We start from the raw sequence: 142,632 nt of genomic DNA, 5'->3' as shown, positions 1-142,632 counted from the left end.
ATTGAAGTTCAAACTGTCTGAATCACTGAGTCCTTCGCTGGACTTATTTTTGACTTGGTTTTTGTTGGGTTTTTGTTTGTTTTGGTCTGTGTTTGTTCTAATATTTATTCTATTAGTAACTCTTTTCCTCAGAACGATAGGGCTGGTTTATTTGTACATGCTCTCCAATGACCTTTCTCTTTTAGGATGTTACTTCTGCTTCAAAGGCAGTATTCAGACTTAAAGCAGGAAAGTAGTACAGACTGAGGTCATGCAGCTTTGAGCACCTCTGCTCACCACCACCTATTGACAGGCACTTGACCTTTAGGTGTGCCAAACTAATGTAAAATGCTTTGTTGAGGGATTTAGAAGTAGCCATTCAATGAGACTCCAACTGGATGCTTGTTGGTTACAGTGTCTGTCACTGATGCTCTGTTTCACTTCAAGAGCTTGCCTAGTTTTTTCCGTTAAAAGTCTCTGCTACTTTGTATGGGGACTGGTGAATCAGGGCCTGAACCTCTGATTGATCACCTGAGGCGAGCAATGAGTCAGCCAAGGGAGCACAGGTGAAGGGAATCCACCTGTGCTGCCAGAAGGGATGGAGCCTGGCTGCACCTCTCCAGACCCATTTAAGAGCTGACTACCAATGGGCAAGGATCTCTTCTGGAGATCTGTGCCACCGGAGTTTACCACACGAGCCCAGGGTAGGATGAGAATCTTCTTTCCTGCTTTAGTATAATAATTAGATAAGCAAAGCTCTCAGATATACTATGTCATCTGCACATTCATTGATTGTACATACTTGTTTTTTTTATAAAAGGGAGCACAGTATCTTTGACTGCTGTCTCTTGTTCAGTAGTGTCTGTGCTGTCCTGTTCTACTCATTACATTATTTGTTTTGTCTCTTAATGCAGTCAAATCTGCAACTGACCTGTTTGATGATGATGATGATGAAGGTGACTTATTCAAAGAGAAACCTGCCATTTCTATTGTGGCTGCTAGCACAACTAAAGAAGCGGAGAGTGAAAAGAAGATAGCCATAGCAAAAAAGGTAATGGAATATAAATAGGTTGTATGGCTAAGGTATTAGGAGAAAGAAATTACTGTGTCTGAGGTCATCTTTCTGTGTGAAACAGTATGGAAGTGCCATATTTTTCTGGCAGAACTGGATTTGTAGGTTCTTTTGTGGCCAGAACTCCTTAAGTGTTTCAGGAGCCCTTAAATGTCTTTTGCTTCTCTAACTTTGAGTTTATTCAAGGCTTTTTGCTTGTGGGAAATGATTAGAGAATCTTTTTAAAGTAGAACTGAATTGGGAGCAAAATGAGAAGTCTTTGCTAGTTTAAACAAACAAAACCTTTAACAAGCAAACAACAACAACAGAAGTGTAGGAAATTCATTGCTGGAAAGAAGCCAGCCTGAATTAAGAAGCTTTGGTGTCATGGTTCTGTACTGCACAGACTGTTGCAGTTACACAAACCTCTGACAGGAACTTAAGTGGTAACCCATTACTTGTATATGTTTTGGGACAGGATTGTGGGTGTCACATTTCTACCTAAGCATATACAACATTCTGAGCATTCAAAAAGCAGCTTTTCAGCTGAAAACTCTTTAAGTTACCAAAAGTTTTAAATGCTGTCCTGAGGACACATGCATAAAGCTGTGAGACTTTCCTCATGCACACACAATTTTATTTTTCAGAGCAGTGTCTTGTGACAAGTGGTGATGCTCTTTGTTTCTGTAACACAGACTGTATGTGTTCATTGTATACATGCTGTCTAAGCAGTATATGAATGTAATGAGCTACAGCAACTCTTTTCCCCTCCACACTGAGAAGCATACAGTGCTGGGGATGTACCATACCAATTGTTGTAGGACTCTATCCATACTGACTTTTAAAAAGCACTTGAGCACAAAGCCGAAAGCCAGCTCCTGCTTCTGATGCAATGCAAAAGCAGGAGAGGTTATGGGAGAACCTCCAGTACTGTTGTTCAGATTTGTAATACTTTCTTTTCCTGGAAGAGAGGATGAGAACTGATTCAGCAGCACCACTCTTGCTCTGTCAGGAAGCGAAGGCTATTTTAAATTTAGCCTTCCTGATAGTAGTGTTTGGGTCTGGAATCATTCTGACACTAATGGCAGTATAGCTGGTGGCAGGCCTGGGCCATGCTGTGCTAATAAAGGAAATGATGGCTGGCACAAACTGTCTTTTTTTTTTTTTTTTTTTTAAGTATGGCTTAAAAGTCATTTTCCTTTGACTCAAAATGAGGCCTGGCATGCATTACTGCACATATTTTCTGCTGAGAAGGAAGGTGGTGGGAGAGGGGACCTTTGCAAAGTTCTGGCTGCATAGGTGTTGCTCACACAGCAAATGAGATTTAAGCTCATGGATGGCAAGCCTGTGTCCTGTTCTTTTGACTGTTGTCAGCAGCATGCCCCCTGGAAAGGTCATAGTGTGCCTGCCCTTACTGACTCCAAATAGGTGCTGATGCAGTGGTTTTCTTTTCCTTAAGAGTCAGCCATCTTCAGGTGATGATTTCAAGCCTTCATCTGAGACACCTCAAAGGAAACAAAGGGGCCTCTTCTCAGATGAGGAGGATTCTGAAGTGAGTATCTCTGAAATAAATTACTGCAAAAATCTTTGGAATCTGAGTCATTCTGACTTTATTCCACTTATCGGCACAGTTGTGAACTCTGACACCATGTATCTGCTCCCAGCCTTTCTGGAAACTTTCTCCGAGGGTGAGATCTTTGATTATTTCTTCCCCAGTGTGAGAAGACTGAACTTGTGTGGTACACATAAGCATTAGAAATCTAAAGGGAAGGAAAGAGCAGCAAATTAAGAACAAGAATTACAAAGGACAGACTGTGTTTAGACTTGTGTCCTTGATTTGCTGTAGTAACAAATCTGCAAAGCTGAGGGAAATCACCATAAGTTTTTAGGTACTTGGTGTATCTGAAAGACAATCTATCCTGACTTCACAGACACACTGAACGTTTTTAAAGAAAAAACATAGATCTCCCATTTCTTAAGCGTGTAGCATTGCCTTGTATAGTGATATTTCACTGGTTTGTGCAGGATTTGTTTTCATCAAGTAAAACCGTGACATCAAAAGCTACATCGCTCCCCACCAGCAAGTCCACAACGAAAGCTCCACTCTCTTTGTTTGATGACGATGAAGAGGTAAGTACCACTTCCTGATCCTGCCTGTTCATGAGAGCAGCTTGCTGCAGGAAATATTCAGGTGTTTAAAGATCTGAACTCATAAATGGAACACTAAATTTAGAGCACCAAATTGGCCGTCTTATACTCTTTAATAGTTCTCAGCATGCAGACAGCATCATGGGGGAGATTTGATGAGGTACTCTTGTGAGCTCTTTATCTTTTTAGTATCTTTAGCCAGTGCACGTCATCTCTGAACCTAAATGCTAAGAACATTGTCCCTCTCAAACAGCTAAAGAACACTGAGATACAGAACTGATAGGTGCTTGGAAACACTGTTCTATCCTGGCCTCTGCTGTCTACCCACGAATGAGTTCTTGTTTCCACTGTCACAGCTGGCAAATATCTTTTTTTTTTTTTTTTTTTTTTTCCCTTGCTTTTTTGTATGTGAAAATGACAACTGCTAGTGCAGAAGTTGAGATCAGAGCACAGTTGGTGCTAGAAACTTATTAGCGTCTGCTTTTCTTACCTGTTGCAGCCTCTTCTTCCTCCTGCACACACTCCATTGAGCTGTCGACTTTGGGTCTGTAGCCTGAGTTAAGTTAGCCTATAGTTCTAGCATGAGACTGACAGAAGGCCTGTTCAGAGCTGGAAGAGCAAGAATTTTTGCAAAGTCAAGATAATGGTCCCTTGTTCAGGAGGGGGCTGCTTGAGCTCCCTCGACTTCTGAATGGGGACTGTGCACAGAGGGAACTGGTAGGATTGTGAAACATTCTGTAATGTGGTAAGATCTCTGGATTTTAGCATAGTCCACGAAGATTGTGTTACGAAGTAGAAACTGTGCCCCACTATTTTAGCTGTTGTGCTGCAGAATTGCTGTATGGTGGATGTAGGAGAACCTGGATGCCTAAATCTGGCAGTATGCTTACAAGTTTCTAATCTGTCAGATGTTGTGTGCTTGAATTTCCCCATACCACAATGTTGTATCATGCTTGAAAATATCTTCGAAGTGTGTTCACAGAATTGCTTCTTTCTTATTTGAGAAACAATGGGCCATGGTGTCTTGCATGCTGATGACTTCTCAGCAAGCTTTCCATTGTGAATTTGGATTTTCATTCTGTTGTTTTGGTGTTTGTTTTTAGGATCTGTTTGGTGTGGTGCCTGCCAGGAAGCAACAGGAAAAGCCCCAGGAAGAGAAAGTGAAACAGTCAGAGCCACACAAGAAAGCCTCCAGCTTATTGTTCAGCAGTGATGAGGAGGTACTGAAGAGCAAGACTTGATTGAAATGGGTTGCGGGGTTTTTCTACTAGCCAAAACAAAGAACTGTTCAGACAGGAACTACAGTCAGACTGCTGTGTCTTCCTGCCATGCCTGCCTCATTCCTGTGACATGTTCACTGTTGAAGAAGCTTACTCTTGGCTCAGATTAACTCAGGATCTGGGCAACAGAAATCATGTGGAAGTGAATCAATATTTTTCAGGGTAGTATTTAGGTTGGTAAGAAATGGAGGACACTGCTGCCAACAAGCCAAACTTAAAAATATTGAGTGAAAAAAAAAAAAAAAAAAAATTTGTTTCCTTCTACTTTATTTTTTGGTGAGAATAACTTAAAGTTCCAGTTATGTTGTTTAGAGTTTCTTTTGTTTGCTTGGTTTTCTTGTTTGTTTTGGTTTTTTGAGTTTTCTTGAAAGTCCAGAGATAGATAAAATGAAATGCAAGGATGAAACTTCCTAGGAACTGGCACCTATTAGAGATAGGTGAGGTCTCATCCTACATGTTAATTGAAACTCAGAGGCACTAAGTAACTAAAAGCTTGTCTGGAAAGTTTACACTAACCTTAGCTCTTAAGAGCAGCTGTAATGGGAAAGCGCATGTACGTTATTCTGCTGGCAAATGTATGCTGAAAGGTGGCCAGGCCCTCCGTGAAACCTGATCAATGTCAGATTGCAGGAATATAATGCAGGAATGGAGGGGAAGAAAAAAAAAAAGCCAGTAGATAGATGCAAGGACTGCCAAGGTGCTGAACTGTTTATTCTTACAGAGAAGTTGTGAAAGTGGCTTTAGCCAAGACAAAAGAAACTTAAGAGTTCCTTGTTTTTAAGGAACACTGGAATGTCTCCAAGCCACTTAAGCTTCCTTCAGAAGATAACCGAAAAGAGGACTCTGCAAAATCATCTAGTACCATCAGTCAGGCTAAAGCTGTGAAGAAGACGAGCCTATTCGAGGAAGATGATGAGGAGGATTTATTTGCAATCACTAAAGAAAGGTGAAAATACTTTGGGGGAATCTTCAGAGCAGTCCAGTTCTGTCCTAAAAACATGAAGAGGCAGACTCACTGTAAGTGTTGTCTCTTCTTAATGCTGCTGAGGATGAAGTAGAGATGTGTGAGCGGGATTTGTTGGACTTGGCTAGGCTTTTTTGTCTTTTTTTTTTGGTCTGTGATGGATTGTATTCCTCCACCAAACTGGGTTCTTCATTTCTCTGCTTCTAATACCTTTTCTGACCTCTTTTATCTTCAGTTCTGTAGAAAGGTATGCAGATGAGAGAGGATGATGGTAGAATTGTTTGGATGGTGAGGAACCCAATTCCTTTATCTAGGATCACATATTATGGATGAGGTTATGCTTCCTAAAGAAATGCAGAACATGGGCCTTGAAACTTTTGCATTGATCTTCCACTTTCATTCTTTTCCTCGCTGCAGCCAAAGAAAACCACAGAGGATATCACTGCTGTTTGAAGATGATGCTGTTACTGGAGAATCACTCTTCAGTTCCCAATCAACGCTTCCTTCAGCTTCTTCAGTGGTATCTTCCCTTTCTTTTAAAAATAATGCAGAATACTTGTACAGTGTTCACATAAGTTATCCTTCCTGTTAGGTAATGTAAGCCCAACTTGTTTTAGACAATAGTAGTTCTAGCAAACTTGGAATGGGATCAGACAGAATTCTTACAGGCTAGGCATATTACTATCAGGCTAAAAGAGATTTCAAAATTATCATCATAGTAATCATCACTAAACTTGTTTGGTTTATGCTGAAAGCCCTTTCTGGGGATGTTTTAAGATCTCTCAAACCATAAAGTATCACTAAGAAGAACAGACAGTTTACTGCTGACTGTGAAACTGGAATTTCATCTGTGTAGTATCTCAGCTCTAGCTGGCTGGCCTTCAGTGAAGCACTCTCATGCTATCCTGTCTTTTGAGCTCAACCCACAATGTGCTCCTGTCTGGTTGCGTACAGGTTGCGTTCTGAACGTAAGAAGTTTAATGCAGCAGAGTTGCTGCATGTATGACATTACTCCCCAGTCTTGCCTTTCTGGTTGCCAAGAAAAGAGTTGCCAGAAACATATTTCATGGCCTTACCTTTTTCCAGGTAGGTTAAGTGCAGATTTTGGGGGAGGAAAAAGAAGCAGACAAGCTAGTCTGGCTGTTGGTGATCTTAGGAGCCACTGCAGTAATTGAACAGGATTCCTACAGCATCTGCTTTAAGTTTGCAACTGCTTCTTGGCGCTCTTTATTCAGTCTTAAGAGCCTATCATATTAGAAATCAGAATGCAAGAAAAGGAAGCAACCTCAAGCACATTGCCAGTGTCCATGTGGACTCCTGGATAGCAAACTGAGGGTCTGCTGTCTCTCGGCAGCATGTTCTTCTAATATACCAAGCAATTCTGTGTCAATGATTCTCGTAATTTTGCAGGAGAAAATAAAGCCAGCACAAACACAATCCTTGTTTAATGAAGAGGAAAAAGAGGAAAAGAATGATCGACCACATATTGCAAAGTCTAACCAGGCACAAGATACACTGTGGTCTTCAGAAGAGCCTGAAGCAGTTCCTGTGCCTAGAGGAACAGATGTCGGAAGACAGGTGACAAAGGAAAAAGTAAGAGATTTTCTTATATTAACCTGAAGCATGGCAAAGATTCAGTATAAAAATGTAATGGGGACAGAATTAGTTTTTTGATTGCCTCTGCTGTTACTTGGGAGAGAATAACTCAACTTTTATCAAAATCACTTATTGGTCAAACATTACCAAACTGATTAAATGGCATTTAAATTCATTTCCCAGCTAGTGTTTGCCAAATTTTTGTGTTTTGAGTTGTTTTTCTACTGTAGACTGAGTGGGGCAATTTTTTCTCATGTGTGCAGTGCTCTCCTTTTGAAAAAACAGTAAGCTTATACTAATGGGTATGCTTTGTAAAGCTCAGTAATTTTCCTGTTTGAGCATGTTATCTGATGAATTGTAGTCAGTGTTGGTAGTTATAGAGTTGAGGCTGAATAGGATTGTGAATTTCTCATGTGCAGTAGTTTACAGAAAGAGCTTTGAGTGCATTGTTGAAGAAGCTTCAACAGAACTTAACTCCTGGGCATTCTCCTTCGGAAAGATCGTTGGGGAATTGGCAGCTGATGGCTTCCAGTATATTGTTACGGTGCTTTAAACCTTCCTGAGCACTCTCAGTGCTCAGGTGGTGCTGCCCATATGAAGAATCCCAAATGCCATGAATTAGATACCCTGCAGATAATGTCAAAACAACAGAATGCAGAGTTGTGGAATAAGATATAACCTGACACATAGATGGGAAGGAAACAATATTCAGAAATCTGATTAACAGCATCAGGTTGTAGAGTGTACAGTACAGGAAGGTGACTACATTCATTTCAGAGTTATAAAATGTTTTCTTAATCTATTGAAATGTATCTTGATAATCTGCATGTTGCTATGCTGTCTGCTTAGTATAACTGAATTGAACTTAATTGTCTGCTGTGATACCAGATTGCACAACTCTGACCAAAGGTTAGTGGGTCTGGGGCAGACTCAAACTAAGTAACAGCTCTGTGTGTGTGTGTGTTTATTTATTTATTTATTCATTTATTTTGGTGGAGCCTTTTGCCACATCATCTTTGGAGCCAGATCTGTTTGCAGCATCACCACCAGCTCTGGAGAAAGATGCCAGTGTCCAAGCTAGGAAAGTGTTAAGCTTGTTTGATGAGGAGGAAGAGGAGAAACTGGAAGATGATGGCATTAAAAATGCACACAAAGGCAGTGATGTGGTGAGTCTAGGGAAGTTCTTGAATACTGGGAAATAATACTTCTACCTCTAAACTAGTCCTATTCTAGGCTAGTTTTCTAGAAGGGTTTTATTTGTTTGTTTTCACACCTCCTTTCTCCGATTCATGCTAGGTAATTTTTCTCAATTTCTCAATTTCCTAATTCTTGGATGAGAAATAATTCCTACACTTACCCATAATCCTGAATCCATCTGTGATTTTTTTCCATCCCGCTGACTCAGAAACATTTTGTCATATGCTACTTTAAATAAAATCTGAAAATATTTTTTCTTGATACAGTTACTTGATGTCTATTCTAAAGAACTGATTCTTTAATTACTCAAGGTTGGAGGTATTAGAAAGTAGAGGTATATGGAGTATGAAGCCTCGTACTTTATCCTTCTTTTAATAGTGGTACAATCTGCTTGCTCTGCATAAACCAGCAGACTTAGTTCTAAGATGACTCTAGCTGAAGCTATGCTTAATTCTGTTTTCCAAGCATGTGTTCACTTTTTTTTTTAAAAAAAAAGCCTCTAGTTGCCATATTCTTGCTGTCTGGCTTTCCTGATATATTGCATTAAGATGTGGGCTTTGAATCTTCAGCAGTGATATCCTTGAATTTATGGCAATGTTCATATTTCTACTTGATGCAACTATACCAAAATGTGTTCAGTAAACTTGAAATCATATCTAAAAGTACAGGGTGTATACTAGAGCATACCACAAGTTTTTGTCATCTTATAACACTGTAAAATAAATTTTCAGCACCAAAGACTATACGCACTCTATTTGTGAGTCCCTGGAGTTGAATGAAACAAATGACTCTTGGACAAAATTCCCTGTTTATTGCTGCCTCAGAATTAGTTGAACACTTACCTGTTATGAACATGTGTTTTTGTTTTCTTTTTGGGGTGGGGGAAGTATGGGGTGGCAGCTGGGAAAATCTAAGCCCTTTTAAAGCTTTCCTAGGAAGCAAGCAGAATATAGCAGTAGTGGAGTGGTTACAGTGCTGAAATGCGTAATCATGAAAAAATTACAATAATTAGTTTAGGAACCTGATCTTCTTGACAGGGAAAGTGTTACTATTTTGAGTGCTTAGTGTAGCAAAAAACTAGGTGTACATCAGATATTTGTGCATTTGTGTATACGCAGCTGTTCTAGTGCTCCAAAAATTTGACCCAGCATTTGGCGTAAAGATAAAGCAAGTGAATGAAGATGTATAAAGGTAGTATTAAAAAAAATATATATAGTAAGAGTGGACCAAAAAATGGTGTAATGGTGTCCTGGAAGCTAGCATTAGAAAGCAGATGCAATCTGGTGTGCCAGATTGTGGAGGGCAGATGAGAGAATGTTTGATATTGACCTTCCCTGCCACTCAGCAGCTGAGTTGGAAATACATGTGTTTGCCAAAGGCAAAAGTTCTGTTCTTCACTATGGGGGTGCTTTTGCTTTAAAGGGAGGAGGATGAGCACTCTGTCAACAATAACAGCTTTAAAGAGCTTCATCTTTTTTTGTTGGCTTTTTTTTTTTTCAGGTAGTTCAGGAAGATAACTAGCCAGATTTTCTTCTCACTTCTGCCATGCACCCTCATCTATACGTATAATTCTAAGCATGAAAGTTTCTTCCTAAAATCTAAACATTTGCTGTATACTCATAATACCATACTGAAGATCTTTTTTTCTTCCTCATAGGGAAGCGTAACAAGTAAATAATAAAAGTTGCCTTTCAAATTGGCAGACCTGGAAGTACGTTTTATTTAATGTCTTCTAATCAAAATGAACTGATAATACAAGCATTTGCATTGTAGGTTTTGCAAACTACGAACATACTATGGTAGTTCAAGCTGTGTTTTTGTTGTTGCCAGGACTGTAGCACAGCCTCAGGTCATTTGTAACCTGCCTTATCTGCTTGGCAAATACACCACTGAAGCAGTGTCCTCTGTAAGTAAGATTTTTTTTTTTTAATGTCTGAACCTTTCTCCTTTCAGCCTTCTGAGAAGAGCATTCGTCCCAAAAGCACTGGTGTGTTTCAAGATGAAGAGCTTCTTTTTAGTCACAAACTTCAGAAGGACAATGATCCGGATGTTGACCTCTTTGCCAGTCCCAAGACGTCAATGGTGAGTCCAAATCCCTCCTCTGAACCTGCTGTTTAAAAACAGTCTTTGAAGTGTGTAGCCTTCTAGTGTGTCACAGTTGAGCACAACTTAAAAGTCCCTGATCTCTAGGAATGGCCAAGTGCTGAAGTCAAGGCACTGTGGGTAGAAGATGTGCTTTTGATCTGTGACATTCTTTTTTATCCTTTTTCTCTTCAGTCTACAAATCGTATTTTGAAACCATCATCTGGAGGAAGTCTTTTTGGGGATGATGATGAGGATGATCTCTTCAGTACAGCTAAAACAAACCCTCCGGTATGTGATCCTCTATTATAAATGGCTTCTGAAGAAGACCATGGAAATAAGTGCATAGAAGGGAGTTTTTCCACATGTGTTCTGACAGGACATGGAATCACTTGAAAGTCTTTTTGAGAGAATAGAAATGGCTCTTGTAACTCTGAAGGCATGTGGAACAAACAGATGCAGCAGACCTCCAAGGGCTGAGATTTGAGAACTATATTTTTTTCCTCCATTGGTACCGTTGGGATGGACTTAATTGTTAGAGAACACACTTGAGCAGAAATCAGAATAGTAAAGTTGCTTGTGTATTATTCAGGGTCTGGCTGGTTTAATAGGTAGTGATACCTTGGAGATGTTGAAACTTTGGCCTACCTCTCTGCAGTGAGGTTCTTTAGGCTCAGTATGGCTTGTGGGACTAGTAGCCCTGAAGCCCTTTATGTCATTTAAGTATGTAGATTGGTTTAATTTAAGGTAATGAATGTGTTAATAAAATCACTGGATTGTTATTAGAGGGTGAGAAGCTGCCATAATGAACTGGGCTACATAATGGGTGGTTTGAGTTCCAAGTCCTAACATGCATTCTGAACTTCTGCTCTAAATGTACAAGGACTGATCCAAAAGTAATGCATCATATTTTATTATGTTGGCCTACAAATCAGCGGGGGGTGTTGGCAGTATGGCAGTGGAGGTTGAACCTTCCCCCCAGTATTCTGTTACCTTTTGTTGCTGGTCAACAAATGTCAGCAGAGGGGCAGTCTGATGAAATCGTGTCTGAAATAAGGTGTACAGTTGAATTTCTCCTTTGGAACTGCACCCATTAACATTCACTGACACTTGCTGAATGTTTATGGAGACCAAACAGTGGGTGTGAGCCGAGTGAGGCAGTGGTGGTGTGCTTCAGCAATGCAAATACTGACTGTGGGTCACCTCTGGTGCGGATTTTTACGAGCACAGCATGAAGGCTCTCTTGTTCATAGCTTGCAAAAAATAATGGTGGCTGTGTTGCAAAGTAGTGTTTTAGCTGACAATTTGCTCTATCAAATAGCATTCGTATGGTCTTCAACTGTTGTGGTTTCCATGGAAACAAATAGGAGGCATTACTTTTGGAGCAACCTATGGAGCTTAACTAAATTGAAGCCAGCTCTAACGTTAGTCTATTTTCAGGCCAATAGCTGGAAGCTAGGCCAGAAAACTGGCAATATTTCCTGGAAACTGTTTATATGAGGAGTGTGGGAGGGACTGTCTCTAGTCAGTGCTCTCAGCTACTCACGAAGGTTGCTTGCTTGAAACTCTGAAAACAGTAGTGTTCCTTAGCTAGTTTATGCTTTTATTTTCCCTGCTATTCTGTATATGAAAAATATGTATGCTTTTGGAATCTTATCCAAACTCACCTTATTTTCCATCGCCACAGACAACAAAGGTTATAAGTGTGAAGGAGTGAAAGGCCCTTATCATTGATGACCAGAAAGTAATGCCTGCAATGCATTGCAGGCCTAAAAGATGTGGGCAGTTTTCTTTGGAAATGGAATTCAGATCTTGAAAAACTTTGGTTGTTTTCTTGCTCTGCAGATCTTGTTTTTTTCCAATTCATGTTGATTTGTGCTCTTAATGCTTTCAGAAAATAGCAGAGAAGAAAACAATTAAGACCAGTCCTGTCCCTTCCTTGGAGAATTGTAATCTTCTAGAAAATGCTTTAAGTGCCAAACAACATGAAGCTCTGAAGACAGTAACTACAGAGGCAAGTACTGAAAGCTTGTGTCTTGGACTGCATGCACAGGAAAAGATGTTTTAAATAAAAGATGTTTTAAATAGGTCTCCTGTAAAGATCAAAACTAATGCCTGGATTTGTGGGCTGCAGAGCTGCAGAAATGCGGTAATATGTGGCCATACTTGTCTCTGCTTATCAAAAGGTGCACTGTTAATAGCAAGAAGTTTAAATGCTATTGCTAATGTTTTATTCACTGCCAGCGTGCTTATGAGGGCCAAGTGCAAGTGAAGAACTTCAGGTGCAGTTTGGTGTGATTTGATCACTTGCTCATTCTTTGAAATGCCAGTATCTGCTGGAGTTACTGTGGTCTTTAAAGTATAGTGGGCTTTCTCATGATCATGAGATCATGATCAAGAGATCGTAGCACAGAACAAATCTCTGGCAGCTAAGACTCTTCATGAAAGTTTCATGGTGAGCAAAAAAGACTCCTGATCTTGCAGGACCAAGGACTCCCCTCATAGATGGGGAGTCTGTATCTGAATTGTGGCTTGTCTCATCAGAGCTGCTTGTTTGATTTTCAGCTGTAAGAGATGAGCTTTTCATTTGTGGGGTGCTTGAGAATATGGGTTGAGAGGAGGTTGTTTTTTGCCTTCTGGGCTGAGGAGCACATAATAAGTCTGTAGGACTAGTAGTTAGCTTATCTTCCCTACTGGTAAAGTACTCCTCGATGTAGAGGATCACATTTGACTTCATCCTTTTGTAGCTGCTGAAATACTGGAATGATCTTCACCTGTGTGAGGTTCAGCCAATTCCCATGTGCATTTAAGTGGTGGATTACTGCAGACAGCAAGATTCTTCTGTCATGCTATCAAGGCCCCCAGTACAGTGTCCAAACGCTCAAAGACTGCCCAGCCGCACCAATGGCAGCACAGCCCAGCTCATAAAACCATTGCAGATCAGAGACTTGTGGAAAGCAAGCCTCAGATGGAAACCTTTCATTGATTTGGTTTATCCCTGAGTCCCAGAACTGACTAAAGTCTTCAGGTGACACAGCTTTCTTGCTCATTGAGCTTGCTGGTCATATTTTTGGTACGGGTGGCCTGCTTTCTGTAGAGGAAAGCTTCCTTCTTGAAAGCTTTGCAATTTTGGAGCACTCTAGACTCCAGTGTGGGTTTCATTAAGGTCTATGGCCCTAATACAGCAAATGACAAAGAGAAAAGTCAATTATAACACTTATACATCGTATGTGTGCATAATTATACATTTTTTATGTAACTGTATATGTATAATTTATATACTTATGCATATATGTAATTATGACAAGACAGCATGACCATAGGATCTTAGGGGAGTGAATAAGCAAGGAGGTAGGGTGGCTGTCACAATTGGATTTGACTTGTGTTGTGTGTGACCTGGAGAAAGGAGGAAGTTGTAGAATTATGATGGTAAAACATAATATTGATAGAAAGGGGTGAAACTGTAACAAAGATGGGGCTATGACATGAGGAACAGGATTTAAAAGTCAAACGACTAGCTCTGGTTTTAGAATGTGTGTTGAAAACAAGGTATCTCAAGAAGAAGCTGATAAGCAGCGAGATGGTTCCTTTCTACACGTTTTGAAATTCAGGCTATAGTCTGGTTGAAGATGTTGATATTCTCCGCCTGTTGTTTAATTCAGTGTAATTTTGTGCAGAAATCTACAGGTCCCGTTCCCATTAAAACCAAAGAACCCTCATCTCGGATTGGAAAGTTACAAGTAATTATTTTACTGGCATTCTGGCTTTCAAAAAAATAAAAAATATCTTCCTTGCCTCACTGATGGCTCTCCCTGAAGCAAAATCTTTTTACTTCCCTACCTTACTTTTGCCATTTTATTTTTTTCAGATGACATGTCCTCTATTGTTAATTTTTCTGTATTGCATGTTTAACATTATTTCCCCCTTTACTTTTCAGACCTGACTATGGGCAATGCTATTTAACTCTGTTTGGGGGCAGAGGGTGGGCTTTTTGGCCTGCAATTCTCAGCAATATTTTAAGTATGCTTGGATACTCTTAGGGGTTTTGAGTTTCGGTTATTTCCTTCTCTTGATGTGAAAAAAATCTAATAACTGTCTATATAACTGTTTCACTCCAAAGTCAGAACCAGTCTTGTCCTCAGACAGGATACTGGGCTACGTAGTTTTTTTGTGCAAGGTACTATAACCGAGATGTTCTTGAAGTTCTTATACAGTGTAATAGCACTGAGTAGTCAAAGGTTTAGTGAGACAGAGAACATGGGAGATCTAGAAGTGAGTTGAGATGAGAGAGGCCAGGCACTTCTAGGAGTAGAACTTGAATGCCTAAATGTGCTAGTTCTTGCTGCTTCTCTGGAGCAGTATTAACATGCTATCTTTGTGTGTATGTGTTTTTTGTTTTGTTTTGTAGGCTAATTTAGCTATTAACCCTGCAGCCTTACTTCCTGGTGCAGTGCCTAAGATCTCCAGTGTAAAGTCCCCCTTCCCCATTTTGGACACTCCACTGCATGAGCCCAATGACGTACAGAGCAGTGAAACCTTCCCTGCTGCAGTGAACAATGAAGAATTAGGTGTAAGCTTTGATCAGCCTATGCAAGCGGATACTTTGCACAGCGCCAATAAGGTAACCTTGGTATTTAAGATGAGAGAAAAGGGAATTAAAGCTAAATCAGCATCTTCTCATCTTTCTTTGCTCAGGTTTTACAACTGAATGCTTGCTTAAATGTACTGGTCGCTGCTTATAGCTCTGGTTTAAGTAACTTCAGCAAAACTTGAAGTTAATTTCAGTGTGCTGATATGAGTAAAATGTTAATTTACAGTGCTATGAAAAAAGTGTTAGAACAAAGCATGGGTCCTAATCTGTCTTCCATAAAGTGTAGGGTTATTTCCTTCTCCCTTCAATATAACCCTCTCTGTTTTTATTCTTTTCCTACAGACCAGAATCAAGGTTACAGGAAAACGCAGGCCTCCAAGCAGAATGGCCCGTCGGCTAGCTGCCCAAGAGTCTGGTGACAGTGAAGAGGTGTACAGTGCTAAAGAACCACCGTTCTCAGTACCAAAACAGAGATCAACAATAGGGAACGTAAAGGAGCTTGTTACTGAAGTGGAATCTAAAGAAAATGGTTTTCTCTCTGGCTCATCACTACCAGCTCATGGCAGCGTTCTGACTAACAAACTTCCTCCAGAATCCACAGATCAAGGAGATGATCTGTTTGAATCAGAAGATCTTTTTGCAAGCCGCTCAACACCCAGAACAGCTGCACAATCAAAATTGAGGGAGGAAATGCCAGGAAGTGTGGCCAACGAACCCATCAAGGGTATGGAGAAAAAGCCTGAACTCTCTGTTCTGGGTAATCAGGACAGCAGTGCTCTTTTCCAGTCTGTACAGCAAAAGTCTTCATCAAAAAACAGCCCTATGTCTTTTTTGGAGGAGGAGGAAGATTCTCTTTTCCCCAGTCAGAAAACTGGGAAGGAGGAATTGAAATCTGCTGTTCAGCAAGCTGTTGATTCTGCTGCACAAGATATTTTTGAGGTAATGGCTGAGGCTTGCTGAAAGGAGTTGGGAAGGAAAGCCTGATACCTTGGCCTTTTTGACCCCCCCAGGGCCTTATATGCAAATACTTCTACTTAAACACAGGCTGAGTAGGAAGGGGGTTGTGCAGAACAGTTAATGAAGTGTCAATTGTGCTCTGCTACTGGGCAACAGAAACCCTTACTTTCAGGGTTCATCTGTTTATTAGCAAGTGTGGATTAGAAGGTGAAGCCTTATCAGAGCAGATTGGGCAGTGAATGTGCTGTGATGACATACCCATGGTTATTACCTTTTTTAGATTAATGAAGTATTTGGTTCTTTTCTGCTACTTGTTCAGTGCACAGTAGCTCAGATAGATCATTCAAAAAAGGAGAAAGGTTGGCATTCTGAAGAAGTGACACTGTATTTGACCTGTGCACAATCCCTCACTAAGCCACATCCAGTAGGGGAGAAGGGACCCAAATTTCTCAGGTTTGGGAAGCCTGAGGCTGTCAGTATTCTAAATGCCCTAGCAGCTGTGTACAGGTAATGATTATTCTCTTGAAGTGTGCTGTGTATTGATAATCTCTCTGTACTTTGCTCCAAGGATGATATATTTGCTACTGAGGCAATTAAGCCAATGAGCAAAGCAAAAGAGAAAATGACAGAGAGTAACCTCTTTGATGATAACATTGATATCTTTGCGGATCTCACTGTAAAACCAAAAGAAAAGAAGACCAAGAAAAAGGTGGAACAAAAATCCATATTTGATGATGATATGGGTAAGTGTCTAATGTCTTGCTATTAATGTCATGTCTCCAAATGTGTTTATTTTAGATGTTTTAGAGCCCTTCACTTTCTTGAACTATTAACTGTTCTGATGTCTGTGAACATGCAAGATTTTAACCTTGTGTGAGAACTTCCTAGATCTGTAGGAACAGCACGAATTTAAAAGCTGTAAGAAAGTGTATAAAACCCTCCTGAGAGGAGGAATAGTTTAATCTCTGTAGGGATTTCTTCATCTGTGGGAATTAGAAGATTTCTTGTCTGGAGTAAGAGAATAATCTCATGCTCTTACAGCTCTAAGAGATAAGTTCCATGTTTAAATTTGCACAGCTGCTTGTATCCTGTTTTCAGATGAATCACTGTGAATAAATCTTTCCCTATCCCAGCTGCATTGACTATCTTAGAGCTCTTAAGATCCTAGGATTTTGTTTACATCAGTGTATACCCAGAGCAATTTGGAAATGCTACACCTGAAAGCAAAGGGTACTCTGTATATTTTGAAAAAAAAAAAAAAAAAAAAAAAAAAAAAACCACCATATAGTAACTTGAAATGATGTAAAGTATACTCCTTTCTTGTTCTGTCAGTGGAGATACCAGAAGTCATTTGATTTCCCAACTGCATCTGTTCTCAGACTCTTCATGTTTATAGGTCTCCTTTGGGATTCACGTAATTCTTTTCCTCTAACAAGGAAATGTCCCTTCTCTTCTGTATTTGATTCCTGTCAGACTTCATTCTGTTCAACCTATTCAAAATGAATCTAATTAACCACTGTTTTGCTTGTGCTTCTGTTAAGCACTCAGACCTGATGGAGTGACCTGGCTAAAGTCTGTAAAGGAATTAGAACTTGCCAGAGAATGAAAAGGTTGAGATTTCAAGGCATTCCCAATTGATACATTAAAAAAAATATATATATATGTTTACACATTTGCAGGCAAGATTCATGAAATATATACTGAATCAAGAGAAATATTTCATTCTAAGTTTACTTTAGAAATATTTTAATAGTTTACTGTTTTCCATGTAGCCTGTAGCAAATGAAAGAACTTCCCAAACCACTACATCTTCTAAATACTTCTGCATACAAATCCAGAGCCTTGCGTTGAAAAAACAATTGGAGAGTACCAATTTGAAAATAGCTTGAAAAATAAGTCATGACGAATCTTGTTCTTTGCACTCTATTTTTGACATGCATTCTAATGCCAGAGCTTGTTGTCTGATGTCCCATTTAATGTTGATATGTATGAGCATCTACCACCCCATGTATCTGGTAGACTTGGTTTTCCTCTTGAACATGGATGTTGTCCAACCTTTTGGCTTTCCTGGGCTGCACTGAGTGAAGAGGAATTGTCTTGGGCCACATATAAAATATATAATAATAATTAGAATATATGACATAGGTACTATGCACAAGTAACAAAACTTTTATATGTTTATTGAAACAAAAAATAAGGGCAGTAAAAACATTGGAACCATGCCTGACTCATGAAAAATATCACTAAAAATCACTTAATAACGTTAACAGTTAATGATCTTGTGGGGCTGCATTTATCAGCTGTCTGGGGCCACGTGTGGTCTATTAGTTGGACTTGCCTGCTCTGGAGCTTTGTTTTCAGTGCAGCCACAAGTATGCAGCTTCTTAGTGCCCAGAGTTATGGACACCAGCTGGAGTGCAAGGGAGACAGCTGATGGTGAAGATGTTCTGCTGGCCTTAGAGCGGTAGAACTGACTCTTCCCTGTTCTGCAGGTTAAGATTTGGATTCAGCAATATGGTAACACTTTATCTAGGCTGAAGGTAGCAGAAGGCAATCCTTTCTGCTGCAGATAAAGCACTTAACTGGCTGCAGTTCAACTGCGTGGAGGCCACAAGCAGCTTGCTTTCTTTGTTCTACCAGTTTTGTATCATTATTTAGTACATTTGTGGTAAGCTTGTGCTGGCAGTATTGTGAAAAATTCTATGGTAGGTCTTTATTCTTCTCGCCTCTTCAGTGACTGTATGGTAGATGACACAAGCATCTTGATGTTGTCTCTGCCCATCTAGAATTTAGAAAAAGTGAACTTTCTTGTGCAATGACAAATGCTGCAATTTGTGGCCAAAACTCTTTTCTCTAACAAGCCTTGTTATAAAATGTGAGTGATACCTCTACTGCTGATAGCACTCGCACTATTTCCCAGCTGACTATGGAGCAAATCCATGTGACAGCTTTCTGCTAGGGAGTAATGCCAGTAGGGGATTACTCTATTTCACTGCTTTTTCAAACTGCTGTTGTGCTGAGATGCTGTCCTGGATTATTCCTGTGTAATCCTTATCATCAGCGCAGTAACAAATGTGCTGAAGGGGAAGAAGAAGCAAGAAGAGAAAGGCAAGCATCTTGTGACAGGCCACTTCTTGCTTGGCCACTGCTCAAGGTTAGGATAGATATTTAAGGCTGGAATGTTAATTTTCATACTGTAGACCAGAAAATAACCAAGAACCTCTGTATGGGGTGTATTTCCTAAGTAGGGATTCAAAACCAGCTATGTAAGGGCCTTGTGAATCACAAGAAATCCAGGTATCTCTGCCTTGTAAAATAAATTAAAAATTAAATCATTTTCACAGTCTCCAGAGAACCTCATGGCAACACTTCAGTGCTAGTAGAGTAGGAGCTGTCTTCTTCCATCAGTATGGTCTAAGCACAAGCCACAGCAAGAGCTGAAAGTTTGTGGGCTCTGCTGTTGTTATATGGTGTGTGTGTTGGAGGATTTCCCCTTACCTATTGTTATTCTGGGAAATAACTCTGTCTTAATAGAATGGAAGATTTTTTCATGTTGCAGTCCTGTTTACTTTTACTCATTACAGAAATATTTACACTGAGGAAGGCAGTTGGGAGGTCTTGATTCAGGACTGCACACAGACTTTTTGAATACTTAGTAAGAAGGTGATCAGAGCAGTCTGCCTCCTGCACCTGAGCTGTGTCCTGTTCTCCAGTGCTGTATGCTATGTTTTTGTTGTGCTATAGGTTAAAGACTCTCTGGCATGGCTAGCAGATGGCACAGCAATCACTAGCAAGTTGTATGGTTTTTCTCTTCTGATTTTCTTTGGCACCAATCTCAGCAATTCACGGATTCTCTCAAGTTCTTCGAATGCTAATGTTCTAGAGAAGCAGGAGGTTGTCTTCTGGAAATTGCAAGATGAAATTTATTGCAGACATTTAACTTATTAATGCTTGTCAAGTGCTTTTGAGAGCTTGAATATGGTATAAAATATAAGTATTATTCAGCTTTATGGAGAAAAAAACCTATTCTTGATTTGATTTGCAGCTAGCAGCTCCCACGTATGTCCTTAACAAATCCAAGTAGAATTGCAGCAGAAAAGCATTTGTTTATAACAGAATGTCCTTGGCAGTCGCTGTGGTGTGCTGGGGATTTTCTGTACAATAATACTTCTGTTTAGCAGTCAATTCCTATTAAAGCTATCTATCTTTCTTTTTTTTCTTTTCCCATATCTAGATGATATATTCTCTGGCAGCCAGATCAAGATACCCACTCCCAAAAGCAGATCTTCCCAGGCAGCCTCGGAAGTGAAATCTGAAAGCAAGGCACTGAACACGTTTGATGACCCACTGAATGCCTTTGGAGGCCAGTAGCCAACAGGAGTGTGTTGCAGAGAGGAGGCTTTTCCTGCGCCCTGTCCAGTACTAACACTCTGGATTCCCTAATCCAGTAGACCTGAAATGAGATGGCTGTGGATACTTAAATGACAGATTACCCATTTTAAATGGTTAGTATGCTCTTGTGCTGGATCTAATTGCGCTTAATGATACATTTAAAGAGGACAGTAACCTCCTGCTATTTTTTTCCATGCTGGCCAGATGAATATAGCCTGTGCAATACCTTCAATGAAGTTATCTATTATACAAAGTATAGTTTGTTTTATTGAACAGATCTATGGAGAAAATCCTTGATAATGTTAAATAGTAAACTGAGTCTGTTAAATGAGATATGTTTGTATGTCTTGCTTTTTTTTTTTTTTTTTATTTTTTTTATTTTTGCCACTTGTGAAGGGTATCTGCATCACAACTAGAAGATAATCAAAATCACTGCCATGCTTTCTCTGGATAAGTTGTCAATCACGAGCTAATGCTAGTGCCAGACTGGGTTCTGTTATCAGGTACAGCTCCTCTTATGTAATCCTGCACTTAAATCTGAGTGCAGGGATTGAAAGCAGAGGGAGACTGGTTATTTCATGTTGGCAGCTAATGCAGTCTGTAAAAACAACAATGGTTAAAACTTCTCTGCCAGAGCGTGTTACAGAAGATCAGCAGAGCCCGAACATTATCTTCTGTTCAAGTTGTAAGCCTCCAAATGAGTTTTTCACCTGCCTGGATTTGCTAAAGGAAGTCCATCTGCACTGACTGTGCTTGGTTGCTTCCAAAAGCTGGCAGGCCTGCATGCAGTCCTTAGTGCAGGGCCTCACAGAGGCTTGGCTCACCTCTTACCTCCCTTCTCATGGAGGAACACCCACATAGGCATGCACCATAGGCAGCCCTAGTGCTGACAGGCATTGAGCAGAAGTAGAATGTTGAAGATGAACACAAATGGTAGCTGCAAGGAAGGTGTCTGCCTGTTATTCATAGGCCGTGCATCCGCCGCTTGTGCCTCATATGTAGGGTTGGAGTGCTTATGAGCTCCTTTCTTTTTTACTGAGGAAGGATTCACAGACAGGCTGGGGAGAAGGGGAGAAAGGATGACTGCTTCTATTTCATTTCTTTTTTTTTCGCCTTGGTATCTTCAGTTAGTTGGCATTGAACAGTGCTGCTGGTGAGATTTACACTGGATGTAAGGAAGAAGGAAGCTTTTTACAGTAAGGGGGGGTGAGAAACAGGTTGCCCAGAGAAGTGCTGGGTGCCCCTCCCTGGAGGCAGACTGGACAGGGCTGTGAGCAATTGATGGAGCTGCAGGTAGCCCTGGTTGTTGTAGGGAGTTGGATCAGATGGTCTTTAAGGGATTCCTTCCAATTCAAACGGTTCTAAATGAAACAGAACAAAAAAAGCTTTTTTATTATGTGAAAAGTCAGCGGAGGAAAAACCCTCCATCGCACCTCGCCCGGGGTATAGCCGAGGGACTGCGTGTCCCATGAGACCCTGCGCCCCCGCCTGTGACGTGCACACCGCTGCCGCCGACGGAGCGCTGCATCCGGGTCCTTCCACGCTTAACGACCACAACAAGTGGCACCAGCCCTGACGGTACTGCGAGCCCCGCCCCTGAGAGAGCCGATTGGCCGAGCCATCGAGCCCGGCCGCCTCATTGGCCCGCGGCAGAACTCCCGCCGGGGATGTCATAAAGGCGAGGTAGGCGCGGAGGCTGTCGGGGTGCGAGTGGCGGTGCGGTGTGTCGGCGGTGCGGTGTGTCTTCGCTGTCCCCACCCGCCGCCGGCTGCTCCTCCCCCCGCTGTACGGGACACGCCGGGCGGAGGAGGCCGCGCCGCGCCTCGCCTCGCCTCGCCTCGCCTCCTCCCGTCTCCCCGTAGCCCCCGGGCGGGCCAGGCGGCGGCAGGTACGTTGGCACCCTGCCCTCCGTCTCCGCTGCGCTGGTGCCACTCTTCCGCCTTCCCTCTTCCGGTCCCCCGGAGCGTTGCGGTGAAAGGGAGTAGGTGTCCTCCGGGGGCGGGCGGGGTGAGGCCGCCCTGAGGCGCGGGGGAGGCGGCGAGCAGCTGCTCCCTATCCTTTGTCTGCGAGAGCCACGCTCCCCCGCCCCGCCGCGGGGCCTCCGGACCCAGACGGGTGCCGCGGTTCCCCCAGCGCTGAGCCCAGCCCGTGCGGTCGGGAGAGAAATCGTAAATGAGCGGGTAGCAAAAGATCTTGAAATGCTGCGTGAGGCCGGAGTCCCGGAGCCGATGCGGTGCCCTGCACGACCTAGATGTTAATTTCCCAGCTCTTATCTGCTGTTTTATTTTCCTTCTGGAATAAATGGGAACGGCTGTGCCCAGACGTTGTTAGGCTGTGTTTGTTTGCTTTATAGGCGGCCGTTCCCAACATGAGCAGCGATACACCACGCCTGTCCCCAGGACTGGGAGCAGGACGCGGCTTTCTGGCAGAGCTTCCTACCGAGCTGTGAGTCCTTTGTCATGGCCAAGAAGGAGCCTCCTTTCTTCAATGAGGATAACATGGGGCCGTTTCACTACAAACTCCCGTTTTACGAAACCATGGAGCTCTTCATTGAAACGCTCACAGGGACGTGCTTTGAGCTGCGCGTTTCGCCCTTTGAAACCGTGATTTCCGTCAAAGCAAAGATTCAGAGGCTGGAAGGTACCGTTCTCTTTTGTTTCAGCTTCATCTCCATCGCCTCAGAGGAAGTCTTGTTTTACACGTTATCTGTTCAGTTGTACGTGTAAGCTAGATGTTCAACTTGTAGGTTGGGTTTTGGAGTTGTTTTTTCTTTAATTTTCCTATCAGTTCACATTGTAGTTTTTCCTGGAATGGGTTTTTTCTTATTCTTTTTTCTAATGTGTATCAGTGATAATTTGTAAGACTTCTGTGGCAAATCACTAATTCTCTTAATTGCATGGTTTGGTGTTCAGCATATTGTCTGACATAGAACTCCCTTGTTAGTCAGGAGAGCTCTCAAAGCAGGGGCTGTCAGGAGTCATGCAGTACATCTGTGTTGCAGCTCTGAGCTCGCTTCAGTCTGGGTGCAGCAGCTGTTGCCTCTTAGGTTGGTTGGGTTATGGCAGTTCCATTTGTCTGATACCATAGTCAAAAGGATAACTGCTGTGCAGGCCAGCTGCAAGGACAGTGTAAGGCTGCTGGTGGGAGTTCTGAGTAGATGAGAGATACTGTGGTGGTGGCTGAGTCTGGCTCAGATGCTGCTTTGCAACGTGATGAACTCTGCACGTATCTCAATTAAAGTTGCCTTTAATTTATGGGGTTGACGTGATCCTAATGGAAGGAGAAAATGTGGTGGGTCAATTGTCTCCCATTTCTGCATGGAAGAATGTGATTCAGAATACCTCTGTATCAATACTCATGCTGCTTTGCACTATTGCATGCTTACACTTCGTAGTCCTTACAGAACTGTGTAGCTGCATAAGCTGACAGTACAGCAGTTTCTAATTTCAAGACAAGGGATCCTCTTTCTTCTGTATACCTGTCTACGTTTTTCATCCTTCTGTCTGTGTGTAACCCACTTGTGAGATGTAATACGATGCTTGATTCGAAGGATATTCTTATCTCTTTATGGAAATCCATGCTAATGAACTGAAGCAGAAGCATTGCAACAATAAGGGTGACTTTTGACTAGGGAGGTCATGGCAGTAAGAGTGACTTTTAGCTAATAGGGTTATATAAAAGAAGCTCTACCATGTATGTAACTAGAGATTTGTATCAGCATAGCTGAATTAGTGTAGCTGTGTGGACATAGTTTTGTTGCCTGTACTGGAGCCTTAATTAAACATGAGTCAGGGAACGTGTTGAGTTGCTTCTGGAGGCTAGAGGTGAAACATGAAAATGATATTTTATTTATTTATTTTTTAACTTCTTTGGTTGATTATAGTGGTACAAAAGGTGTGAGCAGATAAGAAGGCAGACTGTTGAGACAGTACAGATGAAAGCAAGGACTTTAAAGGATGCATGAAGAGACCAGTGGAAAATTTGAGAAAGAAGAATTTGAATTTTTTGTCCAAAACAGGAGACTGCAGCTTGGCACACTGAATTGTATCTACAGCTGGTTGTAGGCTGCCCAACTTAAGTGTCGTCATTTCTTATAAGAAGAGTGCAGTGCTTACCAGAAATGTCTTTCATGTTGTACATTCTATGACAATAAATTAATGATTTAGGTGCTTGCTGTATTCATTTAATTATTAATAATTTGGTTCTTACAATCAAATAAATACTTTAGTACCCCAGAACATAGTTAAAAGATCTGTAACTTGCTAATCAATATGAGTTACAGAGGGGGCAGAGGAAACTGGTTATGTATATAAGTGTACAGGGGACAGACACAATGACAAATCAGTTTTGTGCTGCAGCCAAGACTACTGTTGTATGTTTTGGAAAGCAAAAAACAAACAAAAGCAGAAAACAACTTTTCAGCAATGAAGTTTCTGTTGTAGAACAGAAGGTCAAGCAATGAATCACTCAGGTGAAGGGAGAATTGTGAAGTAATTTTGTGGTTATGGTCTTGCATGGGAAGCAGAAAGCTGCTTTGTTTTGTTTTTTTTTTTTTGCAGCTATTTTTTGTTTTTTATTATTGTATTGTTTCAGCTTCCATGGAATGTGAACCTCTCCTGGTTAAGCTACATATGTGTCTGGAGAATGGTCCTACGCAGCTACAAGACTCCACGGGTCCCTCAGAGTGTGTGTTGTCTCTGTAGGCTGATGTATGTGTTGAGGATGATGGTACATAATCATACAAAAGTAAAATTTGGAAAAATGATTTGTTTTGCTACTTGACATCACTATGTACAAAATACAGAATCATATCAGAATTTAATAGATTTGGGAAATTGTCATCAGCTCCTCTAGTTCTAAGAGGCTAATAGTGAAAAACTAAGCCAATAAATAACTTCTGTCAAAAATTATACTGTCATTAGTTCTCCACTGTAATAAGAAGGGATAGTATGGATGACACTTAAGGAATTTTGAAATACTTCTGATACTGTTTGTCATCTTGGTACCTCTTTAGTGAGCTGATGTATAAAGGATTCATTTAGACAGCTGCAGTAGATGTTGGTAACCTACTGAAAAGAGCTCTGGATCTCAGCTCTCTCATTCCACCTAGCTTTAATTAGTGAATGTGGGTTAAATTGCATTAATGGATTCTAGCACATCTAAAATTTCTGTGCGCATCAGCTCGTAAATTGGAGTTAGCTGTGTTTTTGGATCAGGTCCAGACATGTGTCTGAAACATGTCCCATGTAAAGCAAGCATTCGCTATCAAAACTTCGATTTGTTCTAATAGTGGCTTTGGATCCACTTCAGATAAATTATTTCTAGCATTGGATTCACTGAAGGAGCCTTCTTAAGTGTTATGCTGGAGGAGAACTAGCTCCCTTTGTCTCTGCTGGTGGCATAAAAGCCAGAATACTCTCAGCCAGCAGCTGTGTGTGGTGTCCCTTTGGTTTACTTGTAGATGTTTTGATCTTAAAGCTGGACCACGTGTTGATGGTCAGGGGTAGCACAGTACTTGAGTTTCAAGATAATGTGGAAGGCTGAGGTTTTAACATATTAACGGTGCTTAAAATTAGCAGAATTTCACCAAAAGAGCTACTAGCATTTATTTTTAAATGATAAACATTGGTCACTCCATTTGGTGATCTCTTCTTGCTTCCTCCATTGCACAAGTCTTTGTGGCTGCTGGGCTGGGCGAGGTTTAGTATTGTTCACTCAGAACCACATCTTTAATTTTATAGAAGGAACATTCAGATGGTGTGCTCTTTGTAGTAATTAGTTCTTTGCTCTGTGAAAGAGTTGTAGATAATACATGAAACTATGTACAGTAATGTGGGCTATCATATAAATGAAGGCTGGTAACTTTACTGGTTATGGAAATATCACCTGGTGCTGTAAGTTGGTGTGAACCTTTGCAGCTCTTCCCTAATGTAGGCAGTTCAGAGGGCAAAATGGAGGCTGTCAGCCCAGCCTCTCTAAGTAGGAATAAAAAGTAAATATTTTGAGGAGCTCTGCAGCAATTTCAACATGGGATGAAAGATAAGTGCATTGCATTTGAATGTTGAGTTTCAAATATTTGTCTTCCTAAACATAGTAACATCCTACCTACAACATAAAATAAAGGTTGCTTTAAAATCCGTAGGGCTTTTTTAGGGTCAAACCACATCAGTTTTTTGAGCCTGCTTTCTGTGCCAGAAAGAGTAAAGAAGTAAACTGTGAGAGTGTGTCTTGAATGGCTGATTCAGAGGCAGCATCGAATCCCTCCTTCCCTTTTCTGTGCCCATATTGTCACCATTTTAATAGGTTGTTTTGCCTACTGAAATGGTTACAGATGTGTATACAATCTGAAGAAACTTCTGTCTTCCTACATCATCACCTGGCTTTCCCACTTGCTTTTGAGCACTGAGCTTTTGCTCATTGCCCTATTTTCCTCTCTTTTGAGTACTAACTTACAATGAGCAGTGATGCAGTCATGTGCTACTTGAGAAGGGGATAGTAGATGAGTATCTTGTCATTCTCTTTATTGTTGCCAATTCTATGTACTGAACCCACATGCAGATGTCTTTTTAAGGAAGATTTGCTATAATCATAGAATTACAGAAAGCCCAGGATTGAAAAGGACCATAGAGATCATCTAGTCTCAACCCCCCTGCTATGCGCAGGGTCGCCAACCACTAGACCAGGCTGCCCAGAGCCACATCCAGCCTGGTCTTGGATTCATCCAGAGGTGGGGCATCCACTGTCGGCTGATGCCTAACTTCTTGCACGTAAAACTATAAACCATTTAGCATTTAAATTGTGTATACATAACAGAAATTCTTAGAAAGCAGCATGAAAGGGACTTAATAATAAATACCGGTCCTGTCTGTTTCCCATTATACCAGAGTATGGGGTTTTCATCTGTTCATTTAATCAAAAATACATTGTCATTGTTAGATGAACAAAAACATGTTTCACAGCAGAACTGCCAGTTGCAAGCCAGCCTTTTTAACAAACACTCTCTCGGTTTATCAGAGTAATTGGAAATTGCTCCTTGGAGGCTGCTGAAACCATAACAAATGCAGACCGTAATGACTGTTTGTGATCAGGAGACTGCAAAACAACAAAGAAAAGGACTTTACTGCAGACTTGCTGGCTCTTGCTGGCTCATTCTCATTTTGCTTGTGCTGCAGACTTGAAACTTAACCAGTAGTCAGTTATAATAGCTGGCAGGATAATAGCTATTATGTTGGTCATATATGAAGGCATCTGGTCTCATAAATGGCTTGTGTACTTCAGAAAATACTTGTTCTGACTACCTTCCAGCAGAGTTGTGTTGGTCATTCATAAAATAAAATGTTAGCTGTAGTGGGAGAAGCAAATTGTCATCTTCTCTGAAGCATTAAAAAAAGACGACGATAGTTCCACCAAAATGCGATGTCTTCTACATGGGAGTGTCTGCTTAGCTTGTTGAATCTGCTTGGGCTTTTGTCAGAATTTGACCCCTTTTTCCTCTTTGCTGTTGATGGGTGTTTGTGGCTTCATGCCCTTTCTCCAGCTTAGGATGTGGCTGCTTTACTTAACTTTCTGTCCCAACTTCCCAAGCACTGTCACCAGCCTTGAGAAGCTGAGTGCTAGTGCCAAAACAACTGAAAAACTTTGATCCTTGCATTCCCCTCTCACCAGATGTATTTTTTTTTTTTTTTTTTTAGAAGTCTGTGTGGTATAGCCACTTACACCTCCTTTTAAATATCTGAGAATGTAAATGAGCAACAAATGACACAATCTGACACTAAAGTGACCAAGAATTAAAGTATGTGATAAGGTTGCTTCAATCTTTTGGAGAATATATTTATAGGTGTTGCTTCCTAACCTAAAGAACAGTGTTTAGACCTTTTTCAACAAGTAGTTCTTGGCTTTCCTTTTAATCACATTTTTTCAGGAGCGCACAGTGGAATCTTAAATACTGATTTCACCAGATACGTGCAGCAGAAGTACTTCCTTTTGATGCTTATGGAAAGATTATTTATTTATTTATTTTCAAAGACATTAAAGAAAGCTGTTCACCTCCCCAGTAGCCTGAATGTTTCTGGTGGCCAGAAGTGTGTCCTCCTCTCCTAACTGTACTGACTTGTACTATCCAAAAGTTGGAAGGAGGCAGCATTCTAATAGAAATGTGTGAAGACCTCAGGTTGTACCAGCTTATGCTAACTCTCTGCAGTGTGTATCATGCCTATATCTAAATGAATTGGTTGTACAGGCAAAAAGAAACAAAGGTGATCTTCATGTAGACTGACTGTTAAGAAAGCATGCCAAGTAGTTGTTCGTTATTTTTTTTAACAAAAAAGCAGTACCAAATCTGTCCCAGAGCTTGACTTGAAAATGAGTGTTACTAGACAATAGTATTAAAGCATTTTGATGGTTTAGAAGAACATCTACAGAAGGTAAAAGTTTGTAGGAGGAATTTTGTTGTATATATGAGCTTCTGGTTTCCATATCAAGTGACAATAAAACATATTTATAGTTGTTAGCACGGTAACAGAGCTGTTACCAGTTACTCTAATGCAACCTTGTCTTAGCTGTGAGTGACACAGAATATCACAGAATTTATCTGTAGTAAATAATTCAGTACCTCTGTAGTTAGTTTTATCTTGTTTTTTTGTGTCAGTGGACAGAAAGCTCTGGGGTGCGGATAAGAGGGGAAAAAAAACAACCCTCCTTCAACTGGTGACAAGTAAAGAGCATGTATTCTACAATGTCTGAAGCAACTGAATGCCTCCACAGACCTATTGAATCATAGAATCGTAGAATGGCCTGGGTTGAAAAGGACCACAATGATCACCTACTTTCAACCCCCTGCTATGTGCAGGGTCACCAACCACCAGACCAGGCTGCCCAGAGCCACATCCAGCCTGGCCTTGAATGCCTCCAGGGATGGGGCATCCACAACCTCCTTGGGCAACCTGTTCCAGTGCATCATCACCCTCTGTGTGAGAAACTTCCTCCTAATATCTAACCTAAACCTCCCTTGTCTCAATTTAAAATTCCACCTTGTCCTATCACTGTCCACCCTCATAAATAGCCGTTCCCCCTCCTGTTTATGTGCTCCCTTCAAGTACTGGAGGGCCACAGTGAGGTCTCCCCCTGAGCCTTCTCCAAGCCAAACAATCCCAGTTCCCTCAACCTTTCCTGATAGGAGAGGTGCTCCTGCCCTCTGATCATCTTAGTGTCTCTCCTTTGGACCCACTCCAACAGCTACACATCATTCCTGTACTGGGGGCCCCAGGCCTGGATGCAGTACTGCAGATGGTGCCTCGCAAGAGCTGAGTAGAGGGGGACAATCACCTTCCTCTCCCTGCTGGCCACCTCTTTTTTAATGCAGCCCAGAACACAGCTGGCCTTCTGGGCTGCATGCGCACACTGCTGGCTCATGCCCAACTTCTCATCCACCGTGACCTGCAGGTCCTTCTCTGCAGGGCTGTTCTCAAGGAGATCTTCCCCCAGTTTTTATAAATACCTGGGATTGCCTCGGCCCAAGTGCAGCACCCTGCATTTGGCCTTATTGAACCTCATTAGGTTTTCATGGGCCCACTTCCCTCTGGATGGCTTGCCTTCCTTCCAATGTATCAACTGCACTGCTCAGCTTGGTGTCATCTCCAAACTTAATGAGGTTACACTCGATGCCATTGTCTGTGTCATTGATGGAGATGTTGAAGAGCACCAGTCCCAAGACTGCCCCCTGAGGGACACTGCTTTGTGACCGCCCTCCATCCTGACACAGAACCATTAATCACAACTCTGAGCCAAGAGGTTGAACTCCTTGTGTGAGTACAGGCCTACTGAAAAGATCACCTTCAGTCATAATAACTGTTCAGAAGGTTGGATATCATGACTGAGAGTTGCTCAAGTGTCTGTCCTTGTCCTGCTTGCTTCTCTTGTGATCTCCTTTCTTATCTCTTATCCTTGTATACCCACATTCTTCAAAAGCAAAACTCCTCCAAAGCCCTCTCATCAATTTTTAATCTTATTTTTTCTCCCCTTAGGTATTCCCATCTCTCAGCAGCACTTAATTTGGAATAATGTGGAACTCAAAGATGACTATTGTTTGAATGATTATAAGTAAGTATAGAATAAAATCACAATGAATGTTTCTAAATGATTATTAATATAGACAATAGAGAATGTTACAAAAATTATTGTTATTTACAGCATTTCAGAAGGCTGCACTCTGAAGTTAGTTCTGGCTATGCGAGGTGGACCTATTAACACTAGGAGAGGTAGGTGCTTACTTTGTTAAAAACTAATGGTTTCATGTAGCAAGTTAAAACCGAACAGCTACTCAACTATTTCAGGCAAGCAGACTTCAGTTCCCAATTAATTGGAAAATACTTGGTAAAAATATCCCTCTGTTTTTTTTCTTAGTGTAACAATTGCATCATCTCTTAATTTTGTTTGCCCTTAGTTTAAGGAGCATCTTCGTACAGTATCATCAAGTCTTACAGTCAGTACTTCTTCAGGGAAGAAGGCAACACTACTGTAATGTCACTGTTTAAGAAGAAATGGATGTTGCTTTACCGTTGGTTATGTGCATCATCCATAGAGCAATGAAAACTGAAAGTGGAGAAATTCCTTCAATAATTTTCACTGGGAGAACACTCAGATGTCTTTTATGGTGGGGATTCCAATTGTAAACTGAACTGAGCTCTAAGAGATGATGAAGACACTGCACCTGGTATTTGTGTGCTTTAATGTAATGGAGCCTCAGTTGTAATGCTATTCTAAGTGTAGTTTACCAGAGATACTTTTTGTAAAACAAGGTGTATTTGCATTGTGGACTTAACTGAATTAACATTTTTGGTTGTATTACTGTAGGAGAGCTATGGTTAGTCTTTGTTTTAAGAGAACTCAGTACCTTTGGAGACCCGATTGTCATAGCTCGAATCACCCAACTGTCAGCTGCTGCCAGATGACAAGTTTTCTGTAAACATTTAGCTGTTCCTCCTGAAGGATCTCCCGATTGCAGTACTGAGTGCTCTTAGTAAAAAAAAATCCAGGGATCTGCTGCCTTAATGAAAGAAACATAGGTAGGGTGTTACTTTTTACCATGTAAAGTTGAACTAACTACATTTTTCTTCCGATTCTGTAGTGACAGAATTACCTAAATTGAGGCTGTTTAAAAAAAATAAAAAAAAAAAGTTCAGTAACTTTATTTTGGACCCATTCTTCCTACTCTGAAGTAGGCTCACCTCTTAAACGTTTAAAAATTATTTTTAGTGGTTGACTTTTTTTTTTTTTTTTGGTCAGAAAATCTGAGAGTGGAACAGTTTAGAGTACCTAAACTCTGAAGAGTACCTGGAATGGATTTTAAATTATGATTAGTGAAAAAACAGGTTTTCAGAGGATGGATTATTTAAACAGTAGACATATAGCAGTTAACATCTCAGCTAGTTTATTTCCAAAGGATTCTTGTTGTTTCTTAGACTTTGCTTGCTAATAGAGTTCACTGAAATGTAGTGTTGTAAATCTAGCATATTTAAGCGTATGACTTGAATCTGTAGAGTGCTGCTTGCAGAACAGCAAGAGAGTTTGAAAGAGACGGTTTCAAGTTGAATCTTTGGTTGGTGTTGTTTACAGTGGATGGACATGCTGGAAAAAGCTTCTGTATTGTCACATAGTTGTATTTAGGCCTGGTCTGAAAATACAGTGTGATTGGTAGAAGTTGAAATCATTTGGTTTTATTCTGGCTTTTTTTCTCTTCATAGTTCCTGTAGAAGACCCTATAAGAGAAATAGCTGAATACATGGATCCCAGCAGAGATGAGATCTGGGAGAAAGGGCCATGTAACAAACAAGTTACCTTCTTAGTATATCGAGAAGGAGATCACTTGAATTTCTTCCGTGTAGTAGACCGAGGAGATGGTACTTTAACTCCATTGTCTGAATCTTTGAGGTAAAGTTGGTTTTAATCTTTATATGGCATCCCCATCTTGAAGAATAATGTTATTTTCAGTTTTATTTGTCAAAAGAATATCTGGAGTATTGGAATAATTGTGCACAAAGGGCTCTGAGTGGTTGACCTGACTACACAGTAGGGCTCTGTGGTAAATGATCATGCTGACTGTTGTCTATATCTGTGTGTCAGAAGAGTGAGCTAATGCTGACCCTGTACTTGAGGCAGTTCTCGACATTCCAGCCCCCTTTCTCAAAGGCAGTTTCATACAAGACAGAGTCAACCTAGCAATAAGGCATGAAAAGCTTCCATTAATTCAAAAAAAAACAAAAAAAAAACGTTATTATAATTTTTCTTTTACACTTAAAGGCATTTGTTTAGTTTTATAAAAATTTGTCATCAGTGTAAATCTTCTATATAGAAATGATTTATGCAAGCCATTAGGCAGGAAGATAAATGATTACTAATGTATGGAGTTTGCCTAAAGTTTTAGAGAAACTTTTTTATTTTTATTTTTTTCATTCTTTTTAGAAAAAACTGAAATAATTATTACTAGAGCTGATCTTTGAATATAACTTCACCTCGGTTTAGCTGCTGTTGAAACACCAAACTTATCTTAGAATCAAAGTGCTCTTATTAACAAAGGAGTTAAGTTTATCGCTTAAGCTACTTTTTTATAGTAAACAGACTGCTGGTCTGATTCTTTTTCTGATACTATCAAAATTGATAAAATATATTGGAAAAAATATTACATTGTCTTTACTGGAGCTTTGAGGTAGGTTTTCTAATCCCCTGAGAAACGAAATATTTGCACATTTGTTTAAAAAAAAAAAAAAAAAAAAAAAAGCTGTACTATTGTAGGGACTAGCTGCATTTTCTCCAAGGCTAAGGTTTGCATAGTTTTAGTTAGCTATTCTTTTCACTGTTTACTAAGTGAAACCAAAGTCACGTTTCTCACATATGAGTATTTGGTGACTGCGGTTTAGAAATTAGATGTTGTTTTAGGTTTTGTGTAATTGCTCTCCAGATTGTTGTACTTTACTTACTTTTAATTGTTAAAGCTTGTCAAAGTATAAGCACAGTGGTAGTTGTCTCTGGATTAAAAGAAAGTGCTTGAAGTTGTGAAGATGTGCTGGCAGTGTTTTGACAATATACTGATCATCTTTGAAGCACACGTTTTGTATGCAAAATCTCAAGAATGTTTACACCAGTGGAGAAAGTGAGTTGAAATGGGCTCGAAGTATAATGAAGGACAAATCTCCCCATCCCACTTTTATAGCTTTATGTTTCCATTAAAGGAAAAACTCCTTAGTTCTTTTTTGGTGTTGTTTTTGTCTCTATTTAGTCAGAAAATGAAAGAAAACAAAAACAATTCTTTTTACATAGAGGGGGAAAGTGAAGCATGGGACCATTACATCCCTCTTCTTTCTATTCTTACCTTGAAGGAGGAGAAGTTCTGAGAATGGCTTTAAGTTGATGACTTAAATCTTTGCAGATTTAAAATTCTGAGATGATTGTGTAGTGTTGAATCTTTACCAGGAGAGGTATGTAATGTGCGTGCCGACCGTCCCTGTACAGAGCTGTTCAGTGTTCGGTAAGAAATGACTGGACTATTCTTCTGACTTGTTTTGAATCTGCTTTTAAAAGTTTGTCTCCCAGCTGTGTTACTTCGTGAATTTTGCTACGTTTTAGGAAAAGGATTGGGAAGGTCAGTACGAAAACACTGGCTCTTTTCTGATTCATGCAAATCTGAATTTAGTAAAGGTGCCAGCTTTGGTACTGAGCTCTGGTACCGAGTTTTGGTACTGACTTGCCCATCACCTTCAGTTGTTCCTTGGTCTCTTTTGGAGAGAAGAAATTTTTGTTTGATAGAGTAAAACATTCTTCTGAACACAGGGAATCACCAGATTGTCCCAGTTTCTAGACGATAGCAGCCTAATGGAAGAATTAAAACACTCTTTAAAAAGTATTATGTATGAGATTGAAAAGGCGTCGATTTGTAATTGAATGGACACTCATATGATTCTTTTATTTGTCTGTCAGTGTTGGATACATGTTAGTGACTGATGCTTCCTAGGAAAAAAAGTCAGATTCTGATCTTAAGATGTTGAGTTTTTGCATTCTATTGGGATACAAGTTGGAAAAATACAGTGTGAACTGCCAGTGACTACTGAATTGAACTATCTTGTCTTAGCTCTAGCAATTCTAATCTGTATTTCTTTTCCGAATGTGAGACTCTTTAGAAACCTAAACTGATCCTTTTTTATTTTTTTTTTATTTTGAAAAGGAGAAATAGAATATCACATCCACATGGGTGACCCCTCCATTTCCATTTATGGTGAGAACACCCCTCAGGATGGATAGAAATTTGGACTTTCCTTCCATGCCAGTGTCTGATTAATTGGAAAACTGACCAGCTTGTTGTCTGAGTCACACTGTTAACAGCTTTGGCCATACCTTCAGGAGGCACTTGTGGAACTGGATATTCCTTCTGTGGGGAAAAATATATAGTGAGTGTGAACCAACTGTATATGGTATAACAACTTCCCAGAAGTGGGACTGTGTACTGGTTTCAGCGTCGTCATTTTTGTGAGCACTCTAATAAGGAATGCTTATGTTCTAAAATAATGGGTTTGAAATGTCTTTGCATAGTTTTTCATAATGCTTTGTCAACAGATCAACTGCGGATTTGACTTTCTAGTTGTGAGAATACATTGAAAACACAATTAAGTTGGTTAGAGGTAAAAACAAAGTTTCTTTTATTATTTTCAGTGGTGGTTCAGTTTATAACTTATATGCTGATGATGAAGATGAGACAGAGGCATCACCTTCTGGCCAACAGATTATTGAAAATTCAATTACTATGAATAAAATGAAACTGCTCAAGGCGAAGATGGAAAACATGAATCTAAGTAAAAAGGTGAAAGTGTGATTTAAATTCTGTGATCAAATGGTTTGCACAGGCTTTTTAGAAAAGCAGATACTTTGCTGTCTCGGGAAGTAGAGTGATAAAGGGTGTATGATTTATTATCTGTTGTTTAAAAGGAACAGTAACACTGAATGTTCTTCCCTGGGGCATTGACTTCCCTTGGATCTACCTTTCAGTATTCGAGGAATTCACTGCTTGTCCTTGATGTATTTGTGTTATTTTTGTGGTGGTTGTTTTGTTTTTCTTCTGATCCTTTAAGTAATGTCGTTTTCCAGCACTCTTACAGTAGAGAATGAGCCATGTTTATCTTAAATAAAACATATTTCTAATTCTGTACAAGAATTAGTGTAACTAAGAGTCCTGTAGAGTTAAATAGGAGAACAAGATTGCCAACCAATTAAAACATTAGGCTGGTATTCAGGAGATCTGGATTAGTAAAATTATTTAAAATTATTAATTAGTTCCCTAGATGTAAAATGAAGACATACCTTTTCTTTCTTTTTTTTTTTTTGTTTTGTCTTAGACTGTATTCTTCTGAATAACTTAATTGGCATTCTGGCTTCCCTTTTCTTATTCCTCTGACATGGCCTTTTCCAATTATAATTTTTGATCTTGCTATTCTGATGTTGGTATGTATTCTAGGTAGTTAGTAGCAGGTGAGAGAGTAGCGTGAATGATATGATGAGTGTTTTCTGGCCTTTTGCTACTGTCAGAATTCCTCAGAATATGATGTCAGCCAGGTCTCCGATTGCCTCCATAATTCAAACACTAACTGTTGTTGGTTTTGTTTTTTGCTTGTTTGTTTTTTTTCCAATAGCCCAAAAAGACTGTCAAGGTGAAACCTCGTCCTCCAACAGCTCCTCGACCATCCAGTGGCTCGGCGGCTGCTGCTCGCCACCGGTTTTTAAGAGTGCTCCCTCATATTGGACAGTCCTGCCTACCTCCTTCTGGGAATGCATATCCTTCAGAGTCTTCTCAAAATGCACTTACAGCACTGGCTTCTTTGGCCACGACTGGTAGAACAATGCCATCCTCAGCTAATGACTTTCTTAAGGAAGACAACACTTGGCAGAGCAATTCTTGGTCTCAGTCAGTTGGTAGCATCAGGTTACCACCCAAAATATCTCGTGTTGAACTAGAAAATGCAAAAGTACCTACAAATAGTATTTTGACTCCTGTTTCATCTCTGTCTGCAAATTTGGAAAAAGCATCTGAAAATATGACTTCAGCAACAGAGGAAGATTCTGTTTTGTATCCAAATCTAACAAATGTAGAACTGTGTGGAACAGAGGAAAAACTTCTGTCTGAAACAGATAGTTTCGCGTTGTTTACAGAAGCAAACACCACTGAACAATGTAGTGAGATACATAAGACAGGAAAGGTGAACTCGGAACTTGAACTGGCTGATGGAGATGAAGAATCTAAGGTTATAGAACAGCACAAAAAACCTATAAGTAAAATACTGAGCACTGCAACGATGGGAACTGGACTTCTCAGTACTCGTCAATTAAGTCCTCAAAAAAGTATGCTTTTGTCACCTCTTTGGTATTCATCGCAAGTGGCACATCATAGTTCTTTGAAACCACAAACACAACCCAAATGCTTTGAGTCTTGTAACTTGAGAACTACAACCTCACCAGACACACTCCGATCCTTGGAAGTCCGTAGTATAGCAGATTCCTCTTTTTCTAGGACTGCTAGATTTCATAGCATGAAACTAGATTCGCTTAGCAAAAGACCTGATATAATTGCTAAAGCAGAAGCCAGAGGCATTGCAGATGTGGCTAACAAGGCATCCAAAGAACCTGTGAGTTCTGTAAATAACTTAGGATTTCTAGCTTCGCTGGCCCGAAGTGCAAGCAGGGAAAGTTCACAGAGTTCTTATGGGACTGGGAGGTTTCGGACTTCTGGTATTGCACTACCTACAAACCTTCAGAATTTTCATGAAGAAAGCTTTAGGAAAACTGCTCCTCCAAATGAAGCTGCTGAATATATCCTAGTGAGTAATAATACTTCCAAAGAAATTGGGCTTCTCCTGTCTTTCAGGTGGTGGCATTATGAAAGCTCTTACCTTGTGTTTCTGTCTGCATCTATTTTCTAAATTCCTTTTTGTATCTTAGCTGTGTGTTTATCTAAATGGGTCCTAGAAGTAATTGGTTGTTTAGTTCACAGCTAAAATTATTAGTTATTGTAATGATAGAATTATGACTGTTTGAAGTGCCATCTGATTTCTGCTGCTCATTAATTGCATTTACTCCAAAATTCTCCCGGTGAATGATACCATATGTTCCTAGCTCCAGTGTACTATGTTGTTTTGTGTGTTGTGAAATACAGGGAGACTATTAAAATTCAAGTCAGTCATTCTGAGTAAGGCTGTATATTGTACGATTTTTTTTTTTTTGTACAGAAGGACTGTTTTTGTAGGTACTCTGTTACAACACTGGTTTCAAACAAGCTGATACCAGACTGCCTAATCTTTCATTTAATTTCCATGTGCTAGTAATTTCCTTGTGGAAATTTTTTTTTTTTAGTCTGCGCGTGGGCTTGGAATGAATGGAAGTAATGCAGCTGTAGGGAAAAGAGTAGGTAAGTAATGTGACTTAAATAATAATTGAAGATGACTCTTTAATCTTTCCTGTTTTCTCATGTGTTTAGAGGACAGAAATCATGTATCTTTGTGAAGTATACATTTTTCAAAGTTCTGCTGTGTTACACTTCTAAAGTGTATTGTAACCTTTAATATTTTAAGCAATTCTTTACTATACAAATGTCATCCTGATCTCGGGTAGATAAAACTGTGACTCTTTCCTGGCTTTATTAGTACTCAATGAATCCTGCATATTCTACTCTGAAGTTTCCGAAAGACTAGTTCTGTGAATTCTTCTGGAATTAGAAAGACTGTTTTGACTGGTAGAATTGTCTTTAGGACTGCAGCCTAAGCCAAAAAGATTTGGCAAAAGGAGAGCAAGGAGGGCATGGATACTGAAGACCACTGATACCACGCCGATTTCTGGTTTCTGGTTGTGACAAGCATTGATCTTTCTACTCTAGTCTAGATAACTGCAGCATACTTAATGCTTGGCATCTACTGAAATTGGGTGTTGTTAACCTAAATATGAATATCTGGTGTAATTAATTCTCTCAGGAGGAGTGTATTTGTCTAGAGAAGCACTTTTAAAAAGCTCTGAAACCATGTGAGTTGGTCTCTAGCCTGAAGCACTCTAGCCAGGCTGAGTGCTAAGAAAAGAGTAAAAGAATGATCATGAGCCTAGACTGTAAAACAATTCATTGGGATGTATCTCCTGCCTCTTCACTTAGGCAAGACAATAATTGTCCTGTGTTCAAATATTCATTTAAGAAAAGCTAACGTACATGGTGAATCTTGAGTTTTCTCTTTTATTCCCTCCTCACTGTGTGTATATTAAACTGCTAAGCACAGTGGTTTGCTTCCATACCTTTTGAAAACCCTTGTTTAGGCTCATTTTATAGTGTCAACAGATTAGTATTGGCTTTAGGTCTTGCAGACTTTGTTTTGGTGATAGGAAAACCATCCTAGTCAATGAGAACGTTGCTTTGAAGTGTTGAAGGTGTGCTGGTCTGGTAATTCCCAGAGCCAAACCAGAAGCCCAAGGAAAATGCCTAAGGCCCGTTGGCATTTCCAAGAGGTCTGACTTACTCCAGTTTTTACTGAAGACAGTGAGCTAATGCATTTGTGAAGATTCTCAGCACAGTCAACTTTTCTTCATGCCTTTGACTTGCAATTTTTAGGCTTTCTCTTCTCTCTTTATGATCTTAGGGAAAGAGGGAAGCATGTGTTTCAGGACATTAAGATCCAGTACAGAGAATGAGCTAGAAAATAGCCTCAGAAAAAAAGTTATGCAACAATGTAAGGACAAAAGCTGCGAAAGCTTGTGCCTTTCTGTCACAGCTGGGGTGTAGCTTTGAATTGACAGTCAGCACTAATAAATTTGTTTGTCCATAAGTACTCCATGGCAAAAAAGACAAGTCTGCTTGATGGGGAAGCCTACCTTTCTATCTTCTACTCCATTTCAGATGTAGCTGTGATGAGCAGACTCCTTTGGTTTGTTTTCTCAAGCAAAAGTGTATTTTTCAAAAGGTTTCAGACATGAGAAAGACACAGTAGGTGTCATATTATGCATCCCCTTGGGAGAAAGGTAACGATCACTTCTATAACTAGCCAAAGGACAGATTCCTATTCTTGTTTATGGCTATGATTTTATGTAGTTATTCCGTGTTACAACAGCTGCTGTAAGGGGCTGATGTGCTGTTTTTCTGTCTATGTGCAGTTCACAGTGAGGAGTGTTTTCAAGCTCTCTTTCCCAAACAACGCTAACTGATGCTTCTGGAATAGCATGCTTTTAGAATGAAATGGGTGACATTGACAAACATTGCCTGGAAGTTTCTGTTCTTAGATGACAGTAGGATGATAGCATTGATTGGTAGGTAGGACCACAATGTATAGTGATGACCTGATGTTAACTATTGCATGTAGCCGCAGTATCTCAGCTGAGAAATAACTGTTATGATTAGCAGTGCACTTCAGAAAGGCCACTTCTCAGCTCATTAGGTCATTTTTTTCAGGGAAGCACCCAGATAATACAGTGATGCAGGCGCTGAAATGTGTTTGAGAGAATGTGTTGCTCATTTTCTATATCCCAGCGTATGATAAGCACGCAGAAGTAAAAGCTTGCTTCTCCAGAAGGAGGAAAGATTACTTTTCTTTATGTGCTTTCCAGTTACGAAGCAAGTGAAATGAGTTTTTAAGTACTGAAGTCTAAGGAACATTCACAAAGTGTCTTATGAAGCTACGTAGTTGATCATGCACTTTTATTGCAGTTTTTATGTGCCAGCAAGATTTTTAAATGCTGCTATATTTATTTGGTAAACTTGAGTTATTAGCATATGCTGTGTACTTGAATGTTCAACTGATTCTTCAGAAAGCTGTTGTGTGTAGTGCTTTCCCAGTTGCACTACATTTTGCATTTGGGAATAGCATTAGTAAATCTGATTTTTCTTCTGTAACTTCTTGCTTATATAAATTTTTAACAGATGTAAAAATAATAATGTATCAAAGTCATGCATTGCACTATCCCTTCTGAAGGTGTTCCACAGGTGTTTTTACTCTGTTTGGGCTTGAGGGTCCCACTTGAGGTATCCTAAGAAATGAAAAATAAATCTGGATTTTGGAAGGTAATTTCAACTTGTTTGTGGTCAGGAATAAATAAAATTGTCTTTGCTGTCTCTCTACATCTGAAAGCAGGTGAAGTAACCCATCTTCCACCTGTGAATGGCTCAATTCAAGCAAAAAAGAAAATTTCAAAGCACTGCTTTCTCTGTGGCAAGAAAACTGGATTGGCAACCAGCTATGAGTGCAGGTAGGTGTGATGTGTAACTGGCTGTTTAAGGTAAATAGCTGGGATAACCAAAAGGTTTTGTATGCTGCGTGATGTTAACTAAAACCTAGCACATCAAAAGGCAATTTTCGAATAAGTTGAAAGAGTTGTTTCAATTCTCAGTTCAGCAGAACTCCAAAAAAGAAAGTTCAGAAATATCATACGTGCTCTGCTGTGGAGGAATAGATTCTGCTAGGAAAATAAAGAAATGCAAGGTATCTTGAAATAGAGAAGACTGATGCAGAGTTACTACAGACTTACTAACACACTTTGTAGAGCATAATAATTATACCATGAGCAATTTCAGGAAAAACTCCCTCCGATCTATTACAACACATCTGCACTGTTTGATTGCTTAAGGATTTCTTTGACAGCTTTTTAATTCTTGCACGTCTGCTATTTCTTGTAAAAACTTTAGCTGCTTTAGAACATCTAGAGCGCTTCAAAAGCAGAATGCTGGAGTGCTGGTCCCGCAAGTCACAGCTTGCTGACAGCATAATGAGACTTGGTGGTGGTGACTAGTAACTTAAAAAAACAACAACAACAAAAAATCTGTTTTGGTCTCAGTTGTTTTCCTCAAGATATTCTTGATACCATTTGCTATGAACAAGCAAAGGCTAGAAGCTGCTGCACTAAGGCCTATGTTTGAAGCTGATTGGAGTTCGTGTCAGCAGCTAAATGAACAGGACTTCTGCAGCTGGGGAATTCAGATGGGAAGTTTCAGAGAGAAACTGCTTCCTTACTGACTCTTCAGTCTTTGGTTTTTGAAACATCTTTTGGCTGTTGGACAGTTTTCTACTGAGTCAAGAGATGGAAGCTCTTCTAGAAATAACTAAGCAGCTTGCTTAAGGTTAAAAATGAAGCTCAGAAAAAGGGGAAAAATTGTACATTGCCAATCATGTGACCCCTTACTAGAATGGAACCACCTAGTAGAGAATACAGACCGGTGATTACAGAAGCAAGAACAAAATTGTTACCTGGCAGGAAAGCCTCAGGAACAGCTGCAGAGTTTGTTATGAACCCAGATAGATAGGGGGTACAGAGGAGTGCAGTAATGGGATGGTAATGCAGACAGGTAACGCTCAGTCCATTTAAAGAGCATTCTGTTTTTGAATGATGTCATTGCTTTACAGTCAAGAAGCAACTTAATCAAATACTTCAAGCAGCAGGATGGAAATGGCCACAAACTGAAGCATAGGAAGTTCCACATAAATGTGCATAAGAACTTCTTCACAGTAAGGAGAACAGAGCACTGGAACAGGCTGCCCAGAAAGGCTGTGAATTCTCCTCTGGAGACATTCAAGACCCACCTGGATGCCTACTTGTGCAGCCTGGTCCAGGGAGCCTGCTTTGGCAGGAGAGTTGGACTAGATGATCTCTAGAGATCCCTTCCAGCCTCTAGAGTTATGTGGTTCTGTGCTGTTCTCAAGTACTTTTTCAGATTAGGTACAACATATATAAGTAATTTCCTTTTTTTTTTTTTTTTTTCCTCAGTAAGCATGTTGAGCTGTCAAGGGAAAAATCCTAATTTTAACTCACTGAATTTGCAGCTGATTCTGCAAATATGCCTACTTCCTGTGATGACTGTGTTTCCTGCAGTTTGTCTGTGTATCATCTCTACAGCTGACTAAATTGGAAGTAACTAATTTCAGTTTATGCCAGGCAGAAATCACATGCTAAACTAAGTAGTTGCTTTAGTGGTTACAATGATGTGGCATTTTTTAATTGAAATATATTATGTGGCTTTGACCTGATGCCATTATTTTAGTTCTAAGGATTTGTCCTCTAAATTCTACCCGCTACTGTTGTGTAAGATCTTTAAAATGAAATAAAGTAGATCAAAGCCCATCATTCTTAACTTATATGTTTGTGATTCTTGCTAGCTGATTTCAGGAGTACTGAGATGGCTTAAATTCCCAGCTGAAGAGAATGTTGGGTCAGAACTGCAGCATTCAGTGTCAAAAAATGTCATTTTGATTACCGGTTAATGTTGTCAGTCAAAGATGACTAGAATCTGAGCAATCATGTCAAGTAAACAAGACATGATTAAGCCAAAGGGCTCCCAGCATGTCAGAGTTAAAAGCTTCTAAAAGCTTGTAACTTCTAATGTTCTTGATTCTTCAGATGTGGAAACAACTTCTGTGCAACTCACCGCTATGCAGAGGCTCACACCTGCACCTACGACTATAAGAGTGCAGGGAGAAGGTATTTACAGGAGACCAATCCCATCGTTAGTGCACCAAAGCTTCCCAAAATCTAATGTGGTTGTGCTGCATGTGGCCATTCTGCCATTGAAGAGTTGTATTTCATTGAGAGAAGCACTTGCTTAAACTGCGTAATTTTGCCATGCTTCATATCTGAGGATTTGCCAAGTATCAAAAGCACACAAGGATGCATCCTATGGAAGAATGATGTGAACACTACTGCAGTTACAACTTTTCTTCTTTAGTGAATGAAAAGTTAGTTTTTAAAAACTTACACTATGATTTAACTGTTACTGCACGTCTTGTGTTGTGTTTTATAATTGGAAAAGGTATTTCACTAGACAAGTCTTTTAAAGATGCACTTTACTGACTTAATTTACAGTATAAGCAGACTTGAGGGGGTGTTGTAATGAGGGCGTCATGTAATGTCTTCTGTACTTTTGCATTTTTTGTCCATTGCGTGGTATCTAAGTTATTTCACTGGAAAGATCCTCCTCCCTTCCCTTGTTTCAAACTGCCTGTTTTGAGCAAGGCAGTCCTGTACTCTGCTCCCTGTTCTTTTCAGATCGGTATTCGTACACTGTGTATCCACTCTGAAAATAACATCATGTTAATCACATTTTCTTAAAATAATTCTGTTTATATTACAAATTTGTTTTTAAGTAGAAAATCCCACTTGCTGACATTAAATATAAAGAACAACTTATTTTACCTTTTTTTTTCTTTGTAATCCTGGATTTTTTTTAAGACTTCACAGCTTGGTTTGTTAAGATGTTAAATGCTGTTACTGGAAGAAATTCTAATAAATATTAAATTTTATTCTGGCTTTTGATCTTATAGATGCACAAAATGACTACCTATTTCAAAGCGTGTTCCTAAACTAAAAGTTGGGCTTTGGGAGTGGGGAGGAGGAGGTATTTTTACTTTGTCAGATGCACTGGCTCATCTCTGTTGCTGCTGAAGTTGGTGGCAAAATTCCCACACGTTTCATTAGAAGTAATGTGACCAACACTGTGCTTTTAAGTAAACCTGGATGTGGCAGCAAAGGCAAAATGGGTATTCAACAAATGACGTTTTAACCTGGAGCCTTTATCACCTCCTGCTGATACTGTACAGAAGGCAATTCAGAATTTACTTACATGAGACACCCTTTAATGAGCATGTAGCTACATCAGGAAGCAATATTTGGAGCCTTACTCCTGTCTGGCGGCTTTACAAGCTTATGTTGCTCAGGATGCTCCAGTATGAATCTGTATATTGCATCTACACATTTAAATGTTTGCAGTCCCTTTCTTGCTAGATTCTTGAAGTACTTCACTGGTTTTGGTGTGAAAATCTCTGCTGCATTGCAAACAGTAGCATCTGATGAGCACAGCAGGTACAAGTTGGGCCAGTAACAGAAGGAAGGTCAATGAAACAGAGAGAAGTAATCTGAAGAATTCTCAGCCTTGGAGAGAATCCTTTCCATGTGGTCTGCTGGCAGTTTCTTCCTTTGGAATTTTCAGAGAGTGATATCCTTGGAATACAGTTTTCAAATTCATTCCTCTAGGCAGTCATATGGTAAAGTGGTTGTTCTGTATGTGAACTCCAGACCTCTTCTTAGAAAAAGGTGCACTGAATATGAAGGACTGCATGTAGTATTTGTTCTCTCCAGCACAGGACTGTATTTGATGCTGAAGGAAAAGGCCAAGAAAGTGGGCGCATGTGGGAGTGTTTTCCCAGCAGCTGTGACTCGGCAGCTTCAAGACAGATGTGTCGTTCCTTTGTAGGTACAGTAGATCTCTGATAGGAAGCAGAATTAAAGTAATATAAGCTGTCATCACTTACTCTGATTTTGCTGAAGTGTAATTGTCAGGGTTGTTTTTTTGGTAGTGCATTACAGTGACCATACTCAAGTTTTACTGAGAGTTCACAACTGAGTCAAATCTTGGTTGTGACTCTCCCTTTCTGCATATGCACCATTACTTCCTGTGGTGCATAACCATACTTACAGATTATTATGACAATGTATTTTCTGGAAAGCTCCATGGTTATAGTTCCTCATAATTTTTGTTATACCTTGTTTTGATTGTGTCTGATACAGGGTTTTTTGGGGACAGGAATCTTCTGGTCTTGTTCTGGTCTACAGTACTGTATTACAGGCACTCTTCTTTCTCGACTGGTCATACAGACCTAAAAGCAGTTAAGTCTATCATTAACTATTTCACTTGCTGGTTTATGTTACCAGGTTTTACCTAATCTTGCATAAGGCTGTGCTATGGATGAATTACTGTTTACTGTGTAAACTTGCCTAAGTGGTTTGGTTTTCTTAATAATATCATTCAGTGTTCTGTGGTGCTGCAGACAGCCATTTAGCTTTGTGTTTGCTCATGTAATTAAACTGTATCATAAAGCTTTTACAAGATAGAAGTTTAGCAGTGACTTTGTGTGCTTCTCTACCTTCCTTTCATTCTTTTTTCTTTAACTGGAGGACCTTGAGACATAACCAGAGTGGGCTCATGCTGAACCACCTTCATGATTCTCGTGTCAAATTGGTAAGCTCCTCAGAGCTGTCAGAAGCATTTAAGCATTTCCAGATCTTGAATGAAAGATTTCCTTTTTTTTTTTTTTTTTTTTTTTTTTTTTTTTTCCTTCCTGAAATCTCCCTTGGTGATGAAAATCTGTCTACTTACAATTCCTATCTGTTCAGCTGGCATTCTCTTGGGATGTAATTGCAGTGGTGCCTCTGCTAACAATCTTGTCACAGACAAGGTTGGAACTGCTAATGTTTTATGTTAGACAAATGAAGTCTTTCTGGCTTTCTTACACATGATGAATTGAGTCTCTTTTCAAGTGCTTCCAATGCTTGCAATGGGGCACCATCTCCTGGGAGTGAGCTGTGGGCTTGGAGTCACTTGTACATGCGGGGATTTGCTTTCACCTTGCCTTTGCGTTGGGGAAGGCTTTTCTTATTTTATGCAACTTGGATTCATTTTGAAATGAATTTGATATTTTCCCTAGTTAGTACCGAGCTGCAGCTCATTTTAGAATGTTCTTGTGAAGTCATATACAGCTATGGGATGGCTGTGTGAGCCGTTACTACTCACACAAGGCAGTTCTTCACCTTTTAATTTGGGCTGAGCTTTGCAATGTATGCAGTGGATGGGCAGTGAGAAGGGGGTGTGAAAGTGGAACAAAGTTATTTCCTTACTGTGGTTATTGTCCTGTTTAAGGTTATTGAAATCAGAAGATGTTCTCATCCTCTGAGATGAACTTAGGCTGTTCCCTGTGCAGCAGGTGTGATTAGAGCCACTGGGATTTTGTAGGCAGTGATGCTTTGTTCTTAATTTAGAAAACTGCAGTTCTTCACTTTCTCTGCTGAGTTTTCCCAATACGGTCTCCTCTTTGCTTAGCTGTATTTAGGTTCTATATTAGATTCTATTTTCCTAATGTTGCTTGAGTACCACTGATCATTACAAGTATATCTGTACATAAGTAAAGGGATATCTCTTTTCGTGGTATTAGTTTTGATTCTCCTTTTCCATACCCACACTGAGAAAATACAGAAATTAAGTTTTTCAGCTAGTCAGAAATGCTTTTCTATCCATTTTGCCAAAAAGAGAATTGCTCTAAAAGATAGAATGTTGTGTTTCAGCCATGGGATGCTATTTCCTCATTGGTGAAACATAGGTTCCTTGATCAGCTGGCTGTCTTGGAAAAGTATTTCAGTGAGGTGGTCTTTGTCATCCCAGCCCCGCTGCTCTGTGTACAGTAGGGTGGATGTTTGCCTTGTGCCTCCACCACATTGGAGATGTGTTTTCAGCTCTTCTGTGTTTCAGTCTTGGTGGTCCTAATCTTTTTAATCAGAGTGAGTCTGTAAGTCAGTTACTGTGTTTGGTTTTTGTCAGTCATGTCAGTGGAAAAACATCATTTAATTCTTCTATGTTTTTATGGTTATTCTGTACATATCATGGAAAATATTTTGGCGTAGGTAATTTTTTACCTTTCCCATTAAACAGTTTAGAAAAGAAAAGGAAAAAACAAACTTGCATTAGCAGCTATTTAATAGCGTATCTGCAGAAGTCTGCAGAAGAGAGGAAACAGCTATTTCCCGGGTTCCTCTATGTCATCATCAGTGCAATTCGGGTTAATCTGTTGGAACTCCATTAATTTGGAGTAATCTGGGCTGGGAATGAGCCATCTGTTTTCTTTATTCCTCGGTATCTTATTGGAATGAAGTGGTAACTTGATCTTTTTCAGAAACAATTATAAGCATGCAAACAAACAGTGTCTAGCATGCTAATGTGTGGTCTAACTTTCCTCCTAATTGAGGGCTTCCTGGCAGAGGGCACGCTGCTGGCTTTCTGTACGAAGCTGCAGAAGGCAGACGCCAGGGGGCACTGGAGGCATTGCAGAATGGGAAAAGTTTTGGTTTCGACCAGTGAGTTTCACGAAGAAAACCATAGGTAAGAAAGCATCGTTTATGATCCTCATTCAGCCCACGCTCAGCAGATCTGAGGAGGGTACTTTGCCTCGGCCTAATTCCAAAGCGTCTCAAAAATGCTCTGAAATGAATGAAAGAATGCCACCAAAATATGCTTGAATGCTCTTTTGTTAATGGTGAAAACTACTACATGACCTTAATGTATTGCAGAATAGACAATCCTCCTCTGTTTCTCCCTGCTAAACCTACACATGTAAATTTTGGCAGTGTCTGCTCGCTGAGCTATGCAGGGCACTATATGCACAATTAAAAATATTACCTGTCCCCGTAATTTCATTCTGTAAGGAGATAAATATTGCTATTGGATGTGAAATAAGAATAGGAAAAAATAAATTCAGTGGTATCTGAGGAGCGTACACCAGGAACTGCTCAGGTGAGCTCTGACCACCTCTTGCTACGTGTTGTTCCTGGCCTTGCAATCAAGAAGTTGTACAGGTTTATCTCCATAAACTTTATTTGGAGACGGTCTTTATTTAACTTGAGTCAAAGCTTTTTGAATGCTATATTTTTTGTCATTAAGCTGAATTTGTCCTCATTATTGAACCTGTTGCCCATAATGGGCCATAGTTGGGCTATAGTAATGGTTTCTGTAAACTCCCATGCTGGCCAGTGCAAGGCTACAGTACAGTGATGTATAATGAAATATCTCTAATTTTAAATGTGGTCTTGAAATATAGAGTTGAATCTTGCCAGTCATCTTAGATGGTTTGCTTCAGTGGAAACAGAAGGCCCATCAAAACAGGCAGAGTCAGCTTGACATCACTCCAGCCCAGTGTCTGTCGCAAGGAATAGAAGGTAACAGAGAAGAGGATTCAACAGTTCTTCAGTTACCAAATGTGCAAGAACCTGTTTTCAATGCTGGATCTTATCTCCTGTGGTAGGGACTGGTCTGAATTGTGAAGACCTATATGTGCAGTGTGATATTAATTTGGAGGCCTATAAAAGTCTGAAACTATTTTTGAATTTTATTGGGTTCATAATCTTAGTGCTAATTATATGTAGTGTGAAATGCATTTTCTTTCACTGCAGTTTGGAATTTCCTACTTTTTTTTTTTTTTTTTTTTTTTAATTGAATTGATTTGGGGCTAGTGTTATGAGAAAAGGAAAGAATTGGTCTGCTAAATCAATTTGTTCTGTTTGTATCACATCTCCTCTTGCTCATCTTTTTTAATGGTACCATTTGTCTCTGTTGTTCTGGTGCCTTCACTGTACTCACTGTCCTCTGAATCTTCTCTGATTTTGCTGATACTTTGAGAAATCCTTCTGTCTACTTCAGTTTCCCAGTGCCTGTTTTCCTGTCTTGTATATGAAGCTTTAGGTTGCTCATAGTAATGACTGTTACCTACTAGATACTGGTACACTGGAAACTTCAAAAACATAACTCAAATAATATCTGGTAAAACAGGAAGTTTACCCAGAATTCTACAGGGAGAGGTCCTGTAGAAATGCTTAGTATTAATCTATTGCTTCTGGATAGAACAGGGCATAAATAGCACAACAGTATGAGGAGAGAATGTAAGCAAGTTCTGTAAGAGGAACATCTAGCTGAGATCAACACAGTAACTGTGCTTATGAGGAAGATGATGTCTAGATTTTGTTGCACAGAAACAGGCTGCCTATTTTTATTCCTTCACCACATGCATGTGCTGGATGCACGTGATCTTTATGGCAGCAGGAAAGCTGAATCTGAAAATGACTGTGAAGAGAGAGGCTCAGCAAGGACAAATGTCTTTCCACTGTATGTTCAGTGTTGGGAGGGGTGAGCTAGCATAACCTTCTATGATCCTCAGTAGTCTAACTAACAAACCTGGAGGTGCAGCAGAGCCGTCAGGTCCTTTTTCCAATTTATGATCAGTAGAGAATGGAACTTATTTTGCTTCTTGCAAAGTAAAGGAAGAAGATGATGAGCTGTTGTCCTAGCTGCAGTACCACCTGGCCTCTGGAGATGCATCAGTTCTCACCGAGCTTCACTTCTTTTTCTTCTTAACTGGTGCATATCCTGCCTGTGAACTAAGCATTACATTTACTGGGGTACGAAAAAGAGACTAATGTACAGATTTCTTCTTTTTTTTTTTTCTGGATACCAGATGACATATAGTGCAAGAAGCCTTAATGAATGTAACAGTGTGGATTGGATTGCTCTAGAGCGCGTTCACCCATAACTAGATAACCAATTTAGTCTAGAGAAATTGCTGTAAGGTCAGTTTGTTGCACTCGACAGCCTTTTCCTTAGTTTTTTGAGGCTCAGTAACAATAAAACCTTATTAACACTCCTACAGAGGGTAGTGTTTATGAGGCCGCAGTTAGGCTTTATGACCGCAGCAGCTTCTCTGCTCTGAGACAGGTTCAGAGCTGTATCCAATCTTGTCACTCTATAGAGGCACCCTCACATGGCTATAAGGACTTGCTGAAGTCTGCTGGCGTGCATAGCTGTGTGTCTGTCAGGTGTTGTGCCAGCTTAAACCTGCTGTGTGTTGGGTGGCTGCAGCCATTATCTGCTGCATGCACAATGGATGAGGGCTTTCAACTCTCTTCTGGGAGAAAGGTTATGATCTAGTTTGCAGACAGGAATGCCTTTTTTTCTGGTTGCTTTCCTAGTGAGTTTAAGAGCTGATGCCACTCAGTCTCAGAGATGGATTTCAAATGATCTCACGCTAGCGATTTTCCAAGGCCAGGTTTTACTGAAGCACATTATTGCACTTCTAATTTACATCTGCATCTGAGACAAAAGACAGTCTGGTAAGTTTCAGGCACTTAGGGAATACACTTGTGCAGATGTCTGCAAATATCCTCCTTGCAGTCCTGGTGGTATTTTCATTAGAAGGTGATACGAGCCTTGAAATGTAGTGCTTCACTGACTAAAGCTGCACAGCAGTCCTGCAGACTTCGGTGCATTCTGCTGGGTCACTTCTTGCAGATCATGCAGACAATTATATAAGAAAGAAAAATGGTTCACTTAGCTGCAACTGCTGCTCTTTGGGAATGTTGCCTGCGTGTATTTCATTAGTGGCCTCACCCCTTGACTTCCTCTCTTTTCTCATGGAGGGTCAGTGCTTTAATGCTATGGTACTTGTTCAGTGTGTGGTATCTTTCAGATGCCTGCCGTGCAATTTTCATGTATCATCTAAATTCTTTCATTTCTAAGCTCTTGCCCTTTACTGGAGCAGAACAGGTTTCAGATAGTGAGCATCTCTGAGTTATTGTGTATCTGAATGTTCCTGGTTCTAACACTGATGTTCTGGGCTGGCAAAGAAAGGGAGCGGTAGCTCTTCCTTTCCTGTTCCTGAAGGAGTCAGAAAATTCTTTCTGTAGTCTTGAAATGATGTTAGCAGAGAATTTTCATCTTACAATTGGCAAGAAAGGTGCATCTTGATGTTCTAAGGGAGAGAACAGCAAAAAATAGCCTCTTCTATCCTGCGGAACAGACTAAAAATCTGCTGTGTAATACACATTGGAAGCAGGTTTAAGTGATTCCAGATGTCAGAGAGAGAAGTAAAACTTGGGAGTATATCCTGTCTCATCTGGATTAGATTGGATGTCAGGGGGAAGTTCTTTACAAGAGAGTGGTGAGGTTCTGGAAGAGGCTGCCCAGGGAAGCTGTGGATGCTCCATCCCTGTTCAAGGCCAGGGTGGATGGTGGCCTTGTCTAGTCCCAGATCTGGAGGTTGGTGACCATCCCCTGTGGCAGAAACATACAAACTCGATGATCTTTGCGATCCCAATCAAGCTATTCTGTAATCTGCATGTGTGTCATATTTGCACATGCAAGTACATGAGCATGCGTGTTCCTAGCAGCCTGACAGGGTGCTGTCTGGGTGTAAGGCTTCATATTCATCAAGTGTTATTATCCAGTCTAATAGATCTGCTTCTCTACCTGTAACATTAATTGCCACTGATGGGAGAGGGGATGGACATGAGTGTGAATTGAATGAGCATTTATGAGCGCATGGAGGGGGCTTACACCTGCCTGTTCTTTGCAAGGGGTCTTTTGGGGCTGAGAAGGATTGATGGGAATTAGTCCCCCATCAGTTTGTGTAATCCTCTGCAAGATGTCTGGGGCTGCTTCCAGCCCCAAGTCCCTGATGGCTATGTCACTGCAATTATCGCTGCAATTTGGCATGTTTTTGTATAGAACAATGCAAGAAAATACTTCAGTTTCTTAAGATAATAACACAGCTGACTTGTATGGTTCATTAAATATATGGTAGCAATAATTTTAGTTTGTCAGGAAACAGCTTTTCCCCAGAAAATCTAAATAACTTTGGAGACCCAAACCACAGTGGAATTCTGAAGTAATCCCTTAAGTCATGAGGAGTTGCTATGGGAACATGCAGGTGCTCAAGCCAACATCATGGAATAAAAAGATCATTTATAATTATCTAGGAAAAAGCAGTGACGCTTTTCCACGTAAGAAGCACTGTCTGTATTGTCCTAACTGAAGACAAAGAAGAACGCACAGTGCATATTTTTTAGCATTCGGGGTCTCTGCAAAAAAAGTAAAAAAGTACTCTCAAAAGCATTAATAGCTGCATGTCACAGCCGTGCTGCTCCTGAGGGAACCAGAGCCTCGTGGGCACAGGGACAATTCTGTGATTGTGACTTAACAAATTGCGCTTACTGTCATTGGCAGACATTTTATAAAGGCCTCATCTGTGTGCTCACAGTGCATGTCCTGCCTGCAGGGCAGTGGGGCAGCTCCTCCTGCAGACCTGTTGCTCTCCCAGCTAAGCGTGACGTGCATTTGGAGGCCTGTGTTGCTCTGGTACAATTTTACCTGTGCCAGTGATTCTCCAGCAGCAAAGCTGGAGGTATTCTCTTTCTTTGTGTTTGTTTGTTTTGAAAACATTTGTGTCCTTCTGGAACTGTCAGCAAGGCTAGAGGGAAAAATGTAAGTTTTCCATTTAATAATAGAGTTCAGCTTAAACTCTTTCTTCCTTTTTTTTTTTTTTTTTTTTTTTTAATAAGTTGTAAATTTGGAGGAAAATACTTGTGAAGGTGTTAGTTTGCACTTTCTGCTAGGGCTGTATTCAGCCCTGGTGAGACCACATCTCATGTACTGTGTTCAGCTTTGGGCCCCTCACTACAAGAAAGACATCAAGGCCCTGGAGTGTGTCTAGAGAAGGTAAAGGAAGCTGTGCAGGGTCTGGAGCACAAGTGTAATGGAGAGCAGCTGAGGGAACTGGGATTTTTCAGTCTTCAGAAGTGGGAGACCTTATTGCTCTCTACAATTCCCTGAAAGGAGGCTGTGGTTAGATGGGGTGACCTCCCAGATAAAGTGATAGGAATGGCCTCAGGTTGTGCCAGGGGAGTTTCAGGTTGAATTTTAAGAAAAAAATTGTTCTCCAAGAGTGGTCAAATATGGAAACAAGCTTCCTAGAGAATGGTGAAGGCACAGTCCTTGGAGGTGTTCAAAAAATGTGGAGATATGGCACTGAGCGACATGGTTAGTGAGCATGGTGTGAAGGGGCTGATGGTTGTACTAGATGATCTCAGAGGTCTTTTCCAACTTTAATGATTCTGTGATTCTGTCAGGCCTGCAGGAAGGTGTTTCTAGTGGTGTTCCTCAGCATGGAGGTTGGTTCTGGCTGTCAAGGCATTATTGCAGAGTTTTTACCTTCTGTAACAGCAGTGTGCTTACAGTACTAGGCAGGGTTAGGGGAAACATAGAAATCACAAAACACAGGGAGGGCTTAGATCTGTCTGCAAAGGAATTCAGGCACTTTTGCTTTGTTGGCAATTAGGGTTTTTTTTTTTCTTGATGGCTTGTGGTGTCTTCTTTCAGTTCAGGCCTGAGCATTTGTTATTGTGTATCCTGGAAGGTCTGCCCTCTGTACAGCCCTATCTCAGTTCAATTTCTGCTTCCATTGGGCAGTGTCAACGAGCCCCTGTCCTGGTCTGGCACATGGCACAAGATAACACCCACAGATACACTCCCAGCCTGGAAAATGAGTCAAGCAAAGAGAACTGAACATCTGAGGGAAGCGAACAGTCTCCTCTGAGACTTCCCTGAAGCCTCAAGGTAAGCCAGTGGTACAGCTGAGCATGGATCTCGTTACAAGGTAGGACTGTACTACGCTGCCTGCTGACAGGACGTGGTTGTCATCATGCAGAAACATCCCTGTCTTCTAAGGCGATGTAAGCTAGGTCCGCCTTCTTGCTTCTGACCGCATAGGACTGAACAGGAGCTGCAGGCACTCCTCTCAGGACAATGCGCTGCATGCTCTGTAGGTGGAGCGTCTTGCTCCACTGCACGGGGTTCTGGCCCTAAAGCTCAGACAGTGACAACGTCAGCCCAGCACCTCTGGGCCTGAAAGCCCACTGCAGCACGTGTGTTGTGCTGGGGGGTGACTGTGCTCAGCATTGGAAGGGGCTGCCCTGCTCACTGTGTACACCTTCTCACTATACTAAGTGTTGTCTCTCTGGAGCCCTGTAGATTCGATGTGAACAAGTGCAGACAGATGAAAAACTTTGACCAGGTTCAGGGAATGAACTCGTGTATGGTGTCAGGTGCTCCTGTTTGCCGTCCGGTGCGTCTCCGCCGTGCAGCAGGCAGGAGCAGGGGCATTGCTGCTGCCTTATTCGCTCTTTCACTCACTCCCACTAAGCCTGAGCAGAGAAGATCCGTCCCTCAGCACTTCGTCGCAAAACCCTCATTTTACTTTTTTTCTAAGTGTCGTTCACCTGTTCCACCACATAACAAGCAGACGTTCGTTCTCCGTTTCTGTCTCCGGGAAGAAATGACGAAACGCACACAACAGAAGTATAAAATAGCTGCCGCCGTCGCCCCGCTGCCCCCGGCCTCCCGGCTCCGCTCCGCCCTCGCTCCCGCGGCGGTGCCGCGCTGCTGCAGACAGGCGCCGGGCAGCTCCGCTTGGAGCCGCGCGGAGACTGAACGGAGCACCCCGTCCCGCCCCGCTTCCCCGTCCTCCTCCGGGCCATGGCGGCGGGGGCGGGCCGGGGCGGGGCGGAGCGGTGACGGGCAGCCCGGCCGGCCGCGGAACCGCCGTAAACAGCGGGCGAGGGAGCCGGGGCTGCCCCAGCCCCGCGGGAGCCCGGCCGCTCTCGGCCCGTCGGAGCCGCGGCTCGCCGCCTGCCGGCGTGGGCATGGGCAGCAGCAGCCGCCGCCGCAGCCGGAGGAGGAGCCGCCGGCCCGGGCCCTGCGCGGGGCACCAAGGTAGGCTCGGCCGCCGCCCCGACCGCGGGGAGCCGCCGCTTCCTCCGGGCTCCGGCACGGGAAGGGGCCGGGCCGCTCGTCCCACGCCCGCGGCCCCGCGGCAGCGCCCTCCGCCCTCAGGTGGCGGCGAGCAACAGGCGGCGGCCGAGCGGCCCTCGGAGCGGGGCGCTGTCGGGAGCGGCTCCAGGTGCGGCCGTAAGAGGCTTTCCCCGCTGCCGCCAGCTTTGTCTGCTCTGCCTGACCTCGTCTCGCGGCGCGTTGGCGCTGGAGGTATTAGCGGTGCTCGGGAGGAAACGAGAGCCGATCAGCTGGGTGGGAGAGGCGCTGGTTTTGCGCTGCGTTTGTTTCGGGAGACGACGCGAATTTTCCTTCTGGTAGCGATGTGGAATGGAGGCGAGCGGAGTGAAAACTTTACGCAAGGTGTGCTGTCATAACCCGACCGTACGGAGCCGTGCGGCTGAGTGACAGGCGAGGAAATAGCCCGAATTCTTTCATGCCTCCAGGAGCTGGGAGCAGATAAAAGTACTCCTCGGGTTGTTCTCGAGTGTAACGCTAACTTCAGCACGCCGGGAGTGCGATTCAGGCTAAAAGCAGAACGTACGAAGCCGAGCTTCGGGCTGCAGTGTGAGAAAGAAACCGTGGCACCGCCTTTGGAACGGGCAAAGTGCGTGTGCCCCTGAACAGAGCCAGCCCGCAGCAACCCCGCTGCAACAGCTCGGTAGGGAGCTGCTCTGGCAGCAACAGCAGCTCGCTTTGAGAGCGTCTGCCTTTAGTTTGAGTAGCGTCAGGCCAGACTGGGGTTGAACCTGCCATGGATTAGCAGAGGAAAATTTTCTTTGGAAAATGCTTATTTATCAAGCCTATGTTGTTTTCTTTGATACCTGTCAATGACCCTGAATTCCTACTGACGTGTTGTGTTGTGCTGAGCTTGCATCTGGAGCGGGACAGCTCCAGCTGCAAGGGTGTGTGCCTGCTGTGGAACGTCGGGAGCTGTGACCCAGCTGTTGATGCCATGTTGCCCGGAGCAAGCCTGGCACTGTGCTGTCAGAGCCAGACCTTCCCTGGGATGTCACTGTGCTGCAGCTGCTGGGACTGATAGGACTAATGAAGACTGAGCGACTGTCTTTTCACTGGGGACTTTGTGTAACTTTGGTTACATCCGATGGGAACCTAAAAAGTTCAGAATTTGCTGGTTGTTTGTTGTGGTGTTTAGGGACGCTTCTTTAACTTGTCCTTCTGCTAGCTCTAGTCAGCAGGTGTGCTCATAGAGGTAAGCTGGTGGGAAAGGGCCAGGTTTCTGTTATGGGCTGATGGGTCGGAATAAAAGCTGTAACGTTTTTCATAATTCAGCCTGTGTCAAGGCTGGTGGAGGTAGCCAAATGAAGCAGTTACCATTCTAGCACTAGGAAATCCACCTGTCTCCTGGCTGATTTAGCCCAGTCTGAACTGTCATGAGGAAGTACAGCTTCCTACAGGATGAGGGATTTTTAATTTCTATTATTGCAGTCTAACCCTTTGGACAGGCAACTCTCCCATGTCCAACGGTGAAGGGAGTCCATCTGCTGAGGCTGTCAGCACCTGCTTTGGCAGCACGCCGAACTCTCTTCTCTGCCAGCCTGGTTTCCTTATTGCTGTTCCAAGCACTGTTATTAGTGGAGGAAGCAGATTGGTGTAGGAGCGTGGCCGCTTCCAGTAGTATTGACCGGGGGAGGAGCTCAGGTTCTCCTTACAATTTCTGCAGCGTGAGGAAAATGAGTCTTCTGCTCTTAGTCTTTCCCATCGTAGCTGTCAAAAGCAGTCAGTCCTGAGGTGACTGATAGCCAGCTTCGTAAATGGCTGTTGGAGACTCAAGTGAGAATGACCATTTGCTATGAGATGTGCAGACAGCAATGACTGTACCACTATTTATGATTTTTATTTTGTTTTGTGTAAGTTTTACATAAAGAGCTCTTGGTCCTGTGGAAGTGTCTCATGAGTATTCCGTAATAGGTGGTTGCTGAGCTCCTCTGCCAAATGAATAGGCTGTGATGGGCAGAGCTTGAAGGAACCTGGGTGCCATTAGTGCTGTCAGCTTGTGGCAGAGCTCAGCATTCTGCAGGAGTTTGGATGCAGTTGGCAAGATGCGGAAGCACTTCCCCTCTGCTGCAGAGAGAGGTGGAACAGAGGCAGGAAGAAGTATAACTTATTTGCAGGTAGAGAGCTGTTGTTTCAAGTGCACTGCATTTTTGTCATGGCACCTTTTAGGAAAAGTCTCTCTTCTGCTTTTTTTCGCCTGATTCTTGCTGTACGTTCCAAAAAGCATGGTGTGTTTCTCTAGTACGTTCTAAAGAAATGCTAGGAAATGGTTCAAATGCCCAAATTCCGTCAGGTTTCAGAGGTTAATATCATCTGTGTCTCTGAAAACTGACCCCCAAAACTTTAATCGCAGTTTGCATGGAAAGGTTTAGCCATCCAGAACTTCTGCAAGCAGCAAAGCAGAACATAAGACACTCAGCAAATTCAGCCAAATCCCCTTGTGGAAATACTGTCTTGTTTTCTTAATTATGGCTGTTCTGGCCTCTGAGACCCTTGAACTGCTCATCCTCTTTTGAAACACTGCTTAGGAAAATAGGTCATCTCTGGCCGTGCGTTTTGTTTGATTGGTTCGTAGGACCCGAAGATGTTATCTGTTCCTGGGTAGCTGTTTCCTCATGCTCTCATGGGTTTGCGTACTGGAGAATAAGGAAGTTCCTGTAATTCCAAGTGATTGCTCTCATCTGGATTTCACACCCACTGCTTCCTCCCTTGTGTCTAAAACAAATGGGATATTAATTTGTCTAATTGGGTAGTGTGCTCCAGGCAACATAAGGTTTTTCAGAGTAAGACTTGGTCAGGCAAGGATTTTTTAAAATAACATGTTGAGTTTGTGGCCACTTCTGTGGAAAATGGCGTTTTTGTCACTTCAGGATATGCTAAATTAACTTAACCCACCACATTTGTGTATACAATAAGTGATTAGCAAAGCTGTAGAAAGCTCTAAAGAATGGAAAACTAAAATTCTGGGAAAATATCAAGTCTAGGCCATATGGTATTAGAGGGGGAATTTTCCTGGGGAACAAGCTGTGGTATTACTGTCTGCTCTGCTGCTTTCATTTCTGAAAGATGTAGTGCGAGCTGCTGCAGGAGTAGCACAAGCAAACCACATAAACCACACATCTAATTCAGCAAAGGAATTTCTGTAGTAAGATAGGGAAGCAGCCGTGTTCATGGTAGTTGTGCAGAGCTTACTGTGACTTCTGTTTTACTGACTTGTTTGTTGGCTTCAGAGGTCTGTAGTCAGATTCAATGGTCCTTCTGGGTCCCTTTCAACTCAGGATGTTCTGTGGTCTGGTGGCAGCCCGCACGGCGTGGCAGAGCCTGTGTTAGACTTGCTGGGTGGGATTTGCTGGTAGTGAAGTTCTGCACCTCCAGATTTTTGCTTCTTTACTGAGTCAGGGCCAGCGTTACTGTTTCTGTCCTTCGGCCTTTCCTGAGAAGACCACTTGGCCAAAGAACTCGTTTCCAAGGAAGATTCTCCTTCAGTGCTTCCCACAATACTTCCACAGGTCTTTTATCAAGCAGTGTAACCATGTAACTGCATTCCTGTGAAGCACTGAACAACCACTTAACAGATTACATTGTGTCTTTGCAAGTGCTGGGTGGTTTTTTTGGTTTTTTGTTTTTGTTTGTTTTTCAGCTGTTCAATGCAATTAATAATAGACTTTAAGAGAGATGTTATTCTTAAATGTAATTAATCACCAGACAGTTCACAAACAGCCACAGAGATCTCAACCATCAAGAGTTTCCAGTGCTTGCAGTTTCTTTCCCCAGAGAATGGGAAACGCTGGCCTTCCCTCTGTGCCCAGCTGGCCAGCAAAGTTGGGCTGCTTTGAGGGGAAAAGATGCATGCAAATGGCTATTCAACTGCTTGTCCTCTAAAACAGATTCCTCTCTGGAGTTTGCCTGAGAGACCTCCAGACAGGTAAGGATAAGAGGTTCGTTTCAAGGAACAAAGCATTCCCAGCAGTTCTTCCCTGAGCAGGTAGTTTGCCTTCTGCCCTGTTCTGAACTGTTCTGTTCTGTAGGTCGGGAACCACTTCTCTTTGAATCAAGGAGGTCAGTTTGATACAGAGAGGAAGGGAGGAAGGATAGAAGGAGCCAGAGTGACAGATCACAAGTGTGTATGTGCATACAAGGTTACACACAACGTTGCTACTTTTTAGAAAAGTAAACCAAGACTTGTAGCTTCCCTTCTTCTCACCTACTTTGTTTTCAACAAGCTTTTCAGTTCTGCTTTGTTCTGTGTAGGGGGGGAGGAGTATCTGTAGGAATAAGGATGGCAATTCTTAACAGATAGTCTTCCCCTGGGTCTGATTTGCTGGTTCTAATGACCAGAATAATTTGTCACTGACTCACTCGCTGCTAATAGCTCTGTGCCATCAGTGCAGCTTGAGGATGGGAAACGTGCTGCTGTTCAGAGCTGGGTTTTGGGTTCCAGTCTCCTGTTACCCAGGAACGTACACAGGTGCAGTAGTGGGGATCCACATATCTTCCCTTCTTGACGGGTCTACTTTTGACAGAAGAATTTTGCCTTTAGAGAGCCATTTGAATAATATTATAGAACAGGAAGCAGCAGGTTCCCCATGACAAATTGCTTTATATCACTAATGGAACTCTGAGAAAATGTTCAGACAACTCTTACTATGGTAGAGATCTTCACATGGTAGTGGGTGTGAACCTGGCCTCTACCTTCCTGCGGGCAGGTGATGTCACATGGACTGTTCATGAGAGTGTCTCTTCTGATAGGTGCATGAATTCCTTTCTTTAATGTCATTCCCAATGACTTCATAAAGCATCTCCTGCTGACACCATCTCCTTCAAAGCCCAGGGAGCTGCTGGATGAAGGACCTCCTGTGACTGTTTATATTTGCTTTCACTGCCAATGGCTCCTTGTGTCATCCAGGACAGAGGATTAATCTCTCTGATCCCTCTATTTCTAGTTGTAAAAGCGCAGTGTGCTATTGAGGATGATTCACTATTAGGCCAATCCTTGTTATAATCTCTTGTAACTGCAAATGCATTGGTCAGAAGAGGAAGGCTAATGAAAAATGTGGCATATTTGTGTTATATAATATGGGAAGATGGATGGATGGAATGGAACATGAAGTCATGAAGCCCTATAGAGCTCTGCTGTGCTTTCAGACCATGGACCACGTTATAGCATGGGGTTCTTGCAGATGCCTCATCTTGCCCTCTGAGTGTCGTTTTGTGCCTTTCTCTCTATCATGGTTGCCTTCAGCAGACTGCTCTTAGGGGACTTACGCTGAACAGCTTGATGAACTCTGTTATGATAGATAGAAAGTGAAAGTTGGTGGTGGCTTTTCTGTTCTTAATGAGCGCACTAAAGTCTGACATTTCAGAGCAATGTGAGAAGCATGAGGTTGTAGTTTACAGTACATTATAACAGTACAGAATATATGTGGGAGCAGCCTGGGAGGGTTATCAGAAGTTTTTGATTTTTCCTTCCTTTCTGTTAAGTGAAATGAGTTTTCCCTGTAGATCTGCATCCAAAGTGTTGTCCATTTGAGTGTGATTATTGTCATCATAGCTTCGGGGTCATTTTCATATAGAGCCTGCCTGCCAAATCTCAGCTGGAGGTGCCGGGACTAGAAAGAACACTTGCTGTCAGTGGTTTTCCTCTAGCTCTGTCCGTAACCAGTCATTTATATTCAAACTGTTTCAGTATAAGAAGTGTGTATATATGTATGTGCATTCATACACATAAGTAATATATATAATAAGCAGCATAAATGCATGCACAACTAGATGGTGTCTTGCTGCAAAGAGAACATAAGTCTGCACAGCTCTCTTAAGGAAGAAGGAAGTTCACTTTGCACCTAAGGGTTTGTCACAAGAGACAGGAAATCTGAGTCTTGTTCCTGCTTTCAGCCTATATTTTCTGGTTCAGGCCACCTCACCTTGCCTACCGTGCATCTCTGCCAGCTCAGGTATCATCTGGTCCACCTATTGTAATGCTCTTGGGGTTTTTTTTGATGACTGGTTTTTAGCCCACTTCTTGGTAGGAAATGTGCTTATGCAATCGCATGCTAGTAACTTCTGAACCTGATGGCCAAATGTCAGATATTTGCTGAAACAGCAGGCGTCACAGGAGGAAGGGAAAATAAGCTGCAATGTCACAGCCAAAGGCTGCAGCCTCACCCTGCACAGAAGCTCACAGAGATAGCACTTTTTTGAGACAAAAGACAGTCCACATAAGTGGGTGACACTTGGCATGCTGCAGCCACAGGACAACCAGAGTGCAAGCTATAAGCGTGCCAATCCTTCTGCCCGTTGGATAGCTGCCTTTCTTTGCAAGGTATTTTGAAAGCTTGGGGGAAAAGCTTAAGAATTGCTGCTGAATTAGAATTGGCGCTGTGCAGCAGCCTCTTCACAAAATTAATGTTTGATAACATAAGGGGGTGGAAGGAGGAGAGGTTCAGTTGTAAAATTACAGGAGACTTGTCAGGCTGGCTTGATCTTGAGAGGTAACAAGAAAAAGGATGCATGTTTGATTAAAAAAATTGAAGGGAGGTTTAACTTTGCTCTTGACATAAGAAAGCAGAAGCCAATAAAAGAGATCAGATTTCAGCCTTCAGACAGGATTGGTGTTCTTATGCAGTGTGTTAAGGCTGTATTGTTGAAATATCTCTGCATTGGGGTATGAAAACTATGCAATTGCTGTTCAGCAGTTTCTCTGCATAAGAATGTGTTTTATTTCTGTTATTCACATAACAGTGGTGGTCAGCTATTTTGTACCCTTTCTTCTAGGGTCAGACATGAAAGGAGAGGATAACCTCTGAATAAGACCCCTGGAGTTAAGTCTTTCAAATGTTGTGAAAACATTCACTAAGTTGCTTTCCTTATAAAACTGCAAGGCTTGAATGGGCCCTGTGTTGTTCTGTACAAGCTGCTACATGCTTTGGCAGGTGGGTGAGAAAGAACCATGCTCTGCTACACCTGAAGAGCTCTGCAGCTCTGAGGCATTTTAGAGGTGAGATGCTTTTTTACATATCTTTCTGAGAGGGAAGGAGAACTGCAGTGTGGTGTTTTCCAGGCAAATTTCTGAGCAAGTGAAGTTTGCAAGACCCTGTTGTATTTATCAAATGGCTAAAAGTTCAAAATTATTCTTCTTTCACCTTTCATGATCCGTCCAGTTACTTTTTTAAAAAGAGGTACGTGGCTTTGCTTCTAAGTGGATAGTCTGCAAGTGAAAGACTAGAGCTGCATCTTCAAATCTGTGTTCAAAGCAGGAGTCAGTGCTGCCGGAGCTCTATGCCATGTACCAGGGTTGCCTAAGTGCCTCGCACTTATACAGTGTGGGTTGGTCTGATGTATGCTGCATAGTCTTTTGTTGGTTTTCTTCTTCCTGGGATCTGAGTCTTCCATGGTCAGCGTGTGTGTTTCGGGAACCCTAAGACACTTGTATCTGCACTAGGCATAGGCTTTTGTTCACTAGTGGTGCTGATATCAACTTCTCCAAGTACAGCATTAAGAGAAAGGAATAAGAAATCTTCATTCAGTGATACCCTGGCAAGAAGCAAGCACAGCATTGTGCAGTTCAGTCTGAGCACAAGGAAACAGTCAGGACCAGTTTTTTACACAGGAGCATCCATCATGCATTTGTCTCTTGACTGTGGTCTCCTGTTGTGTGTGTTAGACATTTATTATGATTGCCTGCTTTCTCTGTGTACTTGAGCTCTTCTTGTCACCTGGGACACGCGCCATCCTGAATGCCCACTGGGAACTTTTCCCATCTGCATTTTCACACTGTGCAGTGCTACGGGTGCTTCACTTGGACTTGGTGAGCCCGTGATGCCAGGAGGCATCTTGCTGGTTGGCTCCTGCCAGCTGACTTTTCAGGTCTTCCATAGCTGCCATATGTAAGCTTGAGTCCTGCATGGGTCTGGCGAAGCCTCTCTTAACAGGCTGTGCCTGCTTCAGGGCTTGTGGGAGGCTGCAGGTATGGCTCTGCTCCAGGGCATCGCTTTGTTCAGGCAAGGTGTGTTTGCCAGTTGTACCTTGGTACTTTAGTATTATCATGCTTTCCCCAAGACCCTGTGAGAGATATATTTATCCCTCACTTGGTTGTAATTGACATTATTTCTTCTGCAAAGAAGGAAAGAAAACTCCAAGCTGATCATCCAACTCTGACTGTCCTCCTTTGAGCCATATCCTGTGAACCTCATGGGCACTCCTTGTGATTGATGTAATCTAACTAATGTACATAAGAGACATCTGAGTCACAATAGGGAATTTAATAAGATGAGGAAGCCATTGAGTTTTAAGTCTGAAAGTGGTTTGTGTCAGCAGAGGAGAGGAATGGAAAGCAGCATGACAGTGCATCACATCCCACTGAGGCCAGACCATGGACATGCAGAGGCACAGGCCAGCTTCTCCCATGCATGGTTTGCCCTCAGTGGCCCCTGGGAGCCAGGGCATAGCTGGTGAGTTTCTGAGCGGAGCCCTTTACGTGTTCTTTCTTCTTCCTTTACTGGAACGTGCCAAAAAAAAAAGGGAAGAAAATCACTGGGAGGCCAAGTCATGCTTTAGCCTGGTGAGCAATGGCACAGAGCAGTGTGCTGCTGCTGGGCCTACTGAGTTGCTGTGTTTAGAATATGCCACTGCAGCGCGGCAGCTGTCAGAGGGACAGGTTGCTCAGCATGTGGCTGCCTTTGCTGCTGTGTGAAGATAGCTATGCCTTTCCTAGACGTCTTTATCTCCCCTTGCAATTCCTTCTAGGCTTTGTGCGAGAATCCTGAAGCTCTTAAGAAGTCTCTTCTGGGCTGAGTGATAGCTGCTTTCCCTTTTCTCTGTTCCCGGCAGAGATGACTGATAGATGATGGCTTTTGAAGAGATACTAAATGTTGCATTGGAAGTTGGTGCCTAAAACAGTTCTAAGAAAGGCGGTGACTCACTTATAACTCGGTGGCACTGGCTCAATCAGATGGCTGCTAAAAATAACCCACCTTCTAATTCCACCGTTGATCTCTAATTGTAGAAGTATTCTAATTTATAATCTGCAGAGAGGGCTAGATCAGAGTTTGAAGTGAAATCTCTGGTTTGCCAGTTAGGAGACTTGGTGTTTGGAGGGGGCATTCTGGGCGGAGACTAGCTCAGAGTGATGACACTGGCTTTGCCCTGAGCTCCTGCTGAATCTTTTCCCCAGATAGATGCTGTAGGGTGCCGTTTTATCAGCATGCCTTTTTTCACCCTTCTTGGTGTGTTGTCCTAGGGAAAATTCTTTGTTGTTCCTGAAACAGTGACTGTGCAAACAAACCCTTCCACACTGTGTATCTGTGGAATACTTTTTGTTTCCTGCTTCAACCTGTTCAGTAGCACTGGTTTAGTGCCATAAGGGCAGCTGCCTGGTTTTACAGTAGAAACAGCGTGTTTTTGGCAGCAAGAAAAGGGTGTCTTTTCAGCTGTTATGTAGCATCTCATAAGATTGGTCTTCACTTACTTATAGCCTTGTTATGAGATAGTTTCTAAGTTAGCTAGGTGCTATCCTCTATATTGGTGCAGTGAGAGCTGAGCTGACCTTGCTGAAGTGTGACACTTCTGTTAGGTCTGCAGAAAATGCAGGGGGTGTGAGATTGCACCAATTTACTTCTTTGACAGAGGATGGCAAAGGAAGCTTGTGAAAGAGGAATTTTTGCCATTGCCAGCTGCTGCTATTCAGTGAATAGCATCTGTCCCTGTAAACATGAGTGTGACTCCCTGCAGGACTGAGGTTTTGTCCTTGTTCACAGAGAGCACAGGTAGTGCAGAAGTGTGTGAGGCACCGGCTCACTTATGACAAAGGGGGACAGTGTCTGAGATGCTTCCTCTGGCACCCAGAGACTGAAGGGAAATGGTTGGGTTTTCCAAAGAGAAATCACAAATGTGGGTTCCGTCATTTCTGAAATGTCAGAGTCCATATCCTTCATCTTTAAGTATTGCATGGAAGTCTTGGTGCTGTTGTCCAGCCAGTGCTGGGCAGCTCATACCAAAGATGGGACTGTCTCTGGGATGGACACGCCAACTGTCTTCAGTGAGCAGAACACAGGGGATTTTGTCTTGATTGTCTGGCATCCTCTGCTGCCCTTTGAATAGAGCACAGTTTCCTTCTTTTTTTTTCTTGTATTTGTCGTTTTAAGCTGATTGATAAAGAAATATGCCCTTATTTCTCTATTATGCTAGTTCAGAAGACATTTGTATTATGATTCTGTAGTAGTATTTTACCTATTCTTTGTTTGACCTCATCAGGCTCAATGCTCCCCTCTTTCCAACGGTACACCTTCCAGAATTAATGAAATTTCAACCAAAAAAATGACCTTTTTCTTCTTGCCTTCCACTCAACATTTTTCAACAAATACCTGATAGAAACTGCTGTTACTTCTAGTTTTTGTCCTCATTAATGTTTCAGATTTTAAAACAGTGCTCATGTGCACCAGAATTTCATGGACCTTATTCAGCAGACTTGGCTCGTCGCGCTGGCTCCTGTCTAAACTAATTTAAAGGAAAGCACATCCATTAGGGAAGAAGACAGAAAAGCCACTTATAAATGTGATAAGGTTGGAAGATGTGACATGTCGATTGATACTGGTGATGTGGTCATGATCCTGAATTTATTTTAAACGTTTTCCTCTATGGACAGCTTCCCATATTGACTTTACTTGCCCTATGCATGTACCCAGGAACTCTCTCACTGACCTGGCTCAGAAGGAAGTTGGTAGTTACTAGACACCTGAAAATTGCTTTGAGCATCTTCTGGAGGACAAACAAGAAGTGGAAGAGCAGTGGAGTGTTGTGAGTCACCCAAGCTGCAAGATACAAATCTGTGTAATTCTTACAAACAGGTATGGTTTCTGTTTATCTGGACACTAGGCTTAGTCTTTGCAGCTTTCTGCAGTTGCCTGTCGTTCACAGGCTTTAGAAATCCTACTTTAATGCTGATGATAGACAGCTGCAGTACATTTTTCATAAGGTTGCATACAGAGCATGTAAGTGCATTGGAGAAACACTATGAAACTCCACCTAATTCCTTGTAAGATGTTTGAAGAAGTACAAGGTCTAATATGGAATGCGACAGAAAGGGTCAACACTCGATTGCAGAACAAAGAACAAGGGCAGAGGGTGAGGAAGTAACCAGTGGACACTTGGTTTCTTGTAAATGTAAGAAAGGAATCCACAGTCGTATATTCAGCTCATGATTGCATCAAGAGGCTATTTTAGGTAGGGGGGGGATGAATGGGCTTTTATAAATCGTGGTAAGGAGTGCCTTGTCTGAGGGCTCAGTGATGCCAGCTCCTTTTCTGGTGGCAGAGTGGGGCTGTGGGGGAGGACACGCAGACTTGACACACGCCTTGCAGCACACTTGCATGAAATAACTGGCTAATGAAAGGGAACTGTTTTTGCTGACACTTCGGTGCTGCCAGTGCGTGTTGGTGTCAGCCCTGTGTTGCATGGGGAGCTGGGGCATGCGAAGGCTGGCTGTTTGTCAGCCCACTGAAATTGGCTGCCTGGTCTTTAAATTGCACCAGGGATACTTGAGATAAGAAGAGAACATGCAGCCTTTTAATGTCACTGTGTGCACTGTGATGAGGTTGCAGCTGGAAGAGACCATCTTGTTCTGGTGCTGGAGGGAAATTAATTCTGTTCAGACCTGGACCCTTGTGTAGGCTTTTACACAACTTTGCTATTTAATGATAATGCTGTTACACAGGAGTTTTTATAGAATGATAGAATCCTTAGAGTCGGAAGGGACCTTTAAAGATCATCTAGTCCAGCTCCCCTGCAATGAACAGGGACATCCACAGCTTGATCCAGTTGCCTGATCCAGTCCTCATCTTGAAAGTTCCCAGGGATGGAGCACCCAACCACAACTCTGAGCAGCCTGTTCCAGAGCCTTAGCACCCTCACTGTAAAAGACCTTGTATCTAACCTAAATATATCCTTCGTAGCACAACTGTCACATTGGAATTGATGAGAAATGCCATATCTATTTCTCTAGCAGCTCTGTCAAATCAAGAATCTGGTGATGGTGACCATGCAGGTGTGAACCTGGGGAGTGATTAACACCTGTCCTGCTGTTATCACTGGTCTGAATGCAGTGCCTGGGATTGTGGTGTTACCAGATACAGTTTATTGCTACAGTAAGGAGCAGTGCCAGCACCACAGAAGTTATGTGTGTGTGAAGCAGATGGAAAGTGGGCAAGGGGGAGTACTATTACCCTTCCATTTAACAGAGGGGTCAAGTGAAGAACTTAAATGCTTTGACTTCCTGAACCCCAGCTTGGGAGGACACCTCTTTATTGCTGATATTTAGGGGAAGAAAAGATGAGCACTTGTGCATGTGGACAGTGGATCCCACAGCTTGTTATCCTCACTGGAGCATGAGCTCTTGTGCAGGTGGCAAATGCAGGTCCTCTCCCTGAAAAGGGAGGCTCTTGTTTGATGTTAGCAAATGTATAGAAAAGGCATTAGTGTGGAAAAAGACCGAAAAAGCCATAAAATGTTCAGGCATAGGTGTCTACATTTCCAATAAAAAGATCTCACTAAAAGCTGTTGCAGTTTGATGACCTGTATGTAGTATTCCCCTAGATTTAAGATTTATTTACAGTTTAACTCTCTTAACTTTGGGGGAAAGTAAATGACTGCAGGTACTATTTTTGCATCAGAAGGTCAGGTTATTTCTAAATGTGGGAAAATGTGGTTGAAAACAGAACTTAGTGGTGTCATGCATGTTTGTGGAAGAATGAAGTCGAGAATGCTTAGTACATTGGCCTTATTGCTTCACACTTGAGCTTTTGAAGAGCCTGGTTTGGAGCTGTCTGATTTCTGCTTTGTGCAAGTTCTAAGGAATGTAGTTTTTGCTGTTTCCTTAGAAGGAGCTTAACAGTGTGTCATAATGATGCAGAAATCTAGATTTATTTTTAAGATTTTCAGAGTAAAGATATGTTGTAACTCTTTATTCACAGGCTCAAGTTATCTGAGATTTAACTCATGAATCATTCAAAAGAAATACATTCTTATGTGCACCAGTTTGGAAATTTCTTATTCACCCAAGGACAAAGAGGCAATGATTTCATACTTCTTCAAAATACAGAATCATTTAATAAATACTGTGTTCTTTTCACTCTGGCTTAGGAGCAATGGTTTGCCTAGCAGCAATTAAACAATAGTGAAAAACGTTGCTTAGGCGCCTGTTGTTCATAAATAGCTTTCACAAATGTTATCCTCTGATGTACTGGAAAATAAGTGATGTAGCACAGGATTTTCCTAGAAATACATCATTGTTATCCATGTATAATACATAATGTGAGCAATGTCCTCATTGAACAATAATGAAACTGTTTTGTTTCTTCTCTATCTTGTGTTGTAAATATTTACACTGTTTGAGAAACACAAGCTTTCATTGTCTGTATGTAAATTTATGCATTTGTGCTAATAGTCTTTATTAATTTTGAAGGTGAAGATACAGGGCAATTTTTCCCTGGATATCAGAACTGAGTTTCGGGAACCTCAAAGTGATTGCAGTAGAGAATGGAGATGATCACAAGTTATAGGTGTTGCCTTACATCAGGTAGACTTGCCGTTGTATTTTGGCGCAGACTTCTCTCACTGGTCTGTATATGTGTTTGTATTTTTCAAAAACTGCAGGAAAAGGTGTGATGCTGTTGCATGTTGTTATCAGACTGAATATGTTGAAGAAGAAAGTCATCGTTCCTATAATAAAGAAAATATTAGTTTGAGCCATGTGATCAAAACAACCAGATTCCACTCTGAAGTGTGGAGTCAGTGCTAATTCAGAGGGAGGTCTTCTCTGGAGGAGGATGTGAATTTTTCAGAAAGCCAACTTCTGGTTACTGTGTGGGAGTTAAGGGGATCGTGGCCAGGAGTGATAACAAGGCAAGTGCTGTGTGTGCTGTGATATTGCATCCTGCCTGGAGCTGAGCCATGGAGACTTGCAGATTGCTGCATGATCCACGTGCCAGACCTGTTCTGTTGGGAAGCACCTCAGGGCAGGAAGATGTGTTTAACACGAAGGGGTGAGGTGAAATGGTGATAGCCTGGGCACTACAAGAAGTGACACACGCAGTACAAATGGCTGTGAACTGCAGCTGTCCAGAGAGCGCTACTTGCTGACCCGGAGCACAGCAGTGCTGGCTGTTGCCCTCTCAGTCTCCTCACTCTCAAGGTTTCTCAGCGAAAGGAGAATGAAAGTTCAGCTTTACCTCTGCATCTTTTTTCTTGTTGCAGTTAGAGACTGTCCCTGCAATAACCTCTGTTTCTGAGGTGCAAATCATGCTCATCTTCTGCTGAAGACAGGAGAAGGGACTGATAAGAGCTCTGGGGCCATTATTTACTGATCCTGCAATTTAACAGCTTTCTTGTCTAGTTCCATTATGTAGAAATGTTTGTAGAAACAATCATATTTGTATTTGGAGCCAGTCAGATCTGGCAGATACCCTTCTTTCTTTGTGCTGTGTGTAATCTGCAGCTGTATGTTACCATGTCCTGAGAAGCTTTCTAAAGGAACATCTGGAATATGCAAAATAATCTCTTATTCCCTTTTAACTTTTTTCAGCTAAGTAACAACACGATTTTAAAAAAGATATCAGAAGAAAAATATTTTTGTCTCGAAGTACATTATTTTTAGTACACTTGCAGGTGGAAGAAAGGAGGAACTGAGATAATAAAGTAAGAAGTTGCAGCAGAGTTAGTAAACGTTGTAGGATATATGTACATAGACATAGCTGTAAATAGCAATAATTCAGAATTAGATCTGTGTAGAGCAAAGTCTAAGTCCAACGGTTCTTTTCACTTACGGTGTTGAACTAACCCTGAAATGCTAAGGGTTCTGTAGGGGAAGAAGTGCCAGTTTCTCTTCATTCTCAGCTTCAGTTCTCTTGATTCGATTTGTCAAGTTAACAAATGCACGTGAAGTGCATAAGCCTTGATGACATCTCTTAAATAGTGCTGTTAACGAAGTACTGATTAAGCTTCGGTAAAACAAAATGAAGCACAGATGCAGGATCCTCGTTTTGAAAATGCACATCTGTCATCTCTAGAAAAGGATTATGTAAGCTCTATTAGTAGGGGAGGAGTCCTGACAAGCTCAAAATAAAATAAATGAAAGCTTCAAACCAGTGCCTATACAAGCTAATAGGGTCGGAGATATTTGCAAATATGAAATATGTAGTGTACAGAAAGTAGCATAGGACGTATGCACAGGCCACAGCCAGTTTGAATGTCAGGGCAGGTAAGCAGGTAAGGTGCACACAGAGGTTTGCTGAGTACTGCATGAGTTCTTATGCTAAATTTGAACACACACATACACAAAAGAGATTTTTATGCTCATGGGACTTTGAGATTTCACATTGAGGCCGCCAGCAGAAAAACAGATTCCAAAGCTGCATTAATAGATTATTTTGAATCTCACATAGAGAAAATAAGCAGTACACCATCTTTGAGCAGCATAATGTTTTTCAGAAGGTTTCTATTCCTGTTTGGGTTGGGTTTCATGCTGTGCAGGGGGGGGAATTCCAGGCACTCACAGCAGTGTTCTACCAGCCTTCAGGGCAGCACTTCCCACCCTGCAGCTGGTGCATACCCTGAGCTCCACCGACTCCATCAGCTGCACTTCACGATATTCGTGGTATTGCATAGCGCTACAGTGAATGGATTATCTGGACTGCAGTGATCTGTGTCTTTATTTTTAACTTGCACGACCCCCAGAAGATTGATCTATGTGTTACGACTGGCTGTCATCAATGGGAACTAAGGGAATCAAAGAGAACTGTAGGAAACCTTGAGGCAGACAGGAATAACTCACAGGTGAAATTTGTTTCAGTTCTCAAGTTAGCGATTATCCTCTTGCTTACACCACAGGTTACAAGGTTTATCTTTCATGCACACGAAGGCAGAGTCTTTTGTAATCCAGAGACTCTATTCTTTAAGGAAAACAGCTGAGATATTTGGCTTTTTCTCCTCCTCTGAGCAATGCAAAGCATATGCGTGCACATCCATACGTCCACAGGATGCTTTCCTCTTGGTGTGGGTCTATCTATGTCTGCAGCCAGTGCCACTACAGCTCGAGAGCTTCTGCTGGACTTCTCCACCATGTGCGGTGTAAAATGGGAATATGGTGAACTTTGAAGTTAAAATAACCTAATGAAGTCTGCAGTTCATACTCCATATTTTTAGATTCCCTTAGATACCAAACTACAGACATGAAACCATAATTTGTGTTCATTTGCCTTAGTCTAGATCTTTGATCTAGACGTAGATTTCTCTTTGATCTAGATATAGATCTCTAGATCTAAATCTTTGTTTAGCCTTTATTTTGGAATGTGTGATGGACGGAAAAGCTGCAGTGAGTGACAGATGGAGACAGCAGCGTACCTTCCTGTGCCTTGGTCCTTCCAGTAGCGCATCTCATGGAGCAGGCTAGCAGTTCACCAAGTGTTAGGCTCCCCTCATGGCTGACACGTGTCCCGGTTTCCTCAGTGAGGCCTGGTAGGGTGGGTGATGGAAATGGGGTTTGCAAACAGTCCCCCATCTGCTTTTGCTGTGGTGAGTTTACCTGTTGATGTCTGTTGTTCCCCTTGTGTACTCGATACTGATGATCCAAGGGAATCTAATTTTCTGTTGCTGTCAGGAGACACAGTGCTGAGGGGAATGCCCCAACACCAGACCCCAGTCGCATGTTTGCCTTTCCTTCTTGAGTACTGTAAAAGATAGTTTGTCTAATTCCCTCTGAATCTTGCTGATGTTGCTGTGGCTGTGTGGTTCTGATGTTACAGCTGATGTGGTTTCAAGTGTGTGCCAGAAAATCTCTGAAGGGTTCATTTATGAAAACAGTTCAGCTCATTATCATTTGGTGAATGCCCAAACTTCCTATAGGTTTTCTTTAAGTATTTTTCTCTAGTGAACAGTATGTGAGCAGCCAGGAGGGCAGGGTAAGAGGATCTCTCATCGTGCACAGGCAAAAGACTGCCCTGCTTGTGGCATCTGTTTCACATATATCCACTCTGTCTCAGTTCCCTGCCGTCCCATGATTGCATCAACTTTCCAGGCAAAGTGGAACTGGCGAGTCCTTCCTCTGCAAGTGGGATAGCATCCACACCAGTGGTCATGGGGCTTCTTTTGTGTATGGGGTTCACAAACTGAATCTTACACAAGGAAGAGGAAGCTGAGCTCTATCTGCTATCTCCGAGGTGTGTTCAGCTGTTGTATCAGTGGTGAGAGATGCTTTGGCAATAGGATTGCTCACTTTATATGAGAGAGGGCTTACACATCTAACCATGCATTGTGATTTATGGCTACAAATCCTGAGTAGAAGGGAGCACCTAGGAGCTTTCCCCTTGCCTTAGCATTGCCTGCTAAGCCTTTCTGGCAAGACCCTGGTTTGATGTGCTTGAAGCTTTCTTAGATCTTTGCTCTCCCCATCCATGGAGATGTTCAAGGCCAGGTTGGATGGGGCCCTGGGCAGCCTGGCATTGGATGCACAGGTTGGCGGCCCTGCCTGTGGCAGAGGGTTGGAGGTTGATGGATCCTCAAGGTCCCTTTCAACCCAAGCCATTTTATGATTTTCGTGTCCTCTACTCTTCACCATGGATCGGGCGCCCACAGTGTTGATTCAGCTGTGAAAAAAGTCCTACAGGGCTTGTTGCAATTTTTACAAAGAGGCATTGCTTTTCTAGGCATCCTTGTCAGTATGTGCTTGGCACTGCAGATGGTTGACTTGTGTAACTTTATCCTTTAATTAGTGCTGTGGAGCTAAGGTGCTTCAGGTTGGGACTGGCAGGCCTTGAGTGTGTGGTTGTTAGGATCCTTCCCAGCTGGAGGCATACAGTGTGGCATCTGGGGTAAGTTTAGAGCTTTTCTTAAGCTGCTCTTGAACAAAGGCAGGCTTTGTTGAATGTCTGCCCAGCTGCTCTACCAGAGGAAGGCTATTTTACATTGTCTTTGACTATCTAATTGGATTATATCTTTCAAAGAATTCTAACTGCTATCCGTAAAGTACCTGCAGAAAAACTGGTCTGATTTGTTTGTTGGAATCAGAGGGATTTAGCTGTGTTTTCTAATAATTTTCCTTGTTCTCCTTACAGCAGTAAAATGCCCTTGTCTGTAAGCCCACAACCCTTTCTGAGGGCTGCAGAGTGGGCTCTGTCTCCACCCCCTTTGGCTCAGCCATTGCTGGCAGTAGCACAGGACATATTACCTGACAGAGTTTCATTGGAGCTTGACGCTCCCTGGATTTCATTTATGTTTTCTTGGGAAAATACCTTCAATTCCTGCTTTGTTTATTGCAGTTTGTTATTCCTATCTCAGCCCATGCTTATCTCTCTTCTGGCACTTACAGCTTGGCTCCTTTAGAGGATGAAGCTAAATAGGTGTGGAGGACTTGCGGAAGTTCAGGGTTCTTTTTCTTTGTGCTAGAGTTGCATTTCAGTAGTGCCAGTAAGTCCCATGTTTGCCTCTGTCCTTCAATAAGGAAGTGTCCTTGCTGTTGCTTGTTCACACTGGTAGATGTTTGTTGGTTTTTTTTTTTAAGATCAGTGATGTCTAGAAGTTTTGGAGGTGTTGCCTTATGGTATGCTGTCTTGGCATTGATGAAAGTAATATAAATCCTGACTAGGTGTCAGCAACACTCGTGAATTTGGCTGAGCACTCTAATGGGCAGCCAGCATCCTTGGGAAGCAGAAGGCATTGCCTTTGGTTTTGTTTTTGCCAATGATGTGCTGTATGACCTCTGACAACTCTTTTCCCCCTCAGTAGAAAGAGGATACTGAGCCATCATTCCTTGCATAAAATGTTTTGGGATAGGTGTTTTGTTTTTTTTTTTTTTTTCCCCCTATTTAATCAAAAGCAGTCAAAGATCCTGCAGCACTCCTGTGGAGCCTGGTAGAAACAGGACCACACCAGCATCTTTTGTGTAATCAACCTAGGAAACTTGGCCTATCTTTAAAACTTCCGACTAATTAAAAATTCAAAAAACAATGTATGCCATCTATGCTAATGGTATGCAGTGCTGGGTTATACCACTTCCAAATTGTTAAGCAGCATAACATATAGGACATCTATCCAGTCCTTGTATTTTGCGTGGCAGATGAAAAAACGAATCAAAAGGTGGTATGTTACGGAAATGTGAGAACAATGCAGTTGCCCCAGTTAGGCTCTGCTGTGGTAATTCTTCTCTAATCCTTTCCTTAAACACAATTGATTGTGTCTAATTTGCAACAGGTTATGTTCCAACTAAATGCTCTATGAGCGTACATATTTCAAAAAGCTTTTAATCTAATAGCAGGTATGGCTAATTATGCCTGTCTTTGAGATTAGTTGCCAAATTTGGCAAATTTATATCTATTAATGTCTTTTTTATGTGTAATGCAGAAGGATGAAGTGTGTGTAGCTTGATGAATTCCTGATTCCCAGCAAGGGATTTTGATTATAATACTCACCAGTCGCCTTAAGAAAGGAAGAGCCCACGTGATGTGTTTTCCTACTGTTGGTACACGTTTGGATTAATGATTGGAGCCAAATGCAGTGGTTAAAAACACAGAGCACTCGGCCACGCTGAGGACTGTACCTGAGGCAGTGTAAGAACTCCCTGCACCAACCTTGCTCTCTGTACCTAGCACACTCCTGCTGCTCAGCATGAAGAGCTGCTCATCCACCTCCTCCTGTCTACCCACACAGTATCAAGCACAAGCCCTGCCTGCTTGGACTGCTTGGACAAGCCCTGTCCTGCTGTTGGACCACTTCCCAAACTGTTGATAACTTACTTATTTCTTTGCATAAACTGCGCTCTGGCCTGTCTGGCTGTAGCTCTTGAAAAGTCCTGTGTCTTTTTTCATCCAAGCAGAACTCTTTCTTGTTCAGAAAGCAGAGGGAAGGCAAGAGGTGCACCTTGGTCTAACTGATGGCTTAGTTTTAGAAATAATTGCATTTCAAAATACTTCATGGGTTTTTTATTTTACTTTTTTTATTTTATTTTATTTTATTTTATTTTTTTTAGGTGCAAGGCCTGACAATGGCACTGAATGAGTACTGCCTTCAAGCCTCCTTCCTGTAAGTGATAGGACCAAACAAGGCGGTGTGATGAACATGCCACTGCATCAAATCTCTGTCATTCCAGCTCAGGATGTTACCTCTTCCAGAGTCTCCAGGAGCAAGACCAAAGAAAAGGAAGAACAGGTAGTGACAGATAAACTCAATTTTTGCAGAAACTTATCTGAAGATAAAATGGTAGGGGTTACCAAATTAGATGTGATTCTGATCCAGAGACCCACTTCCTTGCATGATTGTTGCTCTAAGTGAAAATGAATGTTAACCTAATCATTTCTCATTAGCGGTCTAATATTTGCAATTACAAAGCAGATGGCTCCAAAATACATTGTCATGAAATTTGTAGCAGGTGTATTTTCTTGAAGATAAGGCTTGTATTCTTAACTTGGGAGCAGATGTGTGAGTGAAATTTTTTGGGGTCTTCTGGTACTAATGAGAAATGGAATGCAAAAATATGGAAGTATCTAATGATTTCAAGCTTAAGAGAATTTAATTAATAGGCTGATTAAAAAAATAATTATTAAGGACATAATGTTGCTGGTCTTTGGGTATCAACCTTATTTAGACTCTGTGCTGTGCCTCTGGTCAAGCCGAAAGATCTTTGTGTGCATCATATTTTAGTTTATGCTAAAGCTGCAATGAATTTTGCATTATCTGCCAGTTCCACAGAAACCATTTCATGTTTTTTATCTTTACCCTAGCATAAAAGCAGTGCAAGAGAGCACTCACATTATGGAGCAACTGCAAGGGCAGGCTTGTTCTGTGAACTAGGAACATGTATTCAGCAGTGGTCAGATTCTCAGGAGATGCAGAGCAGCACTCTTACAGGTTGGGCACACCTGAAATATAAGGGACTGCAAAGGCACTGTCATGTTATAGAAAGGGATTCACTGAGACTAACTTTAGGTAGGATTGAAAGAAAAAGAAAGTTGTTTTGGATGTGTTAGAAAATTCTGCTCAGACTAGCCCTTCACCCATCGTCTGACCAGACTGCACCTACATAATTTTGTGGTTTGTCAGCAAAAAATCTATTGTTTCATAGTTTGCACATTTTGGACAATTTGGAGTCTTCATCTCAGTTAAAGCTTAAAATGGATTGTAGTCCTTCACGTTCTTAAACCAGCAGTTAATTTTCTGGATTCCTGAATCCAGGTAGACTGACTTGGCACTAGGTTTGGTTGCTGGAACCAGGCAGGAAGTTGTCTCCGTAGTTGAGGTGCTTTAAGTCATTGGGTCATCTTGTCTCAGGAGTCCGCTGGAATCTCTTGCTTCCTAACCTACAGCGAGTAACAGCAGTCCACGAACGTGCTGGGCAGCTCTCTGGGTAAAAGGACTATTCTGTTGCTTCTTCTGGACTCCTCCCATAAAGAAACACTGAGAGAGCATGAAGCAGTTCCCCTGTAAATACATGACAGTTCTCTGAATTGGCTACTCTCCAGTTAGGTCATGTGAATTAGGAGGCCGATCAGATTAGAAAGACCTGTGGTAACTGTTTGACCATGCACTGAGCCCAGAAGTGAGAGTCCCAAGTCTCTTTCCAAACCTTTCATTTTGTTTTTGACACAGCAACTTATAGATATAGGGTGCAAGAGGAAGAAATTGTAGAACATCAACAGCGTATTTTCAGTCATTTCAGACCATCTGTACTGTGTAGAGGTAGATATCACTGCAAGATAAAAAGTACAATTCTCTATTGAGCAAATTTGCTTAGCGGTTACAGATGGTTTTTTCCTGCTTTGGGTAACATCTGCAGTTCCAGAGAAAGACACTAGGTAAAACTCAGAAAGAAAGCATTTGCACTTCAGTTTTGTAAGTTCAGTACAAATTCATTTTAGCTTCAGTGCTCCTCTCTTTCAGTATTGTAACTTTCCATTGTGCAGCACAGCTTGCAGATACTTCTCTGTGTTGTGACTGGCCTGGACGCCGTTCTTGCATGGATTTCTACAAAAATATGTAATGGATTTTTAGGAGAGACTGGAGCATTTTACAATTTGATTTAAGTACTTCAGTTTTCTTACCTTTTCTTTTCTGTATAACAAAATACTCCTTCTAATGGTAGTAAGCACCTCAACCCATTGTGTACACTGTGGTCTTAAAAGGTTTTGAGTTGTACAAAGCCACTTGCCAATCTGAACAAAATCAAACAAACCCCAAATAACAATCAAAGCCAATATTACCTTTTATAAGATAATATGGAGGCTTACTGTATAATAGCAGGTTCTTAGACCAAGGGCATCTCCAGGTGTGTGCTTTGTAGGCTGAGTTGACTCTATACACATCTGCCTTGTTTATTACCAAACTTGGCTAAAACCAAAGTGTATGAAAGTTGAATGTCAGCTAACAGATCAAAGTTTGACTTACTTTTATTCTTGTTTTGGTTTACTTTTCCTTTGGGAACTTGATATTTCAAACTAGACCATTAGCTTGTCTGTACCTGCATAACCCGTTCAGAGAAAGAGCTCAAGAAGCACAGCAGTGAAAAGTGAAGCACCAATGTGCCTAAAGAGGAAACTTTGCCAGTCTTAAGAAAGTTAGTTTTTGATTTCTTCCCCAGAAGGAAGATGTTTAATTTTTCATTCTCCTATCTTTCATGAATACAGATCTGTTTAATTTTCCACATTATGTTTATAAGAAGTGCAGAGAGAATTTTCTCCAGCTGATCTGTATTTGCATTCTTTCTTGCTTCTGGTCAAGATGTAGCTTTGATATTTCAAGTTAAGGCTTGACTGATTTTAGTAATAGTTTTCCTTGCTACAAGAGCAAGTTTTCTGGACTAGTGGTTTGGGACTAACTGTGAAAAACAGCAAGAAATCCTTACCACCATTATTACACAACAATTTATCAAAGCAGATAATCAGTAGTCCTTGGGCATGTCTCATGTGGGTTCAATACATGTGAAAGTCTGTGGCAGAAATCCTAATGCGTTTGAAAAGGTGGTAAGGTGCACAACACCTGCGTGCCGTTTCTGTTTTAGGTCCTCAGAAGTCACTGACATTTATTAGTGAAGCCTGGTAGATCCTCATTCAGGTTAGTGTGATTTTCAAGGTTTGAAGTAGTTGAAAACTGTGGTTACCAACAGTCTTTGATGAAACTTTGTCCATTTTCACAGCAAGAATGGGGAAGGTCATAAAGGGATTATTACTCTTGCATTTAACTCAGATGAACTGTTAGCTTTAAGAGCTATTAATAACCATCATTAGCTTCTTACTTATCCTTCACTAGGAATAGCCTCATACTTACCTGCCTTAAGGGAGAGTTGCTGTATTGTTTGTGAGGAGCAACAGACTCTGACCTTTTGGAGGCTATCCTGCTGACAGTGATGTTTCCTAACATATCCAACAGGCAGCCCTCAGCACTTGTAGTGGAAATGAGGCAGTGATGCTGGCATGTGGTTAAGATGTTGTTCTGCTGTCGTTCTGTGGCAGGACATTGCTTGTTTGAGAGGTCTGTGCCCCACAGCTTGTTTCTATAAGTTAGTATGGTGAGTGAAATTCCCTAACCAAAGCTTTTACACTGCCCTTCTGAAAATATGACTAACATCTACACTGTGGCCACCTGTGCTGTGATTTCTGCAGATCTCATAGGCATGGTCAGGTGTGAGTGGGAGATCATAGGATGCTGGTACAAACCACTTTGGGCACACAATGGCCTGGATGTGGGAAGGGATACTGAGTTCCTCTCAAAGAGCGTATAGCAAAGATCATATATTGCAAAAGCAGATAAATTTTCCAGTCACATTTAAACATCAATTTTATTTCACTGACTGAAACTCTTCTGCGCTCTGTTCTAGAGCAACTGCCTTCTTGTGTCTAAGTGCTGTTAAGTAATTATTGGCTGTTATGTGCTCAGCAGGGATTTTATAACAATCTTGTACATCTTCACGTGCTGTCTTGGCGGTACTATGACTACCTGATTTGTCTGGATGAAACTGTGGTGAAAGAAGTATATTGTGCTGCATCTTGCTAAACTTCTGCCTTCTTAGCGATCTCTTCCATTCTGTAACAGGAAAGATACTGTAGCATATTAACTCATACAAGCCATGTCTTACTGGAAAAGCAGGACTTTAAAAAAAGGAAGAAAAAAGGCAATAGATGCATTTGCAAGAATTTTTAATCACAGATCAGTAGTGTGATATAGTGGTGAATGCATTGTATTGTTGAATCCAGTGTAATGCCTTGAGAGGTATTACACTGTTCTTCAGGTACAGAAGCACTCTCTGACCTCTTCAGTTTACTTTTTGGACTTTGAGCTGTGTCTGTGGGCTCTAACTGGCTGAACTTGATTGAAATGCTTGTGCATTTGTAAGGCAGCACGTGTGGCTTTGCTTGTCCATTGAACCAAACCAGCCATTAAGCAAACAGGCTGTGAATCCCCTGAGAGTTTCTCCCCTTATTATTTTTATACTGAGATTTATATGTTTTTGTATAGCTATGTACTATATTAACATTGTCTGGCATCTTTCCTTTATTAAATTCACTTTGTATAGAAACTGGTTAACTACGGAAGCATTTTTGTCCAAGTATCCTGTAACTCTTCTGTGGGAAGCAGATGTCTCATTTGCTGTACTGCTTATAGGTTTAGCCTCAAAGTGGAAATCGCAAAATCCTTTCCTGACAATATGAACTTTGGCTTTTACCTACCGTGTTTTTCGCCAGATCATGAAGTGCTTCTCGGAAAAAGTTGATCTCACACTTCCTGCTTTTTTGAAAAGTAGCAATTAGGCAAATTTTTGTTGACGGAACAGGCAACAGAAGCACATCATAGGAGCTGCAGGGAAAATGCTTCTTCTCCCATTATCTGTGACCAGGTAGGAACACTGACAATACCGTGGATGACGGAAGGCGGTTGTAACAGCCTTATGAACTGTAGCCCTGCAGTGACGCTGTCATGCTGAGAGCAAGGTTTCCTTGACTGATTTCTGTACTGATTTCTGACATCTTCGTGTGTGTTTACATAGGAGCATGTGCTGAATGTGCTCCCACTCAGGTTACCTTCAACAGGTAAACAGTCTAGTGAGGAGCACTACAGGAAAATTGCTTGAGAAGTTGCTTGACACCAGATCCCTCTCTTTCCTCCAGGAGTGCACTTGTCTGTGCTTCAACACCACCCTTCTTGTGATCTCTCCCTTTGGTTATTAGGAGAGACCTTCTTGTGCTTGTCATGATGGCTTAGCTGTCGTTTCAGCAAAGCCCTGCAGACATCAGGATGCTGTGTATCTCTTCACTACCACAGACACCTTGGTGTCTGGTGGCCTGAGGCACTTCTCTTGCGCTCCCCATGGGCACATAGCACTCCTGCCATTCACTGCCAGCTTCAGGGCTTCTTCCTGCTCTTCCACAGGATGTTGGCAAGAGCACCATGACCTCCCTCTTCAGCATGCCACCTGGAAGGCTGACAAGTGCATCGAGTGCAGCCTGGCCCGGATTAAACCACTGGTCTGGAATTTGGGATTTGTCTCTTCCTGCCCACTAGGTAGTACTGGGCAAGTGCCTTTAGTGCTGATGCTGTCTTTCCTCCATCTGTGAAATGGGAAGACACTACTGACTGAAGCCTTGTAAAGGGTTTCAGGTCTACACACAAAAGATGAGGAGCCAGAAACATTTGTCACCAGATCCTCTGAGGGACCCACTTTGACTGTGACCTTCCCAGATCTGCATGAATGTACTCTGCTCTTGTGTCAAATGCAGGCTGAGAAGCTTGTCCTCTCCAGCCCTGCTCTCGGAAGCTGAATGCAGGAGCACATTGTTTCTCAGAAATGTTGATAGCAGAGGAGGAAGAGAGGAAATGGGAAGTGGGAGGGAAGGGCTGGGGGGAGCTGCTCCTGCTTGAGCAGTTGCAACAAAGAAAGTCAGATCACACCATTTAATTCTCTGTTGCGTTTGTCTTGGAGTGTGTGCAGCATGTGTGAGTGAGGAGAGGAGCAGATGGCTTCTGAGTGGAAATGAATTATGGAAGTGCTTTCTGAAAGGGATTTGAAGGAGAAGAGGAGAAAACCCTAAATTTTAAAAATGCAGTAAACATTTCAGAAGCTAACAGCAGTTGATACAGCAGTGGAACTTTTCATATACCAGTGCTTCAGAAAAGAAACTATTGAAGTTGAAGATTTTGCTGTTTGCTTGTAATCAGACTCATACAGCCTCTGTCTTGATTATTTGTATGCTTATTGCATGTGAACTCCTTACTTTGGGTCTCAACACCAGAAACCTGTAGTTAATTATTATGATCTGTAGCTGTTGCATTAACCTAAATCTTTAAACCATCTCTCTGATATTAACACAGTCTGTCTAGTTTTCATTAGCAGTTCATGTCAACAAGCTGAGCATAATTCTTAGAAAAACAGAATTTTATAAAAGAAGTGCTGGCACTGTTTAATTGTGTGATAACTGAGTGCATTTCCTTTGTGGTTTGTAGGTGTGTTTCTGTTTTGTGATCCTGGCATTTTTCTATCCTGGCAAAGTCATGCATGCTCGTTTGCTTTCTAAGAACAGTGTGTCAGTCAGGATCCCACACTGAGCTGTATCTGCATATAAATGTCTGTGTGAGTGCACAGTGATGCTGAAATCACTGCAGCTCCGCAAAGACGTGGGTCAAGTCCCTAATCATACTTTTCAGGGATTCCCATCATCCAGTGGCTGTACTGTTTCTTGAAAGTTACGCTATCAGGCTTCCTGCAAACTGATTTTTAAAGCTCTGTTAATTAAAGGTAATTTCTGTAAAAGAAAGAGAGTCTAGAATGCAGGGATATATTTTTTTTCTCCTTCATGCTAAGCTTCATGCACTGATGCTTGGTGAGTGTCTTCATTTCTTTATTTGGTTGAGTTTTGTATTGTTTGGGGATTTTTTTTTTTTTCCCTATTAAGAAGAAAGACTAAAAATTCTGTGTGGGGGGAATGTAGTAGAGTAGCATCCTTATGGTATCTGTACTTCAGATTTTTCAAAGCTGTGTTTGACATTCAACTTGCTGATTTTCCATTATACTTCTTACCCCTATTTTCTAAAAAGGTATATGTAGCCTTAGATGAGCTCCTCTGAATTTAGGTAATTTTTCATAGCCTTTATACTGTCTATGAAGAAATCTTGCTGACAAGGGAAGAGGCCTTTGTGTTCTTTAGAAATTGCTTCTCCGCTTACTGCAGAAATCTAAGCAGTTAGGACTACAGCTTCTGAGTAGGTAGTCCTCATACCTAGAAACAAAATCCACCTTTGGGATGGTGAATGAGTGAGAGTGGCCTTTTTGTAATTTTTTTTCGTATTCTTTACTGTAGGATGTATCGTATTCCTTGTGAACCTGACAACAGGTGGCTTTGTGGATCATGTAGAGAATTGTCCTCAAATCTGCAGAATTTGGACTAGTTCTTGTGCTGCATGCACACTGTGTGCTCCCAGTGTACTCTTCAGGGGTGCAACATGTGTGGTGCTCCTAGCAGCAGCAGTATGAAACCGAGCAACTAAATGTATTGAACATTACGCAACTGCAAGCATGCATGTTTGCTTGGATATTCATATATGCAAAATCTGAGTGTTCAAACTGTTTTTTGATATTTTTTTAACATTAGAACATTTTCAGTAGTAAGTTTGTATCTTATGTTTTGGGTTTTTCAGAGACCTCATTATATTTATAACATACATCTTGCTTTTCTGTATGACCTTGAATCTATATCAAAGGCAGTTGGGAGGTACGGATTTTCAATGTGCCTCAATACCCTGAGGAAAAATTTGCATTACTTTGCACGTTAGCTAATTTCAGTCACTTTTGCCATATTTGTCTCGGATCGTTTCTAGTTATGCTGTGTTTACCCTTCATCCCAGCCTTCTTGGATAAACTTCACTATTGCCAGGAAGTGAGGCAACAAATGATCAAATGCCTTCCCCCAGCACTCACTGTGTATTTCCACAAAATTGTCTGCTGCTCCAGGATGGACCAGATTCCTGGCCGCCTGAGGACACAAACAGGCATGTAACATCTAGTAGGGAGGTAGCTTGCAGAACAGGCAGTATATGGAAGAAGCCCTTGAAATGCTATGCTCAGCTTCGGTGTGCTTTTCAGTGTGTAGCTCAGTGGTGAGCTGGATAGGTGCAGAGGGCTGAGTTCCAAGTGCCACAGGGCCTGCTCAGAGGAGAGTAGTTCCCAAGTGGCAAGCGTAAGGGGAAGTGAGAAACCAGAAACTAAAAACACCTCCACATGCCTAAGATCATAGCTCTTGGGAATGCTGATTAGTTGGTTGTAATCCCTATAAGCATGATTAAAGCTCACCTGATTCATGAGGCTGGTGAAGAAAATAGGTTCTGGAAGGAGAGGTTGTGTGCAGTAGAAGGATGTGCTGTGTCCTGCACTTTGGTTACAACAACCCCATGCAGGGCTACAGGCTTGGGGCAGAGTGGCTGGCAGCTGCACAGAGGAAAAGGATCTGGGAGTGCTAGCTGACAGCTGGCTGAACGTAAGCTAGCAATGTGCCCAGGTAACCAAGAAGGCCAGTGGCATCCTGTCTTGTATCAGAAAGAGTGTAGGTGATCATACCCCTGTACTCAGCTCTGGTGAGGCCACACCTTGAGTACTGTGCTTTTGGACCCCTCACTACAAAGAAAGATATCAAGGCCCTGAAGTGTGTCCAGAGAAGGGCAAAGAAGCTATGAAGAGTCCAGAGCACAACTGTAATGGAGAGCAGCTGAGGGAACTGGGATTGTTCAAACTGCAGAAGAGGAGGCTTAGACCTTACTGTCCTCTACAACACCCTGGAAGGAGCTTGTGGTGAGGTGCGAGTCAGCCTCTCCTGGGTAGCAGAGATAGGATGAGAAGGAATGGCTTCAAGTTGTGCCAGGGGAGGTTCAGATAGGATTTTAGTGAAAAATTTCTTCTCCAAAAGAGTGGTTAATTATTGGATCAGGCTGCCCAGGGAGAATGGTGGAGGCACAGTCCTTTGGAGGTGTTCAGGCAACGTGGAGATGTGGTGCTGAGAAACACGGTTAGTGGGCATGGTGGGGTGGGTTGATGATTGGACTAGATGATCTCAGAGGTCTTCTCCAACCTTAATGATTCAGTGATTCTATGTATATTGATGCTCAGATGTGGACATGTTTTCCTTGACCTTCCATTAGTCATAGGAATCTTTTTTGGAACAAAGTAGTTTGACCTCTCTTATGATGGTGGAGCTTTTCAAGAGCCACTGCACTAATCGATTTGTTTCTGTAGAGCTGGCGAAAGTGGACATTTTAGCTTGTCCGTGCTATACTGCAAATCTGTGTGGATTCAGGTTATTTCTTCAATGATTTTCAGAGCCAATGTATTAGTCTTTCCTCTCTAGTTATTTGAAAATAATAAATGACTTAAAATAATGGCATCCTGTGCTTCCATGCTATTTCAGGAGAGCTTTTCAGACAGTCAGAGGACTCCTTTCAGAGTTGGCTGCCAAGTCTGATCTGTTGTGAGGTATTTCCCACACCAGGCTTGTACTCCTCCGCAGGAGGATGTTGACGTCTCTTAAAAAGTGGTAAAGATGCTTGCTAGAAACCAGAGGCAGGTACATAGCTCAAGTGCATTTTCTAGCATTTGGGGAGTAGTAAGGAGAGAGGAAGTTGTAGGTCCCACAGTTCAATGCTGCCTTTTCAGGCCCTATATAAATGGGCATGTCTGCAAGTTCTCTGAGGCTCCATGGAAATAGGAGTCACACAAGGCAAGTTTTGTCTTATTACTCTTGCATGTGTTGATGTCAGATTTTACTATATAGTCCAGGGAAGTGACTAGTCTATTTTTTTAGTTTTTCTTTCTTCCTCCAATACTGTACTTTAAATGTCACAACCATATGCTGTTCAGAATTACAGATTGGCATTGAATTGTTTATGAGATTATCCCTTTTTAGGAATTAGAGACAGGAGCCCCAAAAAAGACAGTTTGAAAGCGTGGAGGCTGCATCTGGCTTTTTTTGAATGGCAAGTGATTAATTGATTTTTTTTTTTTTTCTTCATGAAAGCAGTCAAGGAACAGCCTTTTATCATAGATTACTAGCTTTTCCTGAATTGAAGGCTTCAGAGAAGGAATGACTGGATACACAAAAACCACATCAGTCTTAAAATTTTTTTCTAGTAATTGTCTGTCTGTATATTTCCAGTCATTATTCTCAAGCAGTAGATGTGAGAGGAGGTGGTTTCTGGATTGATCAGTTTGAAAGAAGCAGTGTACATTTCCCTCAGCAATTTGTGTGTTTTTTGGCTTGAGATTTTATTCACAACAGTGGGACCATTTAGTTGGCTCCGAAGAATGGGCATTGGTAGGGCTTCCCCCCCCCTTTCCCTCCACCCTCCCCAGTCCTCTTTAGTTATGTTTATTGTACTGCAGGGAGCACATTATTTGGGTAAAGATTGCAAGGCAGGCTTGTATGCAACCAAGTGAAACATTCACTAATTTTTGCATCTTAATTTCTCTGAGCTGGTTAACATAACAGCAGTTAAATAGATTCATTCCACATGAAATGCTGCAGTGTAACTTTTCCTTTGGCTGCCTACAAGCATTGTGTACTGCAGAGCCATTTGAGTTACTGAAACATCCACAGGCAGAAATGTTGAAGAGACCCCCCTGCATAGGATATTCTGTTCTTAGACACCAAGGTTAGGGCCCTTGGAAAAGGGAAGCACAGCTACTGAGTACCTATAAGCTTTAAACCGTAGCTTTTTAAGTTAAGCACTTAAAAAGGAAGTGTTCGTGGAAATGCTTGCAAATTAGAGCCTGTGTACTTGCAGTGTTATGTTGGGCTTAAACTCATATAACCATTACAAAACTGGTTCTGTTCTGTGATTAATATAAAAACCTTGACTGTTGTGCTTACATTGCTTCAAGTCACGATATAAAAAGTCTTGATCATCACATAATGATGACATATGTTGTCTCACACAGAAGAGGGAGAGACATGCTGGAGTACAGATTTTTCTTTGTATGAAATTTTTACTAGGTAAAGTGGAGCATAGCTATATAAAATAAAATTATATTCAGGTATTTGTAGATATTAATAATAAAAACCTGAAGTCTGTAGGGCCTTCCATCCCCAAACCCTTTCCCATTAGTTAGGCTGAGAATGCCTTGTTTTATTTTTGTGGTTCATTTGAAGTTTGTGATGTTGAAGGCCAGGAGAGATGGTCACATCTGACTTGCAGTGACGTCTGTTACAGATGCAAGTAAGTCCTTAACTGTACAAGATGCACTATAGCCAAATCTTCAGCCTTGAGCTGAAGACAAGGGGGAGATGTTCTAGTTTGGTTAATAGTTTGTTTCCATGCCAACCAGCTTTAGTTTACAGAAACCACACCTGACTTCTATTTTCTGTGTTTTTAATTCTGAGTTTGTCCGACTTCAGCTCCCAGCAGCTGGTTGTTGGTGCCTCTTTCTCTATTAATTGAAACAGGCTCTTCAGTGGTGTTCATGGACCACTCAACATATTGCAAACAAGTTAAGTCATCCTCTTTTTTAGAGAAACTTACAGATAAAGTTCTTAAATCTCTCCCAGTCTGCTTCCAGCAGCCTTGAAAATGCTTGGGGGCAGGGAAGGAAATCCTTTCCTCCCATCTCTCTTGTTTGGAAGGAAAGATTGGGATAGTGGAGCTGAATACAAGTATCTCAATTACAAGGAGAGCTGTGCTTCTTTGCTGTCAGTGCTTTGCTGCTGCTGTTGTCCCTTAATTCTCCAGAGCTTCCCTTTGGTGGTGCTGCATTTCAGAGGGAAAGCTGATCTGTCTTTGCTGTAGCACGGTGGCAAATTGCATTGATCAGGTTCTCAGCTCCAGTTGTCACTTTACTGCAACTTCCTAAATCCTTCACTGCACTCTAGCTTTGTGGGCTGAATTCTCTATAGCTTGTAGTTGCAGTTGGTATCACTTGGACTTGCTCAAAGTAAAGCACACTTTGAGTTAATTTTTTTCCCCCCAAAATCAATTTTGATTGCTTGATGTCTGTGAAGTGCCTGTCAGCCTCTTCATTTTTACCACGCTGCTAAGCTTTGACATCTGTAAATGCAGCTGGCAAAGACTTTAAGACTTTTCTATATTTTTTTTTTAATTCATTTTCACATGATTATTGAAAATATTGACTAATGCCAGGCTTAATGCTAATCTTTTGGAACCAGTAGGAACATCTTCATTTGACTGTGTATTGACAAGGCCAACTTTGAATCTGCCAGCAATTTGCTCATAAGCATTTAGGCTTTCTATTAGTATTGCTTGACTTTTTTTAGATGGAAAAATAACATCATTTAAGACAGTTGCAAATTTTTACTTGGTGAAACTAGCTGCATTCAAAACATTCATAGCTTAAAAGGAGGAAGTGGGGATCACTTGATAACACTTCCCCTCACCATCCTTATGTAAAGTCACTTATGCCTGTGACCAGCGAGTGCCCCTTTGCTCAGATGCAGAGCAATGACTTGAGCTAATTCAGAGCTTAGCTGTTTTACACCCTTTACATAGGGTCATCAGGCATCCCAGAAGGCTTTTAGGAAATCAAGTCAAAGTCTTACAAAAAGTGGGGATCTGGACTGAATACAAATCAAGACAGACTTACTGGAAAGTATGAGTTTCACAAAAGCCTTAGACTCAATTACTCTTCTTCTTAAGGAGGTATTCTTTACCTTGAATACAGCAAATCAAATCCTTTCATCTACCTTGGAAAATACTTCCAGTAACACTTATGGCTTCCTTATAACTCTTGTCAAATGGAACCTTATTAATTCATGCTGATAGTTGGAGAAAGCACTGTTCTTTTCCTATCTCATAGTATTTGCAGATATCAGGGGATAGCACCTCATTAAAGCAAAGACTGCAAAAAACCACAATGCTTTGTTTTACACTGGGCAACAGCTGACTTGAGACTGTACTGTAGTTTGTGGAGTGTGAATGAGATGGAACAGTCCACCACTGCAGACATAGTAAAGGTGGGAGTTTCGGTGCTTTAGAAAAGACTACTAGGGAAAGTTATTGACAGACAACAGGCTGGCAGACAAGCAGATGGGGAGAGCACATTTCCAGCAAAACAGTCCTCACTCCCTGTGGTGTCCCTGCTTCTGGAAGGCTTGTGGAGCAGTCAACACACGCGTTGGAACCTTCCTTTACACCGCTTATTCCATGGAATCTGAAGAAAAGTGCTGTTTGGAAAGATGCTTTTTAGTAATTATTAGAGTTAACTGATTAAAGTGCCTTTGCATTTTCTATTAATGAGGCTAGGGAGCGAGCAGGCAGGAGCTCAGGCACCTCCTGAATGTTTGGGCCGCGCTGTTCCACTCCCAAGTGTTGGTTCCCACAGCATTGAGTCTGTGCTGTGCTGTTTTGTTGGGTTTTTTTTGTTGTTTTTTTTTTAACCCCTCATCATCCATAAACTGTTTCCTTTTGAATGCAGATACAGCAAAGATCATGAAACACTGCTGTTGCTTGTAGGTTCATGAACATTTTCACAACTCCCCCCACCTCCCCCATGTCAGGAGTGGTGTCAGCTGCTTGCTGCCTAAAAACATTCTCTGTTGTAGCCCTCTGTTCTGCCCCTGAACTGCCAGCAGCCCTCCTGCTGACCCTACCCTCCAGATGGAGCTGTATTTAGGTCTCTGGGATTATTCAGGATGCCAGGGAAGCTTTCCACATACATTTCTCCAAGTTACTGCCTGTCTGTAACTCTTGCTTGGGTTTACAACATGTAACCCTGATTTCACTGAGAGCTGGAACCTACCACAGCATTAAATACTTGTAAACAGTGTAGTAAAGCCTCTGGAAAGCCATCCCTCCATGAGATGGGTAGAACCAGTGGGGATGAAATGCCTGAGAGCACCTGGCAAAGCATCCAGGTGCTGCAAGGTGAGGAGCAGGCCCTGGGCCCAACATCCCAGGAGCAGTGCAGATGCAGCCAGCTGCTGTTGGTGACCCCGGCGTCCCTGCCACATCCACAGGATGGTTTGGGAAAGCCAGCAGGAACACAGAGAGCAGACAGCTGAAGGCTTACTTCAGTCTTGCTACCTGTGGTAAATCTGGCTGAGGCAGACAGCCTCCAGGGATTACAAGGTGAAGGGAAGCAGATGAGTTCAGCTGATTTTATGGCACTGCTGTTTTTTCTGTTCAGTTATTGAGATGAGGAACTGTGAAGTCTGATGTTCTGACTTAGAACCAGGATTTTTGAGATGTTTAATGCAGAGCCCTGGCCCCAGGTCTGTTGCATCTGTTCTGTCAAAACCTTGTACAAGACTTAGGTGGATTTTAGCTATTGCTGGGTTTGAATCTATTTTTTTGTTTGTTTGTTTTTCCTTTTGGAAGAACTTCTGAGGAAGCTCTTGTAGTTCCTCTTTATAAGAAAGTTCTGGGTTTTGGTTTTCTTCTTAGATTTCTCAAATGTTTGTGAAAGTGTCCTAACTAGTTCCCACATGTGCGGTTTTGCTGGGCAGAACTTGTGTGCAGTCCGCCACTCTGAAGTCAGCTATACCTGCCAAGGCCAAAAAGCAGAACAAGGAGCCAAAGCTGTAGATGATGAGGGGAAGTTTGGCCTTTTCATTTCATGTTCAATCACCCGATTTTCTCTAATGTGAAGTGCTTTTTGTGTGTGTTTTTTTTCCTTCCATCTTTTAATCCTTGTTAAAAAAAGTTCTACAGGCAATATTGTTCTATTCCGCTCTTGTTTTGTAGCTGCATTAGTGACACCCACAGCACTTGGATAAGCACCTTTACGTTGCTCTGTAGAAGCATAATTTTGTGTCACAGTGACAAGTACTTGAATTGGGCATGAGCAGTAGACCCAAGTCAGCATGTGCTGCTGTCTTTCTGCCTGCTGCATGGAAGCATTGGATTTTGTGTGGTATTTGTTAATGCTGGGTAAAGAGTTTGATTACTGATGCTAATTTCATTAAAAATAGATGTAAAATCCTCTCATGTTTCCACTATGAAATTCACATAGACTAGGAAAAACATCTGCTATATCAAAGTCTGTTAGCTCCTCAGTGTGTCCCCTGATTGCAGAAGCTCCTTTCAGCCTTGTTTATTTGGAAGTAGTTTTACATTGCATCTGTGCAGCCTACAGCATTTCATGAAAAAGAGAGAAGCCTCTCAACAAGTACCATTTCATGCAATTTCACAGGCAGGAAACACTTCCTGATATTTAGCATCTCCTTATTTCCTCTTTCCCTCTATTCCTCTTACCCTTGTGCCATCCACATTGGTTCTTCCTTTCCTCCACCTTCCTTTGGTTTGGACCAAGGAATGTCCACCAGCTGGAAGCTGTAGGGTAGGCTTGAGGTTGGAGTAAGTGAGGCAGCAGCCAAGAAGATTGGGAGATGCTTGCAGGCGGCCCCTGCACTGCCCTCCAAGGCTGTGCAGCAACTCAGGCAGAAATATACCAAGTTAAAGATGCAAGATGAGCTGCCTCTGGATGATGACTGTTGTCTCCTAACCCATGACCAGGAAGGATCAGAAAGGCTTCTTTGCTGGCTGAGATATACTGCAGAGAAACAACCGCCTTTCTATCGCTATCTCATTGATACTAAGTGCCTTTTTGTACTGCAGACTTCAGTTCAGAGTACTTTTTAATTATATTTTTTTTTATTTCATTGCCGCCACTACCTATACATCAAAGAAGTTCGGATTGGCAGCGGAAATTTGGGCAAGGTCTGAGAAAAGGTTTTATAGGAAATGAGCAGATGGTCTACTAGAGAATTTCCCCGGGAGGTGGCAGTTATTTAAAAACGGGATAAACTAAATAGACTGTACAAAATTTGACTGTAAAATGAACTGGCCAGCCAGTTGCTGAGTACTTAAGCAACATGATTCAGCTTGGCCTCTAGCATAAGCATGTAATGAAGTGATGTGTCTTTCAGCTGACACTGCACACATTATTTCAAGTTTCACCTAGTAAGTGCACATGAATGAAAGATGACTCTGCTCTGCACAGTTCTTGTTGTGGAGAGGCCTCCTGCATCTCTTCCTTCACAGCTGCAACATCATTGTTCAGGCATGCAAGAGAATGCTACAAAATGCTCATCGTTTTGAATAAAATGGAAAACTGCTCAACTGAACCCCTTTAATTTTTAAACTGATCTTTCTAGCCTCCTAAATATAAGAATCATAAGAAATCACAAGCTGTTTCAAAAATCCATTAATTCATAGCAATTTGGAGTTGTTTGCCGTGTGACCTTATGCTTTCCATATATGATTCCAATTTTTCCCCCCCCAGTTCTGAAACACCTTGAAATTTGGGGTTTGTGTATGAGTGGGTTTTTGATTAAATTTTTAGTGAATTGAAATGATTGTTTTAGAAAAATCTGTGTTCATTATCCTTTAAAAAGTTAGGAAAGTGCTTTTTTAAATTTAAATCTCTCTGATAAAACATCATTTCCAACAGGAAGGTAGGACTGAATTTTCTCATGCTAAGTTTTAAATTGAAATACACAATGGAGAGAATTGTCTGAAATAATTAACAGCATTTAATTCCGCTTATGTTCATCTGTTTGTGCTCTGGTTTGTTTCTCCCAGAAATACACTGCTGCCAACCTAAGTTGTGGGAGCGGCCCCATGGGCCATGTGCATGCATGGCTCTGGGGCAGCCCTTTAGTGTAACGCTGGAGCAGAATGTGATTAAACCGGATTTCTCTTCCAGCTTGCTGTGTTTAGAATTGTTTGAGTTGGGAGGGACCCTTAAAGGTCATCTCGTCCAACTCCCCTGCAATGAACAGGGCCTCCTATAGCTTGATTGTGTTCCTCAGAGACCCATTCAGTCTGACTGTGGATGTCTCCAAGGGTGGGACATCCACCACCTCTCTGGGACACCTGTGCCAGTGCCTTACCACCCTTATTACAAAGGATTTTCTCTTTGTATCCAGTCTTAATCTCCTCTTTTTTAGTTTGAAACCATTTCCTCTTGTTCTGTCATAATAGACCCTGCTCAAGAGTCTGTCCCTTTATTATCAACTGAGTTTAGAAACCAACCTTCATAACCTCTGACCTAACATTCTGGAATGCTGTAGTGATGTAGAAAAGGGCAAATGTTCTTAAGTAAGCCTTGATGGTATACAAAGCCTGACAACTGTATGTTAATGACAGATTTTTCTCCCTCCCCTCCAGTAATCCTGTTAGCCCCAGTAACTTAGAGCCTAAAAACAACCTCAGAACTAGACTCTAGTTTCCATGCCGTAAGCACAGATATTAAAGCAGACATCTAGAGTGTGAATTCATGGCAGTGCAGGTGTCCAGGCAGAAATTTTGACTGCAAAATCCTTGTTAGCAGTGATTCTGTGAGAAGCAGATACAGGTATCAGTCTGTGTGCCTGCAGGAGTCTGCAGGGCTGGCACTGGGAAAAGAAGATTCTGATGTTTAATCAAAATGCAGTATGAGAGTAGACAGGTTTTGGACCCTGCCATTGATAGAGCTAATCTTGCAGTTTAAATTTACCACTTGCTGGAATGTACGAAATCAAGTCAGGCACATAGAAGTGAGCAGACTATACCATTTCACAACTCAGAAGTGTGTTGCACTCAGAATGATTAATTTCAGCTGTTTCATCTGCTACTGTCTGGTTATAGTGCAGGCTCTGAGTATGCCACATGACTGTTCTCTCTGACAAGGTGTATTCCTTTCGGCTTCTTTTGCAGAAACAGAAGATCTGTCTATAAAGCAGTTTTCCTGTCTCTATCGCGTTCAGCCCAATTGCTTAGCTGGTAGGATGTGATGTGCAAGACCGGGTTCATGCACAGACACTGCTTTTGGTGCATGATACATTAAGGCTACATTTCGTTTACAGGAAACTAACCACTTGAGAGAACCTTTGTAGTGTGTTGAGATGGCTCTGTCATTTGGACCGCAGCAGATAACTGATAAACAGATGCCAGATAACTTGTGTCTCTGACAGAAATCAAAGCAAAACAAAACAGTTCGGGGAAATAGAATAGAATCTGTAAGTGGCATGCATTGACATATGCCTACTGCAGTAATTGCAAATGAAGTATTTGCAAATTAGTCCTGTATTTATTCAGTCTGGAAGGATATTGAAAAGTAAGTGATCTTTTTAGTTAGCTTGTGAAGTTGTAGTGATGAGTGGAATTTATTGCTCAAGAGAAGAACTGCGTGAATTTATCTCCCATATTCTTCCACCCACAAAGTTCCCCTAAACAATTTGTTTTGTCTATAACAGCCAGCTGAACCTGCCAGCTACAGCAGGTTTTTTATTTACCACCTTCTTTCTGCAGTATTGTTTTCCAGTCTGTCCCATTCTTCCTCTGCCTTCAATGTTCATCTTTACGTGGCTCCTCTTATTCCCTTAGGAGTAAGAAACTTTAATTTCTGAACAACTGGCTGAATTTACTGGTATGGATATTCTAGAGATATGGTCTTGTGGTTACCATTTTTTCTTTGACTTCTAGCTGTGTGGACTTTCAATATTAGAATTCATAATATAATCACCAGATCTACTAATAAGTAGAGGAAAGAAAATGGATCTAGGAAGGACATCCTCCTTGCTCTTTGGATACGGGAAGAATTGCTATGCTTCACAGCACAAGAATTGCTAGGGATTGTTTTTGGGGAGCGGGGAGAGGTGGACATCAGCTGCAGTGACGAATGAGCTTTTCTGGGAGCTCTCATGCATTATTCATCACTCGCTCCTTTCACTTGGATCAGCTGGAGGAAGTAGTTAGTCTAGTTTGAGCTACACTAGTACTACATTTAAGGGGCTTAAACAAGCCCAGGCAAGTACAGAAGCAACTCTTTCTCTTCATCTGCAGGCAAATGTAGGGCAGTCAGCAGCTCTGCTTACACGGCTCCATCTCTTTAGGCTGGCTAACAGGAGTCATGCAACCAAGGGAAGCTACGCTGGAGATACGTGCATGCATTCGTGCTGGAAAATGAAGCTTCAGGTAGGCAAATGCCTTGTCAGCAGAGTATTGTGGCTTGCAGTTTATTGTAGGAATGCTGTTAAGCCTTTCAGAATAAATATGCGTTAGAGCAGCCTCTTAGGAGAGGCTGCTGCAGGGACTCCTCGTTACAGTGCTCCGTGAGCAATCCCCTTGGTCTGGTACTTTGTTCCTTCCTAATTGTGGAGCTGCGTGTTTGTTGTCAAGCATCTTTCCTTCATTCATACTGTTGTAAGCAGAGACAGCCTGCTGTATTTTGCTGGTAGTTTTTTTTGTTTGTTTGTTTTCCTTCTGTTGCTGTATTTGGTGTTGGTTTGGGTTTGTTTGTTTTTCATTTAAGCTTGCTTTTTTAATTGTGTTAGTATTAGCACTTTTAGGGGAGGTAACCATGAGAGGTTCTGCTGTCACACAGCTGGATGCGATAAGCCTTAAGCTCCAATTGTGTCCTTTCAGAGTGTGTGCGTTTGAATGGATGTTGTATTTACTGCTTTTTTTCCCCTGAATAAAGATGCTTGAAAATTGGCCCTTGTGCTCTCGAAAGCTTGTCTGTATTTTCTAGTGATATGAATTCTAAAAGAAATCGGTGTTTCTTTTCAGTACAAGCTTTGTGTATTTAAATCATCGTGACACAAGCAGCACTATTTAGTTTAGTTTTAGACAAAGAAGGGGATTTTCCAAAACCTGATGGAACAATAACTCTTGAGATCCCTTCCAGCCCCTGCACTTCTGTGATTCTGTGATTCTCTAATAACAAAGGGTCTTTGTTCTATTCTGTGAGCATTATTTTCTCTGTAATGTGTGGGTTTGTGCATGCGTGAGAAAGGGAGGAATACAAACATGTAATGCCATGTGGCAAGAATGTTCAAATGCTTCTTGTTTTGTGCGTCTGAAGTCTGTGTGCTACTGGCTGCTAAGCACACCGGTGCATGTGTGTCCTGCCTAACCTGCCTGGGGATTTGGTTTGATTTAAGGGCAGCTTTTTATGGAGGTGTTTTGTTTGTTTCCGTTCAAAGATGGGCTGCTGAAAACTTGAAAGTGCAAAGACCGAAGGGCCGCTAGATAATTAGTACAGAACAATGTGCACTGTTGTGCACACAAGTCCTTTTCTTTTAAAAATTGCAGCTTAAGTCTGATTCACTGTTTAGTAAATAAGCTCTACTGGTGACAGCAGAATTTGTCCGGCTTTATGTGAAATCTCCTACGGAGGAGATTAATGATCACGTGCTTTTGGTGAGGTTCAGTGTGTGTTGCCCTGGCAGTGTGTTTTCTTCCAAGACAACTTGACCACCTGAGCAGGACTTGCACGTCACTAACTATCGTATTCTTGAGCACATTTCTGTTCACCTTTTTGCTAACAGCTGGGAGGGACCATATCTTGTCACACGTGTGATCAGTCTGGTCTTGTTGGATGGGGCTCATCAATACTTGTGAGACTGCTATCAAATCCTGACTTCTTGAAAACTTGCTGTTCCCGGGGACTTAGTATGTTAAAGTTCTTGAAATGTATACATTGTGCATACAGTGAGAACTGATGTGTCACTTGAATTATGCAGGTGCTTCATTATTTTTGTAAGATGCAGAGGGGACAGTCTAGTGCTCTTTTTTAAAACATTGTGACCATTCAGTGCATAAATGCTCGTTTTGTGGAAATTCACAACCACGATTCTTTCTCTGACTTCTTGAGGTTTGTGGATTCCAGGCATTCAATTACTTGAAGTCAGTGGAGTGAAGAGGATTTGTGATTCCGCTATTTAAAACTAAAAGTTCCATTTTGTTTTACGTTGATAGCATGTTTTACTGCTGCACTCCTTGGTTACACCTCTAGTCCAGAGTTACCCTACACCTACATTAGGTTGTAGGGAAGGAAGAGTTATTTCTGCACTTTCACATGTAATGCTGGTGCATCAATAGTTTCTAGAAGCATCTTTGTTTTTTCATTTTCAGCTATCAATGTTCAGATTTTGCCTGATTTTTATTTTCTAATAAATAATCAAGATTTACTGCTGTCATTCTAGAACAAAATGGTAATTACAGCCTTATTGGCTCAGGGAGAACTCAAGAGTGTTTACCTCTGGCTTAGACTAGCTTGGCCCCAGAGAAGTGTGTCATCTTTGTGCCCTCTGAAAATGCTCAGGTTTAAGCCTATGCTGCAGAAATTGCTCAGAATCCTCCTGCAGCTGAGGCATAAGGGACCTGGATGGACTGTGACGCTGCAGACCATAAAACCTGCTTTGTGAGGAGAAGAGGTGACTTCACTGGCTTGCTGTTCTCTAATTCTGTCATTGTTATTAAGAATAACAATAAGATGAGGAGCTTTCACACATTTGGATCAGAATATCAGCAAAAGTTCCCAAAGTTCCAGTTTTAGACTCAAAATCAAGTCTTTGGTAGTACAGAATTTAACAACTTCTCTCTAAAGTGCTGGAGCTGCCCTTGGTGGGGCTGCAGAAGGCATGTCTCAGTATCTCACTCTAGTGCGGGAGGGTGAAGGGATGCTCCCCAGTCTTACATTTGCCTCTCAATAGTTTTTAAAGAACAGTCTTTGGATGAGGTGATTGTAGATTCACTCAACATCCAAACTTGAAACTAACAAATACATTTCAGCACAGTTTGCAAATGTTAGTGTGTGGTTGTTTGTGGCCTTGGACTTAGATACAACACAGTGAAGTCAGATAGGCCAGCTGGGAGCTGCATACCTCTCTAAGTTTGACCACTGCAGAACTTTGCCAGGAGCTGCAGGCATTGTGCCTTTCATGTGTTTCTGGAAGAATTTTTGTGAAGATAGTGAAGGCTGGTGGCTTGAAAGACACTGAGAACGTGGAAGTCAGGAAGGAATTGACAGTAGCTATTGCAGTTTGGTATGTGGGGAATCTGTTTGTTTTCTTGTCCTCCTCATAGGATTGTCCTAGGGTATGTTTATCTAACCAAGTCCCTCCACTACAGGTATCTGAATCATTGGTGATGAAATCTTGTTTTCCTGCTCAATTGCAGGAGAGAGCTGTCTCCCATATGGAGAATAGTGTTCTCTTGGACCTGTTTGAACTAAATTCATGTCTCATGAATGATGATTATTCCAGAGAACTGACTCAAAGACCCAGATGGTCCCTTATGCTCACAATAGCAGGAATGCTAAAGTTGTCAACAAAGTCAAAATCGTAGTTAGAATTGAGAACACTAAAAATGCTGTTCCAGGTTAGACCAAAGCACTTTGTGGCATTATGCAAAAGTTTATGCTTGGGGATAAGAATAAAAACAGGCATATAGTTGTGTGATATGTCTGAAAGTAGATATATCATCAAACATTTAGAGATGCCTCCCCAGCCTTCCCAGTGATGCTTTCCCAACCCCCGCTGATTTATAGCCAAAGGACTTCTCTGTATTTCTACTTAATAGTTCTTAGTAGATTTCTCTCCACTAATCTCTCCATTTTTTGAACCCAAATAAAATATTAAGCATCTACAATCAGCTGGATCAGAGTCCCGTTGTTAATTATGGATTGTGAAAAAAATTATCTCTTCTTTTGTTTTGAATGGCTCATGTCATTGGATGGCCTCAATTCTTCTACTGGAGAGAAGAAGGATTGTTTCCTACTTGTTTCTCCATGACTACTGTGATTCTCAGTGTGTTCTGTCACATAAACTGCAATAGAAATCAGTTGGCCTCAATGGGGACACCCTGTTTGACAATGTTAAAGAGCATTTAGAGGACACAAGTAGTCAAGACTGTTTAGGTGAAGCTACAGAACAGAGCTAAACTTTTCCAAGTTAATACAGTATGGGTTTGCTGAGAAAAACAGGACCTCACAAAAAGAAAAAAAGTCTGGATCTTTAATAATCATAAATCTGTAAGGAACAGAGAGAATTTCAGATTATGTTGCTCGTGCTGCCACCTCTCCTTTTTGATGTCTTTTTGTGGCTTGCTCTCCTTCTCTTTCATGTGTTTTTCACATTAGCATGTAATTTTTGTTAGACATCACTTCTTCTGGATGTGTTGTTTTCACTCATGGATTCTTTTCACTTGTTGCTAAAGCTGCACACTTCTTTTTATGGTTACATTTACTAAAAATATTCTTTTGTAACATATCTTAGAATCCATGTGTTTCTTTCTTAGCAACATTCCTTTCTCATCTGGTTGCTATATGTGGATGACAGACAAAGATCATGATTAGGGACTTTATTACCTTGATTTCAAGCTCACCAAATAACAAATGTTGCTAGATGCATATGCTTGTTGGCTGTTACAGATGTGTGGGAACCTTGTTTACCTTCAGCACAGATGATCAAGAACAGCCAAGCCATCAATGCCTTGCCAGTGCTCTTGGGAACTAAGGTTCAGTGGCTTCGATGAGTTAAAGTGGCAGCCTGAAGACTGTTGTGGATTTTTTCTACTGCCCCTATGATGAAAACTTGTGAGATTCGTATCACCTTCTACTCTCGTTTAAGTCATTTGGTTTCATGCAAGGCTAATTGCACAATGGGTTTGAAGGAAATAGTAATTGTCTTCCCTGGTATGGCTTCACAGTGCTTTCTTTATGAGGATAGCTCTGAGAAAATCAGAAGGACCCAACTACACAGGCGTCGATTTCTTTTATTTTTCCTTATCTGCTTCATCTCTTACCTTTCTCCATAAGCCATTGTTGAGGGACTGCATGCCAGCACAGGATGCCTCCAGGCTATCCGGCAGGGTGCTAACCTCAAACAGATAGCTGGGCCTCTGTGAACAGCAGCCTCATTTGGTGAAAAAAATCCTAAATTTCAGTCCTAGTAATGAAAATGGTGATACTTGCTTAAAAATAAAAACTGTATGTATTGTTGCTTCTTCCTGAGATTAAGCACTTCTAAAAGCGTAATTTAAACAGCCTTACTGAAATTGAAATGATTATATTAAAAGAAATGGTAATTTTATCTCAGGAGTGAGCATGGCAGTACCAGACCCATGCATCTACCCTGCATATAACTGAAAGAAAGCTGGTGAAGATCAAGGTACCTTTGTTATTTATCTTTTTTTTTCTTCAAATGCTTGAAACATGCATTTTTAATATGTTTCCTGTCTTTTGCAGTTACTAGGCAATATTGCTGACTTATTTTTATCATGTGTATTTTGGTGCACCCAACCTCTGTGATTGTGGATGTGCTCATACTTGTTTTTATGTCTTAAAGAAATTTTATGACTTTGAAATTTGAGATGTATTTTGTATGTATCAGAGGTTGACAATGTTGAGTTGTTGTAAAGAGTGGGGAACAGTTTAACTCCTATGTACTACGTCCAGCAGTACTTCAGTGGCATTTCAGTGACTTGAACTGGTGTATACCTATTTAAACCTTATCCTAGGTTCTAATCTGTGGAGATACTGGAATCTTTTCATTTTAGCGAGCTAAAGTTCACCAGGGGTAGACTGTTGTAGTTCACATGAGAAAGGTGGCACTGAAGTAGCGGGGAAGTATTGGGAAGGGGAAGAAATATCTTTAAAATGTTCTATCAGGCCTGGTTTCTGCACCTTCTTGGGCAGGGAGGTTGCAGTCGACACAGATTTTTGTATTTCTCTTGTTTGAGGGCTGCTTTTCTTTCTTCCTAGCTAATTTAATGTCAGGCTAATCTAGCATAACAGGAAGCTCACTCAAAACAACCAATTTAAGCTCCCTTATGTTGACCTTGATGGTTGGCTGGTCTTCATACTGAGACATTTTGTGGTTACTACACTCTGTTACTTTTTTCTCTTGATGTTAGGTTAATAGTTCTCTTTGAATATTTTTTGCCATTCCATCTGGCTTCTTTTAATAGCCAATTTTTTGGGGGTTCTTTTTGTTATCAGTTTCTCTTTTGCTATCTAATGGAAAATTAGCATTTTATGACTCACTTGGGTGCTTGTTTTGTCTTGATTGTCATTGATTGGTTAGCATTATGGCTTTGAAACACAATAACTGTTCTCCAAGGAAGTGTTTGCTTGTCTCAAAGGAGTCAGATTGGTTTGAAAAACCAGATGCAATACCTTAGGCTATTTGAGGCACCAGTTCTGCTTTCAAATCCAGGCTGGGCCATCATTGTTGTAGTAGTAATCTTTGTGTTTCCTCTCCCTGCTTTATTAAGGAACCATGCTTCTGCTAAAACATTTTTGTAATATTTTCTTGTCTCATAATTGTGCACCCACTCCAATTTACATGAGAGCATCAACTACACATTGTTACCTAAAAATAACCTTTGTGTCAAGTCAAGTTAATCTCCTGACTTCTGTTAGTTTCCCATTTCCCAGGTTACAGTCAGATACCAGAGTAGGAGTCGGCTCGCTGTCTGCTTTGTAGCTGATGTAGCTTTTACAATTGGACAGAAGCTCTTAAGAAAGGATGAGCAGAGCTGCAGTCAGCATCCCTGAAATGGCTTATTGAGAATGGAAAAGCTTGAGAGATGCTGGCCTCAGAAATGAAACTGTTCACAAGTGAACCTCTTGATATTCACCAACCTTGAAGTAATGAACTTTGGTGACACACAATTGTTGCTATACTGTCATTGCCACATAGACATTTTGGCTAAACAGCTTGCCCCCATTGACCAGCTGGTTCAGGCTGCCTGTGTATGTCAACTGGAAGCATTTTCACAATGGTAAGACTTTTTATCTTTTTCTTATGATTCTAAAAGTGAGGGAGCTAGAAAACTGACTTCTGAGATTCACAATTTAACATGAAACTAATACTGGCTGCACAGTACAGGGAATTTTGTGTAAGTTCCTGTTATGCCATAATTTTTCCTGCCATACCTGTGATGTTTAAACAAGTTAGTCTTATCCCAGTTCTTTATTACACACTGGGCATTTTCTTTTCTGCCCAGAATTGCTGTTAAATGCAAAGGAGAGGTGAAAGACACCAGGGCCCTGGAGTGTGTCCAAAGAAAGGCAAAGAAGCTGTAAAGGATCACAGGTGTTATGGGGAGCAGCTGAGGGAACTGGGATGGTTCAGTATGGAGAAGAGGAAGCTCAGGGGAGTCCTTATTGCCCTCTACAACTACCTGAAAGGAGGTTGTAGCAAGGTGAGTGTCAGAGGTCTCTTTTCCCAGGCAACAGCATTTGGATGAGACCTAATGGCTTAAATTTGTACCAGAGCAAGGTTTGGGTTGGATATTAGGAAAAACGACTTCTCAGAAAGAGCAATGAGGCACTGGTGCAGGCTGAGGTGATGGAGTCACCATCCCTGGAGGTGTTCAAGAAATGTGTAGAGTAGCACTGAGAGACATGGTTAATGGGTATGGTGGGGGTGGGTTGATGGTTGGAGTAGGTATTCTTAGAGGTCTTTTCCAACCTTAATGGTTCTGTAGTTCTAGGAGTGAAGTCAGGACCTATCCAATTCTTAAGTAAATTAGCCTTCACTTACATGTAACCTAGAATAAGAATTCTGTCATTACAAGCTGAGTTGCTTTTGTAAACCTCTCTTCTGTTTCCCTCAGATATACTGGGGCAAACCCTTTTAAAGGTAAAATTGAGGCTATCTCCAGGATATCTTATGTACAGAACCAGTCTAAGTCATTCTAGCTCTCCTGGATGGAGAGAAGCAGGGCTAAAGAAATATTGGTGGTAATTTAAGAAGCAAAATAAAGGTAGCCTTTGAAAAATACTAGTAGAAAAAAGGCTAAATTAATATAATGCTATTAAAAAGTCAAACTAGATACATGCAGTGTTATTCTGGCCCAAGAACAGACTTTTTTTCCTCCTTTTTTTTTTTAAGGTGGAGGGAGTATTTTGTTTTGTTTTGTTTTTTTAAGGCATTTTAATGTGTTAATCGATGAACTAAGGAACTTTGATGCATATTCCAGAAACTCATTCTGGAAGAGTGGTGGGAGCTGGGATTCTTTTGCTAAAGGATTCCTGAAAAGCAATAGCTATAGGATGCTATTAATGTTCCTATTTTTGTAGTCCATTATCTTGAAAGTGGGCAAAATACAGCAGGGACAAGGACATTCTTTGGGTGGGAACAGTTGGAAAGGGAGTTACGGATTCTTTGTTATTAGATATTTTCCCCTAGCCCATGAAGAATAGTATGAAGCAGACCTTTGAGTCCACTTTTCTTTGGTGCTTCAAACCATTAATAGTTTCTGCAACTTGTCTTTCATCAGAAGATCTACATTTTTCATCCAAAATTCACGAAAACGGAGAAATTCTCATCTTCTTGCCCTTAAAAAAAAAAAACAACAGAGAGGGCGATTGTTTTCTTTCTTATTCTCCTTAGTTGTTTTGCAGGCTATTTTGCTTATTACTTGCTCTATCCCCCCTTTCCCCCCTTCACCTTTTCCTTTTTTTTTTTTTTTTTTTTTTTTTTTAATTATTTAAGAGCTCATGTAGCAGCTGCTTTTGATTTGTGGAAGCAGAAGCGGAAGCATTCTCGCATATCTGACTCCAGGGAAGAAGTTAACATACTTTTCACCAAGAGGAAAAGAAGGATGAATACAGTTATATTTGAAATGAAAACAGATCATCTGCAACATCAAGAAGTCTGAATTTAACAAAGAGAAAGCATAAGGTTCTGAAGAGCAGTGGGAAGTGAATTTAAGGATGTTCATTTTAGTGCTAGCATTTTTGCAAGTTGTCCTCCGTAACAGAGGCTTCTTTACCATTTACAGACATGAGCCAGTTTTACAGTCAGCACTTTTCTGGAGTGAAAATATCCTATGCCGTTCTTTTCAAATGGGAAAACAGATTTGCGAAAGTTTTGTATCAAAGGCCATAAATATCCGAGCAAGGAATACATATCCTGCATCCCAAGCCTGTGGCTCAGTGGTCATCCTAACTTTTGCTCTTATTCTAGGATGCTGTCAGTAATACAAATAAGATCAACTGCCCCATCCTTGCAATTCAGCGGTCACTGCAGGACGTCTCTTGTAAGAGAGCTTCTTGGGCTTGTACTGTACTGCATCCTTTGGGATTCGGCCCTGTTCAGTTCAAGATTTTTCTCCATTAAATTAAATAAAAATGCAGGTTGTAGGTTTATCTACATATTATACACATGTATGAATATGTACATGTAGACATATATATCTGCATTTATTTTAATGCATTTGACATTCAATACGCCTGGCTGCTTTTGCTCATATCTAGTACACTGATGTCCATCCTTCTCCAGTGTTTGTTGTCTGATTGCTGTAGTCATCTTTGTATTATTTTTATTGGCTCATTAGCTTTCTGAAGGAGCTCCAGCCTTTTGCCACATTTTAAAATGTCTATCACCACAGAGACCTGCTCTTGAATTCTGTTCTTTCTTGAAAACATCAGCTGAATTTGGCACAGTGTTCTGATTTTTAAATGGCATCTAGATAGGATGTCCCAGTCCTGCTTGGAACCCTCTGGTGTTTGTAACTCTTGTTAGTGCATTTAACTCCATATCTTTCAGGGAACAAAAATCCTGCTGTGATAGTATTTGTTGGAAGAGTGTATTTAACTGGAAGGCAAATCTAATGCTTCACCTCTGAGGGCTGTTGGCTAGCATAAAATAAAATCCTCTTGGATTTAAAAATGATTACGGTCATTTTTGCTAAAGCTTGCAGGACTTCCCTTGTACCCAGGATTAGATCAGCTGTGTTTCTATCCATTCAAGTTTCTTGATATAGAAGCCTCCAAGAAGTATTTCCAGATTATTTTCCTATTGTGATAGGAAATGATGCAGAAAAACCAATATAGATAGTACAAAGGTGGGAGAAAATAGCTGATTCACGTGGTCAAAGCTGCAGCTAAGAAATAAGGGTGATAGAAGGCATGAGTAGACAGAGAAAAAGCAAGTATGATATGGGATAAGATGGTGTGGGGACAGTGGAGGAGGCTGAAGGTGCAATTGATGTGATCCCTGGTTCTTTTGTTTTTCTCCTTGCTGAATCTCATTGCTGTGGAATGATACAAAACGATGCTTACTTGCAGGCAGTGTTTATGTGTGGGCTTTGCTGTTTCTCACCCTGTCACTCTCAGAAGCAGCTCCTATCTTTTAATCCCCTTAAGCCTCTAGTCTCTCACCAAAACACGTCCCTCCTGAAATGTAATCCTCTTACTTCAGTTCCACGGTTACAGTACTTATGTGTGTGTGCTTAGGAGCGTGGGCAGCAAGGTTTCTTTCTGCCAAAGGCTAAAAAAATCAAAATATCAACATGCCAGGATCTTCCAAAGAACTGTTACCTAAAGTAGTGTGTGTTAGTCTTGATCCTAACTCCCAATTTTTTAAAAAACCCTTTAGTTGCCTTATGCTGTGGTGCCATGATAGTTTTTCTCATGAGTCATCAAACTTAGAAATCCAAAGGTCATTCACTGCACAGCCAGGGATGTGCAAGGAGGATTGAGGACCACATTTACAAGTAAATGGGACCTGACAGTAAAGTTTCAAGGAGGAAGACTGGATGAATGTTCTTCCAGCTTTGCGCAAGAGCTTACTGAAATGTAGCTGTGCTTTACCAGATGGCAGCTCTTCAGGTAGATCACAAAGTCTGATAGTCCACATGAAAATCAGTGCACTGACAGATTCCAGGTTGGAGAGTCATGTTCTACTACTGCAAAAAATGGAAGGGTAAGATCTCAATGATGGTTTCCTTGCCCTGGCACACTGAATGTGAAACTTATCCTGTAAAAAAATATTGTGCAAAAACATGTGCAGTATTGAGCCATATGAGAGAATCTCTGCATGTCAGTGTAGGACAAGAAAGGCTGAATTTCTGAGGGCAATATAATTTCTGCTTACCTCAGGTTTCTCGTCTGCCTATTGACGATCACATTTGCCTGCTGCAGGATACTGGTGTAGAACATCAGCAGTGTATGCTGCAAGTGTCTGTACATTGCAAACTGGCCACATCATTTCCCTCTTACAGTTTGTGTTGACTTCTTATTTTGAGCTGCTGCCTAATGCTGTTGAGCACTAACCAACTGAGGTAATCCACTTTGAATGGACAGTAGTGGTTTATAGGAAAGATGTTAAACAAGAAATATGTTCATTTTGTGCTAAAGTTTCAGACCTGTGATACAGCCTTATTTTCAGTGATGATTTGAGTGTGTTACTTAAATGTATATTTGTCTTATGAGAGGTTCTATCACTTTTACATGCCCTTCTCAGTATGCTGCACTCTGTCCTCCAAGGTACTAGTAGCAGAAAGAAACCTCAGAAGTGTTACTTTTTTTCTTTATTGTGTTCTTAAAGTGCTGCTTTTGTAACTTAGCATTCTGCTGCACTATGCTATCTTTTGCATTTTCAAAAGTAAGAGGAATCAGAAATAGATGTTTTAAAGAGGAAAAAAAAAAACCAGAAGTTCTACTTCTGGATCAGAACCTTGTTGTAATGGGATAAGCAAGCACTGTCAATGTGATCCCTGGGGCATAAAATCATACAATCCAAGGATCCTTCCCTTTGAGTGAATCCTCTCTGCTGGACTCTGGAGCCTATGGGGAGCTCTTTCTTCTATCATTTTAGCCTCTCATCAGCTCCATTACAAGTGTAGAGCCTAAGAGAAAATGTTGCCTCCCCAGAGGTCTGGCTTTACAGGTATTTCTGTATGCCTTCTGAAAATATATAATCATGTAGCAATTCTCTGAGGTTTTTTGAAAGTGAGTTTTAAAAACTACAAAATGTATTTTTGATAAAATCTGTTATCTTCTGAAGCATCCACAGATTTCATAGCTGTGCAATATTATTTCCACAGATAATGAACATGTACAGCAATGAACAAAGGGAAGAAGAGAAGTGAGTTTTTTTAATCCAGCTTTGGTGGGGGTAATTTTAAAAGCTGTTTGACAGAAGCAAATCAAATAAGCTAATACACTTTTTCTGAAACCTTTGATGCAATTTCCTGTGACAAAAACTGCCCTAGCTCAAAGCTGTAGGGAATGAAGGACAGGAGATTTACTGCGAATATGGGACTTATTTATAAACCTTTCCCCTTGGGAAACAAACTTTAGAGAATGCCATGTCAGCACATGCAAGAATGCAGCGCAGTCTCCAATAGGTCAGGCAGTGTTCTGACAGCTGCAGCTTATTTTCTGTTTCATATGCATAAATGCGAGAGACAGAGCAACCCAGTGAAGTGAATTGTTTAATACTACTGACATAATATCGGTATTTTTCAGCTGATGTGCATGTCTTTCTGTAAAAATTTCTAAAACCAAGCAGGATTTTACTGGAACTGGTGCATGAGAGTTGAGGAAAGAAAATGAGTGAGTGTCATCAGATAAGTGGAAAAGCTTCTGTTTCAATAGGCTAATGGCCCTGAGATTTTATTTTAGCAGAAAATGCAGGCGTTCCCTGGACTGCAGTGATAAATTTAGTTCTTGTACAGCTGCTGGCATTCAGCTTCAGGCACACAAAAACTTCAGCCCTCCTGTTAGACTGTGGCTGCTGTAAAGGTTCCCAGCCAGGTGAAGAGCTGTACTCTTTGGAGGGCTCTTCTGCAGCCAGGAAGTCTTGTTAGTCTCCCCTCTGATTGCTTCTGATGCTCTTCCACTGTAATCTGACACAATTTTAGGATGAGAGTGATAAATGTGACAGCCCTGAATGGGAGTGTGCTTGGAGGTGCTCTGAGCACCTTGCTCAGTGTTCACACCACCTGCTCCTAAAACATCATTCTTTTTCTTGCTGTTTTCTGGCCATTATGTTGTCAGCCCTACTGTGCTCAGGTCACTGGGCTCATCCCTGCTTTATTCAGCTTGCACAGCTCCATTGGCTGCATGTTGCTCGGTGTTAGTGCTGCCCAGTGCTGCATGGGGTTCCTACTTCTCCCTGCTGAACATCAGGCAAAGGTATATATATCGATGTGCAGGGGGAATGTGTTTTTGTAGCAAGCTTTTATTGCAATTTCTTTTTTTTCTCTGTTTCTCATGCTGTAAGACAAGTCAGTGTTTTTATAAATTCTCTAGGTCCCAATCTGCTAAAGTGTGCCTAACACGAGTTGCAGTTCCTGAAATAGTTTTTTAGGATTAGAATGTATGTTGTGCTCAGTCTGAGTCTCCCTGAACCCACTGGGATTTCTTGTTGGCTACAGTGGGGCCGCAATAGCTACACAGAGAGCTGGTTTATTGCTTCCTCCAGGAAACAATGGTAGATAAGATCAAGCAAGGTCAGTGACTTAGCCTGCAGTAACTGGCTTGCATCTCCTGCTTCTGGGTGTTCTTCTGAAGATGTGGGACACAGCTGTGAAGGTACCTTGCTTAGCTACATGTATTTTCTTCACTTGATTGGAAGAAAAAGTAAATAAATGATGTGCTGCTTCAACTGTCCACGTATAAAGGCTTCTCTATGTTGTATTTGTGCATTTCTGCCCTATCTGCTGTTCTCCTGAGAGGCTGATCTCCTGATGTGATTGATTTCTTGGTGGAATTCCCCCAACTTCTAAAAAGTCAGGATTTATTCTCTAGATACCATATGCAAAAGCCATTGATTTACCCTTGGCTTTTGTACTGTTTCAGTATTCATTTCCACTCAATCCTTTTCTGTGTTGGCATTTTGTTGGCATTGTTGACTGCTGTTATATTTTGAAGACAGAAAAGATCTGGTAAGGTCTCCTTTTCAAGAAGCACTACTGCTGAATACAGAACTAAAACAGATGCCCCTGTCAGAATGGGGCTGATCATTTTGCTTTTCATGTCTTTGTGGAAGATTTTCCCATTATCCTCTTTGGCCATACCATCATTTTTTTTCTTTTCCTTTAGTAACTTTTTTAAATAAAAAGTTAAAATTATCATCCTAAGCTAGCATAAATCTGTAGGATTTTGTTTTCAGCCTGTTTTCCTACTCAGAAGAGATTAGTATAAGAGGAGGCAAAGTATAAAAAATTTAAAGAATTTAAATATCCTGAATGCTTGTCTTCCCTCAAAAAAATTTCTATAATCAATTTTCATTTGTGAGCATAAGCTATTGTGACAGACACAGTAGAGAAGGTGGGAACATGATGTATGCATATCACACTGATCAATATCTGTATACTGGATCACATCAGCTGTTAGGTGGACAGATAAATGCTAAATTCTGCTCCTGTATCAGGGATGCACTTAATTAGTGATGTACAGGAAAGAAAAACAGAACATGTTAAATTTCTGCTTCAGTGCTTTCCCTTTGTCCTTTTCATTCTTTTCCCCTTGCTGTCTCAGATGTGTAGTACTGTACTCTCCCTGTGCCTGCTGTATGGGTGGAAGGTAACCAGAGCCAGCAGGATTTACTCCTATAAGTAACAGATCCTAAGCATTCCTTGCATGACTGAGTGCCAAAATATTTTGCAGATGAACAATGCAGTATTTCTTAGTTTCACAGTTTCTGAAACTTGTTTGTTTGTGACTCTTGGGAACTCAGCAATCTCAGTTCCCTTAAAGTTAGTAAACATGTTGATCTTTAAAGTGAAACACCCTGACTGTGGCTTTGAAGTAAATGACTACAGATTTTTAGGCTACAGGAGTAAGTACATTTAGAGCATATTAAATCCCCAATGTTTAGGGATTTTGCAGTGTTTACCACTGTGCCAATGAGAATTTGACAGTAAGAAATGATGTGGCTTGAGTCACTGTTTCACAGACAGGACTGTTGGCAAAGGGAGGTGCTCAGGAATGGTGTGCTGCCAGGGCTTCTCCTCTGCCTGCTCCTGGGTCGCTTCCTAATAGCATGCATGTCAAAGACCCACATGAGACCAGCTGCACTCTTAGCTTACACATATTTCCTCTCAGAGCAGTGTTTTCCATCACTTAGGTTGGTTTACTTATGGAAGGACAGCAGAATGTATTGCTTCTTTTTAGATATTACTCCTTGTGTACTCTCTCACCTTACAGTTTATTTTTGTTAAGAACAATGTTTTAAAACTCTCCAGAACATCACAGCTCACATTTTTACAAGGATCTTGCTCTAACTGGTTCGGCTGTGTAACTTTAATGAGTTATCTGGAACCTGATTCCTCATTTAGCTAAATTTGTGTGGTTGTTTAATACTGAGTTTTAAATGCTGTGCGTCAGAATAATTTGCAATTTGCACAGTTAAAAATGGGAGGATGAAATCTGAGGCAAAACCACACTGGTATGCAGTGAGTGGGTATTGCTAAATAGTGCTGATACTTATTGGTACTCTTTCAAGAGCTTTTTTGTCATTTTACTTTGATGGTATCATGTTAAATGTTACTAAAAAATACACTGAATGTTTTCCCAGTGTCACTTCGGGAGATTCCACAGGATTAGCAAACCGTGCAACCAAGTACAAGGGACATATGATAGCATGCAGTCTGTTCTTTCTGTAGACAGCTGAATGTGCAAGTTGTGTAGACACTGAGAAAGTCCGGCTCCACCGAGAGTTATCTGGGCTGCAGGCTTCCGATGTCTGTTAGCAGCTTGAGAAATTCCAAATTACCAGTTGCCTAGAGGGAGTTTTAATCTGTGAATGTTTAAAATAGTCAATTGCTTTGGCATGTTGACATGTGTAGTGTACCATGAGAATTCCAGCAGTTGCATTAAATGCATTTACTCTACAAAAGACAGAATGTTATTCCTATTAATCTGTTCATAATTGCTGGCTTACTTGTTCATAGCCTTCTTTCTGCTGTTAAACACATAAAATGGTTTGAAATGGCGTTTTCACACAGGTAAGCTTCATGCATGCTGCTTCCATTACCAAGAAAGTTGCATGGTTTTGAATAATGACCTTTGTAGTTCATATAATTTGTTCACCAAGGAAAGGATTCATCTTTATGTGTTGCAGCCATAGGTGTGCATCCATTTTAGGTTGTCTGGCAACAGCAAGATAAGAACTTCCATAGAACATCTTAGATGCCAAAGTCTTTGCAGTTTACTGTTTGTTACAAATTGGGCACACGGCACATGAATATGTAAGTGTGCAAATGGATGCAATGTTAGTGAAATGTGCCAGGCAGATGGTTTTATTCAGAAAGGAAAGCTTGCATTTGCAGGCCTGGCAGCCCCAGCTCAGTAGCAGTACTGTCTGGAGGTAGATACTATGAACAAGCAGAGATGCAAGGCTCAGATGTAGTTACTGTTCTTTGATTAGATGTCTTAACATGTCCTTGCCTGACTCTTCTAGCTGCATGCTCATTTATGAACCTTGATGATATATAGAGTTATTTTGTGGATAAAACATTGAAAGGAATAAAATCCAAGACATTTGCAAAGTGCTGGCTTTATAACCGTTAGTATATTGCTCTTCTATAAGGCCCCTTGACTGCCAAAGGAATACAGACCACATTCATTTGATATGATGCTAAATAGCATTTCCTGCTGAAATAATGAAATGCTGGGTTCTGTCAGTGACAGAACCTTTGTATTTTAACAATCCAATGGTGCTGAGAGACAAAGAAAGTAATTGACAAAGCCATTTCCCATTTTTTCCCCTTATACAAGTCACTCTGGACAATTAAGTGCACGTACTGATACTGTCAACAATAACAACCTCCCTGCCCGAACTAAAAGCATATGTTCTTTTCACTTTCTACATTTCAGGTATAGAATTGCAGTACAAGATTTGCATAAGCACTGAGAAGAGGTTGTTTGGAAATCTGATCACAGTTATGAAACCTGAAACAATACCTGGGTGTGTGCGGCTGCATGTCTGCAGAGCAGCCGAGCGTTTGTGCTCTCATGGTGGGGCTCAGGAAGAACCAAGTTTCACTCTGCACCGACTTTTAGCTACACGTGGCAGCTCAGTCCTGAGTAATACAGAAGCAAAATCCAACCATTTCACCAGGGTATTTTTCTCTTCCTTCCATCCTGGCAGGGACATGCAAGTCGTGTTTGTTCAGGGTGCCCTCTTGGTAAGGCTGCGTTAACACTGAGTTTGGAGGCAGGATGGTGTACTACCTTTGTTTTGTGAGTGCATGAGAGCACTTCTGACTACCAGAACTGCTGTCAATGGATTGACAGCACCCTTGGCTCAGGCACTAGGAACTGGTGATTTGGGTTCACGTGGCTGTGAGAGTTACAGAGCTGTTGTATTTAGTGGAAAAGGGGTATTTTTGGTAGGGAAGCAAGGATAAAATAACTTGAAGTTCTGAATATGGAAGGCTAAGGTGAGTGGGAGGGTGAAAGGGAGGTGTCAACTGGGAGGTCTCTGAATTGAGGAGGTGAGAGCCATTATGTGAGGGTAACAGGAGTGGTAGCAGGAGGGAAGAGAGCCAGTAAGGTGGGGAGGGCAAGCTGGAGAGCTCTTCAGGGAGCACCTATTCAGCTCCTGAAGGAAGAAGAGTGCTCTGTCATCATGGTAGAGAGCAAATTCAAAGGATAGGGAAAGAAAATTGGGAGGGGGATTCAAGCACTGGCAAGCAAGTACATCCAGAATTTAGAAACACGTGTGCTACAGTAGGAACTGGTAGCAGTTTTCCTTTTTGTAAATCATTTCCCCCCTCCTACCTTCCATGTTGTTTCCCTAAGTCAGGATCTGACAGGACATTAGAGCAGCAGCTGGCGGTGAGTGACGAGGGGGAACTTAAGCCCTGCTGACTTAGAAGCTTTTTTTTATTATTATTATTACTATTTTTTTGAAGTGCCTGCCCAGTGATTCTAGTTGAGTAGGATGAATTTTGAAAGGTAGGATTCCCATTATCCCATGCAGAAAAACTGATTTGCTAAAGGAGAGCCATGCTTGCTTTAAGTGGTGGTAATTGTGTGGTCCATGCTGACAAGTGTTGCATTTGTCTTGACCTTTCCATTGAAGTGCAAAGTCTAATGCTTTTGCAAGAAGGAAGGAGAGCTTGTTTGGAGCTGTAATTATTGGACCAGAATACGTCTTACTGTGCAGTGAGAACATTCTGGAAGTAGTCTCTGAGCACCTGTATTTGTTGGGTACTGGAAGTACTGTAATGGCATCTTTGCCTTTCCACTCCCAACTCAATGTCATTTGTGAATGACCTAGTAGATTCTATGATAAATGTACTGGTGATGAATATAGTATGAAAAGTGAGCTTTTGTTTGTTTGTACTGTGTCTGCCATTCATATGCATCTATTCCAGTAGTTTTCCTTCTATGGCTTTGCAGTTCTTTTCTAGCTTAATGAGCAGAAAGAATACAGTATTCTTAATGTACTGCAGCACTGGAAACACCATCAAGTGCCGTCTATTTAATGTCTTCCACATTGTTTTTATTCTCTTAAGTATAGATTTTTATTATTTTTATTTGTATAAGGGATTAAATTGCACAACTAGACATCATGAAACATGTAGGGTGCTCAGAAAATAATGCCTTCTATTTATTGCTATGGAAACTACAACAGACACAAAGTGCACAGTAACACTATCTGATAGAGCAAATTCTCGGGTACTGAACACTCGTCGTAGCCACCACTATTATGTATGCAGCAATTTGAATAAGTACCTGCATGCCACACTCATAACAATCTGCAGCTATGGAGGTGACCCACTGTCATGGTCACCCCTGTTTAAATACAACACCCACCACATCACTGTGCTCATATCCACTGTTCAGTCTCCGTAAACACTCAGCAAGTGTTGACGAATGTCAATGAGTGCCATTATTTCCTCATGGAGGAATTCAGTGACTTGTCTTTACAGCCATATCACCAACATCTGCCTCTGATGTTGTGGGTGTACATAATAAAATAGGAGGTGTTACTTTTGGAGCAGCCTTCATATACCACTTGGAGATGTTTCTGTTGCGGTTTATTGATTAACAATATATTTTTTTGTCCTTTAGAGAAGCTTGCAAAAAAGCATGATAAGTGCTTGCAGCAAGGATGCTACTTGAGTGGACACAGTTAACTGGAAATTGCTGTTGCACAATGCAACTCAGTTGTTTGTCTGTTCTCTACCCACCACATTTTAAAGCCTGCATGTAAGCAGAGACTCGGAGCTGCTGTTTCAGAAGAACGTTTCTGATTAGAAGGCATGCAAAGATAGGGTCCAAAGTGACCAAAGACTGAAACAATTTCAACAAGGTGGTGGGAGTTGCCTGATAGTTGGAAAGGCCAACCAAACTGAAAAAAAACTGTGTGTGTGTAATTGCAAATCTATTTTGGATCTAGTAGTGGCTATTGTGTCAGTTGTCACTGGTTGAACACGGGCCTGAGCTGATGCTCTTCCTGTTTGTTAGTTTGGCTGCCCAGGGAGGTGGTGGAGTCAGCATCCTGGGAAGGAAACATGGAGATGTGGTACTGAGGAACATGGTTAGTGGGTATGGTGTGGATCGGTGGATGGCTGGACTAGATAAGCTCAGTGTTTTTTTCCAACCTTTAACGATTTTGTGATTCTATGGCTCAAGGTACCATTACGAGGAAAGAATTTGGCCGATCTTGAACAATTTCCTGTTGGCTTTATGGACTTAGCAGTTTTATGTGGTAAAGGAGTAGGAATATAAAAGCGCTTATGTGGCTGAGTAATTTAGAAATATCACACTTTAATATGTGTGCATGCTCTCTCTGTATATACAGAATATTTTCTAAGAGCAGTTTCTGTTTAGAAATGATCACTCTTCCAATAACAAATTCAGCTGTTCACAATCATGTACTGGCAGGAACCTCAGATAGGTACATTCCCAACAACAGATCAACAAAGATGATACAAGCATCTATTTCTCTCACGCTGCTGGCACCCAGCAAGATAAGATCACAGCCGTGGGAGCAGGAAGACTAGTTTCTGTGGTGTGGCTGAGAGTGCATTTGCTCTGTGTTGTGTAAATACAGCTCTTGTTCCCCAGCCTCTTCAGTTATTGAATTTTAGCACATCCTTTTCAACACGGGTACCTGCATAAGTTCAGTCATGCTGCCTCACAGGCATCTTCTTCAGCTAGACAGCAGTACTGGGAAGTGTTAAATTAATGAGGTGAAGAACCTCTACTCTGTTTAATTTTGTCTTCAGGAATTTCGCCTGAAAGTCTTTGATGTCTAGGGCTGCATTTGGGACTGCCAGCTGCGTGGGGCTGTGTGCTACTTCAGGCAGACTCCTTGCCCGCAGGTCTCTCTCCTCACCACCATCCATTTCCTTTGTCCCACAGAGCCGAGCTTTGTTTACCTCCCACACATCCCTGCAAGGCCCGGAGAGCATAGCCCACTTCCCCCACACCTAACACATCCGCAGTGACAGGTTGCTGTACTTGCCAACTTGTGTTGCTCTCTCTTCATCATAGCTTAAGAACATGTCCCTGCCCCCTTTTTTCTTTCTTCTCTATTCTGTAGCTTCAATGAACTTTTTCCTGTTGCTATAGTTACAGTGTCTGATGAAATTAGCTGGGTCCTTTCCTTACAGTTGGAGTTGATTCTTGGCCAGGCTTTTTTTTTGGCAGTAGCCCAGTCTAGTGTTAGTCATCACAGAAGTATCATGCCCATATTCTTTGAGGGTCTCTAGGTGTTTGTTTCTCTTCTAGAAATACTGATATCCACGTAATATAAGCTCATAGTCATCTCTAAAATCAAACTCAGCCTTGTAGGATGCAAATCTGGCATTCAAGTTGAAGGTAATTTAGCTGTTCCAGGTCTCATGTAAATCCTTGCTGATTTTTTATTTGGCTATCAGTCAGAATCTGTGGGGGTTCCTTTGCTACATCTCTGTTCTTTTGAAAGACTGTTTCGCTGCCTTTTAGATACTCAAAGTCCTACATAGAGAGGATTTCAGAATACCATATTTGCTTCCTTGAATTTTTAAAGGAGAAAGTGCAATTTATATCCATCGACCAAGGCAGTGCCCATGACTGTGTTAGGAGAAAGAGCCTGCCTGGTTTTGTGAGCATATGCTCAAATTTTTCCTTGCCTTCTCTTTTCTCAGCACAGAGCTCTCAAGCTGCTCAAGGAGTGTGCTGAAGGAAGGAATGTCTGGGAACACAGGGATCCCAAAGTGTGGGTGTAGTGCCTGGGTGGCCTTAATGTGGGTTTTGGTAGCTGAACATCTCTTGAGTTGTAGCAAACCATAAACATAAGGTCTAAAACTAAAAGCATTATATCTGAGCTGATCTAGAAGTAATTTAAAGTCAATTCTTTTTTAAAAAAATATTTTTATTTCTCTTATGTTCCCATTTGTTATGTATGCAGGAGTTCTGTTCTCAGGTTCTGTCTGATCAGTTGGTGCCAATGAGAACTGGGAGAGGATGCTATCAAAGCATCTCTGTCAGGCTGCTGGAATGCCGGATGGAAGGGTGCACTTCTAAGAGCTTCATGGAGCCCATAGGAAAAAGTAGTAAATATGCCCTGTTTCGGGTGTTTAAGTCTCGAACAAATTTGTCTCCCAGCTTCACAGATGTAAAGAAGCAGTGGTATAGATATGTAACCAAATGTTAAGACGTGCTCTGTTTGAAATAGTTTTTTGAAGGATTTGTTTCTTGCTGGATTTTATTCAGAAAAGCAAACAAGCCTTTGCAGATAAGTTTCCAGGTTTTACCAGTGGAACAATCATGTCTAGTAGCATTTATGGTACATGGATGTTCGGAAAGCAGGAACCAGTAAATGATGAAACATCATGGTGAAACCTACAGTTTATTTTGGTAGTAGTTAAGATTGTCATCCTTGTCAGTCAGGGTTTGCATACTGAAAAGTAACAGATACATTCATCACTGATTTCAGTTTCAGGAATTTCAGCTTTTCTGTTTTCATCCTGTGTGATATTTCCAGTTTAATTCTGAGTTCTGTGGTAGATAGGAAGTTGCTCAGTAACTCCGCTTCATTTCCTGAAATGACATACATGTGGTTATTCAGAATTGTTGCAGAACATCACTGGGATACTTTTCTTTACATCACTGTTTCCTTGAAGCAAGAGCTGTTGGTTTTAGTGGTTGGATGTTTGCCTTTGGATGTCAATGAGGCAGAGCCGAGAAACATCCTTTCCAAGACAGATGGCATCTGAGGAAAGGGCTTTGCAGTAGTGATAGAGAGGTCATTGTTCTACTATTTCTCAGTTTGTACTTGTCTTGCCTATTTGATTTTCAGCATGTAATATGTAGTTAAGCAAACAAAACAGCTTAGTAAATGTGTCAAATCAGACTGATGCCGATATAAGCAACATCCCCAGAAGTCACAGCTCTAACATGTTCTCTATACTTGGTTTATAATAGCAGCTTTAAAATACTCTCGTAACTGATTTACTCTTGCAATAATCTTATTCTTCCTCTTTCAGAATGAGAAGGCTTTGGGGCATTCTGTGAGCCGCTCTAGTAACATCTCAAAGGTATGTTCCTCAATGTAACTCAGTCTTTGATAAACTTGGGGGATAATGGGATTTCTTTCATTTCAAATTTGAAGTGATAGACGTCACAGTGTGACCAGTAGAAAATGCTGCTTATGGCTGTCTGTAATTGATAGTCACTCTGCTGAAACATTAGAATTCTCTGGTGTTATGCAGATTGTCTTTACAGGTCAAATGAAATGGAAGCTACAGTAGGTTTTCTCTTTCACACTGTCAGCCTCCTTAGCTTGATAGGAGCAAGATAGATGACAGATGCCTGAGATTTTATCTTGGGAAAAAAGTGCTCCAAAACTATCACTCAAGTATGGCTGGGATTTCCCCATAAGCTGTCCAGTTTTATGTGAGATGGGTATAACCATGCATCCATAATGTGTATCAGATACATACTTAAATATTGTTTTATTGTCACCTCATTTGAATAATATTGGTAGTGTCATGAAGTGCAGTGTTATTAGGGCATGGCTATGTAAGTATTCTAAAGCGGTTTATATCACATAGTCTGGTCTCGTAAGGGAAGCGTGATGAACTGCCTATTCTAATGCTTCAGTTTGACAAATGCACACGTCAAAAACACAGTCGCTTTATGTCATCAGGAAAAAAAAAAATAAACCTTCTTCCAAAAGAACTTGTTGCAAGAACATACTTGCTACTCCTACTTCTTACCAGACTTTAATTAGCTGAAATCTAATGTGCTTTCAGCATACCTTGTTGCTTACATGGGTACAATTGTTTGAAGGCTTTGTGCAAGCAACACTGTGCTGGCTGGCTAGTATTTTTCATGGGGTGCATGAGCCTTAACCTGTCTTTTTCAAGGTTATTGTTGCTGGTGATAATGACTTCTAATGACAGAGTGAGTCATTGTGTCTGTGACACGTTCAAGTCACGTTATTCCATTTTGGGTACTTCAGGATACGTGAAGTTGTTTGTGCCTATCTCCAGCAAAGGAAAGAGTGGCTGCTTTTTATGGCTTATATGAGCACAGACAACTTTCACTTTGGAGCAGAAAGACAAGATTGCTGGATGTCTTAAATAACAAGTAGGGCAATTGCCCATTGCTTAAGGCATTGACCAAGCTGAAAGTGGTATTGTCATGGAGCAGTGCAGCATTATCTTTTGTGTTCAGCTTCAGAAAAAATGTATTCACACAAAGGGGTTTGGAGTAAGCATAATGTGAGTGTAACTTCTGATTCATCCTCTCCCAAAACAGGACTGTGCCTATCCCTTGTTGCCCTTGGTCTTCTCTTCCTAGGACCTTTTCTTGGATTTTCAGGCATTGTTCAAAAGAAATGGCAATTTTTATCAAGTATCATTGTACTTTTCCCAGAGTGTGCAAAATTCAACATAAGATGCCTTTCTGCAGCAGCTGTTTCATTCCTATTCCCTCTGTTGTTCTCACAGAGGAGCCCTATCCCAGCAGAAGCAGCATACATAAAACTGGCTGCACAGTTCATTCTTAATTCATCGAGAGCTGTTGGTGCAGTGGGAAGGACCTGACTTTCTGGCAGAGCTCTCTCTGGGAGCTCTGGCAAGTGAGACACCAAGATTTGCATTCTTCTTGAAGCACTGAAATGTTCAAAGTTTTACAACACACAGCAATCGGCTAAAGTTCTCAAGGGGAGCAGAAGTCAGCTTTGCCAGTTCAACTTGTGAGAACTGTTGGTTCCAAACATGAGCTTCCCAGAGGTACAAATGTTCTTATGTCCCTCTGTCACCTGCATCTGATCCATTCTGTGCTGCTGCTTCATTCTGGAGATTGCTCCTAGCAAGGGCAAGAGGTGGAAGTGCCTCTGGTGAAATTAGTCAGAGATTTACCTCATTCATCTGCATGCTACCTTGTGCATCCAGACAATTCAGTGCTAAGCTGCAACAATTTATACTGCAGCCTACAAGTTGGATGGCTGTCACAACCAATTTGTAGGGCAAACCAGGAAAGATTATAGTTAGCAGGATATTGCGTAGAAGCTTGAGTACATGGAAAATGTCATTTGTTCTGAAGTTTAATAGGAAAGTACCTTTTATGTCTATCTAGAATAGTGTAATGACCTGGCCAATAAAGCAGATTGAATGCGTGTAAAGGAAAACGTAAGGAAGTGCTTGGCTGCCTGTATAGCCCTTTCTGCAGTCCTCAGAGCTTTCTGTCACTGCACCGTTCTAAGAGGAGCTATGTAACAAAAGTTGAGTTTAATCAGCTATGTGCTTCTTTTCCAGATTGTGTGTGTGTGTGTGTGTGTTTGTGTGTTTACAGAAGCAATGATCACACTTTCTGCAAATGACTGTTGCAGCTATTTTTTTTCCCCACTCAGATCTAGCTTACAGTATAGCTGCTACAAACGCTTGGTGCTGGCACTTGATTCAAAGCCCTTTCTGGTACTGATATGTCATTACGAACCTGCTGTGATTATTACTGTGTGTCTTTCCACTGTTCTCAGTTGTACAGTACAACGTGAGTGGAAAGGATTGAGTCAGAACACAGCCTCTAGCCAAGAGAGGATGCTGCGTTATTCAGTGTGACTGAGGAAAGGAGCTGATGCCGTAGGGCTCAAAGTGGTCAAGGAGGGAGGCAGGCAGATGGCATGGCTAAAATGAGATCAGCTGGTGAAGGTAGCGGGGCCTCTCTGAGCATAGACCCCAAGTGCTGGGGCCATGTGGAACAAAAGGGGCAAAAAGGGCAGTCCTTCAAGAGCAGATGCCAAGAGAAGCTGAAGAGATGCTGGTCCATGCTGGTACATGTGGCCAGGCCAAGAAATAAGAATGTGAACATTTGGCTGGGGATGATGGCCAGCAGTAGCAGAAAAAGAAGTAGGGAATAAGATGTAGGAGGATCTTCTTGTGATGCTATTAGATTTTGTGCAGTCTGTTACGCGCTGGGGGATGTGGCATTCCTCCAGACCTTTCTTTGCTTTTTTTGGTGAGTATATTTCAAACACTCCTTTTAAATCTGCTCCACAAAAAAACATGTTTAAATTTATGGAATCTTTTCTGTATTTGTTTTAAAATTAAAAAAAAAAAAAAAAAAAAAAAAAAAAAAGAGGTATTGGAAGGAGATTGAATTGATTTAGCCATAGGACTCAGTCAGACAAGGCCCAGTTGCAAACACCATGTTCAAGACCAGTGACAGTGATTGGAACATTTCTGACTGACACACAACTATGCAGGCTGAATTCACATCTCAGCTCTATGCCCTCAGCCAGCGTTTTTACCAAGAAGCCACCATTCATTAGTAAATGCCTTCATCATACAAGCCATACAGAAATAATTAACCTTAATAAGCTTCATCCTCTCTACATAGATAAAATTGACCCAAAAGCACAGCTAGTCACTGAGAGTAGCTAAAAAGAGGATTTTCACAGTATTGATAATTCACATCCTCTGCTCTTAAATAAATAAATTCTGCTAACAAGCAAATTAAATGGGATACTGACAAAGCTGATCTGTAAATAGTTATCCTCAAATTAGTGATATTGTTTAGCATTAAAGTGTCTGGTAAACTGATGATGTGATGTAGGGAAATATCTTTAGGTCATCTGTGTACTGTTCCTGTCATCTGGTTTCTCTGGAGGGCTGATTTTAGTGTTCAGGGGAAGTACCTTTTAGTCTTATTTTCATAGCCCTCTGAGAGGTAAACTTTGAAAATGCTAATACTGAGATGGCAGCTCAAAAGTGAACTGCTTAAAAAATGTAAATGCTTTGTCTTTTCTGAAGGCCAGCACAGCTTTATCTTTTGAGCAGGAGCACATAGTAAAGTATTAAATTATTCTTGGACTGAATGGCAGCCAGTGCAGATGCAAAGTGGTAGCCTAAGCTTGCTATGAAATTTAAAATCCATTTAGGCTGTTCATCAGCTTGGAACAGATTTAGAAAAGCATATGAATACACACATCCACTGTTGCCTGAAGCTTTGATGGATTCAGTGAGCATTCGTCCATAGAAAAGCTGTCCAGGTTTTTTAGTTGGTGAGCTGAACTGTCCTGTAGTCTATCAGATGACCAGGGCTCCCTGCGAAGGTCTGCTGTCAGAGGTGCTCTGCCCAGGTACATGAATCTAGGGGAAAAGGGAATGGGGAAAGAGAAGTTGCTTAAACAAAATAAACTCTGATACGACTGAGATGCTCTGGAAAAACAAGACTGCATAGTGTAAAGGTGAAGGGATGCACTTTTCCCCACTCAGAAAGGTAGGTGAGCTTGTGCCTGGGCACAGTGTGATAGGGAGGACTTTCACTCCTAGTTTCTAGATGTAATTTTAATTATTGTCATGTACATTATGCAGAGTATGGAACAAAGTTCTTCAAGGAGCCAGCTGCCAGTTCCTGTCAAATTGTTTTCAGAACTATTTGATGGAGTTGATCATCCTGAAAATATCAAATATCTGTTTCCCACATCTTCATGAACAGTGTTTCCTCCTCTGTCCTGTACCTGCGTTTCATCCTTGTTGAGTAAAAAAATGCTCGTTTAATCTAAGATGCTAATACAGTGGAGCATTTGGGACAAACTTAGGAACTCTTTTTTCTTTGGCAGTCGAAGTCATAGTTTTATCATGCATCATTGGTGAACTGTTGTGATCTTTGTTGGTGTTTTTTTTTCCCCCAATATTTCTTCTTACCACTCTCCATTCTAATAATGCATCGTATTTCAGACAAAAAAACTTGCTATCAGCGCGCACTGGAAGACAATGTGGCACGCATCCAGTAGGGAGGAATTGTGTAGACTAGAATTTACTGATATTTGATCCTGCCATGCTGCAATTTAGAAAAAGCCTGTCAGCTGGGGCTGTCTGCCTTTCATGATGTCTAGTCTGCAACATAGATGGCCTCTTCGGCCATTTCAAGTGCCAGCTTGGCCACACAACTAGTTGCTGTCATTGCCCCATTGTTCTTGGGCATGCTGGTCCAGCTGGAGGCCTGCTCTGGAGACCACTTATAATTGCTGGAGGCCACAGCTGCAGTGCAGGAGCCTTCAGTCAGAGTGTACAGCTCTTGCTGGAAACATAAAAATACAAATGCATTGCATCCTTGTGAAGGTGGACGGCTGGAGCAGGAGAATGGTGTAGAAGTGGCCCACATCCAGCAGTTGTGTGGCATGCAATATGATGTCTCTTTCTTGAAGAATAATAGTCACATTCCCTGTGACTCTTAATAGTTGTTTAAGTACCTGAAGAATTGCCCAGTTAGCTATGGAGTTACATTTGTTACATTGTACATGGAGTTACATGGAGTTACATTGTAGCTATGGAGCTACAGTTGCACTTAGTGCTTCTTTTTCACCAAGTCCCCACTTCTGTTTTCTCTCCTGATTTCACTGACTGTTCCTAGATCCTGCCAGGGAACAGATGTGGGATGATTGTTCCTGGTTTCCATGGTGTAAACTAAGGAGGCAGCAGAGCATGAGGATTTCATTGCCTCTGGAGATGCACGCAAGATAAGTGTCGGTCATGTCCACGTCTAGCGGCAGCCCTGCCTTTTTAATACATGTTTAAGTGGCGTCTGTGCAAGACAAATAAAACAGCTTTTTGGTAATGAGTTCTTCTGAAATACAGTGTGAAAACCATCCCTCTGTCTTTCCTCTGTGGTTCTACCACATTCATCGTTGTGATGCGTTAATGCCAGCAGAGATGAATTGGATTCAAACAGAACTCCCAGTGGCCCATCACAGACCTCAGCACTGCATGCTGAAAAGCATCACAGCCTCTGGGTCATTGGGGTGGGCTAGGTACCTGACTGTTCTTGGAAGACAGATGACTCCAAAGCAGTGGTGGTAGATGTCTCCCCTAAGCCAACACCTGCAGTGATTACCTGTGTCTCCATAAGCCCCCTGAGGGTCTGCTTCTAGTTAGAGTTGGCTCAGCAAAGGAGGTCACTGTACTTCTACTGTTCTTACAGGAAGGAGTCAGACAAACTGCTGCCATAGTCTGTTGGTACACGGCACATGTTGTACCCTCGGTCTGTTTGACAGTACATGCAACTACCTTCTTAAGCTTTCTTTTATTTTATTTTATTTTTTTTAAGTTCATCAAAAGTGAGTAGTTTTGAAAGGGGTTCATCACTGTTTAAAATTAAGGCAAACCAGTAATCAGAATTCCATGTTGAAATGTGGGTTGTATTGTGTTTAAATGCACTATTGTTACTTTTGTAGTTCTTTGAAGCTCCTTGTGCTGCACCTCCTCCCAATAAAAGGCTTAAAATTATGCTGCTATCTGTAACTCTTTGTCTGCCTTAATGTCAGTTGTATGGCAAAGGAGAGGTGTACTCTATTATAATATGTGTATAGTGGGAAGTATGTTAGTCACCAGGTCCCTAGCTGAGAGTTCTAGAGATGCTTTTGTAGCCTGGATATTAGGGCCACAGTGTTGGTGCTACTTATGTGGCACCTAAAAAGGGTAAGGTTTGCGATTCTGTGTTGAGGAAAAACTTTCTTTACTTCTTCCGGACTTCCCATCAGTGGAGGAAGTGTAATAAGGTTGTTAAAATGTCTCATGCCCCGTTCTTTAAGATGTGTAATTACTTGTACTGAAGCACAGCTGAGACTGAGACGACAGAAGATATACCCAGAAGCACCATCTCAGATGAGCAGGTTATTTTGGAATACGCTCAAGCCGATGACTTGTTCACTGTGACTTACTTCAAAGATGATATCATTTTTTGAGGCAGGGTGGGTATTTTTGTTTTCAGGTGTGCTGCAGGTAGTCAGCAGTAGACCATTGGAAGAGACCAAGTTCTTTTACCAAGGGATCACAGTTTGCAGAGTGGGGCATAAATGAGAACAACCAGCTATGCCAGCATAAACACATGTTCATGTATGTATCTTGATGGCAGCACTGTAGAGCTGTGGGCTTCCTGTGATTATCCCAGAACCAGAGGGGAGAGAGCCACACTGTGACCTCACTGAATTGCGTTAGATGGGAATGTCAGTGGAAACAATTAACTAACTATTGACCTTTAGTTCCGAGCTATTTTAGGCCACCATTCTGGCTGTACAGAGTAATTCACCGGCATGTAGCTCCTAGGACTTCTTGTTAGAGGTAATAGTTATCCATTGTGAAGGGCATGAATATCCACAGAGATTTAGTGAGTGATTCTGAGGTTAGAAGGGTTGAATTCAAGCTTAGGATGTCTGTCAGTTAACAAACATAGCAGAAACCGCTATGATAAGGACTGCTTTAAAACCTATGACTGCTGTCAACATCATAAGAAGCTTACCCAAAGGTGCTACTACTTGTGAGGCTGGATCAGTAAGGATGGTGGTAAAGGCTTTGCTCCTTTTCCTGGCCTCTTTGGAGCTAAGCCTTGCATGGGAGAACAGTCAGGACTCCAAGCAAGCTCTCTGCTACATTCAACCATCACATCACCTCTATGTCATGTTGTGGCCCTAGGCTGCCAGTATTTCTTCCTTTCTTCTTTTCGTGGCTTTTTTTGCATGTTGGATTCTGGGCAACAGCTTGCATTTTACTGCATTCTTCTCTTGTTGACAAGCTGTGTCTCACCATTACAGGCTCATTGCTGTAACCAGCTAATGTCCTCTGGCAAATGCAGCTAGGGAAATGACTGACATTAAACAAGTGCAAGAAAATAAGTGCTTTGTTCTGTCTCACCTCAGTATCCTATTTGATGTGCAGCGCAACTGTGTAAATAGTTTCACAAGGAAAAGCATGAGAGGAGCAGAGTATGAGAAGAGGTGAGTTGAACCATGGCCATCAGTGGTAGCCACTACTGACATCAGCTTCAGCTGAGGATGGGGCATAGCTTCCTCCAACGTTTTGTTCTTCTACTTTGTGCTGCCTTTTCATGTTTGTTAACTGGTTTTCATTTTTTGGTTGCATTTACATTTAGTCTAAAGATGGCGTAAAAGGCCTCTTATATACATGAAAAAGGAAGGTGGGAGGAAAAGGAAAGTTGCTTCAGATGGTTTTGTAATTATTTTTTTACTTCTGTCAAGCTGCCTGAGCAGTGCTGGCATCTAGACACAGTGATTTTGAAATACAAATGCAATTTCACTGTTTCTTCCTTGTCCCAGCTTTTTGATGTTCCAAGCAATGAGACTTTGACATGCTGTCTTGGTGCCAGGCAGTTGGATCAAGAAACCAGTAATGTGGGTTCAGAAGGAAATTTTGGTTCATTGAATCTAGTCATCTGCTATTAGACTGTCACATTGTATGCACGTCTGTCTTTTTTGGAATGCTTCATTTCTGAAATGAAACAGTAAAGAAAGTGGATTCTTTATAAGCAGAATACCTTCTGTGATTTGCTTGTAACAGAAAACCTGAGACAGATGTATTAACTGATTTGTGACTGCAGTTCCAATAATATATTGCTCTGTTTCCATGGCAGAATATAACGTGGTTTTTTTACTGGTTCAATATTTTGTTTTTAGCAGATTGCTAAATATGTCTTTTTAAATAATTCATTACTTAAGTCACATTAATTTTCATTTGCATAATTACAGCAGCAGATTATAGTGTCAGCTCTTTCACTAACCTGTCTTTCTTTTTACAAAAGTAATTACTGCACTCTTTTTAAGAGATGGGTTTTAGTCAGAGATGTGCCTGCTTTTAGAATAGGTTAAACAGCAAGAAGAATAATTCCAAATAATAGCTGAATTCACCTCACTGTATGATCAGTCCTATGCCATTAGCATGCCCAAGTGGTGTAAAATGTAAGGATGATGCTTTCCAGGATAAAGCCCAAACCTATCTTTACCTGTTTAATTTGTTTTGTCAGTCGTGACATTGTTCAGTTTGCTTTTTGGAGCATGGTTATCCTGCTTTTTTTATTCTGTATATAAACCTAGCTGGCTGGGATGGGAAAGCCACAGCGCCTTGCTGCAGGTTGAGAGGTGTGTGTTTGAGCCTCACCTTTGGCCCCTGTTGGCCCAGTTGTAAGTGGATACCTGGTTTTTCATGCTCACACACCTGAGACATCCTGATGCAATACCAGGAACGTTGCTCTCCACTGCTGTTGGAGCACCTTCATGGTTTGCAAGCTTTACTCGACTGATCAGAAGAACCGTAAACCTGTGTTTGAACTGGGAAATGGGAGCAATGTTTTGCGGGCGTAAGTGAGCTGCACGGCATATCCAGCAGCTGTAGAGTGTGGAAGAAATGGGTTTAGAGATTCTCTGCCCATTAAGGGGTTATGAACATATCCCTCCTCAGTAAAACCTTTGGGAAGTGTTCTGAAGTTTCAGTTTGACGCTCACAACATACAGCAGCAAAAAGGCCTGTAATAGTAGGCTGTCAAGATGGTTATTACCATATTGACTTTAGAAGCTTGTTTCTTAAGTGCTGCATAAGCCAAAGAGCTTAGCTTTTTTGATTTCAGCTGAATTCTGAATTCTACACCTATTTGATTTCACACTGTGGTCGCATGAATGTGGCTACCATTACAGCTTTCCTGCAAGGAGGTGGAAGGCCCTGTTGAGATAGGAGGGGGTGAAAGGCCTCGTGAAATACAATGAGTACTTCAGGGAAGGGTCTGGTTTGGCAGATGGTGCTTATGTGTATATGCCAGTGCTGAAACTACCTCCTCTATAAATAGTCTCTGTGTCTTGTGGAAAAAAGAAAAAAGAAAAAAAAAAGCTCCTAATCTCTTGTCATTGTTGTAAGTGGAAGGATTAGCTATTAGGTGGTAGCTAAATTACAACTAGTCTGCATACACACCTCCATCTAATTATGCTAATTACTGTAGCATTGCTCATTTCCTGAGCGGTTGTTCCGTGCGATGTCTGACAGCTGGCAGGTTCCGCTCCAGAGATGGCTGCATCTGACCTTGGGGAAAAATGTTTCTGTTCCGATCTCTGTTTTTCCAAGGATGAGGCTGTGACAACCTTCCTTCTTAGTGCTTGACAATGACACCTCACTTTCTTGCAACCAGCCCTTGAATATCTGATGTAGAGTGTTATCTGACTCTATATGCTGTGTTCAACCCTGAAGGTGACTGCTGTGCCTACAGAATTTTTCCGACTTCTGACTTGCTTTTTTTTTTGTGTCTGTTTTTTTTTCCCCTTTATTTTTATGTCACTGCAGGCTGGAAGTCCAACCTCTATCACAGCTCCCCATAGCTTCTCTCGGACTTCTGTTACGCCATCCAACCAGGACATCTGCAGGTAAATTGTCCTGTTTGCATAGCTACAGTGAGGCTTGTGCAAGCTTCATTTAAGAAAAACCAAAACTGAAAAAGCATATGGATGGGGAAGTAAGCAACATGGGGTTCTGGTCTGAAGCGTTCCATTTGTTTGACTCAACTGCTATCTAACACTGCTTCATTGAATCCCACTGACTGGCCCGCTGTGTTTGCCATTCCCACACTAGCTGTAATTCTCATTTCTTCACTTTTAATTATATGTGTTCTCTTATGTAATTGTTTTTTTTTACTTTCTGTGCTTTTTATTCCACTGTTCTGCATGCAGTTCCAGTGCAGTGTTTTCTGAATGTTGTCATCACAGTCCAGTGCAGTCTGCTGTTGTCTTGAAAGATCCTCACTGCCAGAGTTCTCTGACACAAGGGGTCACTGTGACAGTAATCTGTCAGGACACGTTACATGCAGCAAAGAGAAACTCCCATGGGCAGGATCGGGGCCAGGCGCTCAGGGCTGCTAAGAATGGAAAGCCCACCCGCACTCTGAAATTCTCCAAGTCCCTCAATGACGTGGACCAGAAGGCACAGAGCACCGGTGAGTGCTTTGACTACGTGGAGCGAACATGCTCGGAAGGCAAATTGACCCCGACTCAAGAGCAGTGTTTGAAGATTAACAAATTTCATCTTAAAGAGAGGAAATCGCTGAATCTCAGGCCTCTTTCTTTTAGCAATTCTAAACACTCCTACATCCCTTCCCTTTCCAACTATTCGAGTGCATCAGGAGGAGCAGAAAACCGCAGCGCTGTACATATCCCCTTGCTGGAGGACAGAGTGGACCATGACACCTCAAGAAGCAAAAAACTGTTGCGTTACCTTTTTTCCTTCTCCCACACCTCCAGCACCAGCAGTCTGCATAAGTTCCACGAACTGGAGAGCTATTCCAGTCACTTCCAAGCTGAGAAATCCTCCAGCATGCTGGTGGAAAGCACAGACTTCTGCTCTGAGGACATGGGAGATGATGACGTCTTTGAGGACAGCACCTCAATGAAACTGAGAACAAAAGAGCAGCGGGCACCACTCTGTTCGGTTGAGAAGGACAGTGACCTTGACTGCCCTTCCCCCCTCTCAGAAAAATTCCCCCCTCTCTCCCCGGTGTCTGCATCGGGGGATACCTGCAGGTTGGTGCGTCGGAGAACCTCCCTTTCAAGCCTTCCTGTGTGCAGTGGTGACCATTCTGCTTTCCCTGCCTTTGTGCTGTTTGTCTTTTTTTTTTTTTTTTTTTTTTTTCTCCACCCTGTCACCTTGCTTTAATATGTGCAATGTGAAGCATGCAACCTTCTCTCTGCTTTCCTGCACCCCTCTGACGCACTTAACAAGTCTGCTAAGCCAAAGCATATCCTTGGGAGTCAAATAAATTCTTCTGCAATTCGTTTCAGATTTGGGGTTCTGAGATCGCATTTTTCTTTCATCCTTGCCCAAACTGGGAATATTATGAGAGAATCAGTTACACATAGTAAAAACCAAGCTGAAAATTTCTTAGCTTTTAACAAGCAATGTGTTTTCCAGACAGCCACTGCTGAGTTTGTCAGAGCATAGGCAACAGAACGTTGGTTTTGAGTTCTGGTCAATATAGCCTAAGGTTATTTCTTAACCTTTACCTCCCCATTTCTAAATGGTTAAGATGAAAGAGAGAACTAAGCATTGGTTATTAGTGATGATTAGTGAGTAGTGTGAGGTCCAAAAAAGATGGGATCTCCTTGTTCCAGATACAGAGGATTAGCTATTTACGTAGGTGAAAGGAACACACAGCTCTGGACTGTTTTGTGGTAAATTGTCTGCAGGCCTGCCCCATCGCAGCTTCTGAATAAGTCTGGGGAGCAGGAGATGCCAAGCATAGGAGTAACTGTCACATCCTTCTACCAAGCATTTTCCTATCTTAATCTTTCTCCTCTTTGACACTGCTTTCTGAAGCTGACTTTGTTAATACCTGCCAGTAATTTTTTATTTCCTCAATACCCCATTACCAGCAAATTCTAGTTTGTTACTTGCTTGTCATCAACAAGATGCTCTTTTAATCCACCCATTAGTTCAGTCCCACTTGCCAGCTATCAGCAAGGTCACAAGAGGCAAGATGCTACACATCAGTGAAAGATTTCAGTAACAGACAGGGATGGCAGCATGCCAGGATGTGCTTCACATATGCTTAGTAACTTATATTCATTCCCCGAGCTCCTTACCATCCCCTTTTCAGTTCCTGACCTCTTCCACATGGTTAGAAGGACTTAGTGATTGATGTCTGATGCAGCCCAAGTGCTGTGCGTAAATTGAAGCTGGAAATCAAATGCCAGCACCTGGTAGTAGCACTGTGTCAGGTGTCCTTGCTATTTGCAGTTAGACGGTGAGGGAAGCTGGGAATTTTGCAGAGCTGGTGCTTCCTTAGCAACTTTTGCAAAAAAAAAAAAAGGAATTGGAAGAGCAAAGCCATTAGTCCTTTTAAAGTAGGTGTATTTGGGGAAAATGGATGCTGTGTCTTTGCAGTGTGGTTCTGTCTCTTAGCATTTGGCACTAGAAATAATCATTTCCCTTGTGCAAAATTTGGACCAAATTAACTCTCCATGATACTGGGTTGGGCTGGTTCACAGTTCCTTTGGGAATTTTGTTTCATCTTCTGCATTACATTCTAATTCATGAGTACCTCTCTGTGCATACTTGGTCTTGGGAAGTGCAGTCGAATCTGTTTAGATGCTGTTTTCAGTTAAGTGCTATTGTTCTAGTAGATGAAGGATTGTCATTTCTCACACTTTTTATTTTTTCTTTTGGGTACTAAATTTCTGTCGGGCTCTGTGTGTCCACCTCATCTGTTAGAAGGCAACTGTCTAGTTAGCAGTGTCTGTGCTCAAATATTTTGTGTATGTGTTTGTGTAGCAAGGCAGTTCTTTAGTTTTAGCTCCTTTATAGAATACATTCCTTTGATGCGTGTGTCTTAGGATCATCAACAGATAACCATGTGTGATCACAGATATTACATGCCTCTTCTTCCACATGCTTTCTGCTTCCTCTTCTTCTAATGAGCAGCTTTGCTTCTGATTCAGGATATGTCACTGTGAAGGAGATGATGAGAGCCCTTTGATTACCCCCTGTCACTGCACGGGAAGTCTTCATTTTGTGCACCAAGCCTGCTTGCAGCAGTGGATCAAGAGCTCAGATACACGATGCTGCGAACTCTGCAAGTATGAGTTCATCATGGAGACAAAGCTGAAGCCTTTGCGAAAGGTAGGCTTTGTTAAACATACATCTGTGCAGAAAAGAGGCTGTCATTGCCCACAATCCCACAGAACCAATTTGGTGGCTCCTTAGTAATTCTGGTCAGTTTTGTATAGGTGCTGAACGATTTCAGTTGTCTAACACTCAGCTTCATAAATTTAGCATCAGTGGAGTCCAGCTCTGAGAAGTGGTATTTTCCTGCTCTGACCATTGTCAAGATAATTCTGCTTCAAGAATTCATCAACTGCCCAAGTGAGAAATGAGTCTCAGTCCTTCCTCCCTTTACATTGTCCTGCGTGTAAAATATAGATTTAGTACAGCCCAGCAGTGCTCTCTGTAAATGCACTCATGTACACTCACGCTCATGCATATGTGCATGCAGCAGCCTGATTTTTTCACAGTTGGTTTTCAGAGCTGGTGCACAAAGGCATTTGCTTTCCAGTTATCCATGCTGTTTCTCTGGAAATATTGTGTTTTGTATTACTGCTGTCTGCTTTGGTTTGCTGTGCTGAGATCCACATGGCTTTTAAAGTCTCTTGAAAATATGAAGATCTCAGTTTAAAGTTACTTTAAATCTTATGTTCTGAATGTAAATGTAAATTGATTGAAATTTTAGCTTTTTTTTTTTTTTTTTTTTTTTTTTAAGGAGCATACCTATTTTAGTGTAAGTAGAAGGATGTTCACTGATAAATGTTTTCACTTTTACCTTTTCTTAGATTATGTATGATCAGGTTTTAGTACTTGGGGCTGCTATGACCTGTTTTGTTTTATAAACAAATTACCTTTCCCAAGTCTGGTGATTGAGAACTTAGATACCTTTGTGTCTTGTAAGACCAATTTTGTTCTCCCACATTTGCTAGGCGTTCGAATTCAGTTGGTCCTTACCATCAGGATTCTGAAGTGAAAGTCACTGGTGTTCTTACCACAGACAAATCTTGCTGTGGAAGATGTTAACAGCAATAATTTCAGTCTAGAACTATAGTAACTGAGAAACATTCAATTATTGATTATTCTAAATGACAAGGGATGGGAAGTCCAGACTGCAGCCATCTGAAAGCTGCTGTGAGAACTTGTCTGACTTCTAAAAGTGAATCCTAACAGAAAATAGAGCAGATTTCAAACTCTTTATTGGTTTTGATTTATTTATTTTTTCTTAATGGAGATCTACGGTCCACAAAGTATATAGCAGAGGATGTAATGTTGACAGCACAACCTCTGCTTATGACAGCAGAGAAGCGCTGCCATCTAAGCTGTAGCTTTTTCTTTGGTAGCCTCTTAGCACAGAGCATAGTAGCTCGGAGCTGCAGTTATGGCTGCCACAGGCTCTGCTATCACGCAGACAGAACTGCACAGCCCATCTGTAGGATGTGAAAGAAATTGGAGGAGCCCAAATAAAAAGACTTGCCATAGGTGATGGTTAGCTGCTGATTTTTCCGTGCTCACCCTGCCTGGAGTGGGCGGGAAGCATTTCCTGCATATTGATACACGGTGAGAAAAAGCTGTTGGGCACCTTCAGAAATGAGTCATTCGGCATCAGTAGTTATATCTGAACAGGTCATCTATTGGAGAGAGACCACATGCCAGGAGGTGGGGGCTGAGCCATAAGTAGAAGGATAAGAAAGAATTTACCTTTCAAATATGTCTGAAGGGTCCTTTAAAGGTTCAGCTGCAGCCAGAAGACAAGCTGTGTCTTCAGCTGATCCTTTATCATATCCTGTCAGTCAGGACAAAACTGTCTGGAACTGGTGATTACGGACAGGATGGAACAAATAATAGGGCTTGTGCTTGTCTGCAGGGCAGAAATGAAATTTAGCATCCTCAAAGTCTTAAGGCTGTATTGCATCACTGCATATTGGTCTGTCTTATGTTCAAACGTTAAGTTATAAGGGGAAGAGAGTGAGGAGCAAACTGCATCACGGTACAAGTGGAAGTGAGGGGAGACAAGAGCGGGAGTCTCTATTTTATAATTCAAATGAAAACAAAACAAAGAAATAAAACCTAAAAGTTCTGTAGATTTGATAGAAATGCTGGCTTATTAAATTGTGAAATGTTGCTTGCTGTGTCATAAGAATAATGCAGCATGGACCTCTGGGTCCTCTCTTGTTTCCTCTCTGGGCTATGGCAGAATCAAACTAGCAGAATAGCTCCTCTGCTGTGCACTCCTGTCTTTGGAAAGATGAAGTGGTATGGGATGGTTTGGCAGCTGTGATGCCAGCATATAATAAGAGAAGTAAGAGTCCAGTGGAAGATCTCTACCTGCAAAACAAAAAAGAGGAATACAGTCAAAATGCAAGTCCTTGTGGCCCTGTAAGAATATTCACACATGCTTACACTTTGACAGAATAAATGAATCAAATTGTATTTTCTGTAGATAATGAACACCATTGTTTAGATGCAAAATCCATTTCCTATTTAAAACATATTGTCCAAAGCAAAAGTTTTGTCCAGTCTTTTTGTAACAATAATTGAAAGTGTGTAGTTTTCTAGCATGATATGTGTTGGTATATCACTGCTGGAAATCTTCTGTTCTTCTGCCATGATGAGATTTGGATGTCCACTGATACAGAAATGTGGCTGTGACTTACTTGCTTGTTGGCAAGACAGAGAATATCACAGAATCCCTGTTTTATGGTTCAACCATTCTTGTATTTGCAGCAGTGGTAACAATGATTCAACCTGATGAGTGATCTCATTAAGGTCATCCTCATTATCTTCCACACTTTTCCACACTTTTCAAAGTCAACTTTTTCTGCAAGTTATTCTAGGAGACACCAAATGCACCTCTCTAGAGCACATAGGTATGTATGAGAAGCTGATGTGCCCCTGTATGCAGTTTGTGGAAATACAAGGAAAGCTTGTCTTAACACTGTCCCATGCAAATATGATGAGGGATGTGCAACACACCTGCAAAAGTTTTCTTCATACACATAAATTGCTTTGGAGACAAAAAGAAAAAGAAAAAAAGCCCAACAATTTCCTGGTGCCATTGGTAGAAAAGTAAAGAAAAGCTGATTCTGAAAAATTCCCTGTATACTTGAAGCACCTGTAGTAACTGCCTTCTTTCTTTGTGTCCTTTCTAAACGACAGTGACCTGATGTCGTGGTTTCTCCTGGGACTGTATAAACATTATGATAGGTGCAGGTCGGGGGGTTCAATTTGCTGCATCCTTTAAATTGTAAAAGCTGTCATCCCCGTTCTGCTGTATACTCTTAGGGAACATATTTAAGTATACTTGAAACACTGAAAATAAAATCCATGTTGCTGCTCTGAGTAGTGTTAAATAAATGTGAAGATTGAATAAAGCCTCCAGAGATAGGAGGTGAGAACTAAACAGCCTTGAGCTGAGTGCTAAACAGCTTTCACTGCACACTGGGATAGTCTAATGGCCCACAGTGAGATGCCATACACATACTGGGTGATTGGATTGTGCACCACTCCTGCTGCAGCGTGTTACTGAATGGCTGCCTGAGCAATGACACCCTTTTGCCCTTCATGATGCTCATTTCTGACTGTGGGTGCTTGCTGTTCATTGCTTTGCGAATACACTAAAGAACAGACTTGCTTGAGCTGTGCTAGGATCTCTGTGGGATAACTCAGTGCTGCAGCTCTGGAGGGAGATGAGTGCTGTTATCCCCTCCTGCACCAGGAGTGATTGCACCCATTATGGCAGAGCAAGCTGCCAGCTGCACACACTGTGGTCAGAGCAAGAATAATGTGACTTACAAAACTTAGGGGGAAACTGGTCCTTTGCCTGCTTTTGGTTTTGATCAGTGTTTTCTCTTTATACTTTCTGGTAACTGTGATGAACACTTAATCTCTTGTTCTGCTTCTGGGTTTCTTGCCAGTGGGAGAAGCTGCAGATGACAGCCAGCGAGAGGAGGAAGATCATGTGCTCTGTAACATTCCATATCATTGCCATCACCTGCGTTGTGTGGTCTCTGTATGTCCTCATAGACAGGACTGCTGAAGAGATTAAACAGGGACAGACTACTGGTACGTTACTTGGTTGTCTTCCTACTTACTCATTTGGAATTATTCTTTATCCTGAATGCAGAGAGGATGCAAAACCTGAGAATGCAGGTAATGCTTTTTCTTAGATCAGTCAGCTTTAGGCAGAGATTGAGTTGATGTAAAAGAACAGTTCTAAAGTGATTTAGTTAAATTGGTGTAAATTTGTCTGTAGATTCTTTTAAGTCTATTACGTGTCAATTTTGCACTTGTGAAATGCACAGATACAAGAGAAAACCACTGTAACCAAACACAAAATTGCACTGGCTTTGCTAATTTAGTTCTAAGCTGGAACATTTACTGAGATGACAAGCATGTATGCATCTGTTTGCTACTATGACTACCTTTAGCTGAGTAGAAAGAGAACAATTTTAAAAAAGGGAAGAAGGAACAGGAACCAAAGTCCAAACCTCTGAGCTAAACTAACAGGCTTATTTTTTCTATTCAGCCATCTTTGAGACATATTAGCACAACTTTTCTGCGGGAGACACATTTGACTGAAGAAATTAGAGTGGTTGTGTGGGGAGCAGAGAAATTCAGAAATTCATCACTACACGGATGTCTTAACTTCCAGAGTAGCAGGTTTCCTTCAGTGTGCCAGCTGTGAGCTTACCAAATTGAAATGGGTTGACTTTGGAGTGCCGGGCTGTGAACTTGCAGCTCTTGCAGAACTGTTTTTTCAGGCAGCTGAGCTCCCCCAGAAGGTGGGGATTGGAGTAACAGGCTGTGCACCAAGGCTGGGTTTTAAGGCGAACCGTCCTTGCTCACAGAGCAGAGCACTGAATGCCAACCTCAAATGCAGTTGGGAAATGAGCATCTATAAGTGTGCAATTCCACAGAGCTCTTACAGTCTCTGTAGAGCAGAGTCACACTTCAGACAGCTTTGCTGTCATTTGTTTAGTTTAGCTGTGGTGTGATTGTTCATAGTTTCAGTCAGGAAGCTGCTTTGAATGAAAGTTTGTAGTTTCTGTTCCATCCAACACCATCTTTTCCACGTATGGTGGAAATTGTTCTTTCAGTGCAAGGTTTCCATATGATAAAGAAAAGCACTTTCTCTCAAAGATTTATTGTATCCTTGTTACTTTATTCAATACATTCGGTGAACATTACTAGGTATAGTATGGCTACATAGTACTTGTTACTCTGCTTTCTTTGCTTCCTTCATTTGGATTCCAAATCTGAAGGATGCTCTGAGGAGCTGCAGCGTGCATGTGTTTATTCATTCATGTCTGCACGGCAAGGCGTAGGCTATTGCTGCCTCCAGATGGCATCAGATAGCTCCCCTGTGAATCAGAGGTCCAGGTATTCATCACTAGTGGGATTTCATCAGTAGTCATGTTGCAGTGCTCTTTGGGTCTGGAGACTAAAATATTTTCATTCGTCCTACACTGCTGTGCATTTCCAAAAGAACAGTGGCCTGTATCTTGTAAAAACTTTGAAGACTTAGCTATGATTTTGTTACACTGCTAATTCTCTGAGAAACCTGAAAACGAGAAGTTCAGCATGATCTCATATCCATCTTGGGGATGCTTATCTTTCAGAAGGAGAGAAACTGGATGGATACAGGATGTGTATAAGCAGAAGATGTATAAAATTAGTCATTTCTCATTTAAAAGTATGTTATAGGGATGTAACGAGATCCAATGGCTAGGAGTTCAAACTGGGCATATTCAGGAAAAGTACTGGTGGTCATTTTTATTTTGTCAAGTGAGCTTGCCAGAATGCTTCAGCATCTCCAACACTTGTCATTTTGCATCAGAAGAGATGCTGTAGTTCAACTACAATCTACTGGGTCTTATGCAGGTAATCAAATTGTCAGTTTTGTGTCAAGAATGTCTCAAGCTGAATGGTGACAATGGTTCCCTTCAAAGACTGTGGCTGTGTGTATTGTGTGATCACAGAGTGGAACAGATCTCTGAATATCTTACTTTCAAGAGGAAAGCGTGCTATAGAAGCCCATTCATAATCTGATTAAATTTTCTTTTAAAAACAGGTATAAAAGGACCTAAAGTTTATACCTGGCTGTTGCCTTGGTTGTGCTGCACAACTGCTTAGTCATAAAGGATCAAGTGTTTTTGTGGGTTTTTTCTCTTTGAGGAGTGATATGTTATGTGAACTCAACAAGCTTAGAAGTCTACGTGTGTTAAACCTGAAGGGAGAAAAAAAGAGAGAACAAGAAAAACAGCAAAGTAAGAACTCTTAAGGTGTGTCCTTGAGAGATTCAGTATTGACCTGATGTTTTCTCTATTCCTTTTTTTTTTTTTTTCTTGCCTTTCTTCCAGGGATTCTAGAATGGCCATTTTGGACTAAGCTGGTTGTTGTGGCTATTGGTTTCACTGGAGGACTTCTGTTCATGTATGTACAATGCAAAGTGTACGTACAGCTGTGGAAGAGACTTAAAGCTTATAACCGAGTAATATATGTACAAAACTGTCCAGAAACTAGTAAAAAGAACATTTTTGAAAAACCTGCACTAATGGAGCCAAACTTCGAAAGTAAAGAAATGCTTGGGGTTCACCATTCAGATACAAACTCTTCACATTACACAGAGCCAGAAGACTGTGCTGCAGAAATCCTTCACGTCTGATTACTGGGTGGGAGGAGTAATTCTGTATGTCCTTGAAGATTTAAAATATCGTTGTTTACTGCAAGCTGCTCTACCTTTTTAAAATCGGCTAACAGCTGAGGGCTGGCGGATGACTTTTTTTACATTTGTGTTTTGTTGGAATTTTTTAAAATCCCTTCAGCATATCTATTAATGTTATCATGGTTGTGTACCTCTCAACATTGTCTCACGTGCTGACTGATCAAAGAGCCACAGGTATCTGGGTAGAATGAGCCTCCGTTGTGGTATCAAGCAAGCCACTGGTGGACTGTCATCAACTGCATATGGAGTCTGTTACTTTAGAATATGACTCTAAATGATTGTGGAAGGCATGTAGAGTATGGTTTGGTTGTTTTTTTTTGTTTGTTTGTTTGTTTTTCTTAAGCATAATGAAGGAGGTTGTCCCAGATGCCGCAGGAAATGAGAGAGCTAGAGTCTAATCTACCGCTAACACTGCCACTAACATTTTGTCTTAGGCAGGAGGTGTAACATTATGCTTTACATATTGTGATGAGTCTCACAAAGCATATAGCACTTTTAAAAATCTTTATTTTATGATGTGTATGTCCAATGAGAATGAAACTTGAAAGAATGTGTCATTTGCAGAACATTTCTTCGTTCTTTAACCCATCCATTCTACTAGAACGTAAGCCTCTTGCCTTATTTAAAAAATAAAAATAAATTCCAATGCATGATTTCCAACACATGCCCCCATTATCCTACTAAACATAACACTAAAAATCTGCCTCTTTGGCTTTCCTTTGAGGAGCAATTCTTTTTGAAGGATATTGCACTCGTGACATGTGGATGTGTACAGTGTTCATTTTCAATGAATAAGGGTTTGAATGCTCTATTTTAGGGATTGGTTTTGCTTTTTTGCTTTGTTTTTAACAGGTCAGACCATCAACAAATCTCCGTATATATACCTAACGTAACTGTCATTCCAGATCATTGGTAAAAGGTTTGCTGGTATACTGGTGAAAATGTGAGCTGTTGTGGAAGAAAGATATTTAGTCAATACAGATGAAATTGGTTTTCTTTCTTTAGTACTGTGTCACGTGTGAATTACCCAAGAATTTGACATTGTGAGAGGAGGTGCTAAGATGAAAATTTAGGAAGTAAGTATTGCATTAAGTGGATGAATTTAAAAAAATACTTGCCTGTTTTAGTCCTGATGTGATGCGTTATATGGTCAGAGAATAGCTTTGTCTGTTGCTTTGAGTTTGGGACTGGCTATTTAATCTGTCAGCCTTAATGAAAAGAGGGACAATTTTAAAATCTGTTTGCAGAGCTTTAGACAGACTTGCCCAAAGCCTGGGATGTCTGCTGTCAATTCACTTGTCCGATTTGCTTCACTGTCCAGCTTCGAGCTCTTGTTCAACCGAAGTCTCACATCAGTGTGACTGGGGTGGACACAAAGCCCCACTGAAACTCAGTACACAAGGCTTTTGTGTATGAATGCTAACTTTCTCTACCTGAGCCCAATCTAAATCTCTGTAAAGTCAATGATAATTTCCTGAATGATGTCTATAGGAATCTCCCGGACTTCTCTGCTACGTAAAAGCCTCTACTTACTTGTTGAGATACTGAATTAAATCCCTAGGTCCAGTTCAGGTTTTGCGTTATCCTTTTCAAGTACAACATCACTGGGCATGACTTTTTCATAATAAAAGTGGTTGCTTTAACATATCCCAAAAAAATGAGAGATCATTGATTTTTCCTTTTTTTTTTTCCCTTCTGATAATATACTATTTATTTATTTCTATGTTAATCTTTTTGAAAAATGCCTGAGATGGGACTAAGGTAAGAGGACACACACGATGAGTTGTTGAAAGTAGAGTGTGTGCATGCATGCCTCTGTATGGTCTCATGCTTGAAGCTTCCTGGCTGTGTTCTTCATGAACAACACAGTACCTTGTTCTTGAAAAACAGACCTCCAGGCAGTCCTAGCATAGCTGCACTGGCATGGGTTTGCATGCTGTGCTAGTTGTCAGGATATACCATGCTTGTGTGATGTAGGATGAGCCCTGCACACCTTACTGGACAGCAGTCTTCATGACCATATGCGTGTAGAGCTTGTTGTCTACGCCCATCATGTTTTAAAGTGCAATTACTAAGACCCTTTGCTATGAATGATCCCGTTCTAAGAACCCAGATAACATTCAGTCTTGTTATCTTTTTTTGGTCTGTGAAAAAGATTTACTGGATAAACTCAGGTAGGTTAATATCAGGTCTTACATACCTTCATAATTTTCTTCTGAAATGCCCAGTGCAGAAGGCTTTCATGTCTGCAAGATGCACAGAATCAGCTGTATGCATTCTCATCTGATCTGTGGACTTTAGGGGAAATGGAAGTCCTGGGACAAGTCCTGGTATGAAACCTGTTTGTGCTCCAGTTTGCATCTGAGAGGCAGCGGTGTCTGACTGGTGTTCTGACAGTGCCACAAAGGCATATTGTAACACACCTGTCCTTTTTAATCACTGTCATAAATGATTCTTGATGAAATATTGTGAAATCTCATTTGGCATTTTGGAAGCTCTATGCAGTATATACCAATTAGCATTCAGTGTATTCAGGACACTGAATGTTTTTGCTGTGGCGCTGTGTGTCATAGGAAGAGAAAAATATCCCTATTAAAATCATCTGGGGAAAAATAATTGCAGAAAAAACTGTTTTAGCCAGTGCTACACCCCCTTTCTCCAGTAGCTCTTACCCAAAAGAAAATAATGCCTAGTATTTAAATTCTCTTTACTAGTGAGGATTGCTCATACTAGGAAGGGCTGCAGAAGAGATGCATCTGCCAGGACTTGTCATTTAAGCTGGTCATACTTGAGCTGATTCTAGCTTAATGTTAACAGGGAGCTTCTGGAGCTACAGTTCTCTGCTTCTACATGGTGCTATCAAATTGTATAAGAAGGTTGAATGGTGCTTTTTCCTTCTTATTTCTCTAAGGAGATTCTGTTGACTTGTGTTCAGCTTCCAGCTGCAAGGCACTTGTGCTAGCTTGGGTGAGCTCCATCCTGCCCAACTGGATGTTGGTAATGGAAAACACCACTCACATCAAATCAGGCATTCCAGAACTTCCTTTTGGCAGCTTTTGAAATGACTGAAACAAAATGTGAGTTGTTTTGGTCCTTGTTCCTTGGCCAGCATTAGTTCAGGTTAGCTGGGACTTCTCTGGGACAAGAATTAAAATAGGAGGGAGTATGGACTTAGTACTCTTAGTACTTAGCTACCATAGCCTTTTCTGTAGATTGCCAGAGCTTTTGCTCTAGAGATCTGACCAAAATTCCATGCTATGGACTTGCATCCTGTCCAGAAAAGCACTGATTATGCCAAGGAAATCTCCCTGCATCTGCCAAGTCATGACCATGCATTATGTTAGAAGCACAGCATGTGCTGCAGAAGATTGCTCCACTCTAAGAGACCATTAGTTGTTAAATTCCTATGAATTCTCAGGACTTTTTTGACCATAAACCGATACGCTGACTAAAGAGGTGGCCAGACCTGGAGACAGAGGCATCTGGTTGAATGTCATTGAGGTTGGCTTTGCTTCAGCAGGAGGGAATCAACAGAGGTTACACTGGTACAGAGGTAACTCATCCATTCCTCCTGCCACTTCCCTACACTGATCAGAGCACCTGGTCTGCATGTGCTGGTGCTGCATCAGGAGCAAGTTCCTCTGCTCTGCGTTTGGCTAGCTGAGTATGTTACAAAGTGAGAGTTGGATCCGAATTTCCCCTAGGCTGGGGCATATTAACAGAGGTTTCTGGTGTAGGTCGTGGTCACTGCTGAAAAGGAGGTCTGTGAGTCTGGGTTGGGTCCCTTGCAAATATGGGGTAAAACAGGGCAAATACAAAAGCACAGCTATTGCTGGCTGGGTTTTCACTGCATTGTATTGGATATGCAAAGAAAACTTCTAAACAGGATTTCTAATTTGTGATTATTTTTTAGTTTGGAGGTACTGCGGTGTCTGTATATTCCAATGAAGTACTTAAAGCACTTGTCTTTGTATAGAAGATAACTGTTTAAAAATTGCAGCTGATCTTGTATTTAGGTAAAACATTTGTAGATAGGTAATTGTATAACGTTAAACAACTTTACACTGGCATGTGTTGTATAGTTTATACAAGACACTTCACAGTTCTGCAGGATTTTTTAGTTAGTAAATTTCTAGTAACTTAAATGTATAGTTTTGTATCCTTTCATGTATGTTCTTATTCTCAGTATTACCATTTGCAGAATTATTTTTAGTTTCTTAAACTGTAATTGGTTATTTGTGTGTGATACACAGGGTTATTGACTGCAGCAATAAAGTGTTTCTATAAAAAAAAAATCAGAACAAAACAAAAGCAGCATAGTATCCATTTTTGTTACAGAAGGTGTTAGTGGCCCAGTCTGGAGAGAAGCTGAGCTCCCCATAGAGAGATGATCAAATGAAGCAAGTTACTTTTACTGGAGCAAACACAGGACTGCATGGCTCTTCAGTGTAGCATGCCAACACACAGTAGGATCTGTGACAGTTTGATGTCATAAATCATAAAGGGGTAGTTAACCATGAAGAATAAGTGGATGATTCCATCACTGCAGTGAGAAGGCATGACTTTGTGCAGGTGCTTTGGGGTCAAGCGTGGGAATCACGGGAGAGGTTTCAGGCTTGTGCCACGCGGGAGGTGCAGAGAGGATTCCCATAAGCCTTGAAATGCGTGGAGCTTCTTGCATCGATGCTGAGTGTTGCTATGAATGCTTCATGTCTGATGTTGGCATTTCTCAGGGCACTGATGCAGAGTACATGATCCTCATTACACTGATTAATGTCTAAGAAAAAATAAGTCTGTGTAAATGTGGAGCAGTGTGCAACTACAATGACCCTTCGTTGCTGCCTGCGTAAGCACGATTATGGTGTTACATGTGCTTCCATGCCAGGGCTGAGCCCCAGCATGTGAAGTCTTCAGTAGTTTTTCATAAACAGATTTCTATCACCAATAAATCAAAGAAAACTGCCATGTGCACTGCTGTGAGACAGCTTGTAACAAGTGTGTAAACACTAAAGAGCAAATAAGATCTGCAAAGTTGTCTGCAGCAGACACAGTGGGTCTCAAAGAGGCTCTTTTTTCTTTATTTTTAGTAAGTAACTAGTTTTGAATTTTAATTCAGGTAGGAAACAGGAGGGAATTTTAATACTGCGGCCCTAGGGAGGTGTTTCCAATGCAAAGTGAAAAAGCTATTTCTTAGTGAAGCAAGCCTGGTTGTAGTAAACGAAGGTACTTGTATAAAGCTTGCTAGGTGCACCAGCAGGACCCGCATGCAAAAAATACCTTCCTGGAGAGATGGTAAGATGATTTCTATGGCCTGCTATTTGACTGATGGTCTCTGGGATGGAACATCGATAGGCTACTTGATGAGCAGAGACTGTAGAGCTGTCTGGCCTCTGGTTAAAAGGTGTTTCTCATCTTGGGTTCAGGCATCTCAAGTTAATTATAAAATAGCTTGTTCCCTTTGCAAACCTCGCTTTGCTCTGAGGGAGTCTTGCTGTCACCACATGAAGTATTCATCTTGAGGCAGAGCCGTGGCTTAAAGCAGATGGCACAGCTGTGACTCCAGGCACTGAATTTTCTAGCTGACTCCAGCAGCTGAAGCAATGAGGTGAGTAGCTACTGTCATGTGATGGGCTGGACTGGGAATGAGAGGCTGACCAAGGCAGGAGGGCAGCAGCAGGACTTGTAAGATCCACTGGGTGCCTTCTGGAGGCAATGGAGGTGTCAGATGTGTGGACCCACAGGATGAAGAGGAGATCACGTCTCTGCAATGGCAGTGTCAGGAGTCCAGGGGAGGGAGGCCAGCTGCGATGGTAGTGGCTGTATCCAGGCCTTTGGAGTTCACAGCCAAGGGAAGGTTGTAGAGGAGGAGCCCTACATTGCGTGGAAATAGCCGGTGGGCTGCTGGGGAGGCTGGTAGCATAGCACAGAGGGCTTGCGGCCGAGCTTCTCTAGGGATGAAGCCTGCTGCATGCACAGGCCTTTAAAGACCAAATATAGCCAGTAGCTATGAGAAGCACAATGCATTGCCTACTGTGCAGGGACTGTGCCTCCTCCAGCAGCCCTTCTCCCACAGTTGCCCTGTGGGCGACTCACCAGATTTGCCTGTTCACCCATAGTGCCTCTTCCCATTCATTCTACCAAATGAAACCCAAATGTCCTTCGTCTTCCTTACACACCTTCGCTTTCACTGCTGTCATTGTTTTCTCAGTGTTCAATTTGCCTCTGGCAAGACTGGGCAGAGAAGGCTGAGCTGGGAGGAACTGAATTATACCACTGTGTGATTCACAAAGATGACTGTGGAAATACCCAAACCTGGCACTGTGCAATTAAAGCTCTGTGTCAACCTGCCATCCCAGTTTTTCCTGGAAATCTTGTATCTGGCTGCATTCTCTGATGCGTAGGATGCTATCTGATGTTTTGGGATTTATGGGGTACAGTGTTACCACAAACCAGTCAGAAGATGTTTATTCACAGCGTTAGGGGGGGGTGGATGACATCAGAAAATCAGACAAGAATATCTCGTTATAGAATAAGAATCAAACAGGAAGAGAAAATAATTCATCATAGCCAAACAGGGGTCAGGGGTTGGAAGTAATTCAAGAGGGAGGCAGGGAATGTTTGAAGAAGTAAAAATAAAAAGTCAGTAGGGCTCTGGATAAAAGAAATGGACCAAGTTCAGTGCATCACTCAAGGCGGAATAATTGGAAATGTAACATTGCTCAGAGAGGGTCAAGAGGTGGCAAATTTCAAGAATACTCTTTTAAAGTGTATTCTAGGGAAAAGGCAAGGTTGGCAACAGAGGAATTGGTAGCTGGAAATAGAGAGGAGACCTCAGCTGAGAGGGTAAAGGGGCTAAATGAAGTTGTCTCAAAGGCTTTAACATCAGAGGATTTGAAGTAACAGAATAAAACAACCAGGAGGCTGCACTGAGCAGAGGAGGGAGGTCGCCTCTCAGGGTGTGCTTGCTAAATCTCTGAGGCTCAAGGAATCAGGCTGACTATTCCTAACATTTTAAGACTTCACTAAAATTAACCTCCCAGTCATTTTTGATGGGAGCCCCTTGCCGTGCTGGTTTACTCTGATGCTCCTTTCCTCAAAGGCCACCTGCAAACAGGGCAGGCCAGGCATGCTTAGGAGTATTCATCGCTGGGGACAGCAGCTTACCTTGTCAAGGGGAATGG

The 142,632-nt window shown here is 41.5% G+C and overlaps 3 protein-coding genes across 13 annotated transcripts in view; all 3 read left to right on the top strand.

The window, feature by feature from the left end:
• The window catches only part of WASHC2C (WASH complex subunit 2C), a 30,868-nt gene extending 10,298 nt beyond the window's left edge, over positions 1-20,570 (top strand). For 2 of the 5 annotated variants that reach the window (XM_042862861.1, XM_042862858.1), the window contains 16 exons: positions 894-1,030; positions 2,490-2,582; positions 3,056-3,160; positions 4,282-4,398; positions 5,241-5,404; positions 5,840-5,942; positions 6,833-7,015; positions 8,011-8,184; positions 10,169-10,297; positions 10,493-10,588; positions 12,192-12,311; positions 13,975-14,037; positions 14,706-14,918; positions 15,231-15,827; positions 16,414-16,588; positions 20,080-20,570. In XM_042862861.1, coding sequence (XP_042718795.1) covers positions 894-1,030; positions 2,490-2,582; positions 3,056-3,160; positions 4,282-4,398; positions 5,241-5,404; positions 5,840-5,942; positions 6,833-7,015; positions 8,011-8,184; positions 10,169-10,297; positions 10,493-10,588; positions 12,192-12,311; positions 13,975-14,037; positions 14,706-14,918; positions 15,231-15,827; positions 16,414-16,588; positions 20,080-20,216 — 2,606 coding nt within the window. In that variant the 3' untranslated portion in view covers positions 20,217-20,570. The remainder of the gene's footprint in view (positions 1-893; positions 1,031-2,489; positions 2,583-3,055; positions 3,161-4,281; positions 4,399-5,240; positions 5,405-5,839; positions 5,943-6,832; positions 7,016-8,010; positions 8,185-10,168; positions 10,298-10,492; positions 10,589-12,191; positions 12,312-13,974; positions 14,038-14,705; positions 14,919-15,230; positions 15,828-16,413; positions 16,589-20,079) is intronic. The other 3 variants (XM_042862859.1, XM_042862860.1, XM_042862862.1) reach the window with 3 other exon arrangements.
• Positions 20,571-22,058: 1,488 nt separating this feature from the next.
• ZFAND4 (zinc finger AN1-type containing 4) lies at positions 22,059-45,043 on the top strand. 4 transcript variants are annotated; one of them, XM_042863062.1, is made up of 10 exons: positions 22,059-22,125; positions 22,591-22,877; positions 30,260-30,335; positions 30,426-30,493; positions 31,979-32,165; positions 34,938-35,085; positions 35,912-37,093; positions 37,626-37,680; positions 40,376-40,490; positions 42,633-45,043. In XM_042863062.1, exons 2-10 carry the CDS (start codon positions 22,697-22,699, stop codon positions 42,766-42,768), a joined length of 2,148 nt encoding a protein of 715 aa, XP_042718996.1. In that variant the 5' UTR covers positions 22,059-22,125; positions 22,591-22,696; the 3' UTR covers positions 42,769-45,043. The 4 variants fall into 4 exon arrangements, with proteins under 4 accessions (XP_042718996.1, XP_042718994.1, XP_042718997.1 ...); XM_042863060.1 differs by having other exon boundaries at positions 40,373-40,490; XM_042863063.1 differs by lacking the exons at positions 40,376-40,490; positions 42,633-45,043 and adding an exon at positions 39,402-40,266.
• A 9,269-nt stretch (positions 45,044-54,312) lies between these two features.
• Positions 54,313-137,098, top strand: MARCHF8 (membrane associated ring-CH-type finger 8). Of its 4 annotated transcripts, none has more exons than XM_042863152.1 (9): positions 54,313-54,369; positions 74,453-74,631; positions 93,279-93,360; positions 115,399-115,449; positions 125,482-125,561; positions 125,865-126,710; positions 128,625-128,805; positions 132,642-132,789; positions 135,087-137,098. In XM_042863152.1, exons 2-9 carry the CDS (start codon positions 74,579-74,581, stop codon positions 135,389-135,391), a joined length of 1,746 nt encoding a protein of 581 aa, XP_042719086.1. In that variant the 5' UTR covers positions 54,313-54,369; positions 74,453-74,578; the 3' UTR covers positions 135,392-137,098. The 4 variants fall into 4 exon arrangements, with proteins under 4 accessions (XP_042719086.1, XP_042719088.1, XP_042719089.1 ...); XM_042863153.1 differs by lacking the exon at positions 54,313-54,369 and adding an exon at positions 54,562-54,639; XM_042863154.1 differs by lacking the exon at positions 93,279-93,360.
• Positions 137,099-142,632: the final 5,534 nt, after the last annotated feature.

Source organism: Lagopus leucura, unplaced genomic scaffold, assembly GCF_019238085.1.
Source record: "Lagopus leucura isolate 7727_CA_CO unplaced genomic scaffold, USGS_WTPT01 Super-Scaffold_739, whole genome shotgun sequence".
Taxonomy (NCBI): domain Eukaryota; kingdom Metazoa; phylum Chordata; class Aves; order Galliformes; family Phasianidae; genus Lagopus; species Lagopus leucura.
Note: the sequence above shows the minus strand (reverse complement) of the source record. Positions and strands in the feature narration are given on the sequence as shown.

What these genes read in the sequence shown, in the direction of transcription:
- ZFAND4 (XM_042863060.1), top strand. Translation starts at nt 22,697, where the DNA reads ATGGCCAAGAAGGAGCCTCCTTTCTTCAATGAGGATAACATGGGGCCG. An exon ending in AGCTGTAGGGAAAAGAGTAG is followed by an intron (nt 37,681 to 40,372) that starts GTAAGTAATGTG and finishes TACATCTGAAAG; the next exon opens with CAGGTGAAGTAACCCATCTT. An exon ending in GCAACCAGCTATGAGTGCAG is followed by an intron (nt 40,491 to 42,632) that starts GTAGGTGTGATG and finishes TTGATTCTTCAG; the next exon opens with ATGTGGAAACAACTTCTGTG.
- MARCHF8 (XM_042863152.1), top strand. Translation starts at nt 74,579, where the DNA reads ATGTTACCTCTTCCAGAGTCTCCAGGAGCAAGACCAAAGAAAAGGAAG. An exon ending in AGCTGAAGCCTTTGCGAAAG is followed by an intron (nt 128,806 to 132,641) that starts GTAGGCTTTGTT and finishes GTTTCTTGCCAG; the next exon opens with TGGGAGAAGCTGCAGATGAC. An exon ending in TAAACAGGGACAGACTACTG is followed by an intron (nt 132,790 to 135,086) that starts GTACGTTACTTG and finishes CCTTTCTTCCAG; the next exon opens with GGATTCTAGAATGGCCATTT.